Source organism: Anas acuta, chromosome 3, assembly GCF_963932015.1.
Source record: "Anas acuta chromosome 3, bAnaAcu1.1, whole genome shotgun sequence".
Lineage (NCBI taxonomy): Eukaryota > Metazoa > Chordata > Aves > Anseriformes > Anatidae > Anas > Anas acuta.
This window is the reverse complement of record NC_088981.1, coordinates 103,142,654-103,286,832: the sequence shown is the minus strand read 5'-3', so window position 1 is coordinate 103,286,832 and position 144,179 is coordinate 103,142,654. Positions and strand designations below refer to the sequence as shown.

The window sequence follows — 144,179 nt, the reverse complement described above, 5'->3', positions numbered from 1 at the left end:
TCTTAAGGAGGCTGAAACAGCTTCAGAAGACCGAAAGCAACTTTGAACCTGGCTCGATCAAAGGCTAGGCTGGCATTTAGTATCATACTGGCAGAAAAGGGAATTCCACCTGAAGAGCCCTGGAGGGGATTAGTTTATGCAAAGGCTTCTTGCTTGGCAGGGAAGCTCTGCCCTTCCCCACACCATTGCTCCCTAAGCTCCCAGCTCTGCCAGCAGCAATTTCTGCTTCTTTCTGCATCAGCGACAGGCATTTGGGATGAGGAATCAGCTGAACGGGAGAACAAAGGGCATAAGCAATCAAAGCCCTTCAGGAGCTCACCTGGCAAGTTTCACGTAAATCATTTTCAGGTTCTTCAGTCTAATTGCATTGGCCCAATTCTCATCCCCAAGGTGCTCCTATCTTAAAGAGATGTAAACAGGAGAATTCTGCCTATTTTTATCTTTTTTTTCATGCATGAGTTCTGCATTGTATTTGGAAAAAAAAAATAATAAATCCCTGCCTCTTTCCTTTATTCAGGTATATATTATAGGGGAAAACTGTAAATAGAAGAAAAGGGTCGAGCATGTTCCTGTGGATGCTGTGTGATGTATCCACCTCTATGCACGGAAGGTGGGGGTGACGGATGATGCTCCAGATCTGGGACTGATGGACAGTTAGGAGTAAAAAAATGAAGGGCCAGGAATTACATAATTAAGAGTATTCTTGGGCTACAGGTAATAAGCACCAGGCGTGATGTGTTTCTAAGTGGTAGCTCTGCTCCTGTCTTTACCAGGCTATGCCCCTTTTGTGAGAAATAGGCAAATACGACTGAGTTTTACAAATCAAGGTGTATTTACATTGCCTGACAGCATTGCAGTTCCAGCCTGCCAATGCTGAATGGGAGACCTGATGTGAAAAATAGATACTGCAACCCCATCGAAGCCAGGGGGACTGAGGCTCTTGCAGCAATAAGCCCAGAACAGCAAAGAAACAATTGACAGCTTCTAGAAGGAAAAGTTTTTGCTCATGTTTTTATTCTTCTGCAACTAAAACATACTAAAACCTAATTCATCAGATACAGCAAGTACAAGTGTCAGTGATAAATGCATCTCCACCTATCTTGTTTTCATCTTATCTCCTAAATAGCCTATTGTATTTTATGACCTTCCAATTACGAGTTCCTGTTATTCTTTGAATTGCTGTAAAACTGAACAACCTCCATATGTTCAGAACAGCTTGCAATTAGTGTTCCCTGAACTTGGAAACTGAAGTCTATTAAAAAGATGGAAATAGTAAAGCATAACATCTGGGCAATGGCATATGTCTGTCTCGCACAGTGGCCCTCAGAAGCAAGGGTCAGAGACTCCCAGCTATCACACAAAAGAGCTTATGTGATCACCACTCAGCTGCAGAACTTCAGAGAACTTTCATATGTTCTTAGGAACTATTTCACATTTAGCTTTTACACTTTTTTTTTTTTTTTTTGACAATAAAAAGGTAAAGTAAATGAAAATAAAACCCCCGAAGGTTTGCTAAGTTATGGCCACTTACTTGGAGTTCTCAGTTTGGTTTATAGGCACAGCCCCAATAAAACTATGAAGACGTGAATATGAAAGCTTTAATCCAAACTCGGATTTTATTTTATTTTTTACTGTGCCAATTGTATCATTTTCTGAAGTTTCCATCAAACCAAGGGCCTGCAGGAGAGCCATTTCTGCTTAAATGTATTTTTTGTTCCAACTCATAAAAGTGTAAGGAGTGTTCTTGAAGGAAGATGAAGTAGAATACAAATCAGGGGCTTATCTTTCTTCCAGAAATGAAAAGTCCTGAAATGGATTGTATAGTTTTCCTCTTTATATAGATGTCAAGGCACGCACAGGTCTCTATTTTATCAAGATTCCCATTTGAACAAATATGTTGGACTAGCTGGGGGCTGTTTTCCATTTTTATAACAAATGTTTGTCAATAACAAACTTGTATACGAAACAGGAGCTTTTCAATATGTTATATGAATCAAGGTAACTGAAGCATAAAAATTGCTGTTAACAAGTAGACACAGGACCACAGGTGCTAGCGGATCTGAAGTGTTGAAGTCATCTGAAGGTGACCCTACTAAAGTAAAGAAATCTAAATGATTCGTATCGCTGCGTACAGCAAAACACAACACATTCAGCTTAGTGCCTTCCCTGGCTAACCGAGGGGTGGGTTTGGCCCAGAGGCTGGGATTCAGCTCCACGTGTAAAGACCTCTACTCTAAGTGTAGGTGTTCATGGATAGGGCAGGTGGCTAAACACTGGAGTCAGAAGGGGTTTAAGAGAGTTGCATCAGACCATGGGCCTGGCAGACATAGAAAATGCACTAAAAGAGGTCTGCTCCCTTCTGCAAGAGCTGCTGAGGACCGGAGGATACCTCAGGGCATCTCAAACAGCACTCAAAACCTATGTTTAGGGAAATGAATGCAGTTTTGTAGTCAAAACAGCCAGGGATGCTCAACTGAGCAGATGTGCATGTCCGCTTTAGGATGCGATGAGTCACCCCCTAGGTCTCTTTGGAGGCTTGAGTATTTCGCTTCTCATTACAGTAGGACCTTAAACACCTGGTGTATGTGAAGATCCCCTCTTTTAAGACACCTATATTTATGTATCTAAATTAGTCAGCTAAATTAATCCAGAGATGCATATTTATTTCCTCTGAATATAGGAAAAGCTTATTAGCTTAAACTAGATGCCTGACACATGGATAGCCAGTATGGTGGTATGAACCCCACACTCCGTGCTTGCCACGTACTTTCCAGTTTAACTTAGCTGTCACAGAAGAAAATCACAAAAATCAGAGAAGGAAATCACAGAATGTTTGAGGCTGGAAGGCCTTACTTAGGAAGTAAGAACCTTATTATGCCATTCTCTAGTGAAAATAGGGTGGAAATACTGTCTCCCACCAGAGAACAGCTCCAGCACAGTTCTGCCATCTTGAATTTCTCACCACGTACTGCATTCACTCCTCATGGATCTGACCCACGGTGACTATTTTTTTCTGGATGTTAAAAACGTGATGGAATGCCAAAGAAGGTCATTTTTCTCACGGGCTGGCAGATGAGATTGGTTGGACCTCCACGACTCTGCTGTCTGCTGTTTACAAACAAACAGTCCGAGTGGCAACGTGCTTTCTCCAGACCCCACGTGTCCTTGCAAAATCATGCCAGTGTTTCTTTGTATGCAGTCTTCAGCAATACTTCTCTGATGCTTCAGCTGAGCTCTTTCCATGTCATAATTATTTTGACAATATCCTTTACAGTATCTTAGTCTCGAGTCTCATTTAGATTTATTTGGCTATCATTTCCGGGCATGTTTGGCTTATTAGTTTATAATGGGTTGGTTGTGTCCTTTCAGTACCAGAAGAAAATACTAATATGACCAGAAAGCAGAGGGAAGGCAGAGAAGGAACATAAAAGACAGAAACAGAGTGACTTAAAGAGAGCTATGGAGATCTCTTCATCCCTTCTCAGAAAAATGAAGTCAGGAGTAATGTGATGAAATTGAGAGCCAGAATATTGAAAACTGATTAGAGGTTTGTGTTTGTTTGTGTTTTGTTTGTTTTGTTTTGTTTTTTCCTACAATATACAATTGCCAAAAAAAAATGCTCTTCACATGTTTTTACATTTCATTTCTGTACATTTCTGGTCCTCAAGGCAGAGGTTGTTTTCTATCCTTTTGGAAAGTAGATTGCATCCTGCATGCACCTGTAGAAACATATAATAGGAAAAAGAGGGCTAGTTTGGTTTAAATACTCATACATTTTGTAAAACATTATATGTGGTTCAGGAAAAGAATCATCAATAATAATTAAGAAGGTGCTTTATCAGCAAACAGGAGAAAAAATGGTAATGACATCTTTACAATGCATAGTGCTGATGGATGTGAGAGATGGTGCACACTGCTGTATAAATGATCACAACTTTTTTGCTTCTTGTCCCTGTTCACTGGCAGAACAGCCAGGGGCATACCAAAGAAAGAGGAAACAAAAACCCGCTTAGAAATGATCCTCTGGAGTCATCAACCATCCACTTCATTAAAGAATAACTTGCCCGGGAGTACAAAGCATTCCTGCTCCGTGTGGCATTACTGCAGAGACTAATGGAGTCACAAGCTATCTATCCCTTTTCCAGCATGGGGTTGTTGCCTTTTTTTCTGGGCAGTGGCTTTGTGCTTTAAAAAAATGAAACTCTTGACTGATTGCTGAAAACATTGCAGAAGACTAGATTTTGTGCTCCCTTCTGTAGGGAATTATGTATTTTCCTCTGTATTTTCTGCACCAGTTATCGAACTCCTGGGCAGAAAAACACAAACATTTGCAAGGTTGCTTATTGCCTATCTATTCCCAGAATGGGAGAGAGGGCATGATACAGGGCCGAGCACTGCATCCATGCTTTGACTCCTAGCCCAAGGATGTGCACCAGCAAAAGCTGTATTTTTTTGCTGTGCACTATATTTATTCCCAATGCCTCTTGTAAAAGGAGGGATTAGGATTTTGTGCATGGAAGTGAAGGAGAATAGCTCTGGGGCCAAAGAGTTGATGGTTTTTGCTCCTGCACCATGCTATGCCTGAAGCCTGAATCCAGATTACTGTGATGGGTTTGCCGTTGCTGGATACTGTGAACATGCAGGGTCTCAGCCCTGCCTGCTTTTAGCAGCCATGTTTAAGCAATTACAATATTAAGAGGAAACTATTTATCCCAATAAATTAAATTTAATATATGCACATATGAATCAGTGACACTGGATGTCACGTTGTCAGTGCCTTTTTACTTCAGTTGGAAAATGATTGATTGCAATAACCCAGTTGTGGAATTGAATTAATATCCCCCCCAAAAAAAATGATACACTCAGGAAATTGTAACCATGAGACTTTTGAAAATGGAATAAATAGAACTAAAGGAAAATATCAAATTTTGGGGACAGGGACAAGCCTATGAGTTGACCTGAGCTAACTGAATTATAGATATATATGACCTATAGGTATATATATACATTTGCATATTGCTATGGATGCAAAGCAAATCACTTGTGAGTATAAAACACTTTCTTATCTATCTCCAGTATGATGAAATTGAATGCCCAGAGTAAATATAATTGTAATTAATATACAACGGTAGAATACAGTCATATTTTATATCACATTCTGAATGAAAATAATACTATTAAAAAAACCACATAGGTTTATTTTGGAAAGGTAATTAAAAACTTAATTAAAAATTATTATTAAAAACATGTATACCACGTCCTAAGAAATTAAGCAAAAAAAATCAAAAGTTGTTTAAATGCTCAAATGTCTTGAGTTGTTTTCATTTCCTTATTTTGTGATTAAGCAAGTCACAAATAATCATCACCTCACTGCTAACTTAGATCAGAGACAATATCTGTCATGTATTGGATGTATCATGCATACATGTTGCATCGACTGACAACCGACTGCACACTAACAACCTAGAGAAAGAAAACCTTGTCTTTAGCAGTGATGCTAGGAAAGGCTTCTGCAAGCAAACTATCAGTGATCTACCTCCCAGCAATCAATATTTCTATATTTAGATCTCTGAATCGATTAAATTTGTGCATTTGTTTAGCAAATCGATACAATATAAATCCAATATAATTTAAATCATAACGAAAAGTTCAGCACTGGAGATAGTAGCCTAATCTTTAGGATGTATATAAAAATAGCTCCGTTCATCTGAAAATCTGAATGGAATATGTGGAATGAGTGGTCTTATGAGCCTGAACTCTTCTGTCTTCAAATGGGTCAAACATTAACAGTGTGGTTTCCTGGAGTTACTAGGATGTTGCTTCCTATTATGTTCTATTTTGGTATTACTGAAGATGTATTTTGGCTGCTCAAGATACAACAAAGACATAGGTCTGCTCCAGAAAGCTTCCAATGTCTTTTCAAAGACAAAAATGCATGGGGAAGATATGATTTCCTCAAGTTGATAAATGAGGAAGACAGCTTGATTTTTATTAAATCACTTCTTATGGTGAAACAATAACTTGCTGATCAGACCCCTCCTGATCTCCGCCTGTGGGACCACCACAGCCTGGTCTCTGCAGTAGTCTTATGTAGTGTCACACCAATATCAGTCTGTTGCAGAGAGGGCTACCCATTTTCTCCAAGTCCAACAAATGTCGTGTATGGCAATGTTTTCCCTCATTTCTGTACCGGGGCAGTAGGAATGCTGCAAACTATACTAAATCCTGCATCACAAAGATATTCTACTTTCCGTGATGCATTGCAAAGGAGAAAGATATTGGACTCCTAACTGTGCTGCTCCTGGAGATGGTTGTGAGCTAGCATTGGACTGAGCATCTCTGCTGGGGGTGCTCTGTATAAGTACATTAAAGGAGGCTGTAGCGAGGTGGGGGTTGGCCTGTTCTCCCATGTGCCTGGTGACAGGACGAGGGGGAATGGGCTAAAGTTACGCCAGGGGAGTTTTAGGTTAGATGTTAGGAAGAATTTCTTTACTGAAAGGGTTGTGAGGCATTGGAACGGGCTGCCCAGGGAGGTGGTGGAGTCACCATCCCTGGAGGTCTTCAAAAGACGTTTAGATGTAGAGCTTAGGGATATGGTTTAGTGGGGACTGTTAGTTTTAGGTCAGAGGTTGGACTCGATGATCTTGAGGTCTCTTCCAACCTAGAAATTCTGTGATTCTGTGGGTGTTGACCTGTGTTTCATGCTTCCCGTGCATGGCAAAGAGGAGACCTACCCCAGCAGCAGGTTGACAGAACTAGTCCTAGAAACCCCCAAGTGATATCTTCTCCTAAAGATACCTCCATTTACTCTACAGAGAACTCAGGGTCTACCTGGGCTAGCCCCCGGTGCTTCAGAAGGGCAAATGTGGGTTGGAGAAATCCCACCTCCAGCTTCACCAGCAAACCTGAACAACGTTCAGAGTTCACACAAATGGTGAGACCAGGTAAATGCTACTCCTTGGAGCAACGTGAACTTGTGACTTGGAACAACTTTTAGAACCAAAACCACTGCTAAAACCTTTGCACCTGCCTCCCATGTGCAGAGAAGCAAGGTTCATGTCGTTGCCACCAGGACTGGTTTTATTGGAGGGGGGAACACCACACACAGCAGCGGTTATTCGGCTTTTCCCGTTTCAAAACACGTAAAATATAGGACATTCATTTCACAAACCTGTGCTGTGCCCTCATAAATACGATATTACTTGAAATTTTTAGCGCTTGCATATGCGAAGGTTGGTTGAAGGAGACAGTCACATGTGGGGCTTGATTATAGTGTTTTATCACTCAGCCGAACATCTAATGTTTAGCACAGTAGTTGGAGTGCTTCTTTTCATGTCATAACAAAGGTTGCCCTCAGATAGTAATTACAGCTTTTCTAATAAAAGGAAAGGCAGTTTGAAACTGCCTCAAAAGTTGAGAAGCTAGAGAGAAAGTTTGGAAAAGCAGTTTGACATCATTTTTGCAATGTGGCAGGTGGTTTGCAGCCTTAGCTGCTGTGCAGCAAAGTAGCAAATTTGCCTTGAAAAAACTTCCCAAAGCTGGAGAAATAAAAAAAAGAAACAAGACAAACAAACAAACAAACAAAAAAACTAACTGGAGAAAAAGAAAATCTCCAAGACTACAAAAAGTCACAGCAAAGTTAATGTCTCTGAAAATAAAAAATACAAAACCAGTTTTAAGAACCATTGTTTTATATTTTTAAAGTGCATAAAGATGTGAAAGATGTACAAACGAAAATATATTGGAAGCCAAGTTGCCACCTTTTCCTGGACTGCATAATGGTCTTTAAATGAGGGTGTCTGATTTTGGCCTATTTCTACAAAAATAAACAGGACTTCTATTTCTTGTGGTGTTGACGCAGTAACACTATGCTATGGTAGATACCACTGGATCACAAAATTGAATCTTGCAATCCTTCTCCAAAAAAAATGCCATCCCTGACGCATAGCCTCCATGCATATCTTGCTAAATAAAGCTGTACATTTCTGCCCTTACATCCTGATGCTGCACTTCCTGCTTAAAACCATTCCTCTGACTACAAATATTTGGTCACAGAAATGTTTTGACACTCTTCAGGTAATCTGGTGGTTGTTTGTGGTGTGCTATGGAGGCTGAAACAAAAAGCTTCTGTGGTGAGGTGGCAGACAAAAGGTGCCTTCAGATTCTTCAAGCCAAAGCCAAGGATGTCCCACAGGAAATATCTGCAGGAGAGGAGTGAAGTAAGGAGTATGGGCTGCCCCATTAGAAATGGCAGAGTGAGTAACGTGCATGTTTTCTTGTACATCTTTGACAACAGCTCTGTACCTGCACCATGCTGACAGGTCACTTTTCAGCTGTGGTGATGGGCAGGAGGGAGAGAAGAAGAGATGAGTTTGTGCCATCTGGGAGAATGGGGATGAGCAGGGGAAGAAAAGCCTGGCTCCAACCTTTTCAGCACCCTGTTTTTTTATGGTTTGGAAAGTTCTGACCTTCAGATATGTGCACATGCACAGCCTGGGATGAGGGTAGAAGTCCCACCACCACCACCGTGGTCTTGTCATCTCCAGACGTAGGGTGGCAAGTGTATGGGGAACAAACTCTGCAGCAGGTTGCTGCCTGCAGCCGACAGATGTGTGGCTTAGCAGAGGCTTTGTTTTGCTGCACTGCAGGGAGAGGTGAGCGTGTTTACGCACAGCCACTTGCTTCAATTGTCTGCACAGATGATTTCTGGCTTTCAAGTCACTCACTGCAGACGTCCCTCTGTGCCTTGCTTGGTGTCTGATACCCAGGGCTGCTCCTGACAGCATCTTCCTGGCTGAACAGCAGGGAGAAGTGACCCAATCCTGCCCGAGTGACACACTGGTGACACAGGACAGCCACAGCCCACTGCAAGCTCCTTTCCTGACCACAGGAGTTATCCAAAGCACTGTTCTGCTTTCACATCATTTGCATGAAGAGTTTATTTTGTGTTATCCTATGTGCTTCCCAGTAGCAATTACATTTCTTGACAATTTGGGGATGCAGATATGTGGGAGATTTCTTCACAAATCCTACTCCATCACCTCTGGAGACCTTCAGCCTCACAGTGTGGTTCCTGGTCAAGGTGCAATTTTCGTTGCCTGTGCCTGTGCATCTCTTGCAGATGATGAGCAGAATGGTTCTCAGGCAGGACGTGGCACCCAGCAGCATCTTGCATACCTGGAATGACTAAAGTGAAGTGTGCTTATTTTTTTACATAGATGGGCCGAGATGATGCAGTGTCTGCAGTAGTTGGTGCCCTGATTTGGTGACTCAAGGAAATTCCTCCTCTTGTGCATTCCCCCATTTGTGGTGAATCTGGCTAACCTCTAAGCATTTGCCTGCTGGCTTGGGAAGTCCTCTCCCTGAGCAGCACATGAAGGACCAGACACCAGAAACCTGTCTGGCTTAGGGGATTCTTCATGTCAATTAAATAAACCATTACTGACACCACCTCTGAGCAATACATCATGGTTTGGGGCAGAATAGATAGATCTGAGAAGAGAGGAGAGGACCCAGTTATTTTGCTGCTGACCTTTTACATGATGAAATGCCCCACATGCAAGAGGCTACTCACTAACCCTCTATATTTAGCCCTACCTGGAATGATGATCACCCGAACGAGGCTGTAAATAAGCCCTCTGTTTTAATAACAAGGTCACATCGGTGGGGCTTTGCCAGCCAATTCAGCAGCTGTTGCAAGGGCTTTGCTGGGAAGCCCTGCGTGCCTGCCTCCGGGCTGCTGTCCGTGATGTTCCCAAATGCCTCAGGGATCCAGATTACGGCTGCAAGCCCCACCTGTGTTTTAAGATCTCCCAAATCTTAAGGCCATAGAGGGAAATTATTGAAAGCTTATTTTCCTTCCCATTGAAGGTATGGCTTTCAGAGCAGGAAAGTTTCAAGATTTGCTGTGTTTTTGTCCCTCATGTTTTGCTCAGTCTCACAAAGCCCTTTTCAGATGTTAAGGCTCTAATTCAATCCCCCCAGGTGCAGATGCTCAGCTCAGGTACCCCAATGAGGAGCACGACTACCTCTGTAGTCAGACGGAGGCTGGTGCCCAGGGGACAGCACAGGTCTCAGGGCTGTGAGCCACCGCTGGTGCTGCCGGTCACCCCCTGCCCCTGCAGGGACAGCAAGCTGGGCAGGGCGAGAAGTGTATGGGACAAGGAGCAATCAGTGTGGGCAACCCTATTGCCTCTCCGTGCCAGAAACCACCTCAGTGCCATGGTGAAGTGGCTTGGGAAATAAATCTGAGGTCATTGTGGCTATGGGTGTTATAACAAGGAGCCCTTTCCTACAAGAACAAGTATTTGGTTTTTACACACTGCAGGCACTACATGGTCCAAGTCTGGAGTGTCATTTGTACTTATAATAGGATTATTAATGCAAATCTTAATTTGTACACATATGGGTTGTGCCACGCTGCTCAGCACCCCAGGGACATGGCACAAATGTCCCCCATTAACAAAGACAAGCCAGGAGCTGCTGGGAGCGTCTTCCCCCTGCACATCTGTCCAAAGGCAGTTTTCGCAGTAGCTGTCTACCATAGCTGTTATAATGGCACAGAAAACCTTGCTTCTAATGCTCAGAAAAGTATATATGGGAAGGTTTCTTTTAACCCCTATAGGCCTTGGGATGTTATATTCCTATGAACAGCTTTTACCACCTCTGCCTGAAGCTATTTCCTAAGCATGTGAGACAGTAGATGCTCAGTGCAGGTGTGGCAGAAATACACGTGAAATATTTGACAGATGCAAGGTGACTTGGGCTTCTTGTGCAGGTACAAATCTCAGGTTGTATGACAAAAATAAATATGAACGTGCATCTTTTAGAAGGTGAATTAAAATTTGGGGTTTAAACACTTTTAAAATATCATTGTTTGCTTTCATTTGGTCTAAATTCCAGCACATTCGCTATTTTCCAAAATCAGCTAGCCCATGTTTCAGGATCAATATCTGTCATTCTGTAGAGCATTTATCAGACTGGCAGTATTGATCTGAACACCCCATTATAAGTCATAGAAGCATTTGACTAACTTTATCCATCGGGATGTCTGTTGACATTATAAATCTGGGGGATATTACATTAAATTCTAAACATTTTCCACTACATTTTTGGGGATGCTGTGGGAGCTTGGAAGTATTTAATGCAAATTTACTGGAACAGAAAACCAGAAGTGGTTTGGAAAGTCTGCTTATACTGTTTGGGAAAGTTTCAAATAAAGCGGATTTCACTATGTTTTATCTTTTCATGGAAGAGCTGCCCCTGCTCCTGGCATCCTGGCTCCCGTCATTAGGACCTTCCAGTCATCCCAGTCTGGAGGCCACGTGCAGAGGACACGAAACCTTGGAGCAGCTCAGATAGCTGGTGTCTGCACCAGCTGCACCTTCTTAGTACATTCCCATCAAACTGAGCTGGAAGAGCTCTTGAGGACATCAAATCCAAGTCCTGCCCACAGGAGAAACAGTTCTCCCCAAGCTCTTTCTGGCAGAGGTGAGCCCAAAATGTTTGCTAAGCTCAGTGAGGGGATGCTGCAGCCTCCTTGTCCAAACTGCCACCTCCTTTGGCTCTTCCTATCCCTGGAAATTTCTCCTGGTGGTTAGCTTACCTCTCCCTTGCTGCAGTTTAAGCCCATTAAGGAGGGTTTATTAGCAAACAGAAAGCATCTCATGTTTTATCCTCTAAACACAACAATAAATTACAGGGCTTCTCTGTTACATATCTAGGAACCCAAGTTCAGCTTAATATTTAGGAACCACTCCTGTTTCCCATAGCTGGCTCTTGAAATGCTGCAGTGCTGCTGTTTGCTGTGCCATGAGGGCAGCTCTGGGAGTTGAGAGGAGCCCGCTGGAGCTGCAGGGGTGCACAGGGTCCTGCAGCCCCATCCAGCCCATGAGCTATGTTTGAAGGATGGCCTCCAGGCTCAGCTGGGGGTGTATTCAGACCAGGGTGTCCAGCACACATTGAGAAGCTGGAGGCTCCGGGACCCCTCAGGAGGAGCATTTCTGCTGATCCCCATAAGTACTGCCTTCCTATTGCTCCTCCTGTGGCAGGGATAGACTCACTACTCTTGGGTCCTCTAAACACCTCTTCTTGCCCCAAATCCATTGCCACAAGCTGTCAGTACTCTTATTTTTAATGGGATCAATTTGTGGTTTTCATTACAAAATTTACCATGGTAAGGGACCAGGCAGATATTTAATCTGATTTTAAAAGATCTCCATAGGACTGAGGGAATTACACTTTCGGAAGCAATAGGACAGGTAACCTAAAGGACGACACATAGGTATTGATTTGCTGAAAGTTTTGCTGTTGTTGTAAATTATGCTGGAAGTGCCAGGGATTTAATTTAGTTCCTTTGGTTCCTTTTCCTCTTCTTGACACAAAATTAAAATTTCTAACAACATCAGCCCAGCATGACTGTCCAACATCTGTCAGTCTTTGCCTTGGAATAACAGTGCTTCATCAGGTACAAATTCAGACACCCAATATGTTGGGACCAACAGGAAGAAGAAAGGAGCTTTCCTGTATTGTGTGATGTAGCAAACTCTCCTCACTCTCTCACCCTCTTATCCAGATTGTAAAAAATAGCATTAATTTTAGCTCTACCATTATGCTGCATTTATTGAGGATCTGGGACTTGTGGAATACTTTTTGTTCTGTTTATTCCCATTTTCTCATTAAAAATTGAAGCCAGGATGCACACTAGAATTAAGTGTGTTGCTCTCGAAGGCCAAATCCTGATCTCTTTTCTGGCAAGGACAGAATTCCCATTAGTTTTATTGACACAGTACTGAGCCCTAAAACTAAAAGTAGCTCCATGAGTGATAGAGCCTTTGCATTCAAGATTAAATGCTCTTCCTGATGCATAGCTGGGTTTATTTCTTTGCAGTCATTTGCGCAAAAAAAAAAAATATATATATATATTGATGACCTCTGCAGATGTTATCCCAGAGGTCTGTGCTGTCCCCCAAAACCCTTCCGTGACTTTGATGGCTTGGCCTCCACCACAGAAACACCAATAAACTGATAGGGGCACATCCAAGCCACAGGCAGTTGGGGTACATGGGGAAGGAAGATGTCAAGGTTAGCTGAAATTCCAGGTGTGCAGGGAGAAGATACATAAAGGGGTCTTCCTATCATCAGTCCTAGAACATGGAAGATCTTCCTTTTGAACTGCAAGATAGGAAGGTGTACAGTACATTTTCTATTTATTTCATGCCATCTTTTCTTGTAAAATCAACTTAATCTACCCAGTTAAATCTTGAGAAAGAAATATGTTATTTTCTTTTCAGCTGGACCATTTGATCTGTATGAAAGAACAAGTCATCACTCCATGACAACTCATATTATGAGTTTCTCATGCACCTTGTAATTTAGTGTCTCTTAGAAGGATCCGGATGATGAAATATAGAGACTGTGCAAGAATGTCAATAGAGACTTTACAGGAATGTAGTCTTGCACTTCTAAAGAAAAAAAAAATGGGAAAAAAAGCTTTAAAAAATGCATACATTTTAACCTAAAAGGTGGAAACCTAGAAACTAAATAAAATAGACAACAGATTATCTAGAAATGACCTCCCGTTTTTAAAATAAAATCTCTTGATTTTGGAGCTAAGGGTGCAATTTTTGGTGCTTATAAATCATCATCATGCAAATGCAATATTCATGGCATCTGTTTGTCAGTCACCTCAGCTCTTCATTGTTCTATAAAATTCTCCCCACTAATCAGCACTCCTATATTCATGCACTTCCCTCCTAGCAAATATGCAGATAGGATAACGTGCACTAAAATAGCCGTGCAAAGGGTTGTGTTACGTACTGCATTTAGCTATGGCAGCACAGTTGACTGTTCAGAAAGCCCAGGACAGCAAAGACCAATCCCATATATGCAGTTAACTGTCTTTGAAGCTGACAGTGTAACACATCTATTTTGATCCATCTCCTGCCAAGCATTTTGATGACTGTAGCTCTTGGACCACATGAGAGAGTGAGAAAGTCAGAGGCTGTCCTTCATGCACCACAATGGTGTATGTCCATATCATGTCCCCGTATCCTCTTATGCAGGATGTTCCTCTGTATTTTATACTCACTGATATCTCAGTGTCAGGACACGAGGGCAGATAGATCTTTGATTTAAGGAAGAGTGGCTTTAACTTGTGGTCCATGGCACCTCCACAAGCTAACTGCAGAGCTGAGCCCCTTCATCCAGCTCACTGCCTCCACCAACCATCATCCCCTCCCTGTGTGCTGCCTCCTCCAGAGAAACCCCCTAATGGAAAGCTGCTCCCCTAAAACACCACCCTCTTCCTCCACCTTCCCCTCCCCAGAAGGCAATCACCTTTGTCCCCACTGCAGGACATGTCTGGGGGTGCTGCTGCTGGCACTGGAAGTTGCCAAAAGTTGGAACACCTTTCTGCTGACAAAAATCTCTCTCTCTTCCCTCACCCAGGGCACTGGTGGGGATGCAAATTAAGTGGCCAAGACTGAGTAATGAAAACCTGGCTTGTTTATGCCACAGCACTGTGCAAAGAACTGCTTGAAACTTACTGGTAAGGTCTAGCCCTGGAGTAGGCTTTCAAATATCTAATTATCTCTTTTCAACCTCCTTCTAAAATACTTTATTCCTAAATTACGAAGAGGTTTAATAACAGCTTTCAGCTTCATTAACTGTTTTATATACCTGGAATTAAGAAAGAAAGCAAAAATCTTGATAAATCTTCCAGCAGCATTGTCTAACACAGCACTGGGTTTATGTCCATGTTAAAGCATTTGTAAGAAGTCAGTTTTTCACAGTGCAACATAAGCCTTACAAGAAATCAACATCTAGTTTGTGAAAATAGAGGAAAGGATTCCATGTGTTCCTCATATTGCTCATTTTTGAAAACTTTCAGAGTAGCAATTTGGCTCAAGAGCGCAATAATGATTTCAGTTAAAGGAGAATCTTTTAAAATTACCTGAAAACTGCAGTTTTGATGTATGCATTTCAAACATTTCTAGCCACAGTCAGAATTAAACCTAATAGCCATTTTGTGTAAGAAAACAGTTCTTCTTCTGATGTGGGAATGACTTTAGCTGAGTTTGCATAGTGTTTTAAAGCACAGCAGCACAAGCGATTGTCACATACGTGACTTCTAAAGCTTCTTGTTGCTACCTGTCACCCCTCCATTTCCAGATGTTCAGCACAGCCTGGATTCCATCTCAAATAGTGTGATTTACATGAAGAAATATGAACTTTTTGTACTTAAAAGCCTCACTCAAGTCAACATGCATTCTGGGTGCTCAAGGAATGGAAAATGGGCAAATTATGCACTGCCATTTACCATTTAGCAAAGTGACCGATCCCTTTAGGATCAGGGTTGACTTTCAAGGACATTCACCACACTATTAATGCTGTATGTGAACCAGATCAGACTTTAAGACATTTTCTTTGACAAGAAAATGAAGATTAGAGTAGCAAGATGTCAAAATGCATGAATTGTGAATTACCATTAAATATTCCAGGGAAGCGACGTGAATAAAGACAAGGGCGCCTTACTACTAAAAATAACCTCTTGTTTTCAACATTGATCTGCAGCCGTAATGAGTGTTCAGCAGTTTTTTAGTCTATCAATTTTTAATTCCAGCAGGTTATGCCAACCTCAGATAAGAAAGACGTACTCTGATTTTTAGACAATTTTTTATTATTTTTTTTCTGCCTAACTTAGCTCCGTTTTGATTTTGGAAACAAAATATTTCCCTAAAACCAAAGGCAGACCAAAGGCAAGCTATCACCTTGGAGTTATGCAAAGCATGAAATCACATTGCAGTGAGGAGAGCCCCAGGGAGATAAAAAAGTACTTAGTGTCAGGACCACTTCAAACAGTGTGGGATCATCATCTTGCTGTATTATACGAGTGGGCTTTCACATGTAAATCTTTGCTACAATTAAATTAATATTCTCGAGCTTAATTCTGATCCATTCTCCTTTGCTTAATGAAGGACTAATTCCACTGAAACCAAAGGAATTACACGCATGTAATTGAACTCAGAATCAGGCTCCATGCATGATTTAGGATGATTTTTAGGTTTAGGGGGTTCTTCAGAGCCTGCCCTCCCAAAGTCCTCCTTGCTTTCTCAGAAACCCTGGTAACGTTCAATTTAAATGAACTTACCAACAGGCAAACAAATATTTGTACTTGGACTCAATGGGGGAGAGAGGGAGCCTGTTCACTTGGGAGCTAAGAATATACTGAATGTCACAGCTCATAGTTATACAATTCTCGTCCTGCATTCTGTAGCACTTAGCAGCTGTTCAAAGCTCCCAAAAGTTTTAAGAAATTCACTCTTACCAGTCTTATTTATTCTGTTTTCTTTCTTTCTTTCTTTTTTTCACATTGTACCACTTTTCCAACACCCATGTTGCAGTTCTGTAAATAAATGAAACAAAATGGCCTTAGAGAAATTAACTTAATAGATGTGATTATATGTAATTATACACAATATTGACTAGATTTATTTCCAGAGCATAGCAGTCTTAGAAAAAGAAGTCCCCTTATTGCTCACATGACCAGTTCAAGATGAGAACAATATGGAGATAGCCCAGCTCATTCTGGAGAAGAGTATATTAGCCTAGTGATCAAAGGATGTCTTCTGCTTCCAAAAAGCTATTCAGACCCACCACGATCACAATGACAGCAGTGATGGAGATTTTTATGACCAGTGGAAATTATTCCCAGAGTCCATTGGAAATTACAGATCTTCAGAGGTCAAACTGGTCAACAGACACCTATATCCAGGCAAATGAGTGAAGCCTTTATCCTGTGTTGTATGTCTACAGCTACACCTGTGCAAGAATCTTAGCTGTCCCAGGGGGTCTCAGATTGCACTAGACCCATATGTTTAGACATCTGAACCCACTCTAGATTTCCTTTGACTATAAAGACTGCTTAAGCACTTCAAGCTCTGGTAGATACCTATATGCAAACACATAAATGTAGTCATGTCAATCGTTATCTGAATCCATCCCCTCTCTGTCAACTTCTACGCAGAATAATGTTAACTACTCTGTACCCGAGTGACTTAGATTTCTAGTGCTGACATAAAAATGAAAGCTATAGTTGAACGTTTTTAAAGAAAACACAAATTAACTTATTTTCAGCTCTTTTGCCTCCATTTATGATCAAATGAGGACCTTCAAATAAGTGAATTGTGGTGGTATTTTTTCTAGAAACAAATTTAGAGTAGGCAGGTGTACCTTGGGTAGTTGTTTAGGTGATCCTCTGGCACCTGTTACTAATTGCTCAGGTTGCAATTGGATAAGGCCCCATGTGCTTCACAGACCTCCTGTGAATCCCATTCTAGGTCCTGTTGCATTCCCTGGGCCAGGCAATTCGATGTCGAATGCTCTTGAACCTAATTTCTCAAGCATCTAGCTCTGTCCCTCTCAAATTTTGCCTAACTTGGCAAAATCCTTTAGGACACCTGCATTATACCGTATGGTGCCACATCACACGATATTGACCCTACCATCTGCTAGGATGCAGCCTGACGTGCCACAGCTTATGGAGGAACTAAGTCAGGGGATTGCTAACCTGTCCTGTAGGTTGTGAGACCTTCACACGAGGTGAGACCTTTACATGAGGCCTTTACTTCAGCCACTGGAAAGGTAGCAGTTCCTGAGTAGAAACTTAGGTGATATTTCTGTTTATTTTTGGAGAAAGGGAGCTCTCAGCTTTCTTTACAGGAGAGGGCATAGGAAATGCTCTCCCTTCACCCCATCTTCACTCCACCGCTCGTCTCTCCCTGAGGAATTTCATCCACTTAAACATTTGAGCACATAATGTATAAGCAGTTGTCGTTAGTGTTTACTTTATGCACTGCCAAGTGTTTTTAATAACATTTTGCTGTTTGGAGTGTGCTAAGGAGATCATGTAGCCCTAATCAAATAACCATAAATTTCCTAGATGCAGAAAACTAAAATTCAGTGATTTCAGGCCATCTACAGAAACAGCAACAAAATATGAATTTCTTATTATCGAAATGATTGATTTTATCTGAATGTCTTCCCTGCATGTTAATTTTGATCCGGTTGGGAAAGTGAGCGGTTATTGAGGCTATTAAGCAAACATTCCCTGAATCAAAACAATAGGCTAATTACTTCTCGAAGCGTATGGGTTTTATTATGCATGAATTAGTTACTAATTCACCCATCCTGCATTTTAATATTCAGCTAGCAAGCACAGATTGGTTTTACAGAAACTTTTATGTTTTCCAAATGTGAGACCTTTGCTACTTACTGAAGGGTTCTAAACAGTAAATAAATATTTCATGAGGCTGTGGGAAAAGCATCTTGTTTTACATTTTTTAAAGAAAATTGTTTATTGAGAAGTGGAATAAAATTGGGAACTGAACCATGTTCTCCTCAAACCCAGTCTGGAGCCTAGGGGTAAGAAAGAGAACTTGCTTTAATACATAGTATAATTTGCTGGTGTCAGAATTTGAAGAGCTGCACAAGCCTCAAGTCAGCTCACTCCGATTGCTTCCCCCTGCAGAGAAGGGCAGGCAATCAGCAATGACTCAGAGGGTGCCTGCAAAAGAAATGAGCCGTGTCTGTAACTAAGAGGAAGAGGAGGAGGAAGGGGTAGGAGCTTACAGGGAATCCTCTCTTTGCATCTAGGGGAGGAAACTGGAGCTAAGGGGCTCCAAAAATCCAAGGAAGAAGCTGGGTCTGGTGAAGCAGGGGAAGGAATGACTTGGAGTGACAGCCACCTTTTGCTTTTACATGAAATACTTCATTTGGTGCTGAAGAAAGCAGCTGTAAATTTTCTTGCCATTGTCACATAAAAGCATGACAGCAATGGTAAAGGGCAGGAGATTAATAAACGCTGACTTTTTTGTATGGACACAAGCTTCCCAAAACCTCCTGCTGCACTTCTTTCCTGGAAAACAGGTAATTCCAGAAACAGCTCCCCACAAATAGGAGAAAATGCAGCTGGTTTCTCCAGGTATCTCCAGTAACCCCTGTGAAGGGTAAAAGGCAAGAGATGACCACCCTTGGGGCCAGAGGTAGGCTGGTGACACAGGTCCCTCTCAGCCACACGTGTGGAGGCAGCTCAGCCTCCTCATGCAGGGTTTCTTTTTCTTCTCCATCGTGGGGCACAGATGAATGAGACGCAATGAACCCAAATACAGAATCAGGGTACAGCCAGTTAACTTGGGAAACCTGACAATAACATTTTGTCCCCGTTAAGGAGCCTTGAAGATCATTAATAAAATTTAATTATTTACAATACGTGTGCTTTGTATCGTGTGTTCCTCAAGAGGTGTTTTAAATCTTAGCAGTTTACCCCTGTATCAAAGTGGTGTTGAAATCTCCTCAAGTCACTTTGCTGAGTTTCTACTTACAGATTTTTAGGGACTGTGAACAGTGTTATGCTTCTGTATCATCTCAGAACAGGATGCTTAATAAATCACAACTGGAAGAACTGAGCACTCGTTAATAAGCTGTAAAAATGAGTAGGCAGCGGGACCTCTCAATCATCTCTGCCTTCATAACTTTACTGAACTCAGAATCACCTTTTTTGTTTTTTCTTTTCCTGAAGTTCAATGGAAGATTGTGGAAGTCCTTGAAAGACTGCAGGGACTGGCAAGAAGGATGTGCCCAGGGTGACTGGCACACACTGTTATCTGACCAAGGCTGGGTGAAATATCATTCACCCAGATGTTTTTGGAGGGGGAACAGAGAATGGAGCTGCCCGAGGAACAGAGTGTGTCCCGTTCAGTCTCATGTTGGTATAACTTCTCCTTCAGGTGTTGTCATGGGGATAACCTTGGCCAGCTCCAAGCACACAGATCTCAGTCTGAGCTCCACAGAAGATGTTGCCTGCAGCAGAAACTGGCCTGCAGCCCCGTCCCTCAGCCTGTTGGGGAAAGAAAAATTGTGTTGTGTAGTGCAGGAGGTCTTACTTTGCTCTGCAGATCATGCCACCTCTGGGTCCATTGCCTTCAGATGAAGGTACCCAAGAAGTACGCTGTCAGCTGGGGATGCATTCAGATTGTTCTGAATCAGAATGAAGGAAAGCATTTTTAAATTTCCCAATAAATAAATTGTAAAATATTGTATTTGGGATCAGTGGAAAAAATATTCTAAATGTATCCCTTCAAATTTTATATTGCAAGAAATATGCTACGTACTTAATAGGAAATATGTGTATGTTACTAGAATGAATATTTAAATCTAGAAGTCCGGGTTGCAGCCTAGTAGCTGAATGTATTGATAAAGTCATAATGAAATATTTTGGTTTCTCATTGGAAATATTAGAGAAATGGGTTTACTCCCATAGAGCATTTTTGTTGGTTAAACTGTGTTTTTCATTGCAAGACGGTTCTTCAGGAATTCTCAAGCAGCTTTGTCTATGGCAAAAAGTACATATGGATTAGAGATACTGCTGATGGCCTGAATTTTTCTCCCATATAAACCCATTTCCTGTACCAGGCTGCATTTGAAAGGAAACTTTTATTTCACAATATAAAATAATAGAGAAAAACTTCAGATTAAGAGAGATTATTTTACTGCTAGAACTGTTAGAAAATAGATTGATGTGTTGTCAGAGTGAAAAAGAGACCCAGAGAGTGAAAGCTAGGGCTGAAAATGTCAGACTTAAAATAAATCTAACCAGGCAAGTTGAATTTCAAATTGTTCCATAATGCTACAGTGACACTCTGAGCAATAATTAAGTTCTCTATTGTTTGCATTCAGAGAAGAATCTTTTAATATCCTGCAATTTATCACTCTAAAACTGAATAGCAATATAATTCTCTTCATTTTAAATAGAGCTGTAATTGTTAAAGAAATGGTAAAATGCATTAGGAATTCACTCCAAACTGCCAGCATCATTATTCTTGGGACGGGATTTGGTAATTTGTTGATAGGGTGTTGAGATTACAGCATTAGAAGGCAAATTCTGAAGGATTGCTAAACAAACTCTTCCTAGTGGGCAGAACAGAGACCCTCAGGCCTCTCGATGGGGGTCTTGGGGTCTCTTTGCTCCATCTCCTTCAGACACAGAGCATTTCAGGGTTACACTCGTTGAATATTGTGCTTATTTTAGTGGGGTCATCCCAAGCATGTGCTAATGTAACCAGGAGCAGATCTGGGCCCTTGCAGCCTGGTTAAGATAAACCATAATCTTTTTCATCACAGGATTCAGTGAGTTGGAGACAAGAAACTTTGCCTTCCTCGTGGAGGAAGAAGAACATAGAAAAACTGAACTTCTCACAATGAAGCAGCAAATAATTATTTTGCCTTGTTTCCCTGTCAGCCTGCTCTCTCCTTCAGCCCACATGGATCCATCACTCATCCAAGTGCCAGTGTCACAGATCTGGTGGGGTAACCACATCCGCCTGATGAAGCAAGCCAAAGCTGGTGGTCCTCAGGGGACTCACCAGAAACTCTAATTAATGAGACCAGAGACTCTGTTCCCTATTATTCTTCTTTCTCATTATTGTGTCTTAAAATATGAAAAGCATCCATATTTGTTATAAATCTCCTCCTGCTCCTGGCTAATCATACAGTTTAAGGCTGCGAGCAGCACAGGTGGGTAAGAAGAACGTCTACCTTGTACATCTGCAGCACCACAGGTTTCTGCATTCCAGTGCTGATGGAAACTTTGCTATTTTACTGGCTTCAGAAGCTGATTTATTACCTTCTCAGGAAGAAAAGCAACGTAGTTAAAAATGCACAGTAATTTGCTGCTCTTACAATCAATCAGCCGCAGCCAGCAGTGGCTGTTGTATTGACAGGATGAAAACATGAGCCCGCTGCCGCACCAGCCCCGGGATTTCTTGCTGCGATCTCATCAGCCTGGAGACGGGCATGAACATCACCAGCCAAAGTCCCCGCGGAGCTCCTGCAGATCCAGCAAAGAGCAGCTGGTAACTCAAAAGGCAAGCAAAGAAGTCCTTAACGCTTTCTTAGTAGCCTTTGGGGATGCTGTCCTTGCTCAGATGAGCTGGAGCTTGAAACCTCCAGAAACCTTGCAAAAAAGGGGCAGCTGGGAACTGGTGTTAAGAAGGGATTGACTTTAGAGGGACCAAGGGAAGGGAACATTTTGTTATGTGTGACTTACAGAAAGCCTTGGGGAGAGTGAATGGGTTTTCTGCTGTTCATTTTTATCCCAGAGGGTGTGAGTTGAGACAGTGCAAGGCAGCGTTGCCTGTCCACCATCGCTGTGAGTCCTTGGTCCCCAGGACCACAGACACAATCTTTCCCAATGCTCCTCCACCCAAGGGGACATGTGAAACAAATGCTTTGCTTGTTGCAGTGGGGACCACCCCATCATGGCTTTCAGCTCACTGAGACTGAGTTGCATTAGCACGAGCAGTCACTTAGTATCTAACATAGGTCACAAATGTGTTAACCCTAGCCCAAACCATAACGTCAGATAACCTAAGTGGGCTGCCCTCAGATGATCGGCTTAAACCATAAAGATATTTCTATCCAGGATACTTTCTGCCAACTGCCCTATAATATTTAACATTTTTTCAAGACTATCTTCTCTGAACAAAGATTGCATAAAATTCATTGCAAAATGGAGGGTGATTTCTTTTCCTTCACTTATACTGATCCCCTAAACAATGCTAGAGGCCATTGTTCACCCCTAAGGTCAACAGATGCAGTTAGTTGGCATCCATGTGATTAAAAAAACACACTGTGACCACATCCCAGTTGCAAACTGGGGGAAGTCCCTGGTTCATGATGCCTTTCAGACCACACCCAGAAATCCTTTGGGAGAACTCTAGCTGGCCTGTGATTAATCACACCACATTTTTATTATTTTGTTATTAATTTCATAGTCTGGAAGTAGCCTTCTGTAATTCAGATAGCCCAAACCTGGTGCACACCTGTGCAACCTTCACACTCAGTGGTAGTTTTGGTACAAAAGTAGTAAGAACAACTCTGGTAAGGGATCATTTAGTATATTTGAAAGTTTGAAGCAATTAAAAATATGAAGCATAAAACCCTTTGCACCTCATGTTTTCAGCATGAGCCTCATCAAATCCATAGCAGTTACCCTATACTGTCCTTATTCTTAGATGAGCTTACTGAGAAATAGCAGTCTTAGAGTCATCTTTCTGTGTGATGAGAAGCAGCTGAACACAGAGTCCACTACTTTTGACAAATCTGAGTAATGAGTTGTCTCTATGCAGACTAGAAACAGTAGTCTCCTATGGCAGCAAAGCTTCTCTTTTTCTCACCTTTGGGTTTTCCCAAGTATTATAGCGCATTCTCAAGGAATTTTATTTTTAAAAAAATGGAAAATTCAGTGGAGATATCCTGTTGTGTTTTTTTGTTTGTTTGTTTGTTTTCCCTTGGTTTATCTTCTTGCTGGATTTGTAATAGTTATTGGTTAATGCATAGTATTCTCTGAATAGGTACCAAGGCACCATGGCGATGTCTGTGACATGAGACCCTAGATAAGGAAAACGAATTTGAAGCTGTGACAGACTGAAAGGTCTGTTAATCTGCAGGAAAATTATATCCTTGTAAAACTATCGTAAGTGCAACCTTCTTGCTACAGGGATAGCATCTTCCTTACATGATCCTGTAGGATACTTAAAAACCTTTAGGGCAGACATACTTCTCTGTTCAGCCGCAGCTTTTAGCATATTTGTGTATAATAACAAAATAGTTACAAGCGAATTCTTAACAAAATTCCTGATCAGCGCCGCAGCTGCCTTTGTATTATCTCAGAACAATCTCCCCCAAAGCAGACATCCTCATTTACAAGTACAGAAGACATTTCTCCAAACCGCAGCAACTTGAATGCATCATCTCATTCATCTCTGTATTCCTGATAAATGAAGTCTAGACTACCATTCAGGGGGTGGGGGAGAAGCTGCCTCATGTAATTAGCTGTATTTAAAAAGTGATTGTAGACATTGGGACTCGGCAGCAGGAAAAGGCTCTTACTCAGACTGTGCAATAAAGGGCAATCACATTTCTGAAACATTTGAGCTTCTTGTCTCTGACTTCATGAATCAGCTTTTTCATTACAACCACCAGGGAGACCGATGGAAATTTGCTATTTTGAGCGGCTCATTTCTTTGCTTTGCACTGAATCGGACACCCCCCAAAGATACGTGCTTAATTTGATTAGATACCAAATGAGGCTTCAGGTTTTGCCCACACAGGTGGTGATAGAGCCAGTGGATTTTAACCACAGTTTAAAAGGGGGCTCGACTCAGCACTGCTGGGTTAGTACCAGCTAATGGGGGATGCAGTTTTGTTGGGGGCATTTAGATTCGCCACATGATCTTTGCTTCAAATCCAGCCAGGGCTATTTTACAGATTCTTTCTGTCCTCATGAAAACTACACTGGCTGTGTTGAGACCAAGAGGTCTGAATATGCAAAATTATTTCCCTGGACTCTGAGTGAGGGGCTCTTTGACAGGAATGAAAGTCACAGTCTAGCAGCCACACTCTTTAGAAGTTTTGAATCTGAATGGTCCTCCAGTTTCTGAGTGCTTTCATGCCAAGCCATGGAAGAAAATATTTTGTAAAGGAGGACAGGGATACAAAAAAAAAAAAAAAAGAAAATCAACAACAAAAAGCAACCTACCACAGTGCTCATGCTACTTTTAGTAAGTAGAAGCGTGACCCTGCAAGGGCTGGATTCTGCTCTCAGCCTTATTTCCCTCCCACTATGAAATGCTATGAATCCTGTGATGAACTTCCCAACTTCTGTCCTAACCTCTGTTCCTCTGACTTAAAAGGAATGCTTCCACCAACTTCAATGGAGCCATTAAAGAGAACAGTATAATAAGTGAAAGTGAGGCTTCAAAGTCTGAATTTAATTTAGTATCTTAATAACTTCGCTTTGCTGTGGAAACCAAGGGTAAAGATCCTAGTCTATTGCACAAAATCTGCCCTTAGCATTTCTATGCCAAATCAAGATCAATCAGGACAGTTTAATCAATGAAAAACAGACTGATGGGATGGTTAAAACAAATAACTTGTAGGCATTCATCTTTACGACTTGGAGAAACGTAAATGTACAATGGTAAGTGTCTGGTGAATGCTTTGACAGATATTCTGGAAGGAAGGCAAAACAGGAAAAGAGATAGCAAAATGTGGTACAAAAATAATAGTAATAATAATGATACCATATGCAAATGTTTGCTGCTGCACTTTAGACAAGGCCAACTCTTAAAAGACAGTTTATTGATATCAATGTTATTTGAAAGTCTTTAGCATATCCCATAAGAGATCTTTTTTTAAAAATTAAGTATCTGTATTGCACAAATTCGTAGGAGAGCTGAAAAACAGCAATGTCTGGAGTGAGTTATTAACATCATTTTATTGTCTGTGCCTTGTGATGTCCTACTGCTGGCCTAAAGCCCCAGGTACCTCAGCAGCTTTAAACACCTTCTGTAAGCTGCTGCAGCCACTTCAGGGGTCCAGCAAGAAGCTACCAGCCACAGAATTTGCTCCTGAGGCAATACAAGAGCTCACTTCACATTAGCTTAACTCAGGGTGCTGAAACTTTCCAGGATATAAAACAAAACACTGGCAGACTCCGAGTAAATTGCGCTGTCTGTGCTGATAAGCAGGCAGATTTTGCTACGTGAGTGATCCCCACAGCCGGATTGCCAGCAATGCTAAAGAACAGCAGCTGTGTAAGGAGCTGTGCAGAGGGAAGTACTAGGGGGGATGAAGCAGGGCTGGTTTGCTCCTCCTGTTCTTTGAAGCTGAAGAAGCAGTCTCTGGGGTCAGCAAAGCCAGAAGATACTGTCTCACAAGATGAGAAAGTCAGTGTTTGTGTTCCTTGGGAAAGAGACATTTGATTCAAGTGACTAGCGGCGCATGTATTCCTGAACCACCTGGGACATAGCTGATGTTCTTATACACGTTTTGGAAACACCCTGTTCAGGGGACAATCAGATAAAACTCAGCAACATGCTGTAAAACCCTTCACACCAAGCTTCACTACAAACTCCCAGGTCTCAAAGGAACACTTGTTATCAGTCCTGCTCCAGGAAGGAGCTCAGTGTAACTGAAGGGGCCGCCAGGAGAAGACCTCGCAGCCTGTTAGAACAAACAGGGGTTTTACCCGGCTCTCACATGGGCATGGAGTTATTCAAAGGGCATGTAGCTGTGGTGCTTAGGGGCATGGCTCAGTGGTAAACTTGGCAGTGCTAGGTTAACAGTTGGGCTTGACGATCTCAGAGGTCTTTTCCAACCTAAATGATTCTACAACTGTATGAATCTATTTTCACCACTTCTCTGCTGGCACAGCTTTGCAGGGGCTTTCATGTTAGGCCTTGTGTCTTGGAGTCTTGGAGCCTGTCCTCATACCTGCATTGAGTGGAAACCATTTGCTCAAATCCAAAGAGAAAAAAAAAATCATCTACATATCTATGAGATACAAGGAAACATATATACTGTACAGTTTGCTTGTTTCATATGTCATTCTGCCACATGGTCGGCTCAAAGACCTGGTAGGAAATAGAAGCAGGAAAAAAAAAACAGGTACAAGACATCTCTAAATAAGTCACTCTGAGGCAGAGAACAGCAACTAGACCAATGGTTAGAAAGATACTATTTTCAGCTGCCAGCTATAATTAAACTACTCTCTTTCCTGAGGCAGAAGATCACAAGCTTCCTCTACAGAAAAAGGTTTTGGTTTTTAATTAAGTTGCCAAGGAGCTGCTCTCACAGACAAGTCTGAGAAATATTGAGCTTGTGGGATTGGCGTGAGGCAGTTAGATATGTCCATGTTCCATGAGAAGAACTATAAATGTTAACAAGGACTTAAATAGGCAGCCTCTCAGACATTTTACAGGACCCCAGAGCACTGAGGTGTGCAGGGACCTGAGGAGGCCCCGGCCCAGCCCCTGCTCCAGCAGGGCCACCCAGAGCAGGGTGCCCAGCACCACGGCCAGGTGGTGCTGAAGGTCCCCAAGGAGGAGATCCCACCGCCTCGCTGGGCAGCCTGTAAATCTATTTTAACCTCTTTTCCTCTGCTTGCTGTGGACAAATAAGCAGCATAGATATTCGAGTAGTGCTGCTTTGAATTCCTGTAATCTGCTGTTAGCCATTCTCTCCCTTAGGGAATTATCGAACCTTGTCCAGACAAAGCTGGGCCCATCACCTGTAGGAGCCTGCCATGGCACACACATGGGGCAGGGCCCCACGGCAGCCAAAGCGGTCTAGGAGGAAAATGATGGTATTTTGGACAGAAGAGGATGAACAAAGGCTGCCCTTGGGCAGAGCCTGTGCCATTAGGACCAGCTCTTCCACAACATCACCCACCACCTGCAGTAGGCACCCTACATCTCCCCACCACCTCCTCTCTCCTTTGCCTGCTGCCACCAAGGACAGGTTACTGCAGCGCTGCCATGACTGTGCTGCAACACCACACATAATGACCAGGAGCCCCTGAATGCCCCATGGACAGTACGTAACATAAAGCAAGGCCAGAGCCTGCACTGCTGCATTTGGGCAGGGTGCCACACGTAAACAGGGAGGGAGAAGGAAGACACAAAGACAAATACTACTGTACAGATCCACTGTCACGGGTGGCTGCCAACGTAATGCTATTTTCACTCTCTCTCCCCACTCCCACCCTTCATTATTTACTCTGATTTTATTGTTCGGATCTCTAATTGCACCGTTCTCCAAAGCATTTGTCTAACAGCCACTAAGCTAAACAAAGTCATGTTACCGCATCGCAGCGTTGGTGCCTTGAGCAGAGCTCTGCAGCAAGTTCAAAGATGGGTTCTCTTATGCCCCAGCAATTCTTCCTTTTCCAGTAATGTTTAAAGTATATAATTATGTGCCAGATAATGAGTTACCTTATTTGACATTTGAGAAATGCCAGCGTTATGCTTCCTTGCATGCTTCTGCAAGGCAGGCAGCGTTTCTGCGGAAGGTTGAAAGGGAGCTTGGTGCTGCCTGGGGGGCTGCTGGCATCTCCCCTGAAGGCTGCTGGATGGGGATGCTGGAAGTGTCTTGTAGGGTTGTTAGTAGGCTCTGCTTGGGGAGGGGCAGAGGGCAGAGGCTTACCTGCTTAGGGGTTAGGTTGGCAAAAGGTATGGAGAGCACTCCAAAATAAATCTGGGGCGTTTTTTTTAGGGATTATCCACTCTTTATTTATTTATTTATTTTTCCCTAAGCATAGATAACATATTGCATTTCCAGCAGGGACAAAAATGTTTCCCCTAAGTACTTGCAAGAAGTCCCTTGGTTTTCCAAGGAAGCATACCTTGCTAAAAGATACTCTGTCTTCCAAATCCAAATAAACCTTTATCCTTTACCATAATTCAGTGAGTTCTTCTGCTTCATTTTCTGTCCCTTTCACACCTGTATTATTCCAACTAAAGTTGCCAAAGGTGATGAGAGCAGTCAGTGCATCCAATAGTCCTGCAAGTGATAGGGGTAAGGAGAGCATTTTATATTCTTATTGTAGATACCCCGAGTTCTCAAACAGATCAGCCCACAGGCACCTTGTGGCTGGGAAAAGTCAAAATGTGAACCTTGCAGTTCAGACATAATTATGAGGCTTGATGTGGTTTTGTTTGTATTAGAACTTAAACCTCCAGAGAGCGCAACATTTGTATCTCATTATTTCTCTCCTTTTCTATCTCGTCCCCGTACATACAGGTTGCCTTCTATGGCAGTGCTGTCAATCTCCAGGAAAAAAAAAATGCAGAAAGAAAATACATTAAATTTTTCTGTAAACCTTTACTCACAACTCACTTCCCCTTGGCACTCTGATGAGAAGTGGGACAGCTTGAATTATCTAATTGCCCATGCATTCCTTCCTGCTTGTGTATTTTTAATACTTTCTATCTCTAAATAAAACTCCAAAGAAATTCAGCATACTGAGCGCGTCCAGTAGGCATCTGATTTTTAGTACTCTGTTTCTGAAGACTCTTTTCTGCCTCATGGATTTTTAAATACACATTAGCGTTGAGTGTCTGGAAAAAAGATGACAGCTAGAACCCCCTAAGTAATCATTTGCTGCTGGACACAGAAACCATGTGCAGAGCTTGCACCCACCAACCCTAAATAGCCAGGGAATTAAGTGGCATTCCCTGGGCTAGGGATCATTTACAAAGACGGAAAACCAACCACATTTAAATCCTTAAAAATGAGAGGACTGCCGGGGTCAGTTGAAATGCCCCCATCACCCAGCATCTTGACTCCACCAGTGACAGACAGTGACGGGTGGATGGCATTGAGGAAGATGAGGTGTGTATACATCAGATATTCTTTCAGAATCTGTCAGACAGATGTTTGTGGGCTTCCCGAGCCAGAGGCTGTGTCCAGATGATTCATGTTTAATAGTGCCTGGTGGAACTCTTCTCAGGTGTGTTCTCACTTTTCCCCCCAGTCATCCCTAATGTTCTCTTTGCCACTGAGCCTGGCTTCAAGACCTCTTCCAAGAGCTAGCAGCTGAGTGAGAGCCCCTCACTGCATACTTGTAGTCAGGGCAATTTCCTCCCCTGCATGTGACTTGCCATCGCTGACACCAGTTTTAACCTACTATTTCGTACCAGGCCAGCCACTTTCTGGAAGAAAGAAAGCCCTTTTCTGTTTGAGATGGAGGCACCAGTTCTGTGGATGTTTTCACAACCCACACGGATGGTGCCTGGCTGCTGTAAGCTATTTCCATCCCTGCAAAGCGGTGAGTGGCTCACAGAGGGGACACCCAGCCAAGGGCAGGAGCTCCAGGAGCTGAGTATAACCCTGTGCTTTCAAAGAAGTGAAATGAAGACAGAAGCAGCTGTACTTCTCTGCTGCGCTAGAATGAATAATAGCCAGGTGAATTTTGTTTTGCACATTAGTTAAATTAAAAAAAAAAAATGTCACTGTAGGATATAATGCAGTACATAGCAGAGCCAGCAAGAAGAAAAGAAAACATTTCTGTGAGCAAATATAAATCCTGGGAACTGCAGACCCTGGCAGCTCTAATGGCAGTAAATTTTTAAGATGGTTTTAGAAGGTAGATTCTCTACATGTAAAAGTCAGGTTCTATTTAATTATTAAGGTCTCTGTGGAGTAATGAGAAAATGGAGGGAACAACCAGATATTTAACAGTGCATAGGCGCTGGGCCATAAAACATACGCAGTAAAATAAACTTAACCCTACGCGTGTGTATGAGCACTTGTGTGTATGCTCACATGCATTAGCAAGCCTATCAAGAGTGTACGTTCATATCCTACAAAGAAAGCATTTCACGTTATAGCTTGTGCTGGCAATGTACTTTCCTATCATTATTGTTCAGCACTCAGGCGCTCCTGGGCAAGGAAATTAATAGTGAGGCAGACAACAGACCGTACCCAGGCACGCACGTAAATAAGCCTTATACTATTCGTATATGAGGAAACGTGTGTTACAGCAAAATGTACTTAGTCTGAGCCACCAGAATTTAAATTTAACAATATTTGTGTCTTGGTGACCACATGTAAACACCTTTTTTTTTTTTTTTTCTATATAGCATGTAAAATTGTAAGGAATATTAACTCAGAATAATGTTTAATAATGGATCCATGTTACAGCTTCAGAAGGCAATTTTGTGCATGCAGTTGAATATAAGAAGACTAATGCCATAATTTACTTAACGTATAGGGCTCCATTTGCAGAACCATTTGTCCATACTTGATGAGCTTGTGTTTTGCTTCTGAGGCTGACAGCAAAGGAGTTGGAAGTAAAATGCTGTAGTGCATTTCTTTCTGCTTTTCACAGTACTTCTCTGTTCCTATAAAGGTAAGCATGATCAAATATTTAATCTGATTATAATTAATTATATTATTTTGATTCCAAATGCCGTTGTACAAATATTTATATGGAAAAATTCAAAATGGGAATAAGCAAAATGGCTGGTTTTGTTCAGAATTGAATTTGGTCTCATACTGGCAAAATAAATTGATATTTTTCATTTTTTTATTGATTTTTCCTTTTTGTTTGGGTACTCATTCCAAGCTTTTCAATAGATAAAAAAAAGTCTAGTTACAGCCCATTCTAGCTATTTTTATTAAATGTAGCTACTCATTTGACTGGATCTAAATAACTTGCTGAACTAACTAAAAGACCGGAGATTTAAGGAAATTGTTTCCCCGAATTTAATTAGACAGACAGGCTTCCTCTGGAGGTCTTCAGAGACATCCTCCTCCCCACTAAGTGCTTTCTGGGGTGGCTTCACTAGACATCTATGTTTTAGGTGAAATTTAAATGCCCAAATTATACAGGGCACTCAAAGCCCACAGTAACCAAGAGGCCTGGTCTTAATGACATGGAAGTGGAGTACCCCAGTGGAAATGACTGTGTTGCAGCACTTGGCCTCACGCCATGGCATTTTTTGGACCTACTGGTAGAAACACAGCCTGTATATAATCCTGTGCTGACATTCCTGAAGGGACACTGGTTCATGGGATATCTGCAGATCCAAAACCCACTTTTCTCTTGGTTTTGGAACTGTCTGCTGTTTGCAGTAGTCATACCTCCCTGGATTTCCATGAATTTCTGCATGAATTCAAAGATTCAAAGTCTGGGTGCTTAGCTGGCACCCTGTGCTTGGCCACTGGAATGGAAAGAAAAAAAAAAAAAAAAAGAAAAACAAATAACACACGCACAAAACCCAAAAAACCCTCCACACAGCAGGGCTTCTAGTTATTGTGCTAATCAAAGCCAGCACTGTCAAAGGACCTGCTGAAAGGAGACTTACGTACACATCAAGCCTGCTCCAATTAAAAAATTGCTCATTGCCTAATTCATTAAACAGTAGGAAGTAGAAACGAAGCTTTAAATTTAGCAGAGATACTACTGCTAATTATTAACCACAGTCTCTCATTAAGCAGTTGTCTGTCATTCTGATGAACAATATGAACAAAAGAGGACAAAATATAATCTACTAATCAAATCGTAATCTAATCATATCCAATCGAACAAGCATGTGGTCATTTTCTCAGAAGATCAACTGGTGGCCTTATCTTGCAATTGCTAATTAAGTGGGGCTTTATGGCTCGAAAATAACATGAATTATTTCCGTATCACATTCCTTTCTGTCACAAATAAGGAAGGAAGAGTACTCAGCACTTGAACAGAAAGCACTGCAGCGGGATGTAACTCAGTTTGCTGTCTTTGTGCTCCTTTATATGATAAAGGACAATTATCTTCACAGAAGCAAGTCTTACCATGTGGCTCTATCTGGACTCTTCTCGCAGCCCTGGGAGTTACTCTGTGTAGATGTTACACAATTCACTGCTCCATGGGCTGGCTTCAAAAGCGAATTTGAGCCACTCTTATCTGCCATACTCATCAAATACAAAAAAAGGGATCAATATCCAATTGCTCCATCTAGGTAGGTAGCAGGCTGTTTCAAAACCTCTCATGGTTGTGTTGAGCTCTGTGATTTCTCTCTGTGAACACAGAGGTAAATGCTGCCTTTGTGAACCTCAGGGTAACAGTTGAATGCAAAGTTTGCACTTATCACTGAAATCAGCTCTTTCCAAAGGAACTGTAGATTGTAATGGCTTTTTGTTTTCTTTTTTGTTTTCTTTTTTTTTCCCCTCTGTAGGACTTGGATCAAACCAAATCTGATGGATCAGTCTTTCCTGTTGCTATTTCAGTTTTTCTACTTAGCTGTGCAAATCTTAGGTGGTACTAGGGAAAAGTTACAGTTTGGGATCTCTGTGAAATCCTGCCTTGGCTCGGCTAAACTCAAAAAATTCCTAGCAAAGGGCATTCAAATCTGGGCTTCCATCTAAACATCTGTTGATGACTGCTGTCTTCCTCTCAAGCCCATTACCACTGTGGAAATGAAATACAGAAAGTCCCAGTATGACACACCATGCAACAGTAAAAATATCAGGAATTAACTGATACAGTTGTAGACGTTTGAAAGTTAGGTGCCTACATGTGAACTAGTCAGCCATGCTCACTTCCAAGTCAATAGGCAATTGCAGAGGGTAATTCATTTGACCTCAACTGATATGCAGATATCATCATCATTTGATATGAAGATACCTTAAATTGAGAGAAGCTGGCTTCTGGAGGAGCCTGTTTATGTCCAATGACTTTAAAGAGGGTCTCAGTTAATTAGTTTTGACTTAGCCATCTTTCAGGCAGATAACTACACAGAGATAAATGCCAAATTGTATCTGCCATTCATGGCATAAAGATAATATAATCTACTGATATCATCTGCAGAATGTAAGAAATCACAGGTTTGAGTTGCAAGCCTGTACAATTATTTTCTAGGATTCCTCCAATCAGGACTTTGGCACTTGACAGGAATGAGCTTCACTCAGTTGTTTGTTACATTTTAGCACCAGAGAAATTCATCAACATTTGAATCTGGGTTTCACAATATTTTGGAATTTTAACAGGTAGCTTAAAAAAAAAAAAAAAAAAAAATCTATCCTGCACTGCTTTGTTTTACAATTCTGAGCTCACCACAATTCAACATTTCCTGGAGATAATTAAGGGTTATCCTTTTTCTTTGCTCCAGAGGTTCATTTTAAGACAGATCAAAAAAAAAATGTTTAAAAGAGCACTGAAGATGTTCTTTTCCAAAGCAGATTGTTAATTAACCTTCCCCTTTTCAAAGCTTGTTAAAAATTGCACTGCTCTTTATGCTAATTATTCATCTCTTAACCTGCCATTTAATTCTGTGCCCTCGACCTTGGGATTGAAACCTTCATCCTCCCTTGGCTTGCAGATGGGTCAAAGGGCTGGTCCTTCAGTCCTTTATATCTCCCTCCTAGACCTGGCTACAAGGAAGATTCTGAAAGTTTCTACGAGCTGTCAGCATTTTCCCTTGTTACTGCCCTCCTTTATTATCAGTGAACTGCATAGGTTTATTATTAGTGTATCACCTTAATTTGTATTAGATTTTGTGACTCTAATTACCATAGCAACCTAGTACAAAGCTATCCAAGAGGTAACATATTCACCTTGTCAGGAAAGTTCCATGTAGTTAAAGGACTTCAAATGAAAGAATTTGTCTTCAATTACCTATTACAGAAGGATTAATCATGGATGTTGCGTTCCCAAATTAAGATATTCCTACTCCTTTGCTCTAACCCGCTAGGATATGAAAGGCCTTCCTGGTCTTCCTGGTCTGTTTCAATAAAAAGGCAACATCAGCTGTAGAAGACAAGTGAACGCAACCCTGTTAAATCTTAAAGTGTGCACACGAAGTCCAGTTTCCTGGAACATATCAGAAACAGTACAACACAGCACTCATGAGAGACTTCCCTTCAAATGTAGTCCTCCATGTCCCTCTGTCAAGCGCTTGGAATTGTTCCCCTTGTTCTATGCCCTCTTCAACTGGCACAGCTGAAGCTGGAAGGTCTCATCACCGCTGGATTTATACACGGCCCTGAAGAAACAGTGCAGACAGATCATGTTAGCTTGCAATTGACTTTCCCATGCTGCTCAGAGATGGTCAGTAAAGTTCATTCACTGTCATAGATCCTGAGCTCCATGGACTTAGAGGAAAAGTCACCATTGTACACGTGTTGTAGAGTAACACTGATGTAACCAAAACATTTGTTATAACCACTCATGTAACCATGTACCAAAGTCTGTATTGCAGTTGAAAAAATAAATAAATAAATAAATAAAAATAAGAGCTATCTCCCATGCTTTAAAAAAAAAAAAATACTTTTGACATGAATCCAGCTGTACTCTTATCTTAATGGGAATGCTCAGTCTGTGCAGTGAAATATGGGAACGGTGCCAGAGACAGGACTCTACGCTGAATCCTTGCTGTCTTTGCACACAAGTTTTGCAGCTTTGCTGTGAGTTTAGGAACAGAACCAACTGACTGGGATGGTATATACTCCAGGACAGTCAGGATGTGAAGCTGGAATGGCAAAAGATGTACTTCTGATGTACTTCTGTTTGGTTTTAGTGCCCCCTGACCACAGAGGTAAGCCGCGGTCAGAGCATGGTTCATGGTCCCACTCCAGCAGCAGTGACCAAGCACTGGGCTGCCCAACAGGGGCTCCTAGACAGCTCCTCTCACAAGATCTGTGTGCATTGTTATTCCTTTTCCCATTTCTCAACACTCCTTTTCACCACCCTTGTACCTCTCTTTCTCTACCTCAGCCTTCTCACAATAAACCCATCCCTAAATGCTTTTTTTCTCTTTCTCCCCATTTTGCTGTATTTGTACCCAAATCTGACTATTTTGATGCCATTACATAGGTCATCTTGGACCTCCATAGCAGCATGACTGACATGCTTCCCTGGGCACTGCTGGACTTGCAAGATTTTGTTCTGCAAAAGGTCCCCAGCACTCCCTGGTACGTCCCTCCGATTATCTGTGACGTTGGCCTATTTCTCACATAGCCACCTGTGAAATCCAGCTTTTCCTCACAGTGCAATCCCTAACTTTTGGCAGGTTTTCATGTCATTAACTGTTAACATGCAGCATTTAGCACATCACACCATGTAGTTCTCCTCATCCTGCTCAGGGAGCCTCATCTCAGGCCAAGGTCTAGCCAGTGACCTGCAGTCCTCAAAAAGCACTTTACTCACAGAAAAGTAAGCTCATCTTGGGACAGGAGCAGCTGATTATTTTTTACTGGATACTATTTGGTATCCAGTAAATGATGTGAAGTCCTTTGCTAATTAATAGGTGTACTTCGTCCCTGGGAGGATGACCAGTGTAGTGGCCAAGCACGAAGGAGCAGGTAACAATGTCACAGCAGACATTTCACTGAAGTCTGTAATTAAAGCAGAATAAAATCCCTTTAGTTCATACTTTTATGCTTAAACTTTGACTCCATGTCTCCTGCAGAAACTCTTTGGGGGACTATTAAATTGTCTGTATCATATTTTTAGAAAAATATTCCCCCAGCTATTGCTAGGAAACAATTTTAATTTCACCATCTTGGAGTTTAGTCTCAGCTTGAAGGATGTCTCCTAACCACCTGCAGCCCATATATCCTTAGACCACTTCTTCAAATCGAGATGAGCTCAAAGCACACACAAGAATGAGGTCTTCTTACATTTACCTGCCAGGAATCCTAAACAAATCTTTCTATGCCAGGAAAAGCTCAGATTTGGGAAAAGCTCAGATTTGGCAGGGCAGAGCAGCAAGCTAACAGTCTTTTCTGTTCTGAAACCTCTCCCTCCACAGCAAGTTCTCCCTCCTGCTTGGCATCAGGGGCTTCGGGAGGGAAGAGTCAGGATTTATCCTCCACCTCATTAGACACAACTCATTTGCCCGATTCTGTGGCTTATTGTGAGTGCAGACTCTGTATCTGCACACCAGATTTGCACTGGCCTCTCTGAGGAGGAATGGAAAATAGGACTAAGGTAGGGGGATGGACACTGTGGCTGTCTCCAAGCCAGCCAAGCTGCTGGCTCCCGTGCCCACCTGTCCCCTCTGGAGAGCTCCCTTCCCCAGCTCCTCACAGCGTGAGCAGGATGAAGTGGGATTGAATGACAGCTCTTTATTTTCCCGTCTTTAGAGCCTGCATTAATGAGATATGCAGATTAGCACACTAAAGTTAATTATTTTTTGACACAAACTAGGGAAGATGAATCACTGATGATTAAAGCAAGTTTAAAGGCTCTCTTTGCATGGCTTATGTAAACTGAAGGGGAAGCGGCAGCGTCTCACAGCTCTGGTGGTGCCTCAAACACCCCTGAGGGAGCAGGGGTAGGTGTTTCCACGGGCACGTTCCACGGCCACCAAAATTTGAGTTCTCCCCAGCAGAAGGTTTCCAAAACTGAGCAGTTTGCCATATGTGGGCAAAGTATCTGGAGGAGCTAATATTAAACAGAATGGGCAGGAACCCGCTTGCACAGGCTTCATCTACCTGAAGGTTAGATGTTGAGTTCACTCAGGTTCTTGGTTTGCTCAACAAACAGAAATATTCTATGATTCTGTGATGCTGTGATATGAACCTCTCCTGACCTATCTAGATATCTCTCTTGGTTTGAAATCAGTAGTAATCTCTCTTTCTTAGCTACAAAGGCAGCCTGCATCATGCATGTAACTTTGTCGTGGAGATCAGGCAAATGACTCCCATAATAGATGGTTATTTTTCTGCATTTTTCTCCTGGGCTTTTCTAATCAGAAAGAAAAACACCTAAACAAAAAGTTTTAAAAAATGGGTTTGGATCAAGTGTTACTTTTTGGATCAAGTTAAGTTTAAAGTTAAATTAAAGTTAAATTTTTGGATCAAGTTTAAGTTTAAGTTTGGATCAAGCTAAGTGTAAATAAAGTTATTGGTTTTCTGGAAGGGAAAGTTTCACCTTGAAATTTTGCTTTGCATCTTGTCTCCTGGCTCCAGAAGCTGTGTAAGAAGTGTACCTACAGGGAGAAAACAAGCTATGCTGAAACCCGCCAGACTGTTCATTTGAATAAGTTAAGCTAGAGGCACTTGATTTTCTGGAGTGGCTTCATTATTGGAAGAATCCATGATGCAATTTTGTCCCAACTGGTACTTTCACAGATAGTCCTTGGGTTTGCTTTTGGAGTAAACACAAGCCAGGCATCAATCCAGATGCAAACAACATTTTTCAGAAGCTAAAGAGCTCCATAGTGTGGTAGTGGCCACAGCAGGCCAATTTGGCCCGAAGGCCAAAAAGGGGTCCAGATTTTGCTCAGCTTACTGACAGAAGTATAACAGCAGCGTGTCAACAACCCAAAGCAATGGAAACCAAAGTCATATGCTTCCCTCAGCAGTTCTGGCATAAGTACATTGAACTTGACCAATTCAGTCATAAAATGGGAAAATTTTGGCTTATATGCTTAAGAATGAGAATACAACATGAAACTAACCATAAATTATTCCCCTCTTTATCTGTCTTGTGAAATCTAAGCTCTGGATGTTGCATTCCCTGCCGGTGTTACTATCTTCACATGCAGCAGAGTAAGGAAAACAACCCAATTTCTTTCTGAGTGGTTTAACAGAAGCATCCCGGGCAGATTACAACATGAGCAAAGAGCCAGGTTGCAACCCTGGAGCTGCACAGAGTCAGATGTTCAAATACAGGCTCTAGCAGGAGTGGCACTTGTACAAATCATACATTGCCTCCTGATCGTACGTACTTGTACACAGAGCTTTCACTCATCTCGCTGACTTGTGGGGCCAGCTGGTATGTTCTTATTGTTTATTTCTTATGAGGCACCTCCAGAGGCATAAATCTGAAACCCAGGGATAGCAGACAGACATTGAAATCCATCTGCCTCCTGTACTGCTGCCCTGTCAGTGTGATTTCAGCAGCTGTAGCTGTACGAGAGCTGTGAAAAACAGACCTCTCCTTTATGCCCTGAAGTCTTGGCACCAAAGCCACCCTGACCTGGGCACAGCAGGCCTGGTGGCTCACCTAAAACCACAGCAGTGGCAAACTCAGGGATCAAATCCCACTCAGGGTGCAGCAGCCCCTTTGCAGCTGAGCAGTGCTCTGGCAGGCAGCTCTGCAGGAAAGAGGCTGTGCTGACATCTGATGAGACTTCTGAAAACCGGCATTTTCTGTCTCTGCTGAGCACTAAAGATCACAAAGCTCTTTAAAACGAGGGTCTGCTCAGCTGTAATTAGTCAGGTTTTCTCCTCTGTCCTGCTGAAGGGTGGCATACAGTTGGCTGCTGACCTGAGAACTGTATGGCTATGGAGTGCTGTTAAGCCCAAAGGTGAATACAGGCCAATAAATGTAAAATAATCATTTTGTGACCAGCTGTGGCACTCAGGTCTCAAGCAGTGAAATGTCCTGCAAGTTTTCTTCGAGACTGTGCTCCAATCAGTATCAGAGAAAATCAGCTGAGTACATAAATGTTCTCTCTACATCCCCCCCAAGGAACTCACAAAAGCAAAGAAGAGCTTTGTGTTCCTCAAACTTCACATTTCACAACAGAAATTCAGATCAGCCCTGATAATTACACATACATGAACCTTCCTACATGGTTACTATTTCCTTTGAATAGAGCAGAGACGTTTTGAAGCAGTCACTGACGAGCACATTCGGTTTCATGAGTTCCTTTTGAATCTCTTAGCATCCATACAGGGCCCTGCTCGTGAAACAAATGTTCTTCCACATTCAAGAAATCACTTGCTACAATTTTTAGCAATGTTGTAAGGACATGTTCTAACATTCCCCTTCATTATCGCGTTGTCAACCTCCTAAATTAACATTCAAGATTTTATTTCTCTGTCCTAGACCGAGCTGACAGAACTCATGGGTTTTCATTTGTAACATCGCCCAGTTCTCTGCAATTAAGTTAATTTCCCTAAGCTGGGTGAGAAGGAAAATGCCACCACTCACTCTTACTCTACTATCTCCGTTTCCCTTATACCTGGCGACACAGCACTAACATTTGCCTGTTAGTGGGGTGTCCCTATCAAGTACGGATGATCTTACATGATACTGATGATGTTAGGATTGGTAACAGGAACTTTAGGGTGGGTTCCAGAAGGGAAATGTCTGGATATGGATGCACCAGGATGCATGGAAGAAGAGGAGGTGTAAGAATGGCAGGTGATGATAGCACCTCAGTTAGAACATCATCAAGATCATAGAGCATTTACTACCTACCTTCAGGTGGGGTTGGGTTTTGGGGTAGAAATAAGAAATTCTAATGACTAAGGTGACTCACGGTGGTGTGGCAAGAAGATCAAAATCACCGCCAGCTCCTGTGTGCACAAAAGCTTATCCAAAATTATCAAATGTTTATCAACCTAGGGAGGACACAGAAATCATAATGAACATTCAGCAACCAGAGTCCTCTCTACTTTTTTTTTTTTTTTTTTTTTTTTTTTTCACCAGAAGGGTTCTGGGCCGTGTCTTGGAATTCTTTCCACCACAAGGAATCGTGTCCACCTGATCCACGAGACCAGGTGCCTGAATGCTGGACGGGCTATTTCAACACCTGGGTCCTGGTGCTTGAGACCACACAGGCATGAGGATGGGAGCAATTGTTTTATTTTGTAAATATCATTGTAAATATAGAAAACCTTTCCCTCCATATTTACAGTAGTGTTCCTACAGTGTAGCATCATCGTTTCCTAAAGTGAAATGATGCAATATGAGGCAGTGGGATCTTTTTCTTCCACAGGAGCACTGTAAAATTCAGTGCATGAAATTGTCATTTGCTCAGCTGGGACGAAATAATAGCATTTAACTCTTGACCTTTGCTCATTTTTAAACTGTGGTTGTCTGCTTGTCTAAAAGGTATGGACTGGTTCCGACAGGAATTTACTTGCTGAAGCTCAAGGAACTTTGTTTTAACCCAGGTTAGTCTAGACTAGCAGAAGGAACCCTTCTTGCCCTCAAGTTGGTGCCTATATCAACTTAAGACTACCCAGTAAAAAATACGACTCACTAGGTCTGATCTTGCCTCAGTTGAACGTTAGCAAACCCTGTGCAACTTATGTTAGCACAGTAACTCAGTTCTACTTCTGGTGTCTTTGATCAAGAAGTTAAGGACTGTAGGATTCACTCCCCTTCACCCCTTTTCAGTCTTCTCCTCCTTCCTTGATCTCGGCTCCCCAGCACACCTCCCCTGCACGAACAAGGTTGTCTGGGCAGAGCCCCAGCTCTACAGAGGCTCAAAGCAAAGCAAACAGCACCATCTGCCAGCTACTCCCAATCACTGCAAGGAGCAATCCTGCGGCAGCGGGGGGTGAGAAAAGGATAAATCATGCCCCAGAAAAATCATTTTCTCCCAGAGAATCCCTCTAAAAAGTAGCAGGGGGGAGTCACTAGTCCGTCCTTTTCTTCCCTCCCTCCCTTTTTCCAGATACATCCCTTCAGCTGTGTGTATCTGAATGAAGCTGTTCCCCTACACAGGTGGAGCAGGATAGAGAATTTCATTTATTTTTATTTTTATTTATTTACTGGGAAGCAATGCATCTTCTGGTAGCACACAAACAGGTCACTTAGGAAAACAGACCCCAGGACTCCTCTGGTCTTGACCTAAGTCACCATCACAACCACCACCACTCCCAGGAAAGGGGAAAAAGAGAGTTCTCCAGATTTTGTCTGCCAAAAAAATATAAACATGCCACGGATCTTATCTGCCTGCAATGCCCTTTCCTCAGCCTGCTCCTCTGCACAGTAATGATAATTAGCTTTCTCCATAATGACATATTTTAATTAGTGAAAATGGGAGGCCGAGTCAGAGGAAAAGGTAAGTTGCTCTGCATGCAGACTTGCAAACTCAGGCACAGCAAACCTGTGGCAGAGCAAGGGCTAGGAGCCAGCAGGATCCAACCACCAACACAAGGAAAACACGTTCCTTGTCAAGATGCTTAATACAGATTTCACACAGTTTTTCTCCGTACTCCTAAATGCCATCAGTTTCGTCCAGACAGAGTACCAGCTGGTGTCTGGAGATAAGATGCTTTGATTTTTTGCTTGTAACTTGTTTGTCACTCAAATGAGAAACTGCAGAACGTACAACGCAAATGAACAAATAGTTGAAAAATAAAGGACATTGCACCACTGAAAGCCTGGATGCCACCACTTAAACTGCAGTTATAGGCAGGGAGCAGCACTATCAGTTAGGACCTTAGGGTTTCTAGTAATATAAGAGACACTACTGGAATATTAAATGAAACAGAGTAGCAGCAAATACCCATGGGCATGTGGGATGAGTAGCTTCTGGTTCTTCAAACCAGCAGCCTGGACAGCTGCAAGACCCAAGACCCTGAAGCTTTCATCATGGCTCTGGGTTCTCTTCCTCCCCTCTCATGGGTCTCTGCACTGGAAGAGTTCAGGTGAAGCTGGTTGCTGTTTCATGTTAGCATCTTTCCTGAGAAATTCAGTATCTATAATGTGTTTGCCACAGTATCAAACACACAGTTGTTTTACAGTGTGTTGCACCTATTTGTTTGTACACTTAGCCAAAGATCTGCATTTATGTCTTTTTATAATGATGGGTGGTATAAGAAAGACAGGGATAGCAGTATGTGACCTACTCATTCAAGTAAAATATAGCTCTAATGCTAGAAATGCTATCACTTTATCTGTTCTGAGGCCCGAAGAAATTGTTATTTCCTTACACTGATCAGTGTACTTATTTATTGCCTGATTCTTGAAGAGATTTCTAAACCTATTTCAGTTGCAGACTGGCTGCTGGGAAGATATTGTAAAGATATTTGATAACACACAATCAACCAATTCAATGGAAGCTAAATACATCTTGCCTTTAAAAGCCTCCTGCTTTCCAAGGACCCAAAGACTGCTATTCTTAGTGCTGGGCACTGCTGCTGCCTTGTTATTCAGAGCATCTGAATGTGGAGCAAGGACACCTGACTTGAAATAAAGACAGCAAGGTGATAAATCCACACTGCCTGGCTGCTGAAGGCTGATCTGCCTCTCACCTTGCCTTTTAACTGCCTCTCCAACCCGCTAACACCACTTTGTTTCAGGTCACCAACTTTCATGCACGGTCCTGTGACATTCAGACACCAGCAAAGGCACCGAGCTGGCTGAGCGCTGATATAAGGAGTCAGTAATAACAGTGCATTGAAAAGAAAATCAATCTGCCCATGAACACCATACACCACTGAGCTGGAGTGGCACACAAAGATGAGCTTCACACAGGCAGGGCATGAAGACAGAAAGTCAGGTAGGCTAAACTCCTTACAGCATCTCTCTGAAAGGGAAACCCAAATTACAGCTGGGCAGTCCCCATCAGGGCACACAAGTGACGCCGTGTTTCATCACCAGTGCTCTCAGACCACTGCCCTTTTTCACTGCCAGGAGAGGTACAAAACAAGCCATCTTTGCAGCAAGTTATGCAGTGAGGAATACTTGCTTTCTTAAGTCACAACGGAGTGCAGGACCTTGATCCAATTGACAGAAACCCCTCAATTTTCCCAGGTTTAAGTACATAAAAGAAGGCAATATTTAGTCTTGCAGTTTCTAATAATAATAATAATAATAATAATAAAGCTTTCCTGAATTGAAGATCAGACCTTACCTAGCAATACTAGGGTGGATCCCCACCATAACTTTTTTAACACTAATACAATCTTTTTTGTTATTCTCTTAAACTCCTGAAACTGAGAGGTGGTGCAATGCAGCAGAGGCAATGTAACAAGGAGGTACCATATAACAGGTAACAAGTAACAAGCTAAAATATGTCACAACTTCTTACTGTATGTATGAAGATTATATATGTGTGTGTGTGTGTGCATTTTTTATGGTTTTTAATGATCTTTAAGTGTTTTACAGGGCACTCATGCAGACATGAGTCTGAACTTTGTGAGCTCTAACTACAAGCTCACAAATCTTATGGCAAATGAGGCTATGAGCAAAATAGAGTGCATAGGAGAAAGTCATAAGATACCTTATGAGATAAATAAATTTTCTTCTATTTTTCACCATATAACATTTACATATTCTCATTTTATTGTCTCATTTATCTCAGTATTAGCTGCATAATGAGTGACCTATACTATTCTGGTCTGTTGGTTTGTTGCTTTTTTTTCAAGTTTGCTAAGTTTTGCAAATTCTCTAAAACTCAACAAGCAGGCACATCCACTCAAGTCTACTCTCACATTTTATTGACAGCGATTCACCAGCTGAAATGAATTAAAAGCACCGATTTCAACACAGATTTGTGTTCTTTGGCCAATGGTCAGCCTAACCTTGGGTGTTGAGAGAAAAGAGTCAGCCCCATTCAGCTGAGGGAGGGTAGAAGAGTTTATATAGGTGACAATTTGTTACAACAAAGTTGCTATCCATAATTTTATTAACGTTTAGGTGCATTACAGAGCTCTTGTGCCTTTCAGCCTTCACGGGGATCCCAGGGGTGCCCCAGGCTCACAGACACGGGCATGAGGCAACGCAGGCTGAGCACAAGGAGCTTGTAGGAAATCCTTACAAAGGTCTTAGCAGCGGGCACTGCCGCTTTCTATTGTACAATGGTCTTGTTAGCACTGAAAGGTGCCACCAAAAGGGACATATTCCACTCAGTCTGTCAAGGAGGTACAGGCATACACAGATCGAGAGATGGCACAGTGGCATCTGGTGGGTATTCGTTGTATGGCTGGCACCCGGCCATAAGCTGTTCGTATTTAGTCTCTCCCCACCTCTCCTTCTGTGTCCATATACTCGTCCATACACTCCATAAAAAAAAAAAAAAAAAAAAAAGCCATCCATCACCTGCATACTTGTACGACACATTTTTTTGGCATCTGTGTTCGTCTACCTACTCAGTGTTTATTCATTATTTAGGAAATAGGCAATTCCACTTCATCTTTCTAAACCTCCACCGCTTTGATGCCATTCTCTACAACACTTTAAACATATTGGCATTTTTTAACAAAGCAATTTCAATTTTTCATCAAAAATAAATGCAGGTTTATACATCATTCAGCTAGCAGAGGAGTTTTTGATTCCCATTAGCACCTCAGGCTAAGAAATTATGAACACTTGGTGGTTAGTGCCTTGCATGAGCTTTTGCCACTTCCATTCCCCAAATAATCAACTTCTTAATGAAAGATAGATAAGCATTTCAGAACGCAAAAACAGCAATATGAAAACAGATCAAAAAGCCATCAAGCTCTCTATCGAGGAACAAGTTAATAAAACCAAAAAATAGAGCCATTTTCCCAGCATAGTCTCACTCCCCATCATTATGTGGTTAGGGGACTTTCCAAGACAGAGTTTATGGCCAGCTAGTCAGGAAGGAATTTCCTTTCCATGACTTTGCCCAGTCACTTTTTTAATCCATTCGAATTTTTACCATTTATAGAACCTCCCAAAAGAACCATTTTTGTTGTTGTTTTAAAGGGGTGGGTGTGTCATCAGACATCTGGGTGGCAGAGGCTTCATAGCTCCTGGGATGGATCTCCTGCAGGCACAACCCACCACACCAGGATCTGGAGAAGGCCAGAGGGAATCCTTCCGAAGGATGCTGCAGTCACCCTGCTTCTCACATGGCCCAGCTGAATTCTTCCTACAGCGGTGTGTGTCTTTTGCCATCCAGCTCCTTTGTTATCAGGATATACCCTGGGAAAGGAAACATTTGAGGGCTCGCTCCGCGTCTCAGGAAAGTTCCCATGACGTGATGGCCCAACCCATACTGCTCCCAGCTCTGCTTTTGGTGTGGATTCAGGCAAGGCCAGCCAGAGTCTGAGGTAGGAACAAGACCTCTGGGTGGATTGAGTGTGGTCATTGCCCTCTGCATGCCTTCCCCCAGTTCACAAGGACAGGCAGGTGGGAGAGCTGGGAGCAGCAGGCTCTCCAAAGGATGTTCGCATGAGGCTTTTACTGCGATATGTGCAGGTGGTGGACTCCAGCAGATATCCTGGCTTCACCTTGCTCCTGGGAGAGGAGAGAGGGCCTGTCCTGTAACGACACACATATTCAACTCAAAGTGAGCTCATATCCTGAGTACCTAATCCTGGGACCTGCAGAATCTCTGAGTATTTGCAGGGCTACACCTACAGATATTAGTGAAGTTAGTGAAGGCCTCAAATACAAAGTTAGTGAAGGCCCCTCAACATTTTGGCTGCCTCCACGCCTTCCCCTCCTTCTTCAAACGTGGTTAGTTCTGGTCATGCATATTAAATTATCCCAGCAAAAGGTTTTCTTCCAACTTCCAAACCCTTGTCTCAGCCTCATCCTAAACAGAAAATTAGCCTCATTAAGTAGACAAGAGCTTGTCTCAAGCTCCATCCGTTGTTGCTGCTGAGGCCTACTGGCAGCTTTCTCACCTCTTTGGAAGCAAAGCCAGCAGCTTCAGGGAGCAACCTTACCCCCACCTCTTTTTTCTAGCTCTAAGGCTTCCCCCATTTTTTTCTGTCTCCAGTAAAAGCTTCTGTCTAGTAATTAAAGGCCATCAAGATTAAAAGCATGCTAATAGCACAAATGAAAAATGCTCCTTTGGGTGAGCTTTGCTTTACTGCGAACTGCATTCCAGGAGCCCTCAACTCTGTCTCAGATTTGGGGTTAGGAGGCACTCAAAACTTGTAAAGCCAGAATCCCTGCACTTTATACCCCTGTGCATCTGCCATGGGATACAAGATATCCATGGGATACAAGAATATTTCTCACATTTTTTTATCATTAATCCTCTTGCTATTTGGTCTGTACAAGTGTTACATGGACATCGCACGGAGGGAGGACAAAACATCCATGCAACACAGCTGGGCCTTAGCTTGTAAAGCTAAAAAAGGATTCACTGATACATAGCACCCAGGCTTGTGTTATGTGGGTACTTGCTTCAGTGACCTCTAGATGAGATTTTGCATAAACCAAAACCAAGATAGAAAGGCAGAGCTGTTAGTTAAATCTGCCTTTCCGTGTCAGTAAAGTTCAGGTTTTCTGCCATGACCAAGAGCGGTCAGACCACAGCGCAGTAACCCTGCCAAAGGCAGGTCTGCAACAATTTTTACTAGTTTATACCGGAAAAAACTCATGGTTTTACAGAGGACTTTTAAAAGCTCTCCACAGCTCAAAATCACGGGGCTTTTAACCTCACCCCACTTCTACCATACTGATCCCTGGGAAAGACTGAGATCATTTTACGTTAAGCTCATGGTGATGATGGCTGAAGAGACTTCGACAAATTTCAAACACCTTTGAGGCAGGGAGGTGCCTAAAATTGAGCTGGTAACCCAGCTTCTCAGCACTTCAGATACAAGCATCCTCTAGGTCGTTTTTTGGGGGGCAGTGTGTTCATTTGGGTGATGTACGCCCAGATCATGTACCACAGCACACAGCAGCAGCCTGTGTGCATACAGAGAACATCAGCCAGCTCGCCCAGTCAGGAGCCGTGTGTGTCTTCAGACACTGTGTTAAATGTCTCAGGGACCTGATTTCAGGTTTTGTATCTGCTGGCTCCTGCAGCACCCCTGGATGCAACCATGAGGCCTCAGAGACTCCGGTGTGGAACAGGGGCTGCTGTATCACAGTGCTGACCCAGGAAACTGGCAAAGTCCCTTCTAACCCTGCCCCTGTAATTATGGATATATTTTTAAATATAGGCCCAATAACTTGCTTCATGAACCTCTGCAGACAAAGTATCTTTCCTTTATTCCCCTTTTTATGTAGCCATGAATCACATCAACTTTATTACCAGCACTGTCACAGTAGAAATTCATGCTGCAATGGAGAAACAGCGCTGAAATCTCTTTCAGAGGCTCCGTCCAAGTAGCGGAGAGTGTTCTGTCTTCACTGAGGGAGAAAAGCCTCATGCAAACTAAAACCCTTAATGTATTGTGTCTGAATGCAGCATATTCATCGAAGAGCCTGTATCCATGTCCTGTTTTCACCAATATTTACCACTTTACTAATTTTTGTGTTAATGCAGGCATTTTCAGCACTACCTTATGTGTAATTCCAGAACACAGATAAAAATGTTGAAAAGCTGCTGGTGTACTGTTTCCTGTAGAAATTCACTAGGAATTTACCAAGTCTGTAAAGATTAAATAGATGATAAAGATTAAATATAGATATGTTAAAAGGGTGTTGTTTTTGGCAATAGGTACTTCAATAGATACTTCAACACATGCTTCTTAGTACTACAGAAATGTTGGCCGTTCAACTTACTGTTGAACGAATGAAATACAGACATTCAACTTACTGTCACACAATGTTGATTAAAAAAAAAAATAAATCAAATGTACTACCTCCTTACAGTATCTTCAGGATCTTTTATATCTTTAATAGACAAAAGACACCTTGGTTATAGCCAAACAAGATCAATTTTATCTGACAATATCTATGTGCCATAAAACTATCCTTTTTTTTTTTTTTTTTTTTTTCCCCTGGAGCTAATGTCACACTAACAGCTTATTAGTATAGTGCCCCAAGGTGTCATATTTACTTTTTTAATCATGCTGGTGGTATGTAAGAAAAACTTCAAAGAAATACTTCTCCCCCGGTAGGATGGATGGTCTGCAGAGCAGCTCTTGTTCGATTTACAGACCAATGAAGTGACTGCAGAAGGCTGCTATTTTCACTTATTAGCCAGCATCTCATGTAAAGAAAAGACATTTTGCTGCCAATATAAAAAACTGCCCTAAAATGAATGGCTTTTTCACACAGATTCAGAGTAATCAAAGTAAGAGGTGAGGTATGTGTTAAGAAACAGGAATCATCACAAACATGCATCTGCCTGCTCTGCAGGCTGCCCTTACATGGTTGAAAATGTCAAGATGCCAATATTATGCAGCCATTCTGATTAAAAGTGTTGTTATGTCATGCATCTGTCTTCCTCCATACATGAAACATTTGATTTTTGATAATGGCTGCCTGTTCTCACCACTGTGCTCAAGTTTCACACTCTTAAAAAGCAGGACTTGATAGCACTGAGAAGTGCTACTTGTGTCACAGGCATGCCGATGTGGCAAAAATTTAGACCACTTCAGATACAACTTCTGATACTTACTATTTCAATGGCACATTAAGTTTAGCTGCTACTACACTAGAAATCCACAGCTCGCTTAATGGCTGAATCTTTGCTCTGCAGAAGCCTTCATCTGGATCTATGCCCACCAACAACATTGCCTCGGGCTACATACCCTCCTGCGGTGTGCAATCATTAGGGAAAAAACATTCAGCTTTTTCAGTCAGTTGTTTCCAGAGCTTCTGAACTGGGATGCTGATTTTTCATACAAACTAGCTATATCAATATCGTGCTGCTGGACTTAAATTTTTCATGTCTCTGTTGGATGCAGACAGGCTATGAAGACTAAAACAGTGCTCATGTCAGCAAGAACCAGCCTTCCCCTTCCCTGCTTTTCTTTCTGTTGGCCTACAGCAGAATGTGATGGATACACTCAATGCCTGCACTTGACATAAGTCCTGCTTAGGTTATGAACCACAGTAGGCCTCGATGTGACCGTTCTTTAACCTGGACAGCTCATGAATAACAGAGCACCTGGTGAATGCTCATAGCCATGACCACGAGCAAAGGGGGGCGCAGCCCTAGAACAAGTGACCATTGAAATCCTAAATGGTGGAATAATGAATTGTATGAGGTCGAGAGCAATATGGTAAGTTTGACTACAAGCCAAACATTTTCCCTTGTAAGTATGGCAGTGAAAGAAAGCCTAATTTGAAGTCTCCTTGCTGAAGCAGTGGGCTGCAGGGATGCCTCTCAAGGTTACTCCTGGAGGGTGAGATCCTTACTAACCACGTATGTTGATGAATGAAACTTTAGTTTTTAAAGCTGCCCGATTTATGCTAAGATTTAGCAACTTGAATATGCAGTAGATTAATCACTGTGAATCTTGTCATCATAACAAATTAATGATATCAATCTACTTACTATAATAAACAGAATTACTGTTATATCATTAATCAGGTATTTATTTTCACCGGCTTTAGAATCATTAAGGTTGGAAGAGACCTCCAAGATTACCTGGTCCAACCATCCCCCCACCACCAACGTCACCCACTAAACCATGTCCCTAAGCACCATGTCCAACCTTTCCTTGAACCCCCCAGGGATGGTGACTCCACCACCTTCCTTCCAAAGCCTGACGGCTCTTTCTGAGAAGAAATGTCTCCTCATTTCCAACCCAAACCTCCCCTGGCACAACTTAAGTGTTGAATATCGCCTGCAGGTAAGAGTTAGGTGGAGCCCAGTTCTGGGCTCCCTGGTACAAAAAAGACAGGGATGTCCTGGAAAGAGCCCAGCCGAGGGCCACAAAGATGATACGGGGCCTGGAGCATCTTCCCTATGAGGAAAGACTGAGCGACCTGGGTCTGCTTGGACTGGTGCACACTTCGTTGGGTTAGAAACTGGCTGGATATCCGGGCCCAAAGAGTCGTGGTAAATGGAGTCAAGTCCAGTTGGAGGCCGGTTACTAGTGGTGTTCCCCAGGGCTTGGTGCTGGGGCCGGTCCTCTTTAATATCTTCATCAATGATCTGGACGAGGGCATTGAGTGCACCCTCAGTAAGTTTGCAGATGACACCAAGCTAGGTGTGTGTCGATCTGCTCAAGGGTAGGAAGGCTCTGCAGGAAGATCTGGATAGGCTGCACCGATGGGCTGAGGTCAACTGCATGAAGTTCAACAAGGCCAAGTGCCGGGTCCTGCACCTGGGGCACAATAACCCCAAGCAGAGCTACAGGCTGGGAGATGAGTGGTTGGAGAGCTGCCAGGCAGAGAAGGACCTGGGAGTGATGGTGGACAGTCGGCTGAATATGAGCCAGCAGTGTGCTCAGGTGGCCAAGAAGGCCAACGGCATCCTGGCTTGCATAAGAAACAGTGTGGCCAGCAGGGCTAGGGAGGTGATCGTCCCCCTGTACTCGGCTCTGGTGAGGCCGCACCTCGAGTACTGTGTTCAGTTTTGGGCCCCTCGCTACAAGAAGGACATCGAGGTGCTTGAGCGGGTCCAGAGAAGGGCGACAAAGCTGGTGAGGGGCCTGGAGAACAAGTCCTATGAGGAGTGGCTGAAGGAGCTGGGCTTGTTCAGCCTGGAGAAGAGGAGGCTCAGGGGCAACCTTATCGCTCTTTACAGATACCTCAAAGAAGGCCGTAGCGAGGTGGGGGTTGGCCTGTTCTCCCACGTGCCTGGTGACAGGACGAGGGGGAATGGGCTTAAGTTGTGCCAGGGGAGGTTTAGGTTGGATGTTAGGAAGAACTTCTTTACCAAAAGGGTTGTTAGACACTGGAACAGGCTGCCCAGGGAAGTGGCGGAGTCACCATCCCTGGAAGTCTTTAAAAGACGTTTAGATGTAGAGCTTAGTGATATGGTTTAGTGGGGACTGTTAGCGTTAGGTCAGAGGTTGAACTCGATGATCTTGAGGTCTCTTCCAACCTAGAAATTCTGTGATTCTGTGAAGACTGAGAGGGGATCTCCTCAATATGTATAAATACCTGAGGGGTGGGAGACAGAGGGATTTGGCCAACCTCTTCTCAGTGGTTTGTGGGGACAAGACAAGGGGCAATGGCCACAAAATGGAGCCCAGGCAGTTCCGCACCAACATGCGGAAGAACTTCACGGTGAGGGTGACGGAGCACTGGGACAGGCTGCCCAGGGAGGCTGTGGGGTCTCCTTCTCTGGAGATATTCAAGGCCCGTCTGGACGCCTGCCTGGGCAGCCTGCTCTAGGGAACCTGCTGTGGCAGGGGGGTTGGACCCGATGGTCTCTGGAGGTCCCTTCCAACACCTACAGTTCTGTGTGATTTTGTGACTTTCTACTTTTATTTGAACTTTTACACACAAGCTTGTGGCTTGCAGAGAACGTTTCGTTGAGCCTGCTTTTCACAAGAAAGCCACTTGGGCTCAACATCCCGTGAGATTTCGCCTCACGACGAGGCTCTACAAACGGGACAACAGAGGCTGCTTTAGCCCCTAGCCTCGGCCCATACCGAGCCCCACGCCCCCTCTCCCCGCTCTGCAGGGCGGAGGCAGCCCCGCCACAGGGCCGGCTCCGGGGGCGGGCGGGGAGGACACCTCCCCTCAGCCCCCGCCCCGCCCCGCCCAGCCTCCCTCACCACAGCTCCTCCCGACGCGGCCTCTCCCTATTGGCTGCGCCGAGTGCGCCCGCGCCCGCTCCGCCAATCAGCGGCGGCCACGGCGGGGACAGGCGGCGGGGGGTGGGCGGGGCTTGCCCTGAGGAGCGGCGGCGGCGGAGGGAGCAGGGGGCAGCCATGGGGGCGCGCGCCGCGGGCCGCCTCTGGTGGGGTAGGAGCCGCGCGCCGGGGAAGGGCGGGAAGGCGCTGAGGGGAGCGGGGGGGCCGCCATTTTGTGCGCCCCCCGCCGCCATTTCGGGGAGCCCCCGGCCGCCATTTCGGGGGCCCCGGGAGGTCTGAGGGGGGCTGCGGCCGCCATTACGGGGGCTCCAGGTGGCGGTGGGGTCTGGGGAGGGATTGGGGGCGTGATAGGAGCCCAGGCAGCAGGAAAAAAAATGCTTTAATTATCTTATTCTACTTCTAAAAGCTACTCTGGTCTTCAGTAACTTGTTTTTTCTTTCTGTTTGTGTTTTCTTGTTCTGGGATTTTTTTTGTTTCTACCTTGTCTGGTTGCCCTGAGTTGGGCTTAAGGACTGTAGGAAAGAAATTAATGGAAGCCAAAAGGAGGAGGCGCAGGGGAGCTGCGCTTCCTCTCCCGCTCCCCCTGTTGCTGGGTTGAATAAATCCCTAAATCCGCTCAGCGCTCCCCATTACAGCCCTGTGTACAAGAGCTGAAGGTGCAGGTAATGCCTAGCCACTGGGGGGAGGCTCTCGCTCTATCAGGGTGAGTTTGGGCCTCAGAAGGTCCCTAAGGAGGGAGTTAATGAAGACAAGAGCTTCAGCAAAAGCTTTTCTGCCCCCAGCAAAAGCTTTCCTGCCCAGCTCCTCAGGCTTGGAGCTTGGCTTTTCGATGGGAACGAGTAATAGCTTTGTGGAGCCACCTTGGTTGGTTTCACAATACTCCTGGCTGTGTAGTTTGCTTACACTGGAGAACAACTTCTGAAATTAGATTATCTGAGGTTGGTTCTACCCCTAAGAATCGAGCAGTCCCAGGTTTGCATTTTTCTGGCTTAAAGGATTGTAGGAAAATCATCTTTTTACTTTCTAAAGATGAATTAAACCGTGCATGTTTCACAGTAGAAAGGAAAACTACGCTGCTGGTTTATGAGTCAGAGTTAAAATAAAAATCAAAACGCAGTGGTATGTGCCTAGGTAGATTTTACCACGTGCTACCTTCTGTAAGCTCTCTTTGGCATATTTTTTTGCATGAGGCAGAACTTGTCTATTTGAAGTGTCTGGGAGCTGACAGAAATGGCTGGGTGAGCTCTGTTTGGTTTCTGAATGTATTTTGCCATAGGTCTCTTGGGTGATGATAAAATACGCTGGGTTAATTTTAATCATCTCTTTCCATTGTGGGAAGAGTCTCTGTCAGGAATGGCTTTGGCATTCAAGTACCGTTCTGCATCCTTGTGCTCTTACTCTGCCCCGGCGGCAGTTGTTACTGTAGGGCACTGTAACATGCTGTGACAGCCACATATCGCCCTAGAAGCTGCTTGATCTGTGCTGATGAAGTGCTCCTTGTGTGTGGGCAAACTGAAGGGACAGAGCCCATATAACAGGGAAATCTGGTGCTGGAAACCAGCTGGGATCGCCCTAAAAGAGAGCTAGAAGAGCCTGTTAGGGGGCGTGGAGCGCTGGGTGAGGTGCTGGCTTGCAGTGGGGTGATTCAGCCCTGACCTCTGGCTGAGCAATCTGAAAGATGTTTTTTTCTTTCTGCTTCTCTCATCTGCAGACTACACATAATGAAACTGCCTTTTTTCGAGCAGGACTGTTAAAGCGTAGGTGATGCTGTGCAGTCTGTGTGCCGTGTGCTGCAGAGTTCTGCATCACTGAGCCATATCTTCAGTTTTGAAGAGAGACAAGGTGCAGCTTGCCATGCGAGTTACTAACCACTTGCAAAAAAGCTAACTATTTTTTCATTAGTTCCAACTAAAGTGTCTGAGCTTTTACTCCCCTGAGACTTTGATGGGTTAAAAAAATCTGCTTTATGGACTTTGTTACAAAGATGCTTGTCTTTCATAAAGTCAGGTCTTAATCCTCAGACAAGGTAGAAGGAAGAATTGTGAGGTTTTACGTGAAAAGTCTCAAGTAATAATAAGATACAGAAGTGACCAGAAGTAAGAAATGTTTTAACAGAGGTGCGGGCAGTTGGCTTAGGAGGTCCTATGAGAAAACTGAGAAGGAATTGTAGCTGATCTTGGGGGTCCACGTGGAAGTCCTGCCAGTCTGGTACCAGCAGAAGTTAGGGTTGCAGCTTTGACTGAATGTTCTCTGGAGATCCTCAGCTTAGCAGGAGTCCCCCTTGCTGTAGGCATAGAGAATATATTACCTGATCCTCTTAAACTGTGATTTAACTGGGGAGGGCGACTGCATATGTTGCCTTCATTTCTCTTTCGTCTGGTGAGGCCGGAGTTCCTCACCCTCCCCTTACCCCCCCTTTTTTTTTCTGCTGACGTGAAAGCTTGCTTAGGGGAGGGGAGATGATTTAGCCATGGAAACAGGAGTGCCATAAATGGTCTGTGGGAATGCTGATTGCTTTGCTTTTCGTTCTAGGCACAGTGAGCTGCACGTTATTCCTGGCAGTTAACGGGCTGTACTCGGCCAGCGACGATGTGATAGAGCTAACACCAACCAACTTCAACAAGGAGGTCATTCAGAGTGACAGCCTGTGGCTCGTCGAGTTCTACGCCCCATGGTGAGAATTATATCAGATGTAATCAGATGGGACTGTGTGTAAATTTGGATTTTGGTGCTCACATTTACAAATATTTGGAAAGCCAGGTAGCTTGTAAGAGCAGTGTGTGTATGTATGTATATGTATCTATATAATATATATATATGGAGGGTTTTGGCTTTTTTAAAGTTGTCTGATCAATTATGTGATGTGGCATAGCCCCTTCACCTCTTCACGGGTAGAAATCTTTTGTTTTGCAAACCCAACAAAGCTGCTTTCTGCTTCATCAAATAGTTCTGCAATCTGAATGAATATTATTATTATTATTTTTTTCCTTCTAAAAGGTGTGGTCACTGTCAAAGACTAACCCCTGAGTGGAAGAAAGCCGCAACAGCATTAAAAGTAAGTTTAATTTTTCACAAATGCACTTGCAGCAGAGGACTGAGGAGAATCTGTCTGTTTTTCATCTTGCTTGGAAACGTGGTAGCAGAATGGAAATACCCTGAATCGTAGCCCTTCAATTACACTTGTCCTGCTGTGGAAGTGGCCCATAAAAGGTGGCACACAGGCACTTAAAAGTTCACTTTTTCTAAAAAGCCATTCAATTGTAGAAGGAAGCAAGTCAATTTTGTCCCAGCAAGTTTCCATTACTGTTTTCCAGGTCTGCTTTTAACAGCACCACAGGACTTTAGAATCCAGCCATCTCCCAAAATAGCACGTTCATCTTTTCTTCCTTGCTGTCCCGTCCCCTGCTACTGAAATACAGGAACAGGGTGAACTGAGTATTTGAACACAGCTTTGTAAGCTGTTGGTGATGAGTTTTTCTTTCATTACAGAAACCTTAGTCATTCAGTGATTCTCTGAGCTCTTTCCTACATAAAATACATATTCTTTTTTTTTTAAGGGGGGGAAAAAAAACTTTAAAACTTAGGATAAAGAAAGAAATGAGCATCAGAGGTGTTCCCTGGTTTAATGCTTTTGGGTTACAGCATCTTTCAGTGACTCTTCTCTTAGCTTCCTAATAACTGTCTCCAGCATGTGCAGAGTATAAAATGTGTTAAATGACTGTTGAAGGCTTGTCTTAATTTTTGTTTTTACTTCCACAGGGCGTGGTGAAAGTAGGTGCAGTAGATGCAGACAAGCATCAGTCCTTGGGTGGACAGTACGGCGTCAGAGGGTTTCCAACTATCAAGATATTTGGAGCCAACAAAAACAAAGCAGAAGATTATCAGGGTAAATGTGATCCTCTTTCGTGTGCTGCGCAGCTAAAAGCATCCCTGAATGCAGTAATTGTGCTAGTTGCTAGTGCCGTCTTGTGTTGCAGTTCCTCCCTGTCTAGTGCTTTTAGTAACGGGGAGAGACAGGTGGGTGGGATTTGCTGGCCGAGTTGTGCATATTGTAGTTCAAGCTGCGTGTCCCATCAGCAGTTCTTAGTTGGTGGAGCTTGATGGGCAGCTCCGGAAAATTTCTCCTTCCCTGCTGTTCAGTGGAACTCACCCCAGTCACCCCCTCCATCAGATAAGGAGGATGTTTGAAGAGCAGAGAGAGAGTGAATCCTTGTGTTGTGGGTCAACAACGTCCCACCACCGGTGCTGTATTGCTCACAGCCCAGTCCTGCTTGTCCTAAGGAAACCTAGGGAACGAAAGCGTTCCTTAAATTTGTAATTTAGTCAGCTTTAGAATGGCTTTTTGGTGTTATAATTGTTCGTTTTGCCGTGTTGCAGGTGGCAGGACAAGTGATGCCATCGTTGATGCTGCCCTAAGTGCTCTTCGGTCCCTGGTGAAAGACCGTCTCAGCGGCAGGAGTGGAGGATATAGTTCTGGGAGACAGGTACTTGAGGAAACTGTGTGGTTGTGCTTTGAACTAGAGGCTGTCCAGGGCAGGAGGCTGGGGTTGTGCCCCCTGTTTTGAGTATTTCCAAGGACAGGGGCTCCACAGAGACTGCACTCCCCGGGCAACCTGTGCCAGTGTTTGACCACCCACGCAGTAGAAGCATTTTTTCATACTCATAAATGGACTTCTTGGCTGGACTGCAGCAGTTCAGCCTGTTTGCAGTGCAGCTCACTGTCTCCTTATCAAACCTACACTTTTATGAGTTCCTGAAGGAGGATATTAGGGGAAACTGTGTCAGAAGCCTTAGGAAGTGAAGACAGGGACCATCCACTGCTGTGTCCTTATCCACCAAACTGGGCAGCTCTCAGAGGAAGCTGTCAGGTTGGGCAGTGTGGCTTTTCTGTAGTAAACCTGACTACTAGTGAGTGACCTTTTTGTGTCCTTGGTATGCTTGGAAATGCCTTCCAGGAGGATTTGCTGTTACCTTACGAGGGATTAAGGTGGTTTTGGAGCCTGCTTGGCATTGGAGCCACCCTTGCCTGGTCCAAGTCTAAGCTAGTGGGTTTTTTTTTTTTGCTTGTTTTTAAATTTGGTATTGTTCTGCTGTAGTTGCCTTGCTGGATTTCTCCCTGAAGTTAAATTGAAACACTTCTCACTCATCCTACAATTTCTAAATCATCGAGTAAGTCTCTTGACATCCTCAGGTTGGCCAGATACAAGGTTTGGGTGGGCTGCACCGCGTGGTGTGTGTCCCACTGGCATCTTCTGTACAGAAAGCAGGGCACAGAGGTGGCCCAGGTGGGTTGTGGAGGAGAGCCCTTCATTCTTGGACTGATCTGGGCGTGAAGAACTTGGGAAGCGTTCCCACATGTTCCTGTTAGTCAGTTTGACCCAAAAGCTGTTTTTAATAGAAGATTTTCTTGCTGTTTCTTCCAAGTGCCATGGGAATAGGCTGCGTATATTTGTTGTCAGTTCTAAAATAGGAAAGTTGTATGACCTAACGCTGCCTGGTTTGTATCTAACTCAAATAAAGAGCGCTTGGTGCAGCATGAGGTGATGAGGTGGGAGAGCTTGTGTGGGAAACCCATTTTGGCTGCTGCTTATGTGAGGGTCTGTTTGTTTCTCACAGAGCAGAGAGAGCGGAGGTGGAGACAAGAAGGACGTGATTGAGCTGACTGACGACAGCTTTGATAAGAACGTCATAAACAGCGACGATGTGTGGATGGTGGAGTTCTATGCCCCGTGGTGTGGGCACTGCAAAAAGTAAATGAGTTTGTTTATTTGTTTTGACAGTTTGGTTTCCATTAGTGTTCATTTATGTGCAATACCCTTAGGTCCCTGAAAGGGACCTTAGAAAAACACAATTCTGATATACCTGTAAGGTGTTTTCACCAAAAATGTGTGGGCTTCTCCAGCACAGAGCACCTTTGATGCTGTTCTGGCTGCTCTCTCCCTTAGCAGTAAACTCCCAGTTACCAGCGGGAAGGAGATCCAGAAGTTTTATTAACCTCTTCACTCCTTCAGATGCAGGATTTGAGTCTAACTTTTAATAATCCAGCTGGCTGTCTTATCCTGCAGGTTTTTATTTTCCCTCTGTGTGATGTATGCTCCATACTTTTGGAATGTGGTATGCTTTCTCTAACCCTGAGAGGACTTTGAGCACTGATAATCTGTTGTTTTTCAGCCTGGAGCCAGAATGGGCAGCTGCTGCCACTGAGGTGAAAGAACAAACCAAGGGGAAAGTAAAGTTGGCTGCGGTAGACGCGACAGTCAATCAGATGCTGGCGAGCCGGTATGGGGTGAGTGTGCCTGGCAGTGGTTATCATTTCCTTTCCATCCCTAGTAAGTCAGATTTCCCTCTGGTCTTACTGAACTGATTGTAGCCTGGCACCACTTAGATGTTTTGTTCTAAAAATGTTGGCACATACAATCTTTACACAATGAATTCATTCCTGAACATCAGTCACAATATAAAAGGGGTCAGAGGAAAAGAACAAACCTGTTGGTTGCTGATGAAAAAGGCTGTTCACTTACATAGCATCCCGAATAGCTTTATCATTGTAGTGAGAGGTCTCTCCTTTCACACCTTTATGTTGTCTGGGTGTCTCCAGAACGCACACGGGTGGCTCTGAGCCACTTATCGGGGATCACTTCACCAGTGGCACCCAGATCAGTTTGCTGTGGGCCCAAACAAACTGGTAGTCTTGATTTTTAATATGGTGTGAGGGAACTTACAGTGTGCTGCTTAAGTTCCCAGTAAGCGCACGTGGCTGGCAATAAGCAAGAGCACTGAACAAATTGTATTTGAAGCGTAGCAGGAAGGAGCCTATGGTCTGTCTGTTTTTTTGTTGTTGTTGTTGGGTTTTTTTGTTTGTTTGTTTGTTTTTTGATTTTTCCATGTAGGCACAGTGCTGTTTTGCCAGAGACTTAAGTGGGGGAAATTAATGGCTAGTAGATACGAAGGGTTATGGTAGTCCTCCTGTAATTAACGTGCAGTGCTTGGTACCTCTGAAGGGAGATGGAAAGCCTTGCTGCTTCATCAGTCCTAAAACTTGAAACGGTATTTCAGCATGTACCTACTGTTTTGAGTTGTTGCTTAAGTAGGAAGTGCCAGAATTGTTGCAAGTTCAGTTGTAACATGTTGCAAGAATTGATTCATCTACAAGTTAAATCTCTTCTTAATCTGGGATACATCAGGGTAGCCGATGCCTTCCACCACAGATGACCAGATTTACTGAGTTGGTGACTTAAACTTCTCTTGCAGATTCGTGGATTTCCCACAATTAAAATCTTCCAGAAAGGAGAAGACCCTGTTGATTATGATGGTGGGAGAACCAGATCTGATATTGTTGCTCGTGCTCTGGATCTGTTTTCTGATAACGCACCACCACCTGAGCTCTTGGAGGTACCTCTACATTTTTTTTTTCTAATTGCTTTTTCCATTATAACCTTTGTAGCATTTTCATAGGACTATGTTGACTGTCAATAAAACAGGATGCTGCTTCTGTAACATTCTTGAGGCAGAAATAGTGAAGTATAACAATTCTGACCACTTTGCTTTCGGTTCTTTAATTCTGTGAATTCGCTGTGAATCTGCTGTTCACTAAAAGATTCAGAATTGGTACAGTGAAGGCACTGACAGCTTTGGTGCCGTTATTCCTGAACCCTCTTGGAGAATGAAGGAAAAGCTGAGTGAAGAACAAGATGGAAGAGTTTTAGCATCTGTATGCTCTCCTTTATGAATTGCATGAAAATTGACCCAACTTGTGGTCCAAAGGATTCGGTGCTCAGAATGGTGATTTCTGGTTTTGGCTTGATGGGGGTAGAATGGAAATGGTGATCGAGAGCAGTTGTCTCCAGAGTAGGGCATGTGCACCGCTGTGGGTGTGCTAAGACATTGAGGTACGGGAAGAAAAACTTTCTGTACCATTAATGAAATAAATAAAAATACATATTCTTAAATAGTGCTTACTTCACCCTTATCCTTCTTTAATCTCGATTCTTTGCATACTTTATTATATGCATAGGGTATTTGTACAATAGCAGGTGTATATTAGTTGTATATTGGGGCTGTGTGCTGAAAACATATTTTTTACTGATAGAGCGTGGAGTCAAAGTTCGGTGACCACTGATCTACATAAATGTATTGATTCCTTTGTTTTTTAAGGTGGTAGATCAAATAGAAGTGGTATTGCTCCATCAAATGTCAGTTAAATTTCCCTGCGTTTAGCAAATGCTGCTCCCTGCTGGCTCTCCTTATGCTAACAACAGTGTGAATGGGAACTGCAGGCACAGGCATATGTCTGGGTGCGGAGTCTGTGGTGACCTGCAGTGAGACCAGCGGTTTGTTTTACGCAAGCCCTGGTTTAAGGGCACAAATTTTGAGCTAGAAGTGGCATCTTACTGTGTTCCCTCCAAGCCTTGTTTGATACTGCTTAATTTGCTCCAAGTCTTAACAGAAAGCTTTGTGAACTCTTTGTAATTAGCTTTACCTTGGGGGACAGGGAAGTAGATGGGGCTTGCAAGCTTTTGTGTTGTTTCAGATGCTTATTACCTGGTAGGATGGAGTCAGTGGTTGCTGGAGGGAAGTGCAAACACAACTGGGTAATCAAAAGTCTTTCATTGACTTTGTGTCTGTCTGTTTTCTAGATAATTAGTGAGGATGTTCTGAAGACTACCTGTGATGCTCATCAGCTGTGCATCATTTCTGTCCTGCCTCATATTCTTGACACAGGTAAACATACAAGCGAGCAGTCTTCTGTATGAACTTGTCCCTTAAAGCATGTAGAAGTGTTTTTTTAATTTTTAATTCTGTCTGACAAACAGGAGCTTCAGGGAGGAATTCTTACCTGGATGTCATGTTGAAAATGGCTGAAAAGTACAAAAAGAAGATGTGGGGGTGAGTGGCATTGTGGCCTCATCTTTTTGGAAAAGATGTGGGCATTTTTAGAGGTAATGGGGGAGAATCTTGTATGGTAGTGATATATCTGCAGAGAGCTGGTCCTGGATCTTCTATCCTGGTATTTCGCTAACTGTGCTGGGGCTGGAGGTGCCTTGTGTCACTAGAATAAACAGCTGTATTTTTCTTGTCTCCATGCATCTCTCAAGCCCTGTGTTTACAAGAGATATCCAAGCATTAATAAATCAGATTAAGCATGTTATACTCCTATCATGAATGTTACAGTACTTTGGGGCAATATTTTGGACTCTTTCAGGGTCTTGCTGATGGCTAAGTCTGTCAGTGTGCCTGGCATTCTCAAAAAAAAAAAAAAATTGCTAACAGTTCTCATGTTCCTGAAGGAGCAGGCCAGCAGGTTCAGCCTTTTTGCTCCTCTCTAGAGTGCATGTTGACCTCTCTGGGAAGTGAGAGTTGTTCTGACACTGACTGCTGTGAAAAGGGGGCAAAACAGCTTGAAAGCGTGGAGGAGAAATGCTGAGATAAGCTGGTTCCAAAGGATCCTCAGCAGACTTGTCAAGCATTAGGGGAACTGAGTCCTGACCAGTGAGGAAATAATGCTGGGTGAATGGTTGTTTATCCAGTCTTTGGCAAGAAATCTACAGTGGGACCTGGGCAGCACTTTGTCATGTTTGAGACCTGTGACTTGAGCCATTTTAAACATTGCTTATTATAGGTGCAGCTGTTTGTTCAGGCTGGTAGCGTTGTTCTTGCCTTGGAATGGCTTAGGTGGCTGTTCTGATTCACTAGAAAATAGCTGGGACTGGGGCTGGGCTGTTCAGGAGGGGCTTCCTTCTGTTTGGTGGTTCAAATCTGGGACCCCGATACTCCCTGCTGACTGGAGTAACAACCAGGGATGGGTTGACGCTGTTGAGGGCAGTTCAGAACCCAGTACAAACTCTGCAGGGTGTGTGTGACTCTAAAACAAGTGCAATACTTATTTTTAATTACTTATTATCTTATGTTTTCCTCCAGGTGGCTGTGGACAGAAGCAAGCGCTCAGCCAGACCTAGAGAGCTCTTTGGGGATTGGAGGCTTTGGGTATCCAGCCATGGCAGCTATTAATGCTCGGAAGATGAAATTTGCCCTTCTGAAGGGATCGTTCAGTGAGCAAGGGATCAACGAGTTTCTCAGGTATTAAATCTTTATTTAAGTGAGGCAAATCTTTTGATATCCGGTGCTGTGTCTCTCTGGACCAAAATCAGGCTGTCACGGATGAGATGAGACTTGCAGTTAAATATAAAAGGCATTCACTGGAGAAAGGGAATGATTTCAGTGGGATTGCAATTACTAAAGCAGTTTACATTTGTGTGACAGACAGGTACTGTTAGGAAGTTGGCTGTTCAGAATTTATTGGTAGTTTTGCAAAGACTTGAAAATATCTTGAAAACAGAAGTGAACTTTGATCTTGAAAAATTCTGTTTCTCTAATAAACTGGTAAATTGGGATGTGGTAATCAATGCTGTTTAATTCAAATTGTGAGATCTGGTTAATCGTTAGTAATTGGGAAGTTCCTAATTTGGGAATTGCTAGCAGTGTCATTTCACAATTATATAACTGAATCTCAATCAGTGCTGTTGAGGTGCTTGAGGTTTTGTCTAGTGGTAGTCATCTTTCTGGTCCTGTGCCACGTCTGATGTGTCCCTGAAAATGCAAAAGGATTGATTAGCTCTTCAGCTTTTTAACGTTAAGCCTTCTGAGCAAGCATAAACCAGCAAGTGCAAGATGGGGTACTTCACAGCAGGAGCTGGTTTTATAGCACTTGCAACCAGCAGAGGCTTAAGAGTCCACTTAAAAAAAACTTGGTCTCGAGCTGTTCTAAGGTAGGGTTGAACCAGACTGTTCAGGTGGATGGAGACTGGAGAAAATTCTTAAAATTAATTTTTACTTGTCTCATCTCAGGGAACTATCTGTTGGTCGCGGCTCAACAGCACCAGTGGGTGGTGGAGCTTTCCCTAAAATTTACAAAGTTGAACCTTGGGATGGCAAAGATGGTGAGGTAAGAAAAGCTCTCTCTGTAAAAGTGCTGATGCTTTGCAAGGTTCAGAAGCAACTGGGCAGAGTAAGAACTAGTAGTGTGAAAATTCTTTTTTTAAAAACTGTAGCAAATGGTCCTGGTGGTCTGGTGGCAGGATTTAGATCATGGGAAAACAGACAGCAGGTTGATTGTCTGACACGAACATGGCACTCCTGTCGAGCTCTTAGGATGCAATCTGAAAGTTCAGTTACTTGCGACTGAGACATTTTACTGCCCATGCTGAGTAAGGAAGGCGTGTATGCATGCAAGACCCAAACATTGTGGAGATTTTGGTTCTGCAACAAGCTTACCTTAATACCAAAGTCTTAATGTTGGAAAGTTTGAAAGCCCCACACAGTGACTGTGTTCTTGTTTAAAAAGTTCAATGCTGCTGTAAAAATCAGCTACTACCATGCTCTGGTCAATGTAATGGGATTAAAATATAGTCTATGGTAGGAGTTCTGTTACGTGGTCTATTTGTATTTGACTTTATCTGGAACATATGTAATTAGTAGGAAAAATCCTTTTTTGTAGTCTAAACTTTGATCAGTTATCCATTGCTTAATACCACTGAGCTCTTAGGAATGAAAGATAACAGGAGGGAGCTTTACATTTAGGATGGAGGAAGGATCGAAGTCAGTAATGTTTTGGTGTTGTGTGCTGACAAACATTTGCTCAGAATTCTGGCTTTTTCACGTTTTCACAGCTTCCAGTTGAAGACGATATAGATCTCAGTGATGTGGATCTGGATGACTGGGATAAAGATGAGCTGTGAGAGATCTTCAGGAGACTTCTTTTCTTGGGAGAGTTTGCGCAGCAGTTTGCAACCTGGTTCCCATTCAGATGGATATTCCAGTGGCCTTTTTATGGAGAAGTAGCGCATGACACACTGTGCTACGTGATGCACTGCAGCAGTGAACTGTACGCAACTCAAGAAAACATTGCAGAAATTCTATGAATTGTCATAACCAGTAAACTTGATTGTATTCTGTGTAACAAATATTTTGAGGACAACATGGATTTTTTTTTCTCTGAAACATCTTGGGGTTTATTTTGTTGATGGTGTGCTGTTTGAGTGTTCCTGAAGGCTGTTAGTGTAACCAATTTTAAATGTGATTTTTTTTTTCTTTTCCATGGAGGTGGAACCTGGTCAGCTTCTGTTTCAAGTAAAGAATAAAACGATATTTTTGACACACAGTGTTAGTCTTGTACAGAGTGACAGAGGTGCACATGGTAAAAGCTGTCCTGTTTTGGGTGACTCCTGAAAAATGAATGGCAGAAGAGAGCCTGGAGAATGAGGGAGTCCTAAACCATACCTCCTCGCTGCGAAAGGTCTTGGCAGTTTGACCTCAAGCTTGGTTAGAGAGACAATCTTAGTTTAAATGCTCATTAGTCTTCCTTTTTCTATTCTTTCTCAGGGGGTTTCTCTTTCTTTGTGCCAGACTTCATATGATCGTTAGTACAATGGAAATTGTGTTGCTGCTGCAGTCGGAGACACCATCCACTAGAAATTGCTGCTGAGCTGGGAGCTGGTACTCTTTTTTTTTTTCTTCCCCCTCCCCCCCCCCCCCCCCAGGACTAGCAGTGAAATTAATCCCATTTTAGGACATGAGGTGCTAAAAGTGAAAAACCAAGGTGCTGTCTCCAGCAGGTTGGATCTGATATTTCTTCACTTCCCATCTGGCACTGTTTGGATTTGAAACAGCAATTTCCTTGCACAAGGAGGCAGGATTGGGCATGGGTATAGTTACTGCTGCTTTTTTTTTTTAAATAAAGACACTATTACATTACATTGCTCTCCCTGTCTCGTGTGTCAGTAGTAGAGTGACCCTCATGTGATCAGCTTGTTTATAAGTACCGAATGAAGGAACTGAAAGTTCCCATCCTTTCAAGGAAATAACTTAAAATGTGGATAGTTGTGATCCAGTGGTGTCTGTAAGGGATTGCCCTTAGCTCATTCCTCTGAAAGTCGATGTAGTAACTGCTGGCAGCCAGTAATAACTTGACCACTGATATAGGGCAGGAGATGTGCTCCAGCTCAAGTCGTCCCAGCGCATGAGCTCTCCTAATGACATGTTCTAATTGACATATTTTAACTTGGCAAAAACTAAATTTGTGAGTGCTTGGGATTGTAAGTCAGATCACAATAAGGTTCAAAGCAATCCTGGCAAGTTTTCTGAAGTACTTTTGTTAAATTATATAGAAAAAAAAAAACGGCATTCTGCTTTAATGCTTTTTTTTTCCTGTTAAGTTGTTGTTGCAGTACCAGGACTGTACATGCCTAATAGATCCATCAGCCACCACACATTTAAAACTGTTTTATTTCCAGTCCAGTAGACTCCATCTTTGTAACTTACCAACAAAATAATAAATACTACCCTAGTACTGCCTGCCTCAGAAATACATTTCTGTAACACTATGAACAAAAGATGTTTATACTGAAGTTGCTTAAACCTTAGTGGAAGTGTTAGGAAAATCTTGTGTGGTTATCCTGCTACAGCTTCTGCGTTTTAATTTGACTTTCAGCAGCTAACGATTCTTTTATTATAACATTAGGGTCCTGAGTAGGTTAAGCCTGAGTGATTATTTTTTTTTTAACTGCAGTCAAGAAGGCTGAGGTCAATCTTGAAATAGACATAAGGATAGTACTCTTGATTGCTCAGTTGTAAACCGGGGATGTCCATGCCAGGCTGCAAAAGAAAACATGACTTCAGTACCAGTAAAGAAAGCGTTGCGCTGTTCCAAGCTAACCTGGATTGCTTTTTGTACTTCACTTTCTTAGGGGGAATGGAGTCTTGCACTTGCTGTGCTTAACACAGGGACTTCACACACAATCTGATGTTTGCTTGGTATTTTTAGGCTGTCTAATGCCGTCAGCATTGAGAGTTGATGCTTGTTTGTAACTTCATGAATGTGCATTGCAGCATTTCTGGGTGCTTCATCTCTAAAACAATATATTTCTTTCTCCTTGTTTCATGCACTGGGACTCTTATGCATGCCTGGTCTTAGGCAGTTTTAAGCTATTGGCTTTAAGCCATGGGGTTTCCACTGGTTTATCCTAAATCCTTTATGGATTAAGATGTGTGGAGGGAGAAAGTAAGTACTGCTGCCTGCTGAAGGCCCAGGTTGAGAAGTTTAGTCAGTGACAGCCGCTTACTGGACAGGGAGCTGTCACAGTCCTAGGGTTCATTTTGAATTATTGTTGTGTTGATCTGAAAGCTTACAGAAGGCATGAAGCTTTTCACCTGAAGAAACTGCTGTAACTGAGCAGACCAATTTCAGCCTGGTAGCTGTTAATGGTGGCTGCTTCAATGGAAACTACACTGTACACCTCCACGATAACCTGCCCCTGCCCGATGCCCCAGTCCATTCTGTAGCCACTGGAGGTTACAGCTGTCACCAGGGATCCTGCCTGAACCCCTACAGCACGTGCAGTTGTAGCCTAAATACGCACATCCATTATACTTGCTGCTGCGACTTCATCCAGGTGTTTGAAGACCACGTTCAGGACATCCCTCAGGCGCTTTATGGACTTCCTATTTGGCTGCAGCAACATCGCCTGGAAATTCACCGGGAGGCCATACCTTGGGACACACCAACACACGGGGTCATTTCCTGGGGGGGCACAGCTTTCCACCCCTGCCCTTCTGCGGGGCTACACGTTCTGACTTCTCCAGGAACCTCTGCCAGCACTGCCCGCTTACCTCAGGACAGATTCAACGAAAACTCTCAAGGCTTTCACGTGAATCCAAGCCACGAACGCTTCACTGAAGTTCACTTTCAGCCAGCGCAGCAGAGGGCCCTGTGAGGACAAATGTAGCGGTACCATGATGCCCTTCACTCCCTGAAGCTGCTCCATAGCTAACACCATCGAACCCACCACGGGCTGCTGAGGTAGTTCTCAGCCAACCCAGTATTGGCTCCCAGCTTATCAGAAGCTTGAGTAATCTTGGGCAAATTCTGTTATCTGTCCTGTGCCTTGGGTTTCAGTGCTAGGTGGAGCTCACAGGAATCTGCTGGAACTATAAAGCCATTTCTGAGTGAGATCCTTACACACACCAATACCAAGGGCCTAAATACACGGGCCATCGACTTGATGTGCTACTTACATATTGCTGTTTCTTATCAGAAGCTAATTTCATCAGCTCTTCCTTTTCACATTTCAGTTCCTTCTCATCAAAATAAAATTCTCGAACCATGAACCTGTAATTGAATGACATTTGCTCTCACAAGCCCTAGTCCAAGCTAGTCCAAGCAACATGCACACTTATTTTTTTGCATCTGGAGAAGCAGGATTGGGATGTTTAAAGGTGCTAGCCACTGAGGCATCTAAAGTATCTGGAGGGCAGGAGCTGAAGTCACTCCCAGAAAGCAAACTTCCTGCTGCCAGTAGCAGGAGAGCAGTCAGAACAATTCCAGGATCTGCAGTTCGGTGTTCAAATAATTGCTCTAACTAGTCACAGCTCCTTCCCTTCCCACTGCCTTCTCAGTGGCTTCAGGGCCAGCAGCAGCCCAAACAGTTAAGTCCTAAAAAACAGCAATGCTTTCAGCTGTACTGCACAGAGAACAAGTGTCTTTACCCTCATCGTCCATTTGTTAGCCTGACGTGCCTCGCAATCCATGACTGCCTACCTGTTCTCTCTGGCTTTAGCCTTGAAGTCTTCCATCACTTTTCTAAATAGGGTCACGGTGAAGAGTCCTCCCTCAGCATCCTCAGCGATCATTCTGTGGGAGGGAAAAACAGCTGCTGTGATTCGACATTGCAAACCTCTTGTGCTTTCACCTTCATCTTGCAGTTCTTTCTTTCACTTATGACACTGAGCAGTATTATTTACAGGATTATTTATTCCAGGTGAAAGGATATTGCAAATGGCAGTACACTGGATTATTCTATTCTACTGCAGAAAACAATTACAGATGGAAAGGTATTGTTTGATCTCTGTAAAACATTTTTTTTTTTATAAAGTTGTATGTGATTACATGTTTCTGAATTGTGCCTGGATTATTGTAACTATTTTTTTGTCTCTGTTATACAACAGGCAAAAGACCTGGCTCATTGCTCATGTGCGTACTGCATGTGGAAAGAACTAGATTACTGGAAAAGGGAACCACATGCTAATTGTAGAGAAAAAACAGTTGTTGGTTTATTTTTTTCTTTCACCTGTACTTTCCTTCAATGGTGTAATTTCTGATTTCAAATGAGATTGGGCAAATCTATATGTTAACATGGAGCTCATGTGTTAGACAAGTCATTCCTGAACAATTTGAGGAATGTCAGGGATCTCTGAAGCCAGCCAGGACCTTAATTCGGAATTTCACTTACTTGGTGGAGCGAGGCACTACCATATCAGAGAGGGATTCATACGTCTTCTGCCACTGTATGTAGCTTGACCTTTGAGCACAAGACGAGGCAGAGTAAATAAATACTATATACTAGAAAGCAAATGTATTGATAATCATAGCTAATTACGGTAATGGTTTGGAGTAGGAGCTGGGTTATGTGATAAAAACACATAAAGCTTCTTAGAATCATAGAATCATTCAGGTTGGAAAAGACCTCTAAGGTCATCTGGTCCAACCTGTAACCTAAATTCCACCACTAAACCATGCTGCTAAGTTCTAACTCTACACGTTTCTTGAAGACCTCCAGGGATGGTGACACAACCACTTCCCTAGGCAGCCTGTTCCAATGCTGCACAGCCCTTTCAGTGAAGAAATGTCTCCTAAAATCCAACCTAAACCTCCCCTGGTGCAACTTGAGGCCATTCCTCCTCTTCTTATCACCTGGTGCTTGGGAGAAGAGCCAGATTCCCACCTTGCTACAATCTCTTTAAGGTAATTGTAAAGTACAGTAAGGTCTCCCCTAAACCTTTTCTTCTCCAAGCTAAACAACCCCAACAGCTCCTTGTAAGACTTGTTCTCTAGATTCTTCACCAGCTTCACTGCCCTTCTTTGGCATGCTCCAGCACCTCAATGTCTTTCTTGTAGTGAGGGGCCCAAAACTGAACATGTTTCAGGCATGGCCTCACCAAAGCCGAGAACAGGGGGACAATCACTTCCCTAGTCCTGCTGGCCAAACTATTTCTGATACAAGCCAGGATGCTGTTGGCCTTCTTGGCCACTTGAGCACACTGCTGGCTCACATTCAGCTGGCTATTGATCAGCCTTCTCTCCTTTCCTGTCCTAGTCATCAGCTAGAGAGATGTTTTTCTACAGTTGCACCCTCAATTCTCATATAGTGTCTTGGGATGAGGAAGGGTATGAAGCAGGAAGCTGAAGGTGGGACAAACGAGGCTCTTGGCACACATGTACAGGCTGTCGCAGTGTCCCATGCTCCAGGACCTCCACGCATGATGCCTCTGGTCCGTGGGCAGGTGCGGTACATCTTGTGAGCGCAGGCCCAGAGCTGATCTGGTGCTATGCTGGAAACATGGCAAGAGCCAGCACTCAGAGAACGGGGTCAAAGGAAGGGTGAGCTTGCAAAGCGAGACATCTGTTTATAGGAGGAATCTGAAAGAACTTGCCAATAATAAACTCAACAAACTTACTTCAAACAGCTTTTCATAACGTGTTTTTCACAGACAGAAAAATGATGGTACCGTGTGTGTGTGTTGGGATAGGGCTATACTGAGAGGACAAGTTCTGTGTAGGCTTCTAAGAAGGACGTCTTGTACCTTCACAACTGGTGGTGACAGCAACCATCCTACACACAGGCACTAACAACTACATGACCAGCAGAGGCCCTGTGAGTATGGCAGGTCTAATTCCTTTTATAAACTGGCTAAGCTCCAGTAAAAATCTGTTCTTCTGTTTATTTATTTATTTTATTTTTATTTTTTAACTCCTACTGTTCCTACCAGGAGGCTGTTTGAGAACCTGCTCTGTAACAGCTAAAAACCTACATCCCACTTCTGTCCTGCTCTGACTTTGGAGCCGTCCTTGTTTCTCTCTTTCGTGCCAGCATCACCCTTGGCAGAAACCATTCTCTTTGCTAAGAAATCCACCCATTCCCCGGACACGGTGAGGATCAGCTTCCCCACCCTGATCCAGTATTGCCTGGATCCAGCATTTAGGCCCAAAACTCAACGCCGCACCTGAGTGCACGCGCCCATGCTATTGCCTTACTTTGGCACTACGACCAGCAGCGTGATGAGGTACTCGGAGTTCAGAACAAAGTCTTCTTTATGCACAATGTCTGCTAGGGTCCGGGTCAGCAGGTTTCCCCTAAAGTGAACAAGACAAAGAAAAAAAAAAAGAACATTAGCAGGAACCCAACAGCAGCATGCTGGGGTATCATGCTGCCCCATTGTTGCCAACAGTGCACACTGGGGTAAAAAAGCATCAGGATTGCAGTGTCTGAAGGACACATCTATGCTTCTAAAGTGGCCATTCATTTATCTTTATTGTACTTAATAAGAAAACAACTAATGCTAATTCCAGAATGTCACCGACTAGAGCTAGTTTATCCTTTTCCTCTATGTGAAATGACACCATGCTGCTGTTACTGTTTTTATAGCGAGAGTGTAGGTGGTTGGAAAGTGCTCCTCTGAAGCTGCCACCCCTCTTCCAGGCAGCACCACACCTTGCAGGAGGCACCTGCTTTTCTCAAGGCTGCTTGTGGGGCCATGTGTCAGACACAGCGAGTGATGTCAGTTCTGATCTAAGCCATCCAAGCACACCTGGATGGTGGAGAACAAACTGCCCCTCTCAGCAGCACAGGGAGATTACCTCCAGCTGAAGGATAGTGGAGACAGAAATCTCGTGCACAGGTGCTGCGGGGCCTGCAGGAGGTGCCTGCTCACAGCCCTGTTGATCACCTGAGATCCCACGGGGCTGCACACCTACTACACGCATGCGACTAGGCTGGACATGGCTGGTAAGAACCAGAGGGAAGAGAGCAGCTCCCTCCCTCCTCCACTGGGCAGGCGTGAAGAAGGACCTGAGCCAGTAGTTTTGGGGCTGAGGTTGCTGTGCCAGTTGGAACATGAACTAACTGGCCAGTAACAACTTACTAGATGCTTGTTAAGCCCAAGCTAGCTGGCACCAGTGTACACAGAGGCACCAGCATTCAAAGGTGGGCAGCACTGAGAGGAAGTGCCTGGACCATGAGGTCTCAGCTCCTGTCCCTCACCCCCTTGCTCGAGGTTGAGCACTGCTGCTCATGATCCCCACACAGAGCAGCTGCCTCTGTCCCGGGACTTAAGCTGACCTAGGAGTTGTGGAGCTGGAGAGATGCTGCAGGAGCAGGCTGAGAAGACAAGAAAAGGAAAATGAGAGCTTGTTGTCTCATTAGTGCATCCTGTCCATGATTACGCAGCCCAAGACAAACGCTTCTAACACCATCCATACCAAGCTGGAAGCACAGGCCAGTGGGGTTGGCTGGCAGTGGTGTGGCACGGGACACAAACACAGCAGAGGCCTGCAACTGTGATAGGGCTCTTCTGACCCTTGGGGACACCACAGTCCCCATGCTGAGTAGGTCTCCGTGAGGGACAGACATTTTTTGACAAATGTTCTGAGCCACCACCTGGAATTACTTTTTTCTATGGCTTCTGGTTGGGTTTAGCTGAGTTGGTGCCTGACTTGCCCTAGAGAAAATCCAGATCGACAGCAATTTTGATAGCAGCAAAATTCAGGTAGCAGCACATACGCAAAGATCATAATCAACGGAAGACAGGAGAGAGAATCCCTGGCAGAGACTTGCAGAGTTCTGCTAGCCCTTGCCTGGACCAGCAGAATGAAATAAAGAGAAGAAAAATGAAAGTGGGATGCTAGTAGGCACAGCAGGGAAGGAAAATAAATGCTTTTGCCTCAAATATTGTAGTTGACTTTCTGAAAAGCATTTGCAGAGCTCCCCTAGGAAAGAGCTCTGTGTTGCAAAGGAATCTGCCAGTTGACTCAGATGATCTAATTTCTGACTCCCTGAAATCTCATCAGAGCAATACAGTGGCATTCGGTTTTGACCCTTTCCCAAGACTGTTTCCTCCCCCTACTAACAAAATCATATTAGGAACTGCAGTCTCCCATGAGCTGATTTTAAGACAGGCTGATCACATCAGCTACCCCTCAGCTTCCCCTGCAGCTGTGGATGCTCAGCATGGCCCAAAGCCAGGCACTAAATTTGCTCCCATCAGAACACACGTGGCCCGCTGGACAGAAGTGGACATGGGCATGAACTGTCCTCCCCTGAGCCATGCAGCACTCCAGAGGTGAACAGGCACATGCTATACTTACACAGTTTTTTTCTCCAGGTTCTGCAAATTTCCTTTAATGTTGTTGTATGCAGCTGACCGGGTCTTCAGGTCTGTTTCTATTTGAGTCATTTGCTAGAACAATAAAAAACTGAGAGTCAATCGGGTGCTTGAGGCATTGTCCTCCTGCTCCTCCTTCCACCCCTGCACAGTGGCAAAGGGACAGAGCTGTCAGCCCCCCACAAACCAGCTCATGGCTGAGAGGGAACCCACATCACTTCTGGGTTCTGCAGGTGCCCTGTGGTGACGGGCCCTGTAGCCAGAAGGATTTTGTTAGCTGTTACTGTGTGTATCGTGGGTGTACCTAAGGAGCTAGTTCACCATTCCATTTGTTATCTACATCAAACAACAGATCACTCCTTCCTGAATAGGCCGGCAGTGTAAGCAACTCGTCTGACCAGCAGTGTGTTTGATTTAAGTTAAGGCCATCGATTTCACAAGAAAACTGACATGGAGAATAATATTAGTTACATAAAGCAATAAAATATTACAATAATGGGACTAAAACACAGAAAGCTTATCAATATGTCCTAGTAAATCTGATCAAGTGCCATATATTTATGTCATCAATAGGTTTATATACTTATTTTATATAAATATGTGATCCCTGTTATTGCAGTAGCAATTAAATTAACTGATTTTGGGCAGTGTGCTTCTGAGCCTGCTCCTGTTTTGCACTGAAGGCAAAACTCACTGACTGCCGTGATGGGAGGGACCAAAAACTGTCAGAAGACACGATTCCCCTTTCTAATATCTTCTTGTAACCTGGAGTACAATTTACCTTTGATAATGCTTCCAAAATATTCTTCAGCGGCTGCTTTATGGGATATTTGGCCATGTCCCACTCAAACCGGGTCAGGTAGCTGATGAGGTCAACTGAAAATACAAAGAAATGCATTAAAGCCGACAGCTTACCAAATAAGTAACACGAATTGGGGTCTTCCCTTGCTATACCCTACACGTGACTTTTAATTAGCATTAGAGATGGCTGTGAACCAGCGGCTCAGCTCTAAATCCTCACAGAAACTTGATCAAATCTGCACAAATCATGCGTTCAATCTAATCAACACCCCCAAAATAAGAAACGGGTTACTGAGTTTGAACAAAGATATTCAGAGCATAGCTGATGTTGCCTATCCATGATCCAGGCAAACTCTCACTAGAAATCAAAGCGATCCAGATGTGATGGGGAATTCCTCCCTCGCTGTGCCCACAAAGCTCCCCATCTCACACAAAGCCATACGGAGTTTTTCTACATGGATAAATCCAAATAAATGTCCAGCCACAGCACCATACGTCAGAAATTCATAGCAAGGCCCTGTGTGCATGCAGCCCTCCAAAACAAGACATCCTCAGACTGCTAGGAGCCCTGGCATTTTCCAGAATTAAGGGGAAATGATGCATAGGATGTCCCCTAGAGTAGGATGGCACTGCTTCAGTTCTGAAATCCAAGGCTCCCTAACCTCAGCACATTAAGCTTGGTGCATTATGGCACCAAGTTAAAATTCTCCTCCAGCAGCTTATGAATTCAGACAACTCCTCACCTACACCGAGCCCTGGGAGCCCTTAGGATCCCGGTCTCAGTGGCTAGACAAAGAAGCCAGAGGTGTTGTCAGCTGCAGGATGGGCTTCCTTCCACACCCGCAAGGATGGAGAATATCTGGGCAGCTGCTCTGGGGAGATGGGAAGCAGAATGAGGTCAAGGTGCTAGGGAAAAGAGGGGCACACGGGGGCTGCTCAGTGCTCTTGGTGCCTTGCCCAGAGTTAACTCACTCCCACAGCGAGGTCTGAGCACAGTTTCTTGTGGGATGGACGTCCAGGGTGTGAGGAATGCTGTATGAATTGAGATGCACAAGGAGGAAAGTGTAAAGGTGTTTAACTGCTTTACTGCCAGGCTGGGGGTGCTGCCCTGCCTTGCGTGACATCGAACACCCTGGCAGGAGAGCTCTATCCTTTCCACGGGCTTCTCTCACCCCACAACAGAGTCAGCTTACCCTATTAGATTTCTGAAGCATGGAAAGTCTTACATTAGGAGGAAACTGGCTTCTTATCGAAGGACAAACTGCCCAGGAGGCAGAGAGCATTGGCACGACCACCTTCTCCCTCCCTTTCTTTGCGAACCACAGCTGTAAATCTGCCACACATCCAAAGCACAGGAGTCAGGAGGTGAAGGTCCCTTCTGCCAACATCTGACCAGGAGCTGGCAAATCCTCCAGCACGGGGAGTGTGCAGGAATAGGGTAAAGCTGCAGCAGGGCTGCTGCATGCCTCATCCTCGGGCAGTGCTTGCTCAGACCTCCAGAGAGGAGGCAGGGGGGTCAAAACACCTGAAGTTCACAGGAGCACTTAGGAGAGGAGAGATGCCTCCTCCCCAGGGCGCTCACAGCTGCCCAGGAACCCTGCAGGCTGAGTCCTTCCCAACTCTGCTTCACTCACCCAGCTCTAGGCAGCAACTTTAACAGCTTTCCCTAAAAATGCTGGATTCTTCAAAATTGTTACTCCTATTTTATTTTTTTTTTGTCCATTTCAGTTTTGAGCTCATTATAAATGGAGTAATTCCATGACTAACCAAATTTTAAAGTTATTTCTGAGTTAGCGTTACTACAGTTGGAACAGAATTTGCTCTAGATCTTTTAAGAAAAGCTTTACTTACATTTCACATTTTTGATGGTCAATAAGCAAGAAAGCACCTCCTGCTATCGTGATATACCAAAATTCCCTGTATACACAAATCCAAGTTTTTCTTCTATAAGAGAGACATCTCCAAGCGACTGCTTCCAGTTGTCGCCCACTGGAATGCAGTGTGTGTGCTCATTTAACCAAAAGTGCTGTGTTTCTGGTATTTTCGTTTTCCTTCACACAAATCTAATCAGACAACTGCTACGCACAGCCAACATTTTAACCACCTGGTGGACCCAACTGCTGTCAGCAACATACACATCGGAGCTAAAACCTGACCATTTGTACAGTATAACTGAAAAACTAAACCTCAATTTGGACAGTCTAATTGTCTGAAATGGGCCAAGGCAGCAAGAAATCACATCTTATGATTTTGCTTCTGATTTCATGACTTTTTTTTATTTTTTTTTTTTGTTAACTAGAAAGGGGGAAAGAAGAATTCTTACAGCAGTATTGCTGCTGCTTATGAGGAAGACACTGGATTGTATTAGGGGAATCCTAAATATATATATTTGTACATTAAAATGGATTCTTTTTTTTAAGAAGCAGCCAGTAATATTTGAAAAGTTAAAGTCTTAGTTTGATATGACTCACTTGGCTGACCAAAGGACAGAAACTGGTAACATACGCAAATAATTTCCACATCCCTCTATTACAGCACATGCAGAGCTGACAGGAAAGGAAAAGGGTGTGAAAAGAGGAAACAAAGGAAATAAGTTGAACCTGATGTTTCTCAAGTCATAGGGATATCGTGATCAAGCTACGAGGTTGTTACTTGAGAAATCCATCGTAACCTGATCACTGTATCTCTACAACCAGACCAGGACTCGTTTCTAGCACTACTACACACAGATGCATGCTTGTAACACCACCGCAACCAGCGATTCTCAACATACTTTTCAGACATTTCATTTTATCCTTTAGCCCTGTAAGGTAATAAGTGGGATTATTGTACTTGTTACATAGTTGCACACATCAAATGTCAGTCTTATTTCATGCACAAAGGACATTTCTAAAAGAGCTTCCCCCTTTTATCCTTTACTCATACAGATTTCAAGTACAGCACTGCAGACAATCGAAGGGTGATGAAGTGTGCGCTGTTAGCTTCCTTGTCTGACAGTTAAAAGTGTTCCTCTACAAGCCTGTATGTAGCACGTGTAACACGTCCAGCTTCACAAGTGCAGGATGGCTCGGGAAGAACATGCTCTGCAGCAGCTCTGAAACCCACTCAGGGTCTAACAAAATGCGTAGAGATCTGTTCCTAAGTGTTAACTTTGTCCTTAACACAGGTTCCCTTTAGGGCCTTGAGTAGCATACTAAAGGAATAAAGTGAGGAAATAAGTTCTTGGAGGTCACAAAAACACCTCACTGAGTACTTAGAGACAATGCAGGGGAGCATACAGTGAAGCAGTGGGCTCCAAATTCATCACGTCAGAAGTGTCCTTGCTGTCACTGCCTGCTCTTCTTCTCTGCTGTGCAACAGCTGCCAGCCAGGGCAGGATATCAGAAGGGAAACCAAAGTCCTCATGTCCTGCTGCCTGTGAAGTCCTCACCCACCCAGCTGCTGAACAGCATCACAGCTCCACCACAGAACCTACAGATGTCAAGTTATCAGTGTAGGAAACTGCTCAGGCTTTGGTTGTAACCACAGCACCGAGTATAACATGGTGTTTCTGGTCTTGCTGCTCACAACCAACTCCTAACTCCCCAGGAGATGAAGTGTGTCATGTTTTGGAGCCAGTGCCTCAAACATCCACCTGTGTTGTCAGAAATCCATGGTTAACAGAGCACGGGATCCATCCCAGCACTGAGAGAGGGAAAGCAAAATACTCATAGATGCCGTGCTGCTGTATAGAATACAGTTTAGCTGCCTGGAAGTGATCCGGTCCATGAAGGGCACAAAAAGATGCTTGGCCATTTTAGGAATGAAGGAGGATGTCTCCTTCTCTGCTCTTCATTCCTTAGTTCTGGTGCTAGAAACATTTATTCCACAAAGGGGTACCAGCTGCTTAATACTGTCCCGGAAGCAGGAAGCAAAGCTGGAACTGGATAAAGCTTCTCTTAACTTTGAGAAGTAAAAAAAAAAAAAAGGGATCTGGCCAGATATGTTCTTAAAAAGTATCCCTGATTGTTGTCCTTTCTAATGTGTGAGTGTTTCAATTCTAGATGTTCACAGCCTGAAGCAAATATCAGTAGCATCAATGCATTAAGATATCCCCATTCACAGCACCTACCTCCATTGGCCAGAAGATTCTCCTGGACTTTATCTTTGGAGTCCTCCATGACTTCTCCTATATACTGGGCTATTTTCTTTATTACGCTTCAGTGTAACAGAGAAACATCGTTAGTGAAGAAACAACATAAAATAGTTACAACAATGATCTGATAAACACAGAGATACTCCAACAAAATTCTGAAGCAAGGCAGGTCAATTTGCAATTCAAATGATAATAAACAACCTGTGGCATATAGCAGAACTAAAATACACTGATTTCTGTAAACACATAGATAATATCTTCTTCCCAGTGCTCTAGAGTTCCTAGAAATACACTGTAAGTCATGATGCTTACAGCAGAAACCGGAAGACATGAAACCCATGTTTACAGCTCTGAAAGTGATGGAGTGACAAGACTACACACAGAACCATCCAGTCTAGCCCTGCTTGAAAACATGGTCCACAGGACGCTGAATAAACCTTTGTGGTTGCTGAGATAAGGTTCTGACTAGGCACTCAGGAGAAAACAAAGCTGTTCTCTTTGACAGTGAGAATTTCCATCTTATTCCTCTTCTTTAGGGGACTCTCTCCCCTCTCTTTATCATGCTGGACAAGACATTGCTTTAAGATGTGTGAGAACAAGGTTCAAATCCTCCTTTGATTCTGAGCAGTGATTTGGACAAATCTTCTCCTCCTGAAGATTTTTCTCTAGACAGTTTATTTAAAATAAAAAAAAAAAAAAGTGTCATCACATCCCTTCAGCAGTAGAATCATTTGATCCTAGACAAAGTACCTCTTTCATAAAGGCCAGACTGCATTTCTGGTTGTTTCTGTATCTTTCTGTACTCAGAACTATTCTCAGAATTTGGCCTTCAGCTCCCTAACAGTACCGGGTTTACTACTCCTTGTAAACAAAGCAACAGCTAAAAATTGACCGCCTGATCATGACATTTGCGGAGACATGAAGTGGACCATGGGGTGGTGCCACAAAATGACAGTGTGTTTTGAGACATCCTGTGACTTTCAAGAGCTAAGGAAAGGGATTTCAGGTACAGATATTATGAAAGTATCAGAGATAATGATTCTCTGTTGTGTTGCAAAGCTGATGTACAGGGCATTTAAAAGAAGGAATTCACAGAGGTAAAGATTTCTCCCACCTCCCTTCCTGGGAACAAGCTCACAGTTTCTGGAAAGGTTTTCTAGTCCTGTGACAGGGAGGAAAGATCAGAGACTGCTGATGCTGCCAAAAACACAGTGGTCAGAATTGCTGCTGTTCTCATGACACCAGACAGGAGCAGCTCAGAGTCTAGGCTTGGTGCACCGAACAGAGCTGCCCCATTCCCTGGGGGGAATCTCTACCAGCTCACAGCCCTTTAAGGGCTGCTCTGGCCTTCACTGTCCAGCTGCAGCACTTAGGGACCCCATGCAGGCTAAGAGGTGATGGTGGAGAACTGTGTTTTGCCCACACTCAGGCTGAGGGGAGAGTGCAGGGACCCACCAAGCCATTCTGCGTCAGCTGCCACCTTGCCAAATACTTCTGCAATTTTCAGCTGGCAGATGCAGCTGGTTTTCAGCTCCTTCCTGATGCCCGGGGAGCCCAAAGGAACTTGGAAGAAAACAACGCACAGCAGGAGGCTGGGCATGTAACAGAGAAAGCAGCCAACGTGAAAGCACATAAACCAGTAACTTTTCCAAGGGGACTGAAGTGTTTTAATTACAGGTGAGTGCAGCTGGTGGCTAACCTGGGAGATTGTTAGCTTTAGTCTCTCACCTTAGAGACTGATGGTGTGGCAGGTATGTGCTCTCATGCACCTTACAGCTCTAGTTGCCCAGCCAAGGCTTCCTGCCCTTCCAGCCCACATGACGTAGGGTCCCCTCAGGCAGGGTATGGCCAGAACAAGCTGGGCCAGAGAGATGTTCTCCTGTCCCAGCTTGGTCTCTGCACCTTGCCTTCCATCCCGGGAAAGGCAGCTGGGCCTCACTCACTTAATACATTCCCTGGGCAATGAAAGAGAGCACACCCTGCGTGCCACTGATGGCTGAGGCGAGCGAGAGGAATCAGACCCCTGGAGAAGCCCCGTTGACTACAGCAGCATCCAACAGCACACAGGTTTCACAAGCAGCCCTTAAACCACTCCATTTGATCAGGTGAGTCTCACCTTGAGCAAATATCACCTTCAAATGCTGTGTTATAAAAGGAGAGGGTTTCAACTAGACTGCCTTTAAAAAGTAGTAATAAAAACCTGTAGAGAGAAAACCTGCAAAAATAACTCCCTGTAGTTTATTATCATAGCTTGGAAAGAACACACATTTTGCTTGTGAAAATGCTGCAGTGTCATTACTTAATTAAAAAAGAAAAGTTTATCAGTCTTTAAATGATACTGTGTATTAATTGGCACTAGCAGCTAGGTCTCCAAAGGCTGCTGGCAGCAGAAGCCCTTCAATTTCAGGCTCTGCAGATGTTGGATCCTGGAGAGTCCCTGGGTAAGAGTAAGGGAGGGGAACGTCAGCTTTGGAGAGCACCATGGCACCTACCATACGGTGACATGGAAAAACACTCCGCCTCCTGTGTAAATAAATAATAAAAGTACATGGAAACAGTAGATCCTGCAAACTCTTGCCCCTTCTCTGCTGTCCTGGCAGGAGGCAGCGCTGACAGGTTTGTGCTGCCTGGCTTTACGAGCAGTTCTGTTTATCTAGCAACAGTGCAGCAGGTAGCTAGCTGCCACAGAGGAGCAGGAATGTAAGTGCTCAGGTCATTTAGCAGCCTCATAACCCTCTGGATGCCATTTGCTTCCACTAAGTGCAAGTGCTGGGCATTTTAACCCTTGACTCCCAGTTTATACTCCAGACCTTTGGTATCTATTTAACACTAAACATTTTTGGGCTTCCAGTACATTTGTGTTGATTATTCCCTGCTATTGCTCTCCTCTAACTCATTTTTCTTATTTTTTAAGCATGTTTCTTATTTTTAAGTCTTATTGTTTCTTCTTGATTAGTTAGCTCAAAGACAAATAGGAAGAGTCCTCACCTCAGGAGCTTACTCTGCAAAAGTTTCACTGCCTCCTTTGCTCAGTGCATATGCATGTCATACGTTGAGTGTCACTACTGGCACTGAAGGGACAATTTGTGGAGTAAAGTGGCATTCAGCTTGAACAAGGAGCTATATGCTACACTGAAGAGTTAAGACAAAGGTGACAGTGGGAGATTAAGAAGCTCATGATGGTATGTCACATAAACTATCCTCAGAGATACACTGATCCTACAGCAGGCTTTGCAGAAGTCTTAATTCAGTACAAAGTTTGGAATTAGTTAAGCTCTTCTGAAAATCAATTCTGCATGATTTTTGCAACCCTCAAACCAGAATCACACAATTGCTTGGCTATCTGCTGCCCTGAATAGAGAAATCTTGCATTAGAATAGGCAGCTGCTACTAGGTCTCTCCAAATCTACCCCCATTCCCACTTCATTTCAGCACAGACAATCTCCTGCAGTATGAACCAGGGACCTGGATGCGTTTACAGAGACTTCAGGGTAGTTTTCCCTGCCAGATGGACAGAGTGGCAACAGAGAAGGTTTTATGTATGAATTAACTATTAAGCTGCTCTGTCCTGCTAAAAAAATCCTGAAAAAGCAATTCTAAAAAGATCAAAATTGCATGTAACCCAGGGTGATCAAATGTAATCAAAACATAATCAGTAAGTACTGCTGTGAGTACCAGTAAAATCATTACACTGTCCTGTGGAGAAATGCATTCTGGCAGACTTACTTTTACCCAAACTGCCTAACATAGATGTAAACAGCTTCTATCAGTGTCTCTGTAAGCATTTGCATCCACCAGACAAAATTCATGAAAAGTACCAAGCATATTTAGACAAGCAACTCCTTATCAGTCCTGGCTGGGGGATAAAAGGCAAAAAGCCTCAGAGTTAACATATGGCTCTGTGGCCAAGACCACAGCAATATGTGAGGTATGCCTCCAAAGCTAAAAAAGAAAAGAGAAGCAGCAGCTTGTACTTTCATTGCTTCCTCAACAAAGCCTACTTTGTGCCATGAAGTATCTCAAAACCTGTCATTTCCTCAGCTTGCTGTTCTCTATCCTTTGTACACCCAAGTCAGTTTGGCCCTAACAGCAAACTTGGTGATGGTCAACAAGGAGATCCCACAAGTCTATGCATAAACAGGTTTGATACAACATGTGTCAAACAGTCAATATTTTGATATTAATAGTCAAACAGTCAATGTTTTGGGAGTTTAAAAGGGGGAGTCCCAGATTTCATTCAGGGGAACTTACTGCTTAGAACTCCTAAATCTGGTTGGAAGAGAGAAATCTCAAGAATAATATTCTGGAAAAAGAAAATCAGGGAGGGCTTCATATTATCTAAATGTTTTATTAATTTAAGATTCTGGATAGCGTGGAAGTTGCTGTACAATATAAAATAAAGAAAAAAAACATTTTTAACCGTTTCCCTTTGAGAAACATCTTCCCTAGTATTGCCACTCAGACATCACTGTACAGACAGAAGTGCCACTGACTTCATGCGGCCAGGTTTTAAAGAATAGCCCTTCCTGTGGCAATTGACAGAAGGGTTAAACAAACCTATCCACTTTAGTCAGGTCGTAGTCTGGGTTAAACTGAATCAGACTGAGGTGAACACAAGGACATACCATGCCATAAAAACAATGTCTGTTTCTCATTTGTAGGCAGTAAATAAGATCTATTTTACCTTTCAGCAAAGCTATCAAGTTTTCCCAACTCATCTGACAGACCAACAAGAGCATCCAGTGTCCCCACCTGTGCAAGAAACGAGAAGTAGGTGAAAGATACAGAAGCCTTGGACTTGTGTTGGCTTTCTTAGGGACTTTGACTTGTATTTAGCATGTGTGAATTCAAAAGTTTTGCAGAATTTCATTCACTCAGTAGAAAATAGAAGCAATTCCTTTTCTCAAAGCCCGGGGTACAAAAAGCCTTTTTCAATAAAGGAAAAGCTGTATATGACATCTCAAGATCACACATCAATGTTTTCCTTCCTGTTTTCATTCCTGAATGATCTTGTGGAACATATTGTCCTTTTTCCTGATAAAATGCTGGGTAGAAACATGCCCAACATACATACAAAACAAGTCTGATGTACTGGGAGAACCAAGCAAAGCAGTATGTATTCAAGAGGTTCTTCATTCTCATTCTTTCCTAATTGCAAAGACTAAGTCTCTCATAAAGCCATTTCCTCCTACATCAACATCTGCTTTTTGTGTGACTCTGTCACTGTCACAATCCTATGTTTAGGATGTGATTGTATGGCATTACAATATATTGCCGAAACTTTTCTTGCACTGTTGCCAGCTCAACATTACAAAGGGTCAAGATGAAGGAAAAAAGGAACAAAGAAACAAATTTTACATAGAACAATTAGCATCTTCAGATGCTGCAAACACTTTATTTCCTTTAATGTTAATGGACTCTCACCAATGCTGGCTGAGTTGGTGACTGTAAGGCACACAGAAGGTAAAATCATAGCAATCTCTGGGCACGTGTAAAAAGCAGCACCTCCAGTCTGCAGCATTCATGTGCTAATTCAGTAGGTTATTTACTTGAGAAGAGGCCACAATCCCCTTTCACTTGCATCCTTATGTAACACAAATAGCTCAAATTATAACCATTAACAATCTTTCTGGATTAAAGCCAGATCCTGGACTAAGTGTAGCTTTGTAAGTGATGGTCGATGGCAGCTCCCCAGGGAACCAAGTTCTACATCTGTTGTAGTTCCACTAACTTTAATGAAGCATATTTGGACTTTTCACAGCCACAAGTGAAACAAAAATAAGGTGCAAATCTTATAAAAGAAGGATTAAATGAGGCAAAGACATAATAAAATCAAGGATTAATACTCTCCCTATTTATATGATCCTATGAAGCTGTTAATGTAGCTGAATATCCACACACACCTATTTCCCATAGAGAAATATGCATTAAAGCACTGTCTTCTCTGTCAGCGGTCTTACTGGCATGGTTCTAGATACTTCACTACTCCCTGTGCATTAGTGATCCAAGATGTACAATGTTGTATGATTGTCACAGCTGGAAGAAAATGGTACGCCAGATGCAACACATTCGTTATTTAACTGGTCACCTTCACTCCTTACACATACTGAAGCTGACAAAAGTCAGCTTCAAGCAAAACAACTCCTGTTCCTTTCTGATCAGTTTTTAATTGACTGAACACAACTCATTCCCCAGTCGCAATCCTCTTCAGCTCTCTGCACATTGTCCCAAATGAAAAATCCCACAGAAGTCTCTAGTCCTGCCTGGGGATGTTTCATCACCCATACCCAAACCGCTTCCCCACTTACCTTTAAATCTGGAATATGGAACTTGCTGTTGCTGGACAAGTTGGATTTCAGTGTCACTGTATTCATTCTCTCCCATGCCTGCAGATTTGTTTTATCTCCTGGGGCAGAAATTAGCCAGAACTCCGACATGCTCTGATATTTTCCCTTCACTCCTGGTCACTGTAGAAACACAAGGCAGGTAAGAGGCTGACAAAGTCCCGCATAAAACGTGCTCTTCCCTAAGAACTGACAGAGCTAGGGTGAATTACTGATTATTTTTTTTTGAAACACGAGTACAGTGAGTCACCCTATGCCTCAGACTGAACTGGAACACGACCTTCTGCACAATGTCAGAGAGGGAGCGCAGCAGTTCCTCCTTTCTCAGGGCTGTTCCCTCCAGCTTCTGGACGAGGAGCTGAAGCTTCCTCCTCCCCTCGTCCCTCCCATGCCGGTCCACTCGCATCGCTGAGCGCAGCCTTCATCATCGCAGAGTTTGTGGACTTCGCTGACGGCCGAACATCACGCAGGACTTGTGTTTGATCAGTATTGCCTCTCACTTCTTCGGGCGCCCGTAGGCAGATGTGGGAACGAGATGTAGAAAGGCTGCTCAACTTGGAGGCTGCAAAAGGCGCCGCTGGAATATCGCTCTCCCTGTGTTTTCCTTTCCAGCTGGATAGGAAGGAGCAGGAGGAAGATGCTGTCAGCAGACTAAGACAGAAAACAGTTACAAAAACCGCTCGCCGACGGCTGCGCCGCTGCTACTCTGTGAACAGATCAGCGAAGCACAAACCACACACGGAGACCTCTGGTTCTTCCCCCGGGCGCCTCTCCGGGGCTTCCCTCCCGCCGTGCCCACCTCCTCACCCGTGTCCTCCTCCTCGTCCTCCTCCTTCATCTTCTCCTCCTGCCCCGTGTCCCCCCTCACCGTGCCCATCTCCTCACCCGCTGCCCGGGGCGGGCGCGGACATGCTCGCTGAGGCAGTGCCGGGCCCGGCGGGAAGCTGAGGCGAGGCAGCGCAGGGGGGGCCCTGCTGACAGAGGCCTCGGCGCTTTTAAACCCAGAGACATAACGCGGCTGTCACTCGCTTTCAATAAAAAACGGCTTGAGAGAGCCGGAAGGACTTGGAATAATTAAATTCTGAGGCAGCTTCTGTTTCTGGGGCTGCCCTGGCTGGTTTACATAGCAAATGTTCATGCAGGCTGCTAGGTGATGCTTCGCTGGCAAAATACAGTCGTGGCTTTTAGTCCTCAGTCTTAAGTTTGTCATAAATTACCTTAAATTTGTCTGAGATCTTGGGAGTGTTTTGTAGCTTATCTGAAGTAATGTTCTGGAGACCCTTTTAAACTAGATGTGCTCTAAGGGAAAGGAGCACCTAAATACCTGAGTAGCTGCCTGTGAGGGGCACCTCCGCAGATGGGGATTCAGCCCCCTCCTATGGTGCATCCAGTTCTCAACATCTGACTGAGTGCTCTAATCCCTTTGCTGTCACTTGGGTAAGCTTTCCTGTACAATCACAGAATCATTAAGGTTGGAAAAGACCTCCAAGATCATCTGGTCCAACCATCCCCCTACCACCAATGTCACCCACTAAACCATGTCCCTAAGCCCCACGTCCAACCTTTCCTCGAACACCCCCAGGGACAGTGACTTTACCTACCTGGGCAACTTGTTCCAAAAACCTGTAGTAGGTGTTTTACTTTCTTTAGAAGATATTGCATTTTCCTCTGGACCTATTCACGTTCCTGTGTACCAAATGTAAATGAAACCCCACAAGAAATGAAATTTTAGAAGGATGGCCCTTGTTTTTTCACATGATCTGTCCTAAACCAAGGGGTTTGCATTGCTTGGTCCCGGCAGTTCTGATCACGCACAAACTCAGACCTCTTGATGCTTGCAATTACCCTAATGAAGACCTATAATGGGTTCAAGTATCTCTGGCATTAGGTAGAAGCACCTCATGGGAGAAGTCCTAGATTTGGACAAGTCTGTAGTCTTAGACTTTGATAGATTTATTCCATCTAAATCATACTTCAGGTAACTAACAGTTCAGAGTTAAGGTTTATAGGTTCTTTACATTAGGCAAGATATACCATCAGGATTCATCCTCCTTTGCTTCTTTTTAACATTTTTAGTGGTATATAAAAAGAAATATTTGTGTGGAGTCTTTACTAAAAGCTCTCCAAAAAGAAACACAAAGACTTGCAGTTAAAATAGCCACCATTTCACTTTGTCTGCTTGCTTATTTGGTTTATTCTTTTTCCTGTCTAGGGAAATTAAAAATTCACTGTTCACGATTGTGATTATTCTAGCTCTTTACAAACATGGTGTTCCCTAGGGCACAGCAAAACGACTTTAGTGAAGTTATTAAAAAAAAAAAAAAAAAAAAAAAGCCATGTCTGTCATTTAAATAAACTGATTTTTAAAAAAAAAATCTTTTTTTGTTGTTGTTTCTTTAGACTGTACATTTAATTTTAATAATGAAAACTAGTTAGTTCAGGTATATACATCCTATACTTTAACCTACAGAATAGTGGTCTGAAAGGTGTAAAAGCGTAGTAAACCGTATCATCTGGGTAAGGCAGTTCTTCAGCCCCTTCCCATTTCAAACCAAGTACAGAGCTTACATTGGATCCTAGCTGTAGTCTCAAGCCACAGGAATGCTTTGCATGATTAATTTTAGAAAAGCTATATTCTCATAAGCTTCTTAAGGTTAGAATTGTGTCAGCTGACACTAGTGCTAACAGATGAGAAATGCTGTTTGCTGTAGTGGTGTTAGCTTTTGAGGATACTTTTGTATGCATGGATATTATAGTGAATAAGGTAACATCCAAGCTGAAGGGTTGTCGGATTTATGGATTCTACAATTCAAGCTATTTCATTCCTAAATGTTTCTGTTGTAGCAATGTCACTTTTTTGTTTCTTATAGTTTCATATGTAATCATTCGCCTTAGTTCCTTTTATTATAATGAAAAATATTATGCTACTTATTGATTTGATAGGAAATTTTCAAGGAAACATTATAATAATGCCTAAGCAAAATAGAACTGAATGTTTTATATTATCACTTTTTCCACTTTTATTCTGACTTCTTAATCTCCCCCCACCCTCCATTATAAATTTTTCAGTTCTGGATGAAGCAGCAGTGAACGTGGTAGAAGGAAGGATCATGCAGCAACATAGCTCCTACCACGGGATATAGGAGTGTGCTGCACACTGCTGCTAACACGGCTATGGCAGCTCCTGTGTCCCCTGCCATTTCCCTAGCTCAGACTGTGTGCTGTGCCATGTGACCTCAAAGCCACTTCATTCCCTTGTGATCATCATGTGTCTTTCTGTTCCCTTTGATCCATCAGTGCAAGGAAGCTTTGTGTGACTTTGCCTTTCTCTATGAGTACTTCTTCATATGTCACACTAGTGTGCAAAACACAGCCTCCAAATAGTCGTTAAAAGCATTAATACCTTATTTGAAATATCTCCCCAGGCAAATTTCTCTAACAGGGAATCAAACTTAATTACCTAGACAGTTATGACATTGATCTTAATGGAAAAGCTTATGTTTTGTCTTGCAAAACAGCAACCACAGAGCTGTTGTTCTCTATAAAACAATTTATACAGCTACTATATGCATTACCTGCACAGTCTTCCAGTAACATCTTTTTTTTTCCTCTGCTTAAAAAGAATCTTTTAAAATCCCATTTCCTAGTCCTGCAAGTGTATTACAGTAGTAATGTATTTAAATTAGTCTCAAATATCTCAGTGAAGGAACTCTTAAAATGACTTGATAGTAGATAGTAAAATACTGTTATTTAAATGAAAACATTTCCACGTATTTTAGGATTAATGTGCAAAGTATTTCTCTATCATAATTCCTTAGCTCTATGCATTTATATACTGAATGGCCATTGTCTAGTTACCAATAAAATAAGCAAAGATCCCTTTCAGTTTGCTTATCACAATAATGTTCCAGAACACCACTGTATCTTGTATGTCACAAGGTAGTGTCCACAATAGATTTTGAAACTAGAAAAGAAGAGAAAAACAACAACAAACAAAAGAAACAAACAAAAAGCAACCAAGAGAAATTATTTGCTCCTAGTTGAAAGCATTCTCTCACACCTATTTGCAGTCAGCACACCTAACTGCTCACCTATATTAATTGAAATAAAAATCTGAAAGTATATGATTACTACATGCAAGAAAGATTCATTGTACATATGAAGCAAAAAGTTTATTCAAAGCTTCAACCGCATCATTCAGATTTTGACTTTTTTGAACTTATCTGTAACATGCAGATCTTCTGCTCCAAAATTATCTGGACTGAAACTTTAATAGTCCACATTCTAGTTGATCTTTTACCTTTAAACTTTATAAAAAGTCTTAAATGTGTGACCGGCCATGGTCAGATTTATCAGTTAGTGATGGTCGAAGTTATTAGACAGCAGAACCTAGAAAAAAGATTGAGCTCACCCCGAAGTAGACACCTGGTGGCTAACGTGCTACATTGCTCCTCAGGCATCATTAACTGCACTCACTAGGGATGAGTCAGGTGTGAGCTTCTAGTGCCATTTGAGATGTCCTTGCACGACCTGCCTGGACTCCAGCTCATGCTGCAAAGGGCATGGGATTTCCATAGGTCTTGTGTCAACACCATCTAGGTGTCTTGGATACCTAAACCTAAAGGTATCTCAAATGCCTTTAGACAACCTACATTTAAGCAAGTGAAGACTTAGCTCTCTGAAATGGAAGCTTAGCACCCACGCAGACACATGTATTTTAGTGTGTTGATCTTGCGTGAATCTCAGCTATAAGACCCCCTAATGATATGAAGGAGAGTTCCTTCTAGTCACGGAATTGGTACTGTCGTTGATATGAAGTAGAAGAGTTCCTTCTAGTCATGGAATTGGTACTGTTGTTGAAATATATTATCCAGGGAGTATCATACAAAAGATTTGACACAGCTTGTAGTGGAATTATGTGTTGTTGTGATACAAGCTCAGTTGTGATCTTGTTTCTAGAAAATATACACGAATTAGATACATATAATTTTTGTTTTAGTTGTTGTTCTTGTAAACTAAAATAGGAATGGTGTTACTTTTGCATGTCCAGTCTTGTTTTAGATGGTGATGGTACAAAGCAGTAACAACCTTTTTGTTTGTTTGTTTGTTTTTTTTTTTTTTTTTGTTTGCTGGCAAGATGCTGCTCAACCAAATTCTGATTGATTGATTGATTTTCATCAATAGTGGGCAGGGTTCGCTGTAGGGCAAGAAAATCAATCTCCTCAGCCGCGTCTTTACAGGCAGCTCCTACCTCTGCCATTTGGCTGTGAGGAATGGCAACACTTCGGGCAGACAGCAGCCGCTAAGCGTTAAGGTTATAAAATGGGATTTTGCCTAACACCTCCCTCACCCAGTGACAACTTATCTACACCTCGGGGAAGGCTGTGAACGTCCCCAGTCCCCCCCTACGAGCTGTGGCGCAGCACAGCCGCCACACCACACCACCCCCGTCCCCTCAGCAGCGCCCGCCTCACGGCGCACTGCTGCCGGGTTAAAGCGGCAGTCCGGAAAGCCAGCCGCTTTCCGCTTCCCCTCCAGTCGGGAGGAAGAGGCGTGCGAGGCCGTCGCCATGCAGGTCTCCAGCCTCAACGAGGTGAAGATCTACAGCCTGAGCGCCGGCAGGAGCCTCCCGGAGGTGAGCGAGGGGCCGCTCCCCAGGGGCCGCCGCCCGCCGTGAGGGGGCCGAGGCCCGCTGTGACCCCTCGAGCTTCTGGCCCCCGTGCTGCGAGAATAATTGGGGTGATGTTTCGTCCTAAAGCAGCTAGCAAGCCTGGCCTGACCCTCTTGTGTGGAATGGGGAGGATGTTTAGCTGAAAAACGGTTTTAAATGTTTCATGTGTTAAAGTACAGTTTGAACACGTGTGGCTCTCGCTTTAGGTGTGCTATTCCACAGACTCCTACACACTAGGTTTTCGGTGTCTTTAATAATAATTAAACTTACTGCTAGATTTTTTAATATAATTAAAAAAAAACAAAGCCTAATGTTCCAGACAGATCCTAAACTTCCTACTTTTTCCAATGTGATAGGCTTTAACAGTTCTCTGTGCCCATTACATGCGATAAACTTAACAGTGATTTACGTGTTTCTGTACAGTGGCTCTCGGACAGGAAGAAAAGAGCGTTACAGAAGAAAGATGTGGGTGAGTTTCTCCAGCACTTGGTCCTCAGCAGTACGAGGTGGCACATAAATGCCATGCAAGGCCAGAAGCAGGCAGTTAACAAATACAGGATGTTCACGCATAGCTCGTTTTAATCAGTGCAAATATAAAGCTACAGGTAATGTTAGAAGGCCATACTTCAGCATCCTACGTAGTGCTGTGTGAATAGAGCATTACCACTCTCATTTTAAATTTCTGGCATTAAATATTGAGAGACTGTAGATCATACTGGAATGTGATGGATGCATTCCATGTATAGTTCATGATAACCTCCGACTATATGCTCCTTTATGCATTTTATTAGAGTGCAGGAGGAACTTCGTCGTTTTAGGCTAAACTTGTTATATGGAATATTGTTACGTCATTATCTGGAATACTGTGTCCAGTTCTGGGCCCCTCAACTCAAGAAGGAGAGGGAACTGCTTGAGAGAGTCCAGCACAGAGGCATGAGGATGATTAAGGGAGTGGAGCATCTCCCTTACGAGGAAAGGCTGAGGGAGCTGGGTCTCTTTAGCTTGGAGAAGACAGAGGGGTGACATTATTTATGTTTATAAATACGTAAAGAGTAAGCATCAGGGGGATGGAGCCAGGCTCTTCTCACTGACATCTGATGATAAGATGAGGGGCAGTGGGTGCAAGCTGGTACACAGGAGGTTTCGCTTAAATGTGAGACAAAACTTTTTTATGGTGAGGGTGACAACACTGGAACAGGCTGCCCAGGGGGATTGTCTCCTTCTATGGAGACATTCAAAACTTGCCTGGACCTGTTCTGGTGTGACCTGATATAGGTATTCCTGCTCTGGCAAGGGGATTGGACAAGGTGGCCTTTCAAGGTCCCTTCCAAGCCCTAACATCATGTGGTATGAAGTAAAATATGGCTATTTATATACTGTAAGAAGCATGGTATAAAACAACTAAAAAAAATGCATGGGTTTAACACAATGATGGAATATATTATACAACATCTTTGTTGTGTAAAATGCGTGATACATATTCACTAATATTTTACACAATTTGTAACCTAATTACCACCTCAGAATAGAAATCTCAGAATGTCTATTAGACACCATATTAATAGACACCATGTTGTGCAAGGTGATAGCCTGCTTCTGGGTGTTAGCAAACTTTATTATTCTCCTTACAGTGTGTGTTAAAGGTAAATATTTAAGTATCATTTAAAAGATCTTGAAAGATATTCCCTGTGTTCAGTGAACTCAATGTGCTTCTAAAAAGTCATTGCAGTTTTTGGGACCGATACAATAGTACTAGCTTTTGAAATAATTTTATGTTTTGATATTTCTTTTCTTTGTAGATATCCGTAGAAGAATTGAACTTATTCAAGACTTTGAAATGCCCACAGTTTGCACAAAGATTAAGGTATCAAGAGATGGACAGTATATTATGGCAGTTGGTGAGTTAACTGAGGGTCCCTCTGTAGCAGAGGCCAAAAGTACTAGAAACTTTTTAATGCAGAATGATTTTAATATTTCAGGTAAAATTGATGGAGTTCACTGCTTTAAATGGAGCTATGAATGGATTTTGGAAGCCTATTTTTAAGATGTAACACAATGAATGTCTTAATAGTGATGTTGTGAAAGGCTTATTTTTAGAATACAGATACCCTTCTATTTATAATACAGTTGAACACTAAGTTCCTAATTATTTAGGATATATCCTAACTTACATATCCAAACTCACATATCCTAACTCACTGATATGGTTCAGTGGAGGACTTGTTAGTGTTAGGTCAGAGGTTGGACTAGGTGATCTTCGTGGTCTCTTCCAACCTAGATGATTCTGTGATTTTTATTGTGTGTTAATAAACTTGCTTAAATAACTTCTAAACGTTGTTGTTTGAGTGTTTTTTTTAAAGGATGGAAGGTTATGCTAAATTTTCTAACTGTCAGGTCAGGATCCTAACATGAATACTTTAGTTGGATTTAATAGCAGAAAGAGAGTTGATCTTGCAGATTTACTGGAAGATACTAAGTACTGTGTGACGTATTCAGTACAAGAATGTACATAGAGGGTACTTTCAGACACCAAAGCCAAAAAAAAAACAAACAAACACACAGGCTTTTTGGTAATATAACCTTAGGGATTGTTTTTCCAGTTGCTGAGGCCTTGTTAAGATGTGAATATTTATAGTTGAGGTGCATTAAAGACTGTATGCATAAGTGTTTTGTTTATTTGGTGTTTTTTTGTTTTTGATATATACTTTAACGTTATCTTTTTGTTTAAGTGTTTTACTAAAGATCAATTTGTTCTTTCAGGAACTTACAAGCCAAGGATCCGCTGTTATGATACCTATCAGTTATCCCAGAAATTTGAAAGGTGTTTAGATGCTGAAGGTTAGTATAAGCTATGGCTGTTAGTGCATGATGTATTTCATATATAATTCAAGTTGGACTTCGATATAAATTTCTCTCCCTGTGCTGAGGGGACAGATTACATTTTGGAGAAACACAAGAGTTTAGAGTAAAATCCCATCTAGTCTTTATCTCTGTATTTTTCCTTCTTTTTCTATAAAGTTCTTTCCTCTCTTGGAGCTGTATGAAAGGAGTAAGATCTACCCTGAGCCAGTAAGTGTAAGGGCTCGGAGACTGAATGTGGCTGAAGGCTGCTCTGTTTGGGGAGTGCTGTGTGCTTATGATGGTTGGGTAGTGTCCAGTTCTACATCTTTTTTCTTCCCTCTGTGAAGCAGTAAGGTAGCAGAATGCACTGTGGTTGCACCACTGTTACTGAAATGAATTCTCATGTTTTTCTGCTGGAGGGTAGTTTTTTTTGGTTGGTTTTTGGTTGATTGGTTGGTCTTCTTTTTTTTTTTTTTTTTTTTTTTTTGGAAACAAGGCTTAAATGGTAGCATGTGGAAGGCCCTAACTTCACCTTGTTTGGGAGTATTTTTTTGGGAGAACAGCTGTGGTGGTGAAAGCAAGGAGTCATCTAGAGGATGACAAGGGAGAATCTGCTGAAACTTAGGCTAGGAGAGGAGGTAGAGCTGTTGCAGCTTTGCAGCTTGAAGTTTTAGGGTGTATAGTGTTAGAGAAGGATTTTGTTTGTTGTTAAACCAATGGCAGAAGACTAATACAGAGGAAGACCTGAATCTATACTGAGAAATGGAATTGCTCTGACTTTGATATGTGATGTAAAAAAAATAAAGTAAAAATGAAAACTGCCTTAATTAGGTCAGGAAAAGAGGAGTAGGGCATGATAGTGTTTCCTTAAATGGTGCCTCAGTACTGTAAGGAGTCTAGTACAGTAAAGAGAAGGTGCTACAGTGTAGTATGAGGGGAGACAGGAGGAGAAGCTGGGGAGAGGAAGGTGAGGTAAGAGAGACCCACTTTGAAAGAGAAGTCACTGTAGTAGTAAATTGTTGCAGTTAATTAGAGCTTGAAGTTAATTTTTCTGAACTGGCTTCTACACTGTCAAGTATGTTTAGCTTGAATTGTAGCATAGAGTCACTTCAGGTAATCCTAAATGAGTTACCTCATTTAAATGGAAACAGTTTAGATGAAGCAGCTACTCCCTAATGTTCCTGACCCACCTTATTTAAAACTAGGCAAAGTTCAATATGTTGCGGTCTTCAGCATAGACAGTAGCTATTAAATTTTGGACCCTTTAAGCTTTTTCTGTGGAAGCTGACTCCTTAGAAACGTCAGGTCTGCAGATCTGCATGTTGTACATCTGACCCCATGTTATTTTTTTTTTTTTATCATTTTTGACAGTTTACCAAAGATCTGTGGACCACATGCTCACTCAAAACCATTTCATTAAACATTCCCCGAGCCAATAAATACATGGCTGAGCATTGTGTTGAGGAACATGTCAAATGTACATGAATGACTAAAAAGATTACAAGATGCTTCATAGGTTTCTAAAGTTTTCTAAAACTACTTATTATTTTGCAAATAAAGTTATATAATTAAAGATTTTATCACAATGTCTGTATTATGCATTGACACCTGTGGGGAATACTTATATGACTAAAGGTTAGAATAAGTGTAAATATTTTCAGGATATATGCCAATGTTTGCAAATAAATTTGCTTACTTAGTTAACTTGAAATTCTCTTGCTCTCTCCTCTAGTGGTTACATTTGAGATTTTATCAGATGATTACTCAAAGGTATGTTTAATGTTTTCAATGTATAAATGAGAAAATTGTGTAATATGTACATTAAAATGTATTTTCATATATAGTAAAGGCAGTCAATCAAGAACTTTTGGAACAGATCTAAAAAAAAAAACAAACACAAATCAAACAGGATAAACATTTTTTGTACCTTTAAAATGTTTTTTGTTTTCTTTACCTCTTTGTATTATAATTTGCCTTACCACTTTTCAAGTCTTTTGTCTGCAGTAGAGAAAAGCTTCGAATAATGATCTATCCTATAACCAAACTAATGTGAAAAACATAATTAGTTTCTCTTGTCAGGATAACATTCAGTTATAATCACTTGTGACCGTAGCCCACATACTGTTTGTTTTTTTTGAAATGTGGAATAGCTACCAGTGGGTTAGATTGATTTGCTGTAGAAATTATAATTATAAGCATAGGAATGAGGCAAAAACTGGAAGAAAGTAATGTCTTCTTTTATGAACTCCTGTACCAGGAAGAAACAGATGAGTTCTTAGAACTGTTAGCCTTTTTCAGGTTCGTAGTTATCAATTCAAATTTTGTTCAGGATCCAAAAATTGTGAAACATTGTACCAGATTGCCTTCTCCTCTAAACTTTGCTTTGTTGATTCGTCAAGGTGTTATGTGCCAAATGAAATACACAATTTAAGCACGTAATTTTGCAGTTTCCATTAGGACGAGACATTTTTAATTTGTAATTGTATTTTTTTTTTCTTAGAAGAGACCTTAGCATTATTGGTACAGGCTTGTCATAATGAAAATTTTCATTTAATCAGAGGCATTATCATCTAACCTTCTAACTCAGGTCTTCTCAAAGTTTTCCCCTGTGAGTTTTCCAAGAATGTGTGTGAACTCAAGTGGATGAAGAAGGTGACTGCTACAGTAGGGTAGCCTCCTGCCTGTCTGTGGGATAAAGTTTCTGGTTGTAAAGATCAAACAGTTATTTGAGAGGCTGAGAAATGTATTCTCAACGTGTTCAGCAATCTTTTTGACGTATTACTAACAGTAAGGCTTCTGTGTTTTTTGAAACTGAAATTGGTACTGTGCTGCAGACTGAAGCCTTGACAACCTTAGCTTCAATTTAATTTTCCTGAAATTTACTAAATAGCTAGAAATAAAATTAATTTCAAGTAGCTGTCTTAATTTTTTAAGCATGGTAAAAAGAGGGAATGGTACTTCATAAAAAATATTTATTGGTAGGGGACATTTAGAGTTTATTTAATGCTTGAAGCAGGACTTGTGCCAGTAATCTCAAAAACTGCAAGCATTGAGGTTCCACAAATTCACTGAATAAATTGTTGTAATGAGCACTGTGTGGAGAAATGAAAACACATCCTCCTCCGTCTGCTCCCACTAACCTCCTAAGGTATCATTTTGAGGGTTGTTGGCATTTTCACAGTGAGAGCACACTTGGCTCTCATTCATGTTGATAGCCATAAGACCAGTTAACGTCTCAGTGCTTTCCTAAAATTTAGACTTGGACTAAGTCTTAGACTTAGGAGAGAGTAATATCTCTGGTAATGAAGCTTTTGCTGTGGTTGGTGAGAATGAAGAAGCACTAGTTAATTCTATTATTTTAATGGAAATTATTTAACTGGGTTATGGCTAGCCTGCGTGAGCTTGGAAAAATCTGAGGTTGTGTTATGAGCTGCTGTCATCTGCTTTTGTATGTTTCAGTTCTTTCTATTTTATTTTCAGATTGTCTTCCTGCAGTGTGACAGATTTGTGGAGTTTCATTCACAACAAGGCCATTACTACAGGACAAGAATACCAAAATTTGGTAGAGATTTCTCTTATCATTATCCATCATGTGACCTGTATTTTGTAGGAGCAAGGTATTGATTACATAGATTGTTTTGTTTCACTTGTTAGGAATGTTTTCCATCAACATGATGAATATTAAAATACTAGAAAAGTTAAAAATGTTATTGAAAAAGCAGTATTTCTTTCCAAGTAGAGACTGTGTATGTAAAAAAAAAAAATTGTTTTTCATTGTTTTAAGACATTCATTCCTTTAATGATTTGTTAGCTGTTTTGTTAACAAAATTGCAATTCAGTGTACTGTTTTAAAAGTGTTTGATATCTAAGTAAGGAAAGTGAGATATAAAACAACCAAGATAGCTTTTTCTTACTGTTAGAATAGGAGTAAAACAGTGTTTCATTGTTTCAATGTTTCACGTTTTAATCACATGAAATAATTCACAGAATCACACAGAATCACAGAATTTCTAGGTTGGAAGAGACCTCAAAATTGACAGAATTTGTGAGAAGACAGTAAAAATAAAATTTGTTTCAAACTTTGAAGATCTCATTTTGACAAGAGCTTTTAGTAATCCAAGCTGTAATGTAAACTGTAGTAAATTTAAGGATGGTTAAAAAAGGGATTAATGCATCTTTTCCTGGCAAAAGAGTAATTGATAGGGTTACTGCGGAGTAGTAAATAGCACTGGTGAACGTACATGTTATCCTTTTTTCAGTATTTGTAAGAGAAAGGAGTAATTGTGATTTCTTTTTTTCTTTGTAGTTCTGAAGTATTCAGGCTAAATCTGGAACAAGGAAGGTTTCTCAACTCCCTGCAAACTGATGCTTCGTAAGTGTCTGTAATGCACCATGTCCGTCTGTCTTCTTTCCACCAGGTGGAACCAAACTCCTAATATGCTCGCCATCTCTACTGTATCTGAATATTCCCAACTATGTTGTAGAGTTGAAAAGAAACATATGCTGAGCCTCAGCTTGACTTTATTTTATGTTCTGTAATTCTTTGTTCAAGTTTTTACATTTTAAAACATTCACAGAAGAAAACTCAATTAAAATTGCTTAATGTAGACATGTAATAGGTATTATATAACTTGATCTTAAGAGCATTTCATTAAAACTTTGCCATTACTGCTCAATTTAGTTGTCATATAGAGATCTGCCCACAGGGTATGTACTTTCCCAGACATGTCTTTGTCCTTCTGCTCTTGGAGTAGCCCAAAGATTTTATTTATTTATATATATATATATATATATATATATATATATATATATATATATATATATATATAATATCACCAACATGTGTCTGATACTTTTGAAAACCAGACAGTAGCAGCAGCTGGGTTTCTTTTGTGTGGGGAGAAGTAGATGAGAAGTAGAGACCTGAGAAGATGAAAGTGGCTAGTTGGTGAGCAGCAGCTGGTGTTCAGTGGGTAGGAGAGCTTACAGGAAGAAGAGGTATTTGGGCAGGCTCTACTGTATAAACTGAGTAGCAGCAAAAAGAAAAAGGGGTGTGTGGGATAATCCTGGAGCAGGTGAGCTAGGTCATCAAGCATGAAATCTGAATCAGGGAGAAGAAACTTGAAGATGTGAAAAGGTTGTTAGGCAGGGTAATTGGATGAGTTGTAGGTGGAGGTTTTGGAATAGGAAGGCTTGGATTTTTTTGGGGATGAGAAGTATAATCAGAAATATTTGTATTTTGAAAGAATTGTTGGAGCAATAGAGGGCTCCATGTTGAGCAATTGAGGGAGAAGAGGACGGGCTGTTCATCAGAATATGTTGGAGATGTATGCTTCTAACTTATGTCATCAGGAAGACCTTCTGATGTAATTGAGTCATTTAAGACTACAGTGAGCAGAGCAATATATAAAGGTGTGGTGGTGGGTGGTGGGCATGGGCAGAGGATTGTAGAATCATTCGGGTTTGAAAGAACCTGAGTCTTAAGTCAAGACTTGGTCAACACTGAATTGAAATGAGTTTGCCCACAAGGTCTTGAAAGCTCTGAGCAGAGAAATTCCAGAGCTTCTTTTGGCAGCTTGTTCCAATAGTTATCCTCAAGGCATAAAAGATATTATCTTCATATCCAGTTGGAACCTCACCCATCTCAAGTTATCAGCACTGTCTCTGATTTTCGCTGATAGCTCAGAATTCTTGGTAAACTCCTCTTAAGTATGAGAATCTGTTATTAGGTTGCCATCCGCACATGTACTCCCTCCTCCCCCCACCGCTTTTGCTTCTCCGGGCTAAACAATATGTGATTACAGAAATCTTTCTAGTTACATTATTCTGAGGTCATTAAACTTACTTATTTTTCTGTTTTAGAGAGAATAATGTCTGTGACATAAATCCTGTACACTTCTTGTTTGCTACAGGGACAGCTGAGGTAAATGTTTGCATTCCTTTTATTAAAAGGGCAGCAGTGTTTGTATCTCTTTAATATTAGTTTGCATGAGGATAAGAAGAAATCACAACAGGAACCTACGTAATTAATTTGATCTCATTTGCTGCGTTAAGTATAGATCTGTTAAACAAGATGACTTTTTAGAGTGTGGTGAAGGTACAATTTCGGAACTGTCTTCAGAACTGAGATGCATGAGATTTTGCAGATGAGGAAAAAATAGCTTTGTCTTGCTTAAGAATATAGCTATCTGTAGAAATTGGCTAGCCTCTGTACCCAGTTAATATGGGGAAATTTAGCATTAATCATTTTCATTCAGATCACATTTGTTTAAATGCATATAAGCTCCATATATTTAATCTGTGTTTATTAGTACAACTCATGTCAAACTAGGAAATTTGATTAATTATTCATAGATGAAATAATTCATAATTTTATTTAAACACAATATCAGGTATTTGTTGCATAAGCTCGAAATATATTTTCTGATCTGTTCAGGGTAAAGTGGAATGCTGGGATCCAAGAACTAGAAATCGAGTTGGGCTGCTGGATTGTGCTTTAAGCAGTGTGACAGCAGATACAGAGTGAGTAAAGGCTACCTTTCAAAGTGCGTTCTTCTAATTTTTTTTTTTGTGTGTGCTTGTTGGTTGTTTTTTTTAAGTTTTGCTTTTAGAAACCGTTTCCTTTTTGCATCAAAATCTGTCATAGTGTGAATAGAGGGTTTTTTTAGTCACAAAGAAACTGAGCTATTGCTGCTCAGATCAATAACTAATTTTCTGTGCAAGTTGTGAATGGAAACAATTTCACTTATTGAAGTAGTATTTGAGTGGTTAGTGTAAATTAATTTACAGATACTACTTTATCTATTTTTAACATTTAAAAAAGTATTTGCATCCTTCCGGATAGAATGTCTAACTGTAAGCATTGTGCTTTGCAGGGTAGATTGTTTACCATCTATTTCGGCGCTGAAATTTAATGGAGCTTTGAAAATGGCTGTTGGAACGTCTACTGGGCAGGTAGACTTAACTTTTTCTGCAACAGTTCTTATAAGATCCTTTTCTTGCAGTTGCCAGTCCAGGTCTCTTGTACGTTGAGTGCACTTAATGCAATATAGATATACAATAAGATAAGTATTTCTAAGACCTTAAATTACACGTGTAGAGCAGCAATAGTCATTGGCAAAATTAATTTGCAGTTTAACAGATTATCTTGTTCTTTACCGTAGGGTTGGCTTAAAATCATCACAACCTCCAACCTAGGAAACTTTGAATTCTGCAGTTTTCTTATGACAGTCAATTATGTGAGGAAGTTACAGATTTATTTTTTTTTTTTAGACTCTGCCAGTGCCATCTCAATGCAAAATATATGCTGTATCTTGATGTTGGCTGAAGAAGCAGAATTAATTGTCTTTCAACTACTCTTTTTCCCCCAAATTATTAGTATTCATACTAGGCATATGAAAGATTCGAGGTCTTTCTCAAGTTGCAAAGGAAATTTTTGAGATAAAAACACAGGTTTCTGAAAGATGGCCTGTACTCTCCATTTCTCTCAAAAGAATAATTGCATTCTGTGGCGTTTTCCTGAGTGAAAGTGATACTCACAAAATCTAGAAGGGCAGCTGAAAATTTTAATCTTGTGAGTAAGAATAACACAATAATCTAAAAGTGAAATATAAGTAATTAAGAAATACTAAGAGTCTTGAAAAGAGTCATTTTTTTTTCAATTATAATTTCAATAGAAATTAAAAAGACTTTAGAAAGACGGCAAATTCTTGAGTTTGTATTTAATTTTTCTAGACTGAAGTATTTCGTAGTTAAAATATATTGTCAGAATAAGCAGGGCTCGCTTAATAAGTCATTTTAACTTGAAATGATTTCTTTTATGGAGATCCTGTCCATGTTTTTAAACAAACAAGCAAACAAATCTCAAGTTAAAACATTAGTTAAGGCCTAGTGTGTGTGATTTCCTCTTGATCTTATAATATTGTAAGTTTAATCTGTCTCTTATTCTTCAAGGTTTTATTATATGACCTCCGGTCTAATAATCCATTAATAGTCAAAGATCACCAATATGGCCTGCCTATAAAGTCAATTGAGTTTCAGCATCAGTTGGATTTAATTATCTCTGCAGATTCTCGAATCATAAAAATGTGGAACAAAGATACAGTAAGTATTTCTCTGCTGTTGCATTCAGATTTTTTCACTTTTTTTTTTCTTCTTCTGCAACTTGAATAATGAGGCTGAAATTGAGGGTGGGAAACGGCGTTTTTAATATGTCCTAATTTACTTAGCATTTGGCCTTGTCTGGCTAAAAAAAGCTGGTATCTGGGAAGGTATTCAAGAGCCTGTCAGGTGTAAAGATACACAAACAGCTAAAAAACAAACAAACAAACAAAAAACTATATATCTGCTTAAGATGCTTCTTTCAATAGAGGGATTGAAACACAAAGTATCTTAGCCATTGCTCTAGTTTGTATGTTTCTCAGTGTGCTTAGAAACATCTGAATCTGACTTTTCATCAGAGAAAAATTGGTCATTCCAGTTCTCTGCTCAAAAAGGGCAGCTTCAAAGGTAGATCAGTTTATGAACTGTTAAAACCTGGTCCTGCTTGTTTTCAGATAAATTTATTTAAATCTTGTATCTAGGCATAAAACCTGCTTCAGATAACAATGTTTATTAAGCTATATTAATGGATTATGTTGCAATAGGCAGTATCTTTATCCCTGTCCTTTGCACCTATAAGTGAAGTTGCGATCTGATTAAGACTTTCTTTTCTTACCTTATGCTATTCTTGTCCCCCATCAATGCAGCTTGCACAAGATATGTTACCCTATAGATTCGTAGTAATACCACTGTAATTTGGTCTGGTCTAAGGGGCTATCATTAATCATTCTAGTCCTAAAAACTTGCTCCATTCTCTATCTGTGATTTTCTAGCTGTGTAAAGTAACAGTAACATATCAGGAACAGTTATAGTAGTTTAGAGGCACTTATTTTCTAACTATTTCAGGCAGTCATTTCTCTATTGTTGTATTTCTTCATGAACTTTCAACAGCCTCTTTTTCTGAGATCGCAAGCAGTTTTTTTGTAAGCTTTTCTTCAGTTACTTTTTATTGTTTTAAAGGGCAAATAAATTATTGGTTATTATTTAAAACATCTGCAGTGGCCTCTCTTCATTTTCCTAGGTATAGATATTTTCCTCTCTGAGAATGAAACACTAAGGTTTGTCAGGTGGCCTCTGCAGTGGGAAAAGGGAGGGTTTCTTACTGCTGGAAGGCAAAGATAGCTTTGGACTCCTTCCTAGAGTATGTTCCAGCTGGCTCCACCTCTCCCAGATGTTGGTTCTTGACTATCTCTGGCTGGGAACCAACTGCAGAGGCAGACTGTGGGGTGGAGAGCATATGGCTTTGATACCAGAATAGCCCCATGCTGAGACGTGCCTTGGGGTGGGGAGTATGAGGCTTTTGTCTGCTAAGACTGGCGTGGGGGAGGACTCTTATTAATCATCGGGGAGAGACCAGAGGTGGGTGGGGTAACAGCATATAACTGGGAGGGAAAGGAAGGGCCCAGAAAGGTAGGTGGGATTGCTGCAGGGAAAGAGAAAAGAGGAATAGGATGAAAATTTGCTCTGTTCCTGTCCCTCATTTAGAACCGTGTAGGCATGTACTCTCATGCTTCGGATTCTGTGGCCCAGTTGTTAGACACACTTCTTTAACTGGCTGTCTTGCATCTTGGCTTACAAGAGCACCTGTATTTTGTCTGGGTTTTTCAGACTCTGTTCCAATTCTTAATTTTTTTTAAATGTTTCTTGCTTATACCGTGTTCTTAAATAACCATTAAAACTTCATTTCTGATCTAAGCTACATCCCAGTGGATGCTTACATTATTTCTATATAATTTTGTGTTAGACCTCTTTAATACTGAGTTTGTAATTTCCAAATAAAGCGCTGAGCCATATTTCATTTTAGGGCAGAGTGGAAGAACCAAGCTCCAGAATGAAACTCCACTCCCCATCCATCATTTCAGCTAATGTACTTAACAAAATGAAATTACTTAAAAGTACCGCATTCAGACTTGAACAAAACGAGGGTTACACTGGCAATGTACCACGAACTTACGGACCTCATCCTCCTTTTACATAAAATAACATAAAATGAAGCTGAACTGACGTGCATTTTCAACACAGAAGTGTAAGCCAAGAAATCAGAGGTGCCACAGTACATTGCTGTGTCCTTGATAAACAGGAGACAACACTCCCTTGTAAGAGATCTGATAGGAGACAGAACACAGTACAAGGTTTCTATGTTATGATCAGATGTTTTAATAACATTTTATTGTTCTGCAAAATCTCTGCCATCTTGATACCATCATATTTCTTAGCTTCTATAATGGCTATTCATAATGTTTATATTTACTAAATTTAATTACATTGTTTGGAATTCTTTATAATCTATTATCTTCCTTCAATTACAGGGGAAGATTTTTACTTCAATGGAGCCAGAATATGACATCAATGATGTCTGTCTTTATCCAAATTCAGGTACATTAGATATATTAATGTCTTATTAAGTTCAAAAGGGAAAGCGTGTGTTAACCCAAACTGTGGCTTTTTTATTTAGGCAATGCAAATTAAGTCTACTTTTCTACTTATGACAGAGCTAAGAAAAACGGTTACATGCTATTTAGTGTCATTGGTTCCTCTTCATCTTTATTAAATCGAAGACCTTTGCAGTTGGAAGCTGTTGTGCTGTCACTTGAGTGATTGACCTCTTCTGCCCTTTCAAATATCTGAAGTCTTTCATAAGAGAAGGAATTTTGGCCTTTTGTCTAGGCTAAGCTCCAGATCAGTTAGAGCTTGCTTTCTAGAGCTAGGAAAAAACCTCTTTACAATGAGTTTACAAATTTTTACAAGTGTTTATGGCCATTTGATCTTTCCTGTTTTTTAGTTATAGTACTTACTGTGCCCTGGTTAAGCTGCAATACTTTTATTTGTAAGTGTAGAATTCTAAATGCACAGATCTGCGTGCTTTTTTTTTTTGACTTCTCAAATTTGGTGTGTATTGTAATACCATGTATTGAGGTCAAAAAAGAGGTCCACTTTTAACTAGTTTCCAGATACTACTTACTGAGGAAAAAATACTTTACACAGTGGTGGTTGTATTGTGTAAAATATTTTCGCGTGTACCGCATTAAACTTTTAGCTTTTAGTTGCTTAGTTCTTAAGGAGTATACAACACCCATTTCCTGTTTATAAAGCAGCACCAAATAAGATGAAAGAAAAATTAGGGCCTTTAAGATGTCAGAGGACAAAATTCTTGATCAGAGAATGCCTGTGTTGCACTCTGCTATTATCTTAATTTCAGAGAGGTAGCAGTGAAGACAGAGCGACTTAGACTTTGATTCATACCAGCAGCTCAATTTCAAGATTGTAGATAAGTGAGATTTCTAACGAGTTAAAACTTATCTTGTCTTTTCTGCCAACTTCAGTTAAGAATGTCTTTTTTTTTTTTTCTTTGGTAAGATGAGAACTTAGTATTTAAGTTCTGCTGAGAAGGTAAGCCTTTTTGACTTTATGCAGCAGCAGCAACATAAGGGTCTGCAGGATCTTGGTGAAATTACCAGCCCCTTTCCATGCTGCTCAGATTTACCCCTTTGAAAAAGAATAGTCTTACAGTACTTAGCAATTGGACTGTTTGTTTTTGTTTTTTTTTCCTGAGCCTTCAATAGTGTATCAATAGCAATCTAATTTGTGTTCCAATGTGCCAGAAATACTTTAGGCAAAAAATTGAAGCCTGCCAAAGAGGGAGCTTATGGCATGGCGCTGAGGGTGCATCTTGTGTGCTCTGATTGTACATGAGTTCTTCTGGGGGTGTTGGAGAGCAGCTGTAGTAACAGTGTGGGCTGTGCAACACGGGTACCCAAACCTGGTCCTCCGTCTTCCATAGAGGCCCCAGGAAAAGCACTACAGAAAAAGGTCATTGAAGTGAATTACATTTAGCATCTCATCCAGGTTTCACCTTTGAGCTTAGCAATTTGATCCAATGAGTCCTGGAGTGAATGAACATTCATGCAGCGTTAATAACGAAGGGATCATGGCATGGAGGGAAAGACAACTAAGTTATCTAGAATCTTAGCATAACTTAGAAGGGACTTCTGGGGCTTGTACGTTCTCTGCTCAATGCAAGGCCAATTTTGAAGTTAGATCCTACTTCAAAGTCTGGTCAGGTTGCTCAGGTCATAACCAGCCAAGTTTAAATATCTATAAGGATGGATGTTACACAGCTGTGGATGTTCTACAGTCTCTGTGGTATGTAGATTTTCCTCAAGTGCTGATTTGGGCTTAAATGATTTTTGTGTGACTGCAGGAAGAATCTCATAACATAAAGAATTAAATGCACCTGTCTATTTAAAGTTGCTTATGGGACACTGTTTTTCTGTGTGTCTGATCCCAGTCATGTGGACTGTGCATTCCAGTTCTGTATTCCTTTATAAGTCAGTTTTGATTTTTGTTGTTTCTTCTTTGACTATGTCTAAAAGGAGAGCAGTTTTGAAGGCTTCTGTTAAGAGCGGCTGTGGGATGAAAATCAGGTTGTATTTTATAACCCTGTGAAGGCAGAGGGGGAAAAACTTGAGGGTGTTTCAGTGAAAATGAAGAGATTTAAGGTGAGAGGTTGTGCACTTCATGTTTATGATAAATACTGTTTCTACAAAATTTAAGATGCCTCATCCACATTTAGAATGAAAAGAATAATTACATCTGAACATCAGAAAATACTTCCAGTAATACCAATGTTGCAGCTGAGGAAAGCAGGAAAGGCAATAACGTTTAATTGATAGCATGGGTGTAGGTCAGTGTTGTCACTGGGATCTCAGCACTCAGGGCACCCTGGGATGTTCAGAAGCTGGCGTGGCACAGCAAATCCCAAGACCTTTGCCCAGTCTATGCTCAGACTTCATGTGAAACTACTGCTCAGAAAGCCTGTACCCTAATCTTTCCCTTATGCTCTTTCATTCACTTAAAACATCTCTGCTGTTCATCACTGCATGGAACAAAACACTTCTTCCAACTTTATTTCACTGATGTGGGTCAAAATTCAGAAGTTGATTCACGAAAATCACCCAGGTCTTGTTTCAGACTTAAGGAGAATAATGTCAGAAATGTCACGAAGCAGAAGTCATTAAGCCTACATTTAGAAAGCAGTTTTGCCCTAAGGATAAGTTATCTAGTACATGCAGATATTTTACTTTTACATCTTGTATTTATAATTTTATTCAAATAGTTGTAATATTCCAGTTTTGTTTTAAAAACCAAAGTAGCTGCTACTTCGTATTAGTTGCAGCCCTTTTTTACGTAAAAATGTCGGCTGAATGAAACAGTTTTAATTCTGTGTTGTCTCAATTATGAAAGCAATAAAAAAATGGAGAAGTGAAACCATTTTGTAACAACATTCTGAAATATGGTAAGATGTGGATCAGTATAATGTGAATTAATCTTTTTCAGTAGCTGTGTTTCTGTTTTTTTTATTGCTTTATTTTTGTTTTTAGTTAAATTATTTTAGCAGCCATTTTCAGTGCTATTGCCTTCTATGGGAAGCAAACTTTTGCAACTTAACATTTTCAGTGTATAGAAATTTGTACATCATTTGTTTCAATTATTATAAATTACTTTTTTTTTTTTTACAAGTAAAAGCTTTGCGTTTTCTAAAACATCGTCTCCCATTTACTACCACTTCATCCCCATTTTTTTCATTTTTTCAAATGAATGATATTGTATTACTGAGCACTTTCTAGATACGGTTGTAGTAAAATGGCTTCTGTAATAGAATAGTTCTGGTTTATTTCCCTTTTAAGTGAAATCGCACTAGACTGCTGTGTAGTTTATTAGGGTGTGGTCTCTCTTCCTGTAAAAATTGGTTAGAACTAATGAGCTGAAACAATGAAGAGTGCACAGTAGACTTCTCCTTTCACAGACTTGTTCCTTTTTTTTTTGGTTTCTGTATTTCCCCTTAGTATACGCCCACCCATGTACTGAAATTCTGAAGACAACTTTCCTGCCTTCAGCTATTGGTGGAAGACTCCCAAAGAGGAGGTTTTCCCTTTGCTGTCATCTTTGAAGCACCTGCAGAATTAATTTCTATCATTTTATCTCTAGTGATTCATATTCAGTCAGTGGAGAAATGCTTTGTCTCCTGTAGTAGTACCAAAAGTGCTGATAAGTTAAGGGAGCACAAAACTTATCAAAATATACTATGAATTCATGCTTTTTCCTTAAACTGCCTGTAACCATTTCCAGGTTAGGTTTTAAGCCTCAGTTTGCTGACTAAGCTTTCACAAATTTATTGCTTTGCCAGGAAAGCAAGCCCCCTTTTTTCTGACATTAAAAGTCCAGCTGCATTGTGTATTTTTAATAAAAAGGATTAGGTAGGAAGGATTACTCCACCCATGTTAATTGCGTTCCTCTAGTTGGGTGTAAATTATATTTCTGCCCTCTGGGTATGTGGTAACTGCCCCAATTATTCATAGTCTCAATGGCATATGTTACTTCTGGATCAGAATGTTATCTAACTTGATTGCTCTTCTCTTCTTCGTGCTTCATCTTCTTGTATTACATGGTGATCACCTATGCTGGAAAGTCAAAGCTGAAATAAAATTATAAGCCAAATGTCCTTACAAAGCTCTCATGCAGAATGAAACCGAGAGTTTCTGATTTTGTATGTATACCAAGTCTTGTGACAGTTCCAGATATTCCATGGACTTTAATATTTCTGCAATAGTTCTTTTATATCCAGAGTATTCACAGCATTCCCTAGGTATATTCACAGATATTTCATATTTTATTTGTTCCACCTGGCTAATAATCACTTGCATTTGATGCCACAACATCCTGCCTCACGTTTTGTGTTGACAATCTACTGTTGATTTCCAAGATGAAATATGAAGCAAGCAGCAAACCATATTATGATTTATGACATTGTTTAGACCATAGATGTGTGTTTAAAAACAAAGCAAAACAAATCCCCAAAACCCCCTTGTGTTAATAACACCGGTTTATGCCCAAGGTAGGTTTTAAGTAGTACTACCTGGATTTGTTCTAAACAGTTTTATGGGATGAACTATTTAAATTTGTTATGAAAATTGGCAGTCTGCAGGTGTTAGAACTTTGTTGTTTAAGTTGTGCTGAGCATTTTTTAAGATAGAGAACAAAAGGCACAAATATATAAGAAATTAAGCTTTATTAATTGCAGCGCTATCAGGCTTTTCTTTCCTAGTCCTGTGTACAAACCTACTACATGTGAATTAAATACTTTGTGTGTTTGTGTGTATACATATTTATATTAAGTAACATTATCTTCTCGTGACCGACATTTTTTAATGTGGAAATCTCTTTTTAGGAATGCTAATGACTGCAAATGAAGCCCCTAAAATGAATATCTATTACATGCCAGTAAGTAATACAAATTGTTGCTGATACTGCTCTTTTAAAACTGTCAGTAAGTTGGTGCCAGTCAGGTTTTCATGTTGGAAAATGATTTCTGCAAATTCCTGTCTACATTCTCTGACTTTTTATGATAAAGTTTTGCTAGCTATAACTTATTTATATTATATACTAAATTATTATTAAAAAAAAAAATGCTTTCAATTTGTCTTTTCCTACCAGTTCCAAAACTGGTTAGTGGCAGTAGGAAGTTCAGGTAGAGTTTTGATGGGGAAAAATTGCTTTAGATAGCTAATGGGAAAAGAATTCCTAAAAGGAGACTGTATAGCTTGCTTTTGAGGTAATAGTTTTGCTTTGTTGAAAAATATTTCATTAGTGTCTTTAATGCCACTGTATACCATGGACTAAATATTTTTCTCTGTCCTGATGAAGAAATATGGTGTGGTTTTGTGTGTGGTTCTTAGGAGTAGCTTCTGCTCAGTGCCCTACTTGAATTGGAGCTTTTCACTTGAGAAGCTTTTCACTCAAAAGGCTTAACAGTTAAGTGTGTGTTTTCTTCCTGTGGGTTGGTTTTAGGGAGACTTAACAGCATGCCTTCTGGTGTTAGGGAGCTGCACAGAAAACTACACCTGTATTTCACTCTAGCTATGTTTTTGGTTCTACACTACACTCACTAGAGTTTGTTATGGCCTGAAAGGAGATGAATACTAGGGAATATAAGCAAATATTCCAGGCAGAAGAGCAGACTGAACTTAAAAATTATGTGCAACTCTCCATAAGTCACTTTATTCACGTTCTGGAAAAACTGCAAAATTCGTTAAATTTGAAAAATATTTTAAACTATACAAGTAGCTGACGCAGAGATCAGTTTTTGCATTCCAAGAAATGTACATTTTTATACACCAAGTTTTTGTGTTTCATTTATATCCAGTTGTTTTTCAGATGGAAACTGTCAATTTCTTGAACCCCTTTCTAACCACTTTGTTTACTGAAGCTGTTCCATGCTTGAGATAACGGGAATAGGGACAACAAATATTTTTGTATTTAAGACCATGTATTAGCTGTAGTTAGAAGCTGAACACACAGTGTTTCTATTTATCTTGTTCATTGTAAAGTTTAAGGAGAGCTCTCCGAGCCTTTATCTATCTCCCTTTTAATTAGGGGATTGGAGAAGACAAACTCCCTTATTTTCAAAGTCTGTTCATTTTTTAAAAACTTGAATAGACTAGTTACTGAATTTAAGTAATTCAGATGGAAGAAAAAAAAAAACAAAACACCTGCATTCCTCCTGTCACTAAGCCTATAGTTCAGCTTCTCTCTGGAAATTGAGCATTGAGATTTTTTTGTGCAAGTACGCATGATATATGAACCTGACTGGTATAGCACATCAGAGGTACATATCCAGCATTGCCACTGAGCCAAAAAAATATTTCAGACTTGATTTGTCACCAGCAGTGGGTGTTGTCAGAACTTGTTCTAGCAAGTATTACTTTGAATATTCTTGCACATACTATAAATCAAAATGGAAAATACTTCTTTTTTGCTCTCTTCAAGCCTCACTTTTGTAGAAGGCTCTGTGAGTATTCAATGTTTTTTAGCTAAGAAGTATAAATATTATTTTAGATCTCAAATTGCACTTAACAGACATTAACTACAAGCTGAAATATTGCCTGACATTGTCTATTATTTTTGTGGAGTACAGGCTATTCCCATGAAAATCAACATTATGTTATATTCCTTTGTTAGTGTTCTTTGATGACCTGAGTCCACCTGAACTTCTCTCAATCATACCTTTTTATGGGTTTTAGGGTCACAGTGACACATGAGCATAAAAATGGACCCATGATTGATTCCCAAATGATGAATGCTAAAGCATAAACATATGCAACAGTTCTCTCCTTTTTTTTTTTTAATGCTGTTGTGTATAAAGAGAACTTAAAAGTTGATTTTTAAATGTACTACCCAGGCAAAACTGGCATTTGAATAAGCTGAACTTCTGCAGTTCCTGTCAGTGGCTTTACATCTGAAGGCTGCTGAAGCCATGTTAAGTATCAGCATGATTTTTTTAATTAAATATTTTTGAATTGAATATTTTCAGATAGTGTAAAGACATGGAATATTAATTTTAGAGGATAGAAAAGCTAAAGGTAGAAGACATTTTTGAAACAGAAATTTCACACTCTGCTAACTTGTTGGTTTACCCTGTTTGCCTTTTTCATTCTGCCCTGCAAGAATGAAAGGTCTGGCACAAATACTATCGCATAATTGAAGGGTTACTTACTGCATTTCCTAAAAATCAAGTATGTAGCTCGCTAAATCTGTTTTTGTTGGCTTTTTTTAATCTCCTTTTTAAATGAAGAAAATGTAAAATGGAGAAGTCGTGTCAGCCTTAAGCTGCTCCGGGGCATTTGTTATTAAGAAAAACTCAATGTTATTAATGTGTTCCTTTTAACGCTTCTATTCCTTGATCTTTTGGGCTAGTTATTTGAGCTCAGATGCACACCTGTCCTTTGGTTTGTATGTCAGTAGATTATTAAGACACATTTTCTTCCTGTACTTGGAACTCTGAGTAATTTCCTTTGTACAGACAAAGATGAGTTTAGTTGTGTGCAGTTTTGGAGCAAAACTAAAGAGCTAATGATTTGCTGCTTTGCCTGATCTCTTTTCACAGAAAAGTTTTCTGGCTTCTCATAAGAACTAGGATTTACCATTTTTCCAAAGAACTGCCTAATTTTCTATTTGTTTGTTTACTTTGAAATAGACATGAATAACGCTTAAGAGGTGTCCTTGCTTTTTGAGATGTTGACAGGAACTAAATTACAGTTCTTCTATTCCACAACAGAATAAATGCCTGAGGGAAAAGCTCCAGCTATGGAGGACAGTTGTGTTTCAGAGCTGTTGGAAGTGCTTTTGGGTAAACAGAATTCATCTGATGGCCCCAGCACTTACTGCCCTGTAGTGCTAATAATGGTTGCTTCTTTTTTTTTTTTTTAAGTCTTCTTTTTAAAGCAGTATCATGGTGATGGTTGAGGTAGATGCTTAAATTCAAGAATGTATGATGCTGGACTCTAGCCCTCCTAGTTTGAAATGCTTTTTTTTTTTTCCATATGTTGTAGAAGAGGTGCACAGAAGTCTTACAGCACAGGAGTGCATCCCCATGGATGGGTGCAGACAGACCCAGAATCCTCTGTCCTCATTTCAAGTTGGCCAGACAGCGTAGGACTGTGCCCAGCCTAATATACCCGGCCTCTCAGCAGGTTTTATTAGTGTGGGCACAGTGCTGTGCTAACACAGCTCTATGACTTCTGAACTGGAGCTGGCTTGTGTCTGGCTAGCTTGGAGTACGCTCTGACTGAGCTCATGTCTGAATGAATTATCTGTCTACATGTGCCCGTTCTCTCCATTGTTCATGCCAAAGCTAAATTTCCGTTGCAAGCCTAAAAAATGACTGTCTCTTGAACTTCAAGATTATGAAGGAGTTGACAACAGCTATCATAATATTGTCTGTAAATGGCGTGCTTCAGCTTTCACGGCAGGATTTTCAGCAAGATAGGTATGACATTCGAGACTAGGAATGTCTGAGAGAACTATGCTTTTCTTAAAAAAAAAAAAATCACAGCAGTTGTTCCTTTTGCGTGCAAACAGTTAGAGGGAAAAGAAGGTGGTTTTTGGTTTGCTAGAAATGACAAGCAGATTTGGTTTTAAATAGCAAAAAATTGCCTTGTGCAGGTACACAGCGCAAAGGGTGAGTAAAAGGCCAATTTATTGTTAAAATGACTGCTAAAATGAAATGTTTGTTTTACACAGGTAACATCTTGAGTGGCTTAGCTTAGAGACTTTGTTTTTGTTTTATTTTGTTGGGCTTTAATGAGGGCAAGCGCCTCTGCCTAGAATTGGGCTCTTTGCCAATAGTTTAATAGTTAACTTGCAGTTTATGCAAACATTTGGAGCCTGCCTCTTGCCAGCTGGCTTCCTGGTACCTCACTTTGAAGTGTGTCTCGGGAAGGTTGAAATGAAAGTTGTGTGTGCCTTGGGATACTTCTCAGACTACTGACTCAGAAACGTCAGTTGAGTCAATAGTGCACCCAGCTTCTGCCCAAAGAAATGAGGAGAGGAGAAGCTCCACTGACACAAGGTGGTTTGCTGGCCTGGGATCTAAAATAAACCAGATTCTCCTAAATTTAAGCTAAGCTGTCAGCTTCCATGACTTGTAAGGTTCACTTTGCAGGCTGTACAGAGAAAAGCCTACATCTTACCTCCTGGATCCTTTGGGAAGAAAGCAAGGGGCATATGCGTTATTTGTTCTGAGTGTTTACTACTGGTTATGGGAACATGTCTGATCTTAGCACAGATGTTTCAAACCAGTCTTGTCTCCTTTATTGGACTTGAAACTTTGGGCTACATATACATACTGAAACTGAAACTTGCTCTATTCATTAGGCTGTTAAAAGAAGAGAGCAATTAAGACTGTAATTAATTGAGTGTAATATTCTGTGTTCTGGATGGTTTTTTTATTTTCCTGCAGTCTTGGCAGAAAACTCCCTGTTGAGGCTAGAAGCAATGTACTTTTGGTGTAGGGAAGATATTAAGCTCTTTAAGAAAAAATAAATCCTGGAGCGTCTCTGGCTTCTTTTCAGGTGGTTTTGGAAAATCATTTGATACCCTGGTGCTCTCCTAGTTCAGGGCTGTTGGAGTTATAACGTGGAAATGTTTCAAGGGCAAGTACTTCTTGCCTGCTCAATGATTCAATTTCTCCAAGAATATCTTTATAGTTAGGGTCTGGTTTCTAATCCAATACCCTCTTTGGATGTGTCAATCTTTTTATTGCTAGAAATGTTTATGACCTTTGGCCTCATCAAATTGGGTGGCTTTCCAGCTAAACCAGCCATTACTGGGGGTACTTTCCCTTCGTACGTGCTGTTTTAAATTATTTTTTATTCTTTTTTTAGGTCCTCTACTTGCCTACATTAATGATGCTTTATCACCATCTTTTATATTGAATGGCCCTCAATAATTAACATTCCTTAAAGAAACAAAACTTAGTTTTAGAGAAAAAACAACAATTTTTAAAAACTGTAGGCAAACCTGTAGGTACCCTTAGTAGTTACCTGAGATAACATAATCGCAGATCCACATCAAGGCACCAAATTCTACTGGCTCGTATGTTTTTATTTTTTAATTAAATGCTTTAAATTTAATGCACTTCATATTAGATGAAACAAATCAGTAGATGGAATTTGTACTGAGGCAAATGCAAATGAAGGCAGTTCTGTTTTATACCTTAATTCACTCATTTCTCTTTTGATACTAGTTCAGGACCATCCCGGATTGTAAATTAAAGATGAACATGGCTTGGTTGGATTGGAGGTTTACAGATTAGCTGCTATGTGTGACTGAATTGACTGAAGAGATTTTGTCAGTCTGGTGACAGTGCTACCAACTGGTGCTGTACAAGGGGTTGTAACCATTCGATATCTATCCTTACATTCTGTTGTTTTTCACTTTAAAGGTCTGAGGTTTCTCATATGAGGCATGTTCCACACTTACGTCTATGGTCATGGCCTTTCACAACAGTTTTAGCAATCTAAGACTTCCTTGCTCATCATTTCATTATTTTGGGATCTTAGAATCATCTAGGTTGGAAGAGACCTCCAAAATCACCTAGTCCAACCTCTGACCTAACACTAACAGTCCCCACTAAACCATATCCCTAAGCTCTACATCTAAACGTCGTTTAAAGACCTCCAGGGATGGTGACTCAACCACTTCCTTGGGCAGCCCATTCCAATGCCTAAAACTAACTATCTGCTAACGCTCGTCCTTTCTTGGCTGGCATTTTGACAGTAATGGAACAGGCTAGTGTTAGCCTGTGAGATTTTGATTTCTTTTAGGATATTTTCATGTCATATTGGCAGCACTAGGTCATTGTGAATTAATGCTGCCTCAACTGTCTTCTTGAAGGTTGTATGATGAGGGTGAACTTTTCAGAGTTATTCATCTACTTCAGTGTAACAATTACCTCAGAAGTTTTATGCAAGGTGGAAAACAACCATGAAACTGAATTGTGATAAGAGATTTTTTCTATCCCCAAACTGCGTTTAATTCCCTGGGGGTAAAAATTAAAAAATAATAACGATTATAAAAAAGGTAAAATATAAATGTAACAGTTATGGCATACAATCGGAAATGTTGGTCTTAACCATAGGTTTTTTTTTTTTTTTTTTTTTAAGAAAACTGCAAAATGACTAGAAAACAGATGTTGCGGCATCGCATATTACAGTTGCGCTTTGGGACTGTGAAGGACAGTGGTGTTGAAAGAAAAAATTTTCCATTAACAAAAAGACAGTTCAGTGAGTCTTTGGCCTTTAAGCTATTTCAGAGTCTCAGTGTATCATCCTTCTAGAGCTTGGTTTTCCATTCAGGACATTCTAATCCTTTATACGTAAAATCATGCAAACAGTATAAAACAGAAGAAGGCTGTCTACTGAATGAAACATCACTTATCTCACAGTACTAACAAGCTTAGGAAAAAAATTGTTTATCTTGACAAACAGAAATGTGAGCTTCCTCCTTTTAACCTAAACACTTTCAAACTGAAAAATAACACACTGGGCTTATTCCCAACAAAGGATATCCTTCGTTTCCCATGCGCTGGCTGAGAGAAACGACCGCTTTTTGCACATAGGCAGAAGAAAAACACCAACGTGTGATAATTGGAAAACAATTTCTGATCTTCCTGTAACATTTGCCAGAGATGTTTTTGGTGCTGCTGGTGTAGTAGTTCAACAACGTGAATAGATTATGAAGGAGTATGGGCTCTGCTTACTGCTCTTATGGGTGATAATATGATAGACAGCACTTGTCCAGTTTTCTTTAATAGGCAGCACCATATCACAATTAATGTAAAAAAATAAATATAAAAAATTGCTGAGAAGGAAGCTTTATACTATACTATGGTCTGCCAGCATGTCATAGGAATTAGTGGGGTTTTAATGTGTTTTCTTTAATCTTTTTTAAAAGATTAAAAGAAAATGTTCAGAAAAGACAAAATATGAGAATTTTCTCTGAGATAATTTCAAAAAATATTTAGTTGAAATTAGAGTATTGTGGTTTATTTTTGTCATGCACTGGTTGCACTCATTAATGAATCAAAGTGTGTGTGTGTGTGTTAAAACTTTTTTTATACAAAAATAGTTTAAAAGCTGTGAGGATTTGTGATTTCTATCACACAAAGCTGATAGATAAATAAAGCCAATCAGATGTATGAAAGCTAGCATTTTGAAATAATTTCCTTTGAGTAGAACAGAACTTCAGAAATGCTTTGATAGATAAATATAACTTTGTGCTGAAATAGGGCTCTGGAAAGAGTGGACTGATTTGTGCTGAAGGTATCTTCGTTCTCTGTCTGGAGGAGCTGCATGTTCCCAGCAGGTAGCTGCCGTCCTGTTCCTGGAGGTTGTCTGAGTAAACACCCAGAGCAGCCTTGCTCCCAGCTCCGCAAAGAACAGCTGAACTGCCACGAGAGGCAATTTCCTTACATACTCCTGGACTTCCAGTAGCTTGTCTGTTACATAAGGTAGAAGTACAGCTGGACTCACCATTGCTTTTTTTTTTCTGTAGCATCCCTCAAATTTCCTTAACACGTCATTTTCTTAACCCCAGTACAGTCAGTTTTGTTTTCATGCATTTAAAGATATTTATGCTATAAAAATACTTGTTATGTGGCTTGTATTACAAGAGCCCAGCTGTTTGTAGTGACGTAAAAGAGAGGCAAGTGACCACACAGGGTAACAACTGGGAAGTTTCCTGTGCCATCAGAAAGGTGGACAAGATAGCTTGCCAGGATTCTGCATTTCTAGCTTATTCTTAATTCTTCTAGTTTGTTAATTTAGATTGCAATCCGTGGCTATTACATGCTAAAATCAAGGTACGTGTCCCTCATCCCTGTTAGTTTTGGGAGTGCTGTCCATTGCATGCCTGTGTCCTCAGTGTTGCAAGAGATGCTCTTGTATTTTGGGATGCAGGTTTCTGACCTCATGGTAACAGGCAGGACCTTCTTGGAAGCTCTTTCTTGTTGAAATATAATAATAAATAAATAAATAATAATAATAAAGAATTTCAGGGCAGCTGTGAAGTCTCCCACCTGCTCTGTCTCCCCCCATCACAGCTTCAAATTGAGGGGGAGGGCTCTGTGATGGATGTATTATTTGAAGAATATTGTGCTAGGTTTTTTATTGTTGTTAGACTTCATATAAAATGTGGAGGGCACTCCTATTTGTCATTCTTCTGTGAATTTGGAAGTAATACTAATTACTGCAGTCCTTAAGTATTTTGGTTAGTGAAGCTTGAACATTTCACAGACTGTGGAACATTTCTCAAAATCCTGGAATCCAGGAGGAATTCTTGTGGGAGAAGAGGGCAATAATGGGTTTAAAAAAGGGATGATTGTAACATGCTGTCAGATTTTAAGCTTTAGGAATATTTAAGCTCACTTTCTCTCCCCTGTTAAGAAAACACTCAGCGGTGCCGTGCCAGCGAGGTGTCGGGATTCAGTCTGCCAGGAGTGCTCGGCTGGTGGTCGGAGGCTTCCTTCTGCTCTGGGCGGTGGCTCGGTTCCTGCTGGTGGTCGTGGAGTTTGTTCGAGCTTTGCTTGCTGATCCAGCTCTCTGACCAGGCAGGGTTCAGGGGTGGTGGTGTGTCTGGGGAATTTGGGGGAACTTCTGATGCGTTTCCAGCTGATATTTATGGGATAATGTTTGAAGCAGATCATGCTTTGTAAAGAGTGCTTTGAGAAGCCACTCGTAGCTTCGTTAGATTAGGTGACTTAAAATGAAAGTAGTGGGTTCTTGCACTTCAAGTTTTATTTATTATTCTTCTGACATCAAACCTTCTCAGCTCTAATTGTCTCATGAGCTTAAAAAAAGCCCACGGAGTTTGAGAAATAGAGAGATCCATAGCAAGAGTGACTAGTGTTTATCTTTTATATGTGTCAGCATGTCAGAACACGACAGGGATATTGATGAAAGCATTAGGCTGCTTAACTTTTAATGCCACTGCTGGTAACTGACTTGAGAAGCATCCCTTTTTCTTCCTGTCTAGTGAGAAAGAGAGATATTATTGATTTCATTTACAGTTTTAAGGAGCAATTGTCCATCTTTGCTGAAAATTTATTTGCTATTCCTATCCTGGAGGGTGCTTTTGTCCCTCAACATTACAAGCAACAGGATTATTGCCTTCTTCACGAGGTGTGGTGGCTTCACTGGGAAGACAGTGGTAGTGAGAACAGGCCTGTGGCTGGTTAAGTGACTAATATCTGTCAGATCAGACAACATGAGATTAAACAAGTACACCAAAAACACCTATGAAGCTAGACTGTTTAGGATTAGAAAATGAAATACTCACTATCTGATAACTACCAGGGCAGAAAGATTTAGTATCTCATTCCTAGAAGATGTGTGCAAGTTCCTGCAGCAGTTTTTGTTTAACACTGGAAAGATCTTAAAAGCAACACTTCCTTTAACATGCTCTCTAAGGAGTAAAACCTCCAAGTGGTTGATTTGGCAGCTGCCATAGCACGGTGAAAGGTAGGAAAACCAACCTCTCTCAGATTAGTGAATCTGCCAAAAATGTCTGGATGTGCTGGAGTTGGGATGAGGGAAGGAGCCAATTCGTTGTATAGTTCAGTGAAATTTATGAGTGCGTGGGCTTAAAACCAAATGCAACGCTGTTGTTAGTAACAAACTGGAAAGGAAAAAAGTGCTATTCTGTCTCTTGGTCATAGCTGTACTCCAGTGAGAAGTTCAGTTACTGTAAAAGCATCAAATCCACAGGGTGAATGAAAGCATGAAATTAAGAAAAATGAAAGTATATGGGAGATTTGTTTGGAGTATATTCCCCAAACCCATTTAATTTAGAAAATGAAAGAATTTTACTTTCTAAATTAAATGGGATTACTCATGAGATGAACAGGGCACAATTGGAGTTGATTGTAGAGTGTTCATAGGGGAAAAAGAATAGAAAGGAATGTCAGAAGAATACTGAAAATCACGAATTGTTCGGAGCACACTGGTTGCTAATGGAAATGTACTGTATGTGGAAACGTAGGAGACAGGAACATAACAAGGTAACGGCATCCCAAGGCTCTTTTCTAGCACAAGCTAGTCTCATACTCATGGCTTCTCTGAAGTTGTTGGCCTGGATGTACCTGAAGCCCATAAAGCCCAGAAACAAGAAAGGAGATGCAGTTCTTCATATTTGCAAGCTGGAAATAATACATCAGGGTTTTGAGAGCTATGGGTTGCCATTGATGTAACCTTGACTTGTACAAAGGTGTAAGGAGGTATTCTTTCTCCTCTTCCCTTTTCGATGCATGTGATGGAAACTTTTCAAAATTTTTACATATTGAGATCTGTCTAATTCTTAAAATTAGAGAACAAAACATTAAAAACAGTACTCTTAAAATGAATAGTAATTAATTACTCATGTAATTGCATTAATTAAACCTGGCTGTGCAATTAGGGAGCTAATTATGTTGAAAACGCAATTGCACATTTCAATCACTGCCCACACCCTGGGGATCACCCAGTTTCTTCTCCTCCCTCATTAGACTTTCTGTAATCTCCCTCTCCTGTTACATGGCATAATTGAAGCTGAGAATATGTACACACAGATGGGCATTTGCTTTCTCCAGCAAATGTCTGGCTAAAAATGTAAAACGATTGTGTGCCATTTTATTTTAAATATTTTCCTTTTGTCTGTCTCCTACAGGTAGATATATATGTGAGAGCACTGAGTCAAATGTATAAAATACATACCATTTCTAGAAATTATTATCTAGCAAAGATTTTTTCTTTGTTAAACTGATTTAAGGCTTTTTTTTAATGGTAACAGAGGAATGGAGGAGCTTTGTTGGTCATGGAGTCCCAGCCTATCACATCACAGGCAATCAGATTGCATAATCTTTTCCATGAATATGTCAGATTTCATCTTAAAATTAGTCATTTGGTTTTTACTCAATATTTCATTAAAAGACTGTTTGACATTCACATCCACCTGACGTTCAGCTACCCCTGCAGCGTAACTGTTTTAATTTTGCAAGTACATAACCTTGTGTGAGCATTATTGCTTCGCGTATCATCCCAGTAGCTTTTCAGTGTGCTTATTAAACTTTGCATTCATGGATCCTGAACATGATTGCCTGGAGTTCTACAAGGTACCTCCCCTGACTCATTAGCAGTATCCTATACTATTACAGTGGCTTGAAAACAATTTTATTGTCTTGTGATCAGATAGCATCACTTTTTGCCTTTTCTGTTGTCTACACCAGGTAGTAATTGGCTATAAATTTAATCTGATTTGCAGCTTTTTTAGTTTTCAAGGTAGCTTTTTTTTTTTTCCACTTAGAGATTTTGACCCTTCTTTTCTGCCAATTTGTAATCAGTACATTTCACAGGCATCTTCCCGCTATATGTGGCAGTTGTTAGTGAAAATGTTTAATATGATAGTCCTTGAGTTTCACTTATAACCTCCTTTCTATGTAGTAATTCACTTTTCAGCATAAACTATTTCTCATTAGGTAGTTCCTATCATACCATATGGTTATTAAAATTATCGTCTGACTAGTAACTTCCCACAATACACTGTGACCAGAGCTCTATTGAGGACCTTAAATACATGCCATTTTTGTTGTAATCAACATTATTCAGAAAGAATGGCAGTGAATGATTTAACTGTAATAGTCCCTTTTTACTACCTGGTAAAGATCATACAGCCTAACTTAAAATCCATAGAAGATACCACAATGAACACTTGCAAGATTTTTCAAAGAAGGCTTTGAAGTTTTGTTATGAAAGAGCAGTGATACAACATATTCTCATATTTATTTGCTGGTAACTGTATTCCTGTAGGTATGGAGCAATACAACTTTACACTGCTAATTTCTGTGAAACTGCGTGTTGCTGTTTTATAGAGCTAAGGAAACCAGTGTTTCTGCTTTACAAAACCTTTCTGGAAGCTCTAAGTGTTCTCCTGAATGATGTCCACATACATGAAGTTAGTCTTCCAGAGGGAATTTAGGCAATCTAAACTTGGCAAATTTAATTGAGTTATTTCAAATCTGATTTGGGCAGCATATATAGCATTTTTGCATGTTTTTAATTGCTAAAGTACATCAATAAAAGTTGGGAGGAGTTTCTGCTGTTTGACTCTTAAAACATTTTTGACATTTTTATTTGCAACTTAGGAGCTAATCACTGCCTTGGATGAAGTCTTCCAGGGGCTTAGTCATAAATGTCTTGGAAAACTTGGATTTTGGACCCTGCTCTGACTCTCAGAGAAGACCAACTGTTTGGTTCACTTCTGTCAAATTTGTCCCTTAAGAGATGCTTAACAATACTCATTTGTGTGTGAATTCAGAATTGTTTCATTTAAATCTCGTGGCATCTGGCTGTAGAAGCTGCTAAGCATCCTGGTCTGCTTTTAAGTTGGGTGGGTTGCATGCTTAATGGTAGTCAGGATTAGACCCAGTCTTTTGGTGGCTCTGCAGAGCTGGCTGACAAATTGTTGAGTGGCAAGTTAAAAGTGGACAAGTGCTGTCTGGTCTTCCAGACTGAAGGTAAGGAACGTCTGTTGTGGGTTGGTAATAACACCCAGTTAGTCCTAGCATTCATTAATTTCAGGGGAAATACAGAATGATGACAGAAGATTTTCTACAGAAGTGCTCAGGAATTAGGCACAATTGGTGATTCACAGAGCAAGATATGTGGTGCTATAAGACTTTTAAAGTAAAAGTCTTGTAAAACAGAAAACAGCGGTGTTCTTTGAAGTTATTTTGCACTATTTTCAAAATATTTGTCAGCTTTTTCCTCCTTTTCCTGAACAGTTCGGCCTTGCCATATTAGCAGCTTGTAAACTCAGATAAGTCGTGTGCTTAGTTACTCATCGTACATCTTCTGCATCTATGGTAAATAAATAAAGACATTCTAATACTGTGCTAACAAAAGTTTGGCAGTTGATGGCGTGATACTGATAACAGTAATTAAGAAATCTGCATCTGTTCTTCCTATGGTTTGGTGTAACACGTGAAAGGCAAGGGCAAGGTATCTGCATCGCCTGTGCTGAGGAGGGGCTGCAGCAGGCCGGCCCTTGTGCTCCATGTCTTGTGCTTGGGCCTGTCCCACCACCCTTGCCTCCCAACGTGGTGCCAGGATACCTGGCCCTGTGGTGGAGGATCCTTGTCCCTTAGTCCTGGCACAGTTGATAACTCCAGATCCTTCAGGAGGAAGAAGGAGAAGGGAAGGCAGGAAGGATCCCACCCGGCCTGCTGCCAGCTGGCTCCAGCCTCCAGGCCAGGCCCTTCTAGTGATAGACAAAAATATTTTTGAAGACGTTCGTCTTGCCATTCACTGGAAATTGTCGGAGATTGTTTCACGAAGTCGTAATTCGGCTGAAAAGGGAATCATAAGGAAAATAGTGAAAATATTGTTTTGATCACTGGTGATGATGTCTGGTTTCTTAGCTGAAGAAATATTTGAGTGTGAGCCAAGTTTAGATGTGCGCTCATTTAGTAATGATTTTCCTACTAGCTATACGTAACTTCTCTAAAACTTGCAGAGAAACCTATTTGTTATATTATAAATACTGCAAATGTGAGACCTGTCAGCTGAGTTGCATGTGGTTGCCTACATTTAATCATAGAATCATCAAGGTTGGAAGAGACCGCCAAGATCACCTGGTCCAACCATCCCCCTACCACCAATGTCACCACTAAGCCATGTCCCTAAGCACCGCGTCCAGCCTTTCCTTGAACACCCCCAGGGACCATGACACTACCACTTCCCTGGGCAATTTGTCCCAGTGTCTGATGGCTCTTTCTGAGCAGAAATGTCTCCTCATTTCCAACCTGAACCTCCCCTGGCACAACTTGAGGCCATTCCCTAAAACTTATACCCCTACAAAATGCTATACTGCATGCTGTGACCATACCAGTGTCAGCTGGCAGTGTTCCCAGTGCCTGCTGCATACCTGATGGCCTGGTACAGACAAATCCCCGGAGCTGTGGAGCTTGTACCTGGGTGCAGAGACAGCAGAGCCTCGCGTTTCATGAGGGCTGGGTATGCTGGTAGTGGATCACTCTGCAATTGAAATGCAGTGGCATTTTAAGCCCGTGAAGAATTTACAGTTACATTGGAAAGAAATTTCTCATTGATATTTTTGGCACTGTGTCTGGTATCGCTTGCTTTTTTTATTTTTAATTTTTGTCCTAAGCTTTAAAAGATGTTCCCTTTTAACATACCAAGCAAAATCCTAGAGGTTTCCTAGAGGTGTCCTGGAATAGGTAGGCAAGCAGTTTTAGTAGGGTGGGAGAGAGGGAAACGAGGCAATAAAACTTACACAAACATCTCTGTAGGGTTTTCATTTCTGTCAGTTTACATGCAAAATTTGAATAATGGCAGAACTCTATATTTTTTCCTGATATTCTGCCACTGCTTTTTTCCATTAATTATCTCACTTTCCCCCCTTGTTTTCTACGATGTGGTCCTGCAATTTTCTTCATACATCATAGAGAAAATTCAAGTCGTGTAGCTTTTAGGTGTTTCATCACTGACTGACATTTTGCCATAGAAGTTTTAATCTTAGTATCGGGTTTTGAGTACAGGAATGCATGAACAGTGAGTGGGGTTACAGCTGAAAGATGGAGAAATGGTTTTCCCTTATTTCTGCTTTAAGTATTTTTTATTTTTTTTAAAAGATTTACACCAGTCAAGATCACATCTGGGGATTACCCTAATTGGTTACAGTTGTTTGAATTCTAATGAGTAATGTGCACTGTGCAAGGCTTGAACAGATAGTGCCACAGAAATGGAAGTGATGAAAAAAGTTTATTGAAGTGATAGAGATCTTTACATAATGCGTCAGCAAGATGGAATGAAGGGGAACTTTTTATTTAATTGGAATGGAAGTGAGTCAAGGATTCTCTAATCTCATTTCTAATAATCTGCAGCAGACAAATTTATACTTACATTTGATTACAGGAAAAATTTTGATAGTTAATAAGCGACTTTTATTGTTGTTGTTGTTGTTTTTTACAAGGACAAACAGTCGTCCAAAACGCAAAAATGGGTTAACTTTAAAGATGATTCCCTTAATACATTCATGTTTTGGTGATCTGGTAATGAAGCACCAATTACTGGTTTCTTCAATGGCATGAAAAACAATAGCACATTTAATATTTCTAGACAGCTTTGTTATTAATATGAAAGTGTGGCACTTAGATTTGAGTTGCAACCATTGCTATTTGTATTGTTGTTTTGTGATTTGAGTTTTTCACGTGAATTTTTAGCGAACAAAATGGAAGCCTCAATAGAAGTCCCACTCCAGGAGTTAACTGGCCACTTTGCATTCTAGAACTTCAGCTGATTTGCTCTGGAGAGAAAAATGTAATGTTGGATTTTTCCGTTCAGCTAGTTCACCTACTAAAATAATAATACTGGAACAGTTGAGTATGTCAGTGCGCATCAGGATGGGGAGGAATTTCAATCAGAACAGCAGGAGGGAAAAGTTAAGGGAGATAATTATTGACTTGGGAAGTTGGAGGAAGCATATATGGAAAAGAAAGTTGATAGTGCAATGTAATATTGTTCAAATAAATCCTTTGCCTCATGGTGGAAATATGCGATCTTTTTTTAATATTTCCCATTAATTGTCCATACAGTCTGGATTTTTTCCTTGAACAAAAGTACATGAAATATACCTGTAATGTTCTGTATGAAATCCTATTCTGCCCTACTTATTTTAATTAATGTGATCGTTTAGTAAACTAATGAGATCATGGTCCAGCTGTGCTGTACAGATTAGTTGATATCTAGTGCCATTAGTTAAGTTGTTAATTATATCTATAATGTTTAGCTCTGAGCTTTTAATAAATTAATTGGTCCGACTAGGATCACTTGAAACAGTTGAATATAAACCTTTAAACTGCTGGTCTCAAATAAATTACCTGCGTTAAAAGAACACTTAAATAATCGATAGTACTTCTTATTGGTAATGTAAGCAGTAGATTTAATTGCGTTCTCTAACTGCTGTTGTTCTTAAGGTGTATTTGATTTCAGGGAGATTAATTTATTCTTCCAGCACAGGAGCTGAGAGCCTAACATTAGGTGTTGTGTTTTTTCTTCTGAATCTATATACAATTTTGTACCTTTCTGTAATATCCCCAGGTTTTAGGACCTGCCCCCAGATGGTGTTCCTTCTTGGACAACTTGACTGAAGAACTGGAAGAGAATCCAGAGAGCACAGTTTACGATGACTACAAATTTGTGACCAGAAAAGACCTTGAAAATTTAGGTAAAATTTCTTTAGCTGACTTGGTTATTCTGATTGTTTTTTTATCACACATCTAAGTTTATTAGTTCAGATGTGACTTATCAGTAAGAAATGCAGAGAACTGATTGAAATTCATTGGCAGTAGTTTCTTCCAGTTGTCTTGGTTATTAGTATACCAGACCGATGACTTTCTGTTCCTTGGTTCCCAACAAGTACAACATTAGATGTTTGTGTTGAAAAATGATTCACCTGCCAAAGGATACCCTAATTGAGGGTAGTATTTTCCAGAAAATAAAACTTCATTCTAGTGTTAATGGAAAAATGGTTTCGTGGAACTAGAATACTGAAAATGACATAGCAGAGAGAGTAAGCATGTGTGACTCAAGGCAGTTGATTCTTTTTCGTTCCATTATGTATTTTGATTGTAGTATTTTACTCCAGTCTAATTCATTTACCTTTGAATATGGCAGGAGAAGGAGGAGGTCTTCCAAAACACCTGCCTGATCTTCTGAAGGAGGTGGTCTGAATGTACCCTGTAGATCCCTATTCAAAACTTAAGGGAATTAGGCAGTGTAGCATTATCAACACAGACTTGACTGGAAATAGTCCTTCTGCTTTAAATTCACAATTACGTAGTAAAATTCACTTCCCCCTAAGTGCAGGCTTTCAAATGAAGAACCATCTTGGGATATATTTTGCATTTCATACATCAGTTTTCTTTGTATAGTACCTGTTATCTGAAGTACTCTTATTTTGGAGTATGCAGGAGGATTGTTTCCTGGAAACAGTTTAAAATAACATAAATAAGAACTTTGCTTTCTGAGATACACGGAACTTTGTCTCTCTCTCTCCTTTTTTTTTTTTCCCCTTTAGTTCTAGAATAAGAATTAAACTTAATTTCTAAAGATTTGGGGATCTGTAGAGGATGTTTTGCTATAAAAGGATTCTCTTTTTCTCAGTTTTGGAATTTTGTGAAGATACAAGGAAGGACAATTTGACAACTGTTCAGTATTTTCATTCTTACAGTCGGTTAGGGCATAGGGTGACAGTTTTATAACCTGATGTGGTACTGTATTTCTTTCAGCACATTGATTCTTCAAAGATAGGAACCCAAGACAAAATTCTTTCATTCATGACTTCGGCATACCACACGATAAAAGTGCTTGTCAAACATGTACAGGCTTTCCAAAAAAAAACAAACAAACAAAAAAAACTTTGTAGACTTCCTATGGTGTGCAGAACATGTAGACATCTATAAAAGTGCACAGTAACATGTATTATGACAACAAAAATCAATTTTGTTGCTCCAAAGTAGCAAGGATTTCTTGCTGGCCTAACTTGATTTTTTGCGGTTTTACTTAGTCTTGATGTGCTGGATGTGACTATCAGAGAGATTAATGTGTTGCATTGGCAGTGCTTGTTTGTCTTGAACTGAGTAAGTGAAGTGGCTAGCTTGGAATAGGAGTTCTTTATCTGTGAAAGCTCTTTGAAATCCTCTGTAATTTTTTTTTCCCAGGCCTTGCTCATCTCATTGGATCAACACTGCTCAGAGCATATATGCATGGCTTTTTCATGGATATAAGGCTTTATCATAAGGTAAAAAATGATGCTTGTAAACTGCCGCTCTTAACAGTAAAATGTGTTGGTTTTTTTTTTTTTTTTTTTTTTCCCACATAGAGGACTGTATCCTGTATTAATGATACATATTTTTTCCTTCTGCTTGTTCAAAGGCAAAAATGATGGCTAACCCCTTTGCCTATGAAGAATACAGAAGAGAGAAAATAAGACAGAAGATAGAAGAAACACGTGCACAGAGGGTACAGCTGAAGGTAAATCCTGTGAACAATGAATATGCTCTGGAAGAACTGTTCATAAAAAACATAAAAAATAGCATATTCTTAAGTGTATCTCAGAAAGGTAATTGCTTAGGATTTGATTCTGTTTATCGTTAGAGACAAACAGTAAAGTTGGCATTAATTTATAGAACTTTCTGAATGGAAACATAATATTCTCATGCATATGAATCCCACAGATGAGAAAGTCTGATATCAAACTGTAAAAGAGCAGCTCTCATCACATTTGCTGCTTGAGCAGATAACCCAGAGGTAAAACTTCCAGTCTCTGCTTGCCATTAAACTAAACGACTCAGGCCATTGAAATGCAATACTCTGGAAAGAAATATATAAAAATAACATTGTGTTTATACACGTATTCTCTTTATATCTATATTCTTTAGAAACTTCCAAAAGTCAATAAAGAGCTTGCACTCAAACTGATTGAAGAAGAAGGAGAAGAACAACAGCTTACCAGAAAAAGGAAGCAAAAGGTAAGTTTTTGTTTTAAAGTCTTCTCTAACTAGGAGCACAGAAATAATAATGCTTATAGTTACTGATTTATTGTTACCTGGCCAAACAGATTCAGAATTCTGTTTCTTGTCTCATAAATATCTTACTCCACTAGGTGACTGTAAAGTGGACTTGTGTAGCTGGAGTACCAAAAAGGCCATGTAATAACCTTGTCATCTATATTAAAAGTTTTAAATGCTGAAATATGCCCTGTTGAAGATGATGGTGGGCCTTGTAGGAGTCCAGAAGCTAGTTAAGTGCAGAATTGATATCAAAGCTGTTCAGAGAAAAAAAAACTTTTTCATTTGTTAGCATTTTAGTGCAAGGTGCTGCACCTGGGTCTGGGCAATCCCAGACAGGAGTACAGACTGGGAGAAGTACTCATTGAGAGCAGCCCTGCACAGAAAGACTTGAGGGTTCTGGTGGACAAAAGGCTCGATGTGAGCCGTGAGTGTGCACTTGCAGCCTAGAAGGCCAGCTGCATGCTGGGTTTCATCCACAGAGGAGTGACCAGCAGGTGGAAGAAGATGATTGTCCCCCTCTGCTCTGCCCTTGTGAGGCCCCGCCTGGAGTACTGCATCAACATCTGGGGCCCCCAGGACAAGAAGGATGTGGGGCTGTTAGTGTGGGTCCAGAGGGGGGCCACAAAGATGATCAGAGGGCTGGAGCATCTCTTCTGTGATGGAAGGCTGAGAGAGCTGGGGGCTGTTCACCCTGGAGAAGAGAAGTCTCTGGGGAGACTTAATTTGTGGTCTTTCAGTACATAAAGAGCGCTTCTATGGAGAGCAACTTTTTACATGGGCAGATAGTGGTAAGACTAGAGGTTTTAAACTCAAAATTGGAGATTTAGATTAGATGTTAGGAGGAAATTCTTCGCTCAGAGGGTGGTGAGGCACTGGAACAGGTTGCCCAGAGAAGCTGTGGAAGCCCCATCCCTGGAGGTGTTGAGGACCAGGTTGGATGGAGCTTTGGGCAACCTGGTTTGGTGGGAGGTGTCCCTGCCCATGGCAGGAGGATTGGAACTAGATGGTATTTAACGTCCTTTCCAACCCAAACCATTCTATTACTCATGAAAGGCAGCTATTAGCTTCATGTGGCGTCCAATGAAAGGTTGAGATGGTTAGGAACCAAGAACTACTGAAAAAGAAGGTGGTGGTAAAACCTTAAATGCAGGATTTCTAAGCCAGTGTTGGAGTGGAAATGAGTTCAATAAATGGAGAGTGATTCTTGTAGGTATACAGATAGATGGCATCTCAAAGTACACTAAAAAGAGTACATTAAAATGTGTGATCTGATTATTTTCCTGAAATGGCTCTAGGAGTCTTGTGAAGAGCCATTTATTTTTGGCTTTGAGATTGAGCTTCTAGCTTCCAAATGAGATTGCAAGTCACACATTTGCAACAGCTTCTGCACTTGAAATTTCAACTTGTTTCCTCTATCTTTTTTCCTACTTTGTAGGTAACAATGAACATATAATGCTGGGGTGTGTTCAATCTGCTGGTAGAAGTTTGGAAATGTTAAATTATAAGATCAGCTTTTACTGCAAAAAGCTATGTATTCAATTGTCTGAAACGAGAAGTATTCATATGAACATTAGTTGTAGTTTGAACTGTTCTTAACTCAACAATAGCATAATTTACATTGGGTTCTTTTAATTTCCAGCATGAATGAAACTGCCTTTTCCATTCTGTATGTGAGGGCAGTGAAGAAATTGTAATAAGATGTACAGAAATACTTACGTATTTACAGTAAAACAATAGTAGTATTTTATGAAGACATGTTTACTCCGATAATTTGTTTTACGTGCTGTAGTCATCCTCATCAGGCAGGGTATTTGCCTCAGAGGTACTGCTGGTTAGTCAATGGATATCAACATGTCTCCAGACTAGCTGGCTGTGAATGTATGAGATATATTAATTCAGAAATAGTAGTAATTGTGTATTTATGGTGTCTGTACTATGCTTGTCTTGCTTACAGGTAGCTTAGAATGATATTTATTTGATCTTTGTGAAAGTAATAAAGTATAATAACCATAAATCTTGATTTATGTGACCTGGAAGGATAAAGCAACTGATACTTTGCATTCAGTTTTTGAGTTTTGTTTAATTAAAGCGGTGTTAGGTATTTTTACCAATGTCTGTTTTGATATTTTTTTATAACTAACTCATGCTTCGATTCTTTTCCAGAATATGCCTAGCCTTCTCAAAGATGATCGTTTTAAAGTCATGTTTGAGAATCCAGATTTCCAGGTAGATGAGCAGAGTGAAGAATTCAGGCTACTTAACCCACTTGTTTCTAAAACAAGTGAGAAAAGAAAGAAGAAACTAAAGCTGTTACTGGAACAGGAGGCAAAAGAACAGGTAAAATATTTTCCTTTTGGTGTATGAAAAAGACATATTTTTACCTTTATGTCATTTGTTTAGCTTTTTTTACCCTAGAAAGAAGGAAAGAAGAAGGCAATGCAAGAATGTCTTACCAGCTAAATTAGTTGGATAATATTATAAATTATATCTAAGTTTTCAGGTGTATGTCTTCATGAATATAGGTTTGAAAAACATATAATATGTAGGTGGAGGTAATTTTATAATATTTCTGCTTCATTTGCTGTTAGTGCTTTTGTTCAGGTTTTAGATCTCTTCAAGTGCATCTAAGTAAAAGCTGACGTACTCTCATTGCAGAAATGGTTTGAAAAGAAAATTAGTTGATGATTTCTCATTTTAATCTATTTTTGTCTGCAGGAAGAGGAGGAAGAACCAGAAGGAAAACCAAGTGATGCAGAAAGTTCTGAGAGTTCAGATGATGAAAAAGGTTGGGTTGAAGAGGTCAGGAAACAGCGCAAGCTTCTACGCCAAGAGGAAAAAGTAAAGCGGCAGGAAAGGTTCAAGGAGGATCAGCAAACATTACTAAAACCTCAGTTTTTCGAGATTAAAGAAGGAGAGGAATTCAGAAGCTTCAAAGACTCTGCCAAAAAACAAAAATTAATGAAGTAAGACTAAAATTCCTATTTTAACATCTGGGGGTGGAAGATTCTCAAGTGTTTCTCTAGAGTGCAGGCCAACGGCATTTTGGTTAGTTAGCATGATAGTCTTGGAAGCACTTACTAATAAAGCCACATCTGGTGATTCAGGGATATGGCGTAGAGGGACATAATTGTTGAAAGGTTTTAGTTATTGCCAAACAAATATAACATTTTAAGTATGCCAGAGACACAATGCTAATGAGATGAGTAAGAGATTCGTATTCTGAGCCTGATCTGGGCATCCGTTTTTTGGTTTTTTTTTTTCAGGATCAGTGCTGCTTGCACAAATAACAGCACTGATGTCTCTGAGACTGGTTATATTTCTCCACCAATGTCAATATGAGGTTGACATTCTGGATGTTTTTGAGCTGACCCTCTACAAGGCTGTCTAGTACTGCATGATCAGCCACTGTTTGAGGGCAAGTTCTGGGTAGTAAAAGAAAAAATCATTTGGTCTGGGTATTTTTATGGCATCCAGAAATTTTCATAAAATATGCTGCCCTTTTGTTGTCAGGTCTAACTGTTTTTATTTTTGCAATGCAAAAGAAAAAAAATGGACTCAGTTTTCTAATTTGGATTTCTTTAAATTGTTAATCAACTGAAATAATTGGGTACTGCATAAAGGGCATGCTTAACCTTTAGGCTTGCAAACTAAAGAACTTGGCTTTGAGGTGCTTAATGCCTGTAAATCTCATTGACATTTTTTTTTTCCAGAGGTGAGTTTAGGCCTTCAGAAGATGAGATTTAATAGCTTTTATTATTTAGAGAGTAGGCACTAACATTAAAACCTTGAGGGACAATAGGTTCAAAGTTCTTGCAGCACATCGGAGGCAGAGCAGAATTTTGACTAATGTTGGAAACAACTTGCTGTGTTAGATGGATCCCGTAATAGCCTTTCATTTTTTTACTTAGAATAAAATGGTACATTCAAGGTGAATAGCATATATAATGGGGCTGCTTTTTATTTGAGTAGGAACTGATAATGCAGCCTAGATGTTTCATGATGGACTTTTCCTAGAGATAGGTAGAGAAACACATGATAAAATTCAGCCTTTCTCTTAAATGTACAAGCCTTTAACTAGAGTTACCATTTTATATGGTCTCTGAGCATTACTGGTACATTGCTCCTACAGTAGTCTATGATTTTTGTGTTGTATCAGTAAAATCTCTTTAAATACAAATAGGATAGTTCTAGTTTTCTAGTAGTTCTGCAAGTGATATTTATGTTAACCGTTATCAGCAAATGTTTACACACACAGGGTTTTCTGATGTTCCCTAGAGTAAATATACCCATTCATTCTGGACTCTAGCTTGCTGAGATTTCTCTAGCGTTCTTCTGATTATTTTTCTGTCTATGTTATAGACGATGATGCAGCTTTTTCCTTTTGTCAGTCCTTCTGCTTTGTCAGAAGGAAAATAGCCACTGTGGACGCTGTCCTAGGAAATGTCCTAGGATAAAGATATTTCTCACATTAAATTCATAGTCACGTTAGAAAGTGACTTGAAAGGAGCATGAAAGAGTGGTGAAATGGCACAGTGTTCTCACAGACATTGAAATACTTCCCTTTAAAGCAGTATGGCTGCAGCCTGTTTGCTCTCTTCTTTCATCAAATTGAGCTACTGACCTCTAAACAAAATTCTCAAGGACCCTTTGTTTGAAATATTAAGATTTCATTTTGTTAAAAACACGTGCAAGGATACTGTGAGTTAGATAAATAAGCCAACACAGCTATAAAGAAGAGAAGCATTTAGAAAAAAAATAATAGTGACACAGAATGAAGTTAAATCTTTCATCTGGTGTTCAGTGGGAGAAAGATCATTGCTTCAGCTAGGAAAAAATGAAATCAAATACCACAGTGGATGGAAGAATATCAGTGATGACATAAACCATGGAAAGATCTTTTAAAAGATTCCTTTTAGGGAAGAGAGCATCTGTCTTAAGATTCACGGCTCTGTGCAGAATATTTTGCAAGATGTGATGTGTAATTAGGGCTGCCTAGGTCAGGTATCCTCTGTGCAGTAGTAGCACAGTTGGGATGTGATGTAAAATATTTAAAAATTGGGGGGGGGGGAAGAGATAGAACAGCATGACAAAAATGTGACAGCACTCCTGCCTTTGTTTTTCTTTGAGTTGCTGTCACTGAATTGTCTTTCCCCCTTTTTTCTTTTGCTCTGGCAGTAATTTCCGTACTCACTGATGCCGTTTGGGCTCGTCCAAGCATTGTTCTGACTACGTATGCTCCTCAGATTCTGGGAGCAAACTCAGAATTAACAGCAGGTGTCCATTTGTCGTACCGCACAGCTGATACGATTACAGAATCATGACTTAGTCTCTGTTGAGACCTAACCTGCTCTGTTAAGTATTTTTACACAGTAGAATTTTTTGATAAAAAAAAAAAAACAAAAACTAAGTAATGTTTTCTGCTGGCCTTATTCAGTGATAAATAGTCAGCATAAAAAATAATTAATTCACCTAATGTACTGAAAATTGGGAAGACTGTAGTGGCATGTACAATCTGGTGAGGCTGGCATGTTTGTCTTTGATTTGATTTATTCAAGCAATGGAATGATGGTCTGTGACCAATGTAATTAAGTACCTTAATACCTTCACTATGCACTTAATGGCTAGGTGTTCTTTTTTTCTCTAATCGTATAATGTTCTACCTGAGGAAACAGTTTATGACTTACATAAAACTGGGTGTTGCTTTTGACATGTTCCTGACTCAGCACGGCTCCAAGCCCAACTTCTAAAGCAGGGGTGCATACTATAAATTTCTTAGCAGACCAGCAGTCTACACGTTTCTTTGCGCAGGAAAGCTGCAAAACTTAAACTAAAGCATAACAAACGCCTTGTCTCAAAGCTGTCCACCTTTCTCTTCCCCCTTTTGTGTTCTTATGCTTACACGTGAAAACCTGCTGAACGTACCAGTACAGACACAAGACTTTTATTTGTTTACTTTCTGTACGATTTCCTTGCTTAACAGCTTAAAAGGAATACATAAAAGGTGAGGGCTTTTATCAGTGTGCTAAGAGCTCTTTAGATTTTCTTGATTTCCCTTTAAAATGTTTAAGTGAAGTTAAAGCATTTCAAAACTAAAAGCTGCAGCAACCCTACATTGTAAAGTATAAATCAGTGCTTACATCTTCTGAGATGGGCAAGAAAGTCAACAAAAGCCAACAAAAACGTAGCAATATCTAGGAAAGTCAGCTAAAGTATCATGGCAGGAAAGGAAAAGTCCTGGAAAACTCTTCTCTTTTGCTTTATAAGGAGGAAGAAATAAGTGCATGATTTTTTAAAGTTTTTGGTTTTGTACTGAAGGGTAGGGGAAGTTGATTTGAGTAACACTCTTAAGGAATCCATTGGATCAATTTGTTGAGGATGATGTAGGAAAAAAAGACCCTAGCTATTGTAAGTTTGAGTGCAATTCACTGTGATTTGGGTCTGCACATCTTCAGATAAGCACAGCAATACCTGCTTTTATTCTGTAAAATTGCAAACCAAAAGCATTTTCTTGATATCTTCTTGTTTTAGTTTTTCTCCTGACTGAAGCAGTATCTAGGCAGTCATGCTCAATAATTGCTGGGTAGCAGCCATATTTCTCCGATGCACTTTCAAAGGGGAGAAAAAATGGAACTCCACTTGCTTGTAGAAATCCCACCACAATGTCGGTGACTGATCTTCTGCCATAGTTAGCTCTAAGGCTTAGCTTGTCTTCCCGATTCACACAGATGGAACAAGTTTTTACATGTACTGAATGAAAAATATACTACAGAAAAAATACAATCAAAGTACCTAGTCATGAGAAATAAAGTAATTCTTGACAGTAATTTTTCATTGTTAATCTGAAGAGTCTTTGTTACATAAATGGCTCATTAACCAAAATTCTGCAGGCTTCAGAGGCTTCATACATGGGACACAATCTGTGAGCCTTTCATCATTAGAAACTCCATTGACTTTGGGTGGCTGCTAATCATGTGTATTTTTATGATGATTTATTTTCCACCATTCCCTTAAAGTAAAAAGTTGCAGAAATGTATACGCTAGCATTCTGCTAATGCATGCACTTCAAAACTTGTCCAAAAAAAGTGTTTCTTACCTCTCTTCAGGAAGATCTAACTAATAGCAGTATCTCAATTTTCAATATCTAAATTCGTTTACAGTTAGGTGAATGCTTTCTGTGTGTCACAGAGTAAGTTTGGTCCTCCCGGCGATGTCATGTTCTCACATAGCCTTGCCTGCTTGTAGGCACCAAATTACAAAGGATTTGCTGCAGTAGGAACCACAAATAGCATTTAGCAAGACTGGATCAACCAAGTCCTGTCTCTGTCTGCCTCACCCCTGCGCTGGAGGTCCTTCGAGGTCTTCAGTCCTCGGCTGCTCCAATTTACACCACCCTTACTGAAGTCACATTTGGTGCCTGAGACCAAATAACTCAGATAAACTGACTGATGAGCACTGTGGGGTCAGGTTCTCTTTTTTTTTTTTATCAGTCTCGCTTTGTTTGCATTGTGCTTTTATTTAGAAAACTTTGTATCACACAGTTACGGGACGCAGTGTCTGAATAATCATTTTTAATTGGGCTATGTAGTTTCTGTCGGTGAAGTGATGATTCATTCTGTGATGAATTAATTTTAATGTATAGCCAAGACTATCTCCTTCCCTCAAATGTGTTTCTCAAATCAGAAATTATAAGTTATTAAGCAAACTGGATAGATCATGCTTTAAAGGTTTTTTTGTTTATATCTGTTAGTGCAGCTGAATACCTGACTTTTTCTAAAATGTCATAGAAAACTATAGCAATAGTAGGGTGTGGTTTCTTTTTCAGCTAGAGGCCTGATGCTTTTTTAGAAGACAATGAACTTTTCAGTAGAAACATTTTTTAAATTTATGTAAACAGTATCTGGAGGGAATGATTTGAGCTTGTGTTTCTTTTCTGTTTACTGAGGGCTTATTTTTTCGACATATGGCATTTCGGGGTTTCAGAGAAACTGAGATTAGTTTTGACTGCATTATCAGCATTTATTGTAGCGAAGAGATGGCAAGAACAGGGACTAACGTTAATTATTCTCCGCAGGAAAACTCTTGGAGATCGTTTAAAGCTTGAAGAAAAACTTGGCACGTTAAATGTCTCTGATACCACAGTAGGCAGCAAGCAGGCAACATTCAGATTAAAGAAGGTGAGCTATATATATATATGTAACTTTTTATTATTTTATTATTTTTTCTTTTAAGATAATACACAAGTAACTTTAGTTTTTGCATGAAGGAACAGGAACTTTAAAACCGTCAAACAAATGTCCCTCTTCGTTTCTTTATATGCTGCCAACTCTGCTGCTTCATGCCAAGAGAATGAAAGCCTCCGGTAGCACTTGGTGTGTTTATACCCTTATAACTCAGGCAGCACTCATAAAATCTTATGTTCTGGTGGAAAATACTGGCTTCCATCTTTTAATAGTTCATTCGCAGACATATCATCAGAAGCTTGTGACCTTACCTGACATCAGTGGCAGGACTGATCAGATCTTGGTTTGCAGGTCCAAACACAATCGGGATGCTGTAGGTGACAGTCTTTCTCTTGTTTGATGGAGCTGTTAGGTGTCAGCATGATAAAGACAGAGCTCCTAACCACTTTTGTCACTGAACTTTGTAACGCAGATCACAAGAATGAGCTCTGGTCCTGTTGTACTTGCCAAATTCCACTGGAAATGTGTAGTTGACTGCTGCCTGTCTACCCTTCCCAAAGGGTTTTTATTTCCTGTCCTAAGATATTTTGTAGATCATTGACAGCTGATCACCCTGTGGTGCAGGAATGGTGAATTCCATGTGTGCATCTGCTACTGTTGTAGAACACTTAGGGAATTTTTGCTAAAAAAAAAAAAAAAAAAAAAAAAAAAAAAAAAAAAGTTATAGAATTGGACCAAGGACATGTTACAGAAGCTGAAGGTCCCTATTAATTGATACTTCAGTTGACAAAACGTACTTGTTTTTCCTCGAGTAAGCTTTTTATGCACTGTAATACATTTCTACTTACCAGTGGCCAAATTTTCTTCCCATCTGTAAAACTGATAATACAAGAAAATAGTTAAGCGATCAGTTTAGGTATACCTGAATAAAATGTTTAAATATCCAAATTTATTGGAATAGTTCTACAACGCTTGCTTGACTTCATTATTGGCTTTTTCATCCGGGCTTGATTCCTGTATTTCTGGAATTTAAAGTGTGTTGACTGTTAAATAAATGATAGGTTCCTCTGCAGTGCTCTGGAGGATAACTGTTCTGGGGATTTTACCAACTGCTGAAACTGATATGTTAGTGTCTTGCAGCTAAGTAAATAGGCTTTGGGGGACTTTTAAAGCAGTCTCTTTTATAGCGGCTTTAAATGGGGAAGTGCTGAGCCACAAGATTTCTTGCAGTCAGTGGTGAACAATGAACTATCATCTTTCGCTAACAGTTTTGTGAAGATTTGGGTGGGAGTAAGGAGGAAGAAAGTGGATGTAGCAGTTGTTCAGAATGCCAATTTTGCATGACTCCGTCAGATATGCTACAGCTTTGAGTATTTTAATTCATTGCTGATAATGTATATGGACAGATCTTGCAATGGATTTTTGTCATTGATATTTTGCAGTTTAGTTTTCAGAGGATTTTAAATATATATATATATATATATATATAAGTTTTATAGACTGCCCAAGTACTTACAGTACAGAGGAATAGTGCTTTATGTGCAAATATTATTTCAGCATAGTATCTGGATCAGGAAACATTAAGTAAGATTTGTCATGACTGTTTCAGATGACAACTAGGGACAGAGAGAAACCACTTACATTTTCACATAGTGGGTTTCTTTATCCCTACTTGCAGGGGAAAAAAGAGTCAATAAAAGTCTGCAGACCACTAGCTTTTATTACCATAATATGGGCTTGGGTTTATTGCTACCTACAGTGGAAATCACTCTAATTGATGGAGTATTTTATAGCGTGGACACTTGTCTGAGAGTGGATAGTTCAGGTCTACTAGTTCCAGTTTATGCTTAGTTTGAAAACAAGCCTTGGTCTTCCCAAGAAAAGAGACGTTTATGGCTGTAGGAGCCTTTTTATCTGAGTAGTATGTAAATTAAACCCTTTCAGTGCATTTTTGAAGAGAAAAAACATTAATAGAGCATGTACCACTGGAGCAGAGATTTTCAATTATTTTCATGTGAAAAGTGTTTCTAGAATTGTATACGGTATATCAAGTACTTCCAAGAAATGCTAAGAACACAGGGAACCTGTATGCTTCAGCAAAAATAACTAATTGTCCTGTCTGTCACTTTAAAATACTCCTGTGCAAATATTAAAGGTGGTGATACCAGTTAACCAGAGTAGGTACTAAATAGCCTGAAATTCTGGTCTACCTTCTTAAGGGCATTAAAACCTAAATTCTGGAGTGTAATTTTAGTCTATTGTTAGACATTGTTTTTCATCTGAAATACGTGATTTTATTCAGTGCTTTTCAGTATCTTTGTCTTAAACATTTACTCTGACTTACTTTGAATGATAATGTCAGGGGACAGCCAGACCAGTAGGTACAGTATAAGACAAGGTAACATGGGACCGTTTATAGTAACATTTCCATATTTCCTGCAAGAATTTCTGACTTGATATAAAAGTACTTGGTCAATGAGTTGATATGTATGTTTGCAAGAACCTTAGTCTATTTTTCTTTCAATATTCCAGTCAGAGCAGCAAAAGAAGCAGCAGGAAGCTGAGAAACAGCATCGTCAAGAGAGGAAAGCTCTTAGGCGTTCTGCTGGTCACCTCAAGAGTATGCGTGGAAGAAGACAACGGTTTCATTGATTTATGTTATTTTTTAATGAACTTTTTTTTCTCACTTTTCATTTGAAAAAGGGACTTTGCAATAGCAATGTAACTGTATTTTCTTACACTGATGAACGGAAAACAGAACTTGGTAAATGATGTCTTGGTAAATGATTGAGAAGCTTATCAAAGTATAAGCATTGTCCAAGGGACACTATGACCATGGTATATTATAAACTCTAGAGTGAACTGTATTTGTGCAAAAATCAACAGCAACTGGTTATTGTATAACCCTGAATGTTTTTGATATACGAATTTATGTAGACAGTGAAGCTGCCTGTCTTTTAACTTAAGAGATATGGGGTTTTGCTTTCTGAAATCTTTATTTGTAACTTCTTAGATACAAGGTCAAGGGTGAGTTATTTTGTCTTAAAACTTACCTTTACAAGGGCACAACAAATTTTTCTTCTGTGCTTCTTGAAGGATGACATACAACCTTGTTTTTTAAAAAATGACTGTCTTTTGTGTTCTTGGGTTGCCTAGAACATATGTTAAGAAAATAATAGTTTTCATGTCTTCTTGATTACCAACAGAATGCTTGTTGCTAAAAAGAACTTTTTTAATCTCGCAAACCCTTCATCTACATGAGTTGTTCACTACTTGAGCAAATAAATTAATTTTTACCTTTGACCTTAAAAGAGCTTCGTGTATTGTTTTTTCAAAGGTTTTATAAATTGTCTTTTTGCTAAATCCAAGAAACTGAACTTTGGACCCAGAAAAAATCAATGAATCTACCCATCACAGTAAATCACCTTGAGGCTTGGAGGTTCTTAAATGTTTTGCTTTATAAACCAGAGAGACTATTAATTTTGGTCAGGTCTCTTGGACAGTATTTACCATAGAATGTAGGTAAAAACGTAACAATTATGTGGTTACAATTGAACCTAACTGGTTAGGGGGAAACCTTGCATTCTCATAGCCTGATGTTTTTTTTCTGAATCAAGGTTGATTGTCTATTAGACATAGAGTAATTGGTCACAGTTGAATTTATTTCCTTCCCTCTGATTTAATTCTTTCCTTAATTCTTCCTTTAATACTTTCCTTCTGGTTGTAATTGCATTTTTTAATTTTACAATGTCTTTTGCCCATGGTATTTGCTTCTTTAAAATATGCATTGCAGTTGTCACCTCTGTCTTTTCACTCAGCTAAAGGAACAGACTCTCGATACCTAGTTTTTTCTCCAGATCTCAAATTTCTTCATTGTCCGTATGCTTCTTGTGGTTTCTGTTTAACACAGACCTATCTATTAGTCCAGTGTCTGTCTCAGCTATGCTGTATATCAAGAAATACCCTTATTACTTTTACTTTAATTTAGCCACTGAGAAAATTCAATGCAGTTGTGGGTATATCCCTCTTCTCAGTCGTCTTTTGGTGACATTCAAACCTTTGAAATCCAAGTGAAGTGACAAAGTTTTTAGTAGTGCAACATTTAGTTCCATTTTCCTAAGGGAGTGAGGTTGTCAATCATCCTTCAGTTCCCATAAGAGACGTTTGGGATACACATGAAATGGTGTTTAAGTGTACTAGGCATAACCAGTGAAATGCCTGGAAAGATATGAGGACAATGTGATTAGAATATTTTAGGAAGCAAATATGGAAGTATGCAAGGCTAACTTGAGATAGAAGTGCGAGGATTGGATTCCAGCCATTCCTGGGAGTAATCCTAGAAGACTGGAGATCGCAGATGGTATTTGTGATTGAAAACGTTAGAGTTGGCTCAAGAATTGGAATATTCAGGAATAGCATACGTAAACTCACCACTTGTGATGTGCTCTCTTGTACTGGGTTGTAAATTCTTCTGCTTGTCTCTGCCCAGGAGCATCTGCCTTTCGAATGGTTCTTCATGCAGCAGTTTCTTCATTTGTTCGCTTGATTGCTCAGGGCTTGCATGAGATCATGGTGGAATAGTGCAACTGTGTGAGATGCAATCTCTATGCAATCTGTATCTTAGCTTTCACTGAACTCGTGCTCTGCTAGATGACCAGTGGCTGATGTAGATTTTGGAAGATCAGAGAAAATTAACCAGAAACAGGTTTGTAGTACCGAAGGTCCATAGGTAAAAGGTCTGTGCCAAAAGTGGTTTCCTGCTGCAGCTATATTCCTGAAGGAAGGGCACTTTGTTCTGATTGAGGTATATGGATAACCAGCATGTCTCTAAAACAGAAAAAAAAAAAAAAAAAAAAAAAAGAATTGAATGAATGAAAAAAAACATTCCCATGAACCAGCAGCTCATTAGTCAGTGATACCCAGAGAAGTGGATTTCCTAGCTTTAATTCATGAAATGTTTGGAAAATGGCAGTGTTCTTCATGCACACTTCAGTCAGAAGTGTTAGATGCTTGCATTTTGCTAAGAGTTGGGCATGGTTCTTCAGTGTGTCCAGCACTTGAACTCTGGAAAGCTATTGGTAGCCTGTGCCCAGCTGCCTGACGTGCATGCAAGTCCAGGAGCTTTTCAGTGAAATAGGGATGATCAAATATTGCAGTGACCATGAGCAGCAGGACACACGAGCTGGCAGTCATGAGGTCCAGCCAGCAGACCAGTACTAATCCTGTATTGCCGTTCCTAGAAGCTCAGCAGCTGCTGAGATCCTTTCTGACATTTAAGGTTCCTGCTCTAAGGTAAGATCTGTAGCATTGTGGGAACGCTGATTTTTTCATATGTACTGGAATTTTTGGTGATGATCAGGTTTAGAAAAGCTCACTCCTAAGTAAATTTCTGGCTAGTGGTTAAATTTGAGTGAAGTACTAGCAAGAGATCTGAATCTGAAGTGTCACCTATACTGCAGTACTTTCTTATTCCACAAGTAACATAATTTATTTCAGATAGGCTATTAGTCATTGAACAGACAGAAACAAAATTACTTGTGTACTTTTCTGTCCGAAATGCTATTAACAAACCAAGAAGCATGCTGTGTTCCGGCAGCTGGTATTTTCTGAAATGGAGAGCATCCACTGATTTACACACACCTCTTTAAGTATCTGAACAAAATAGTGTAATATGATGTTAAATATTCCCCTGCATAATTGCACGTGTGTAAAATGTATTTACACATTTTTATACTCACATTGTTTGCTTATGTATGGACATCGAAGTAGGTATGACTTGAAATTGCCAACTTCAAGAGCTGCGAGGGAGGGTGTAACAGGTTTCAAAGTATTCCTCCTTCATTTACATCAGCCTTTTATATTTTTGTTCTTTATGTTTGCCCTAGATGGGAAAAAAGAGTCGTAGACTTGAATTCAAGGAAGAAATACTCAAAGGGCAGGCTTTCAAACATGTCTGCAAGGAGCAGAACAGCTTGCCTGGGGAGGTTGTGTGATGTCCCCTGAAAGATCTGCCATGTCAGATTAAACAGCCGCAGGGTCCGCAGAGGTACAGCGGAGTCTGCCTGAGGAGGAGGAAGGGATGAACTTGAGAGGACCTCCCGAGCCTGGTGATCCTGCTGCTGGTTGTGGGGTATGAGGAACAGGCATGCCGCGTTAACTGACTGGCGTCATTTTTCCCTTTTGTCCCATCCTTCAACTGCATCACTCACTGGCTGTTTTATCTTTTTATCTCTTTCATAAAGATTAAATACTTTTTTTGGCTTGTGTCCATAGCTAATATATTTTGTCTGATCTTGGGAAGTATGGGCTTTATAAGCTGAATGAAAGCACATAAATCTATTAATAAACGTTGGCTCTTGATCATTATCTCCGTGTTTCAAAGCCCAGATTGCTCAACAACTGACTCTCTGTGATGAGCCTGAAGAAGCAGTCCTGTCGTATCACCAAACAGAACAATTTATAATACAGCCTGCAGAAAATAGATTTAGCAAAGCTTGTAGTTTACACAACCGGAGCAGAAGGAATGCCCACATTTTAGAGACTTTGCAGATGGATAAATGTGAACCTTGCTACGCTGTTCTGAAGTCATTCTGTCTATAAAACTGGGTATTGCTGATTTCCACACCCATTCCCCAACCTATAATTTAGGCTCTCTCTGCCCCTTTCCTCCCTTTGATGACTGTGCTCCTGTTAACAGCCTTTTAGTATAGCTTCCTTCCTCTTTTGTTCTTGAACCTGGCCCAGATCCACAATTTACATGGGACCTGTTGGCAAATTTCTATCGATAAAGCAGCACACGTTATCCCGTGTTTGTACCGAAAGTGACATTTCTCTACGAAATACTTGTGAGCACCCTATGGTACAGACTGGTTTGCCATTCCCACATAGCAGAACTAAGTAAATTCAGTCATTGCAGTTTTCATTCACTTGTACAAAAATCACCCATACTGCTTGTGGTATAAACTCAGAATTGTGCCTATCTGCTGCTGACCTTGTTTTTCAGGATCTCAACTTCTATTCTCTGTTTGCTTAGTGCTTCCAGTGTGTTTGCAGGGAGTGAAGATTGACCCCAAACACAGCTGCTCTTCAGAAAAGAGTCATTTTTCTCTCACCATTTGGAAGAAGCAGAGAGAAGTGCTGCATTTTCTGTGACATTCAGTTAAAGTCTAAGTCACTTTACAGCAAGACCAGGATTGAGTTTAAAACACCGCTGCTCCTAGCGTGGGCATGCTTTACGAGTGACATTTGGGTCAGCTTACCGATGAAGGCAAGTCCTTGTTCCCGCTTAATCACTCATGGAGTGGGGCAAAAGTGAAAATCCCATTTCCTCATTAAAGAAAAAACTAGGCAGTTGAAGTGGGAAATACCAGCCCAGCCCTAATCAAAATTTATACTCCCAATTCCTGGAACCACCCTTCCCTTCCCTACAGCGGTTTCTGCCAAAGCTGTTCTGTCTCTCCTACTTATTATCTCTAGTTTTAACATCTGGCTATTTCTTGGGGGGTGCCTGTATCTACGCTACGGTTTTTCTGTTATTATCAGGAGCTTTAGTAAAAATTTGTACAGATACAGGACAGCTTTGGGAATGCATGGCAAAAATGGCAGTAGTGGATGGGTTGTGCATAGGCACTTGGTGGACAGAATGGATTTGTGTGAACTCAGATCTGGAGTGCTGGGACATCAAAGTGTATGGCGAGGGTTCAGACAGCTGGTGTACACTGTTGTACAAGTCTTTTGGGATAGGCAGGGGGAATGCCATTTGAACCCCCCCCAAAATTCCACTATCTCTGCTCAGTATGCTTCTGTACCACTACTTTAACCTACTTTAGCAAGGGTCTGGCTGTTCTGGGTGGGGTTGTTTGCGTGTTATAATTTTTCAAGAACTTTGCATTAGTAGAAGTGGGCCAAGGTCTTGGAGCATTATCTACAATTACATACATGTACAATTACATTACATTATGTACAATTACTCGGAAAGTTCAACATTCAGAAGAGCAATTATACAACATCTTATTTCAGTAATGAATGTTATATCCATACCGTTTATTTAGGTTTCTCCCGTAAATGTATTTTCGTATGTATTTTAACCTTTGAAATGTTGCAGCTTTATACCTCATGTGAAGAGCATGCAGTGGGGGTCATAATACACCACTTGCTTACGTATAAGTATTTTGTCTTCTTATGCAAATGACAACGTAGTGAAAAGTAATTATATTGTCTGTAGTACGTGGATCGGGGGGAAGTTTGTGATACTCTTGTCATAGCTACTCTGTTTTCCTCCTTTCCCAGATACACGTGGGAGGTTTCCCAACACGACTATGACACGGTTGCGCCGAGAACATGAGGCAATATTTTCAAACAGATCTCCACGGCAAATAAATATCCTCTATCCGAGATGTTTCAGACGTGTTACAACAAATCTCTTTTGCACGATGCCATGGTAACTGCGCTGCTGCAGCTGAAACACCCGTGGAAGCAGAGAGCAGAGGGTTGTGCTCCGGCGCTAGGCCCGGGCCTGGCGCGCTGTGCGAGTACGGACGGGGCCGAGGAACATCGCGGCCAACGGGTGTCACCAAATTAACTGTAGGTTAGCCAGTCAAGGGGGGAAATTAGGAGTACCGATATGTTTAGGGAAAGGTATTTTAGGAGGAGTCAAAGGAGGCAATTCTTTATTTCCCTGTGCAGTGTCCCAAACTGTGAGAGGCCCCAGTCAAAACTGGACAGAGGCAGAAACTGCTCCAGAGCAGAGATGAGACACGAGGCTATTTTAGGCGTCCAGCAAGCACTTGACCTTCCTGAAGTGGTGGGAATGAAAGCTGACTTCAACGGTGGCATTTTGGATGCGGGGGTGAGACGTGAGGGCTATTTAATGTGGCCAAACTAGGGGGAATTTTAAGTTCCAGTGGAGCGCTGCACCTCGGTGTAACCAAGGGTGAAATAACCAAGCAGGCTTGGTTATTGCTTGCTCCAGTGTATTTCCAGAGCAGCTTTCTTCGCCTCCCTTGTTGTGTGAAGTGTTTGTGATGTCTACTGAAGGGATTTCTAGAAAGGCACATCCAGCAGTGGGTAGATGTCTGGCCCTCTACTGAGATTTACGTTTCATCCTGGTCACGAAGAAGCCATAGACCCATCACGTCAGTTAAGATTTATTATTGCTCCTTGCCTCTGAAGATCTTGGTAAGCAGAGCAAAGAAGTCACCAATCCCCGTGAAATTAAAGGAATTTCTCGTAGAAAGAGATAATTGGGAAAAAAAAAGAGAGAGAAAGAGAGAAAGAGAGAAAGAGAGAAAGAGAGAAAGAGAGAAAGAGAGAAAGAGAGAAAGAGAGAAAGAAAGAAAGAAAGAAAGAAAGAAAGAAAGAAAGAAAGAAAGAAAGAAAGAAAGAAAGAAAGAAAGAAGGACTAGCATAAATAGAGCAGCCAGGAATGAAGTGAACTAGAAAATCATTTGGGGCCTGGCCAAATCTTTCTCTTAACTCACTCTCCAACAGAAAAGAGTTTATCAATGCAACTGTCAAAGCTTCAAGGGCTGAAACGAACCTGTTCTGTTTTTTGGTTTTCAGTGAAGACTTTCTAGCTTTTAATTTTACCACCATTTTCTCCTAGAGGGTAGAATCTTGTCTTGACCTGCTCCGTTCTTGTTTTTGTTTTCTATTTTTTTCTTTTTTTTTTTCTTTCTTTTTTTTCTTTGTGTGTGTGTCTTGGTTTGTTTTCTGTTTCCTTTTTTGTTGTTGTTGTTTCCTTTTTTGTTGTTGTTTTCAGGAGAGTTGTTTTTTGTTTTGTTGTTTTCTGGCATTTTTTCTGCTCTCTTTTTTGTTTTCTTGGTTGTTTTTCATGCTTTTCTGCTTTTCTTGTTTTCTTTCTTGTTTGTTTGTTTTCTGGGATTTTCTGTGTGTTTTTGTGTGTGTGTGTGTGTTTTGGATTTTTTTGTTTGTTTTGTTTTGCTTTTTGCATTGGTGTCCTTTAAAAAAGCAAAACCCAGCAAAACCCACCGAATTCCTCCAACCAAAACGACAAGGTTGTTGGAGTTGGTCAGATCCAAATGGTAATGCAACTTCTTTCAAACCTTTTTCTTATGTTTTGTTTTTATTTTGTTTGTTTGTTTGTTCCCCCCTCGCCTCCCTTTGACCTGTGAAGTTTCTGGGGATTAGATAATTGGGCACTATCTAATCACCTGTCAGTGAGTGCTGCGCGGAGCAGCAGGCTGAAGTGCCTCCAGCCTGTGACCATGGAAGTGCTGAGCTGTTCGAGCCCTTTCTATCTTCCCTTTCTTCTGGGTGGGCATAGTTTGACACTGACAGCATCAAGAAAGTGACCAACAGCAGCTGTCAGCAACAGGTTTCCCAGACTTCTTTCAGCTGGCCAAAAATGGCTTTAGTGAATACTATTCCGAGGGCAAAATAGCAAGTTTGATAGATAACCTCTTCATTTCTTTAAGATGCTGCTAGCTACCAAGTCCTAACAGCAAACCAGTTTCTCAACAGTGCT

General features: G+C 41.1%; 3 protein-coding genes across 4 annotated transcripts; 2 read left to right on the top strand and 1 right to left on the bottom strand.

Annotated features, from left to right (window-relative positions):
- Positions 1-51,453: 51,453 nt before the first annotated feature.
- On the top strand, positions 51,454-63,604 carry PDIA6 (protein disulfide isomerase family A member 6). Its single transcript, XM_068678593.1, has 13 exons — positions 51,454-51,598; positions 53,980-54,121; positions 54,445-54,502; positions 55,207-55,333; positions 55,825-55,931; positions 57,064-57,197; positions 57,619-57,733; positions 58,699-58,839; positions 60,084-60,168; positions 60,261-60,333; positions 61,366-61,524; positions 62,293-62,389; positions 63,114-63,604. The coding sequence occupies exons 1-13, from the start codon at positions 51,565-51,567 to the stop codon at positions 63,180-63,182; spliced, it is 1,341 nt and encodes a 446-aa protein (XP_068534694.1). The 5' UTR covers positions 51,454-51,564; the 3' UTR covers positions 63,183-63,604.
- Positions 63,605-64,710: 1,106 nt separating this feature from the next.
- Positions 64,711-83,659, bottom strand: ATP6V1C2 (ATPase H+ transporting V1 subunit C2). 2 transcript variants are annotated; one of them, XM_068678594.1, is made up of 13 exons: positions 83,219-83,659; positions 82,903-83,061; positions 81,279-81,346; positions 76,571-76,656; positions 72,440-72,534; positions 71,642-71,733; positions 69,533-69,631; positions 67,731-67,799; positions 67,040-67,132; positions 66,517-66,610; positions 66,112-66,209; positions 65,862-65,991; positions 64,711-65,097 (listed from the first exon to the last, which is right to left on the bottom strand). In XM_068678594.1, the coding sequence occupies exons 2-13, from the start codon at positions 83,029-83,031 to the stop codon at positions 65,002-65,004; spliced, it is 1,149 nt and encodes a 382-aa protein (XP_068534695.1). In that variant the 5' UTR covers positions 83,032-83,061; positions 83,219-83,659; the 3' UTR covers positions 64,711-65,001. The 2 variants fall into 2 exon arrangements, with proteins under 2 accessions (XP_068534695.1, XP_068534696.1); XM_068678595.1 differs by lacking the exon at positions 83,219-83,659 and adding an exon at positions 83,189-83,207.
- A 4,757-nt stretch (positions 83,660-88,416) lies between these two features.
- Positions 88,417-137,004, top strand: NOL10 (nucleolar protein 10). The gene is made up of 21 exons (XM_068678591.1): positions 88,417-88,573; positions 89,033-89,078; positions 90,409-90,507; positions 91,370-91,447; positions 93,183-93,220; positions 94,931-95,067; positions 95,757-95,822; positions 97,313-97,373; positions 97,887-97,972; positions 98,326-98,404; positions 99,404-99,553; positions 101,860-101,926; positions 106,779-106,831; positions 123,040-123,166; positions 124,662-124,741; positions 124,876-124,974; positions 125,382-125,471; positions 127,677-127,850; positions 128,229-128,476; positions 133,585-133,687; positions 136,226-137,004. Exons 1-21 carry the CDS (start codon positions 88,508-88,510, stop codon positions 136,343-136,345), a joined length of 2,067 nt encoding a protein of 688 aa, XP_068534692.1. The 5' UTR covers positions 88,417-88,507; the 3' UTR covers positions 136,346-137,004.
- The last annotated feature ends 7,175 nt before the right edge of the window (positions 137,005-144,179 follow it).

Bases quoted from the DNA above. Each gene is read 5' to 3' on its own strand.
- PDIA6 (XM_068678593.1), top strand. From the start codon at position 51,565: ATGGGGGCGCGCGCCGCGGGCCGCCTCTGGTGGG. The intron at 57,198-57,618 runs GTAAATGAGTTT...GTTGTTTTTCAG, and splicing joins TGGTGTGGGCACTGCAAAAA to CCTGGAGCCAGAATGGGCAG. The intron at 58,840-60,083 runs GTACCTCTACAT...TCTGTTTTCTAG, and splicing joins CACCACCTGAGCTCTTGGAG to ATAATTAGTGAGGATGTTCT.
- ATP6V1C2 (XM_068678594.1), bottom strand. From the start codon at position 83,031: ATGTCGGAGTTCTGGCTAATTTCTGCCCCAGGAGATAAAACAAATCTG. The intron at 81,347-82,902 runs GTAAGTGGGGAA...TTTCTTGCACAG, and splicing joins TCCATATTCCAGATTTAAAG to GTGGGGACACTGGATGCTCT. The intron at 65,098-65,861 runs GTGCGTATTTAG...TTTCTTTTGCAG, and splicing joins CAGCAGCAAGTATAATGGAT to CCTGGCATGGACATCCCCGG.
- NOL10 (XM_068678591.1), top strand. From the start codon at position 88,508: ATGCAGGTCTCCAGCCTCAACGAGGTGAAGATCTACAGCCTGAGCGCC. The intron at 88,574-89,032 runs GTGAGCGAGGGG...GTTTCTGTACAG, and splicing joins CCGGCAGGAGCCTCCCGGAG to TGGCTCTCGGACAGGAAGAA. The intron at 101,927-106,778 runs GTACATTAGATA...ATCTCTTTTTAG, and splicing joins CTGTCTTTATCCAAATTCAG to GAATGCTAATGACTGCAAAT.